Genomic DNA, 144,179 nt, shown 5'->3' with positions numbered 1-144,179 from the left:
TAACCTGTTTCTGTCCAGAAGGGGACATAGTTAATAGCCTGGTGACCTTTGCATTATTTGTGTGGCTGAGGCCACACTGGAATCTCCTCCAAAACCCTTATAATAAGCTTGTCTATCAAAAACCCCATCTTTATGGAAGATGTTGATGTATTTTACAAAGAGTTTGATGTAGCCATGTCTTAAGTTTTATTGTGTACACAGGACTGAGTTATTTATCACCAGGAAAGTTTTCACCAGATCAGATTGTGCTATGCCCATATATGCCTAGAATAAACCACTAAGGGTCAGACTCTCAAAGTTTGAACCAACACAGGCTACTTAGCTGTGTTAAACCAAGCTAACTTCTTGCCTCCCTAGGATTGTTACTCTGCTGGCCATGGCCGTCGCAGAAATCCCTGCAAGGGACCACTGTCTCTCTTGCTGGAGTAGGGCTTCTGCTCCCTGCCCAGGCTCCCTCAGCCACTGTGTCACCAGGAGCTGTGGTCAGTAGGAGTGGCAGCTGGCATATCAGCTGAGCTTAGTGAAACCCTGACTGTGTTACTCACCTTGGGCCACAGCTGCTCCTCTAATGGGAACAACTCCTGAGGCAGCAACTAGCTCCCCTTAGGCAGTCAGGGTGAGGATCTCGGTGGGTCCTAAGCTAGCCACACAGCACCCAGGTCCACTACCCTGACTGAGGCAGTGACACACAGTCACTTCGGTGGTTGTGCTGAGGGAGCATACAGACCCCTTAATGGCTTCATCAAGTATATACTAAGAGATCCCATTTCACAAGAAAACAAAAACAAAACGAAACCAGTTCCAATAAAGATTACCTCAGACTCCATCAATTCCTGCCATAGGATTCACGAATTACATGGGCAGGGCAGCAGGATTTTCCTCTCTTGGAACACCTCTCACTCTCAAGAGTTTTCCTTCCTTCTTAATAAGTCTATGTTCGACTTTCTTTGTTGCATAATATTTGTTTACACTGTGTGAAGATGTGTCATTATGATTGGTTTAATAAAGAGCTGAATGGCCAATAACTAGTCAGGGAGTGAATAGGTAAGACTTCCAGGGAGAGAGAACTCAGGGAAGAAGGAGACGCCAGCTAGACTCTGAAGAAGTCGAACTTAACGGAACAGAGCAGAGGTAACCGAGTCACAAGGCAGAACATAGATTAATAGAAATGGGTTAATTTAAGTTATAAGAGTTAGTTGGGGAAAAGCCTAAGCTAAGACCAAGCTTTCATAAGTGGTAATAAGTCTCCATGTCATTATTTGTGAGCTGGTAGCTCAAAGAAAGCTCCAACTACATTTCCTTATCATCCTTGAGAGGGAGACAACAAGCTCAGAAGCCATTGGTTCGGGTGGCTTTGATGAGTGTTGGTGTCTGGCCCCCTAGCTAAGCTCTTCAAGATCTAAGAAAGCCTCCTTCACTCTCAAAAATCCCAGCATGGCTTCTCTTACAGCCTTCCTGTGGCCTTCACCTCAGTTTTACACTTAGCTGTCTGTCAAGGGTTGGCTCTTTAGGTAGCATCTTCTTTTCTTTAGTTTCTGTTTCCCATTATTTTAAAAATCTAGCTCCAAAAACCAGTACTAGTTAGACTGGGTTTGGTGGTACACTTCTGTAACCCCAGCACTCGGAGTCAGGGAAATCAGGAGTTTAAGGTCATCCTCTGGTATATAAAGGAATTTAAGACCTTCTAGGTAAGTGTGATACTCTGAAAACAAGCAAACATAAAGACTTTTCCCAGGAAGCATAGGCAGGGAGATTGCCTCAAATTCAAGGCCAGCCTGGTCTACATAGTGAGTCCCAGCCAACCTAAGTGACAGAGTAAGACACTGTCTCAAAAAACAAAACAATGGCACTGGTAAGATGGCCCAGCAGGTAAGTGTGCTTCCTGCCAGGACTAGAGACCTGAGCTCCATCCCTGGGCCCATGTGGTAGAAGGAGAGAAGTGACTCTCATGTTGTCCTCTGACTGCCACATGCAGGCTGTGATGACAGGGGTGTGTGTGTGTGTGTGTGTGTGTGTGTGTGTGTGTGTGTGTGTGTGTACACTATAACTAGTTAAGTGGTTGGTTTTTGTTGTTGTTAAGACAGGGTCTCACTATGTAGCTCTAGCTGCTCCAGGCTGGACCCAAACTCATAGAGATCACCTGCCTCTGCCTCCTGAGTGCTGGGATTCATGGCATGGACGACTGTGCTCATATAAGTTTTTTAAAAATGAAGAGAAGAGAAGAGAAGAGGAGAGGAGAGGAGAGGAGAGGAGAGGAGAGGAGAGGAGAGGAGAGGAGAGGAGAGGAGAGGAGAGGAGAGGAGAGGAGAGAGGTACTGATGGTCTTCAGGCCAGTGAGAAATTCGGGCAGATGCCTGCCATCTCTACACCTGCTCTCACTTTGCTGCCCCGGCTCCACGAATGCCTGACCAGCACACATCCACCAGTTCCCTGCAGCTCGGAAGTCTCTGCCACAATGCACCAACTAGCCTCTGCTTCCCCTACACATTTGCCTGGCTACTCTACTTTGCTCACTTCCTCTGGTTCTTTTTTCAGCATAATCCCTCAGCTAACTTGCAGCTCCTCGGGGTCCCTAACATCCCATTCTCTCATGACCTTGACCTTGAGACTGCCCCGACCTCCAACTCTGGGTTTAAACAGCTTGGGGATGCTCACTGGATGCTAGTCTTCCTAAATGAGATTGTAAGGGTGGAGCCCTTGTTCAATAGATTAGAGGAAGACACAGGAGAGCAAGTGTGGGCTTCACCTGTCCCCATCCCTGCTCTCCCCTTCTCTCCACTCCTCTCTCCCTGTCACAGAAGGGGTACTGGAGATACAGCAAGAAGTCAGCTGTCTGAGGCAAACAGAATTTAGACTAACAGCAGCCTGTAGGCATCCTGGTTTCAGACTTTTCTGCTTTCCAAACTATGAGAAAGAAATTTCGGTGTTAAGGCTCTAGCCTGTGACATCTTGTTATTGTGACCTCAACAGACTGCCACGTCCACCCACGAAGCTCATCAGCCTAGGGTCAGCAGATGACCCAGGCAGGGGACAGGAGACTCTGGGAATGAATGTGTGCCACCTTACTCTCTAGCCAGCCCCTGAAAGCCTACCCTAGAGCTTGCCCCAAGCAAGGTACCAGGCAGTTGTGTCCTCCCTGAAGCCCCTGATGACACCTTCCCTACCCCTTCAGAGTGTGCCCCACACACACTCAGCAAAGTCCCCTCCTTCTGGGCATCCACCCACTGAAGGGTGCCAATCAGCTGAGCCTGTTCCTGTCTCACTCTGGATTCCCATCAGACATTCCTAAAACTTCCTGGGGAAACAGAAGAAAGAAGGCAGTCTTCGTGGAAGGGGGCTAAGGGGCAAACCCTAGTACCCATTCCCCACAGCTCCATGCATCCAGCTGTGTTCTGCACCTGCGTCCGTATTTTGAATAAAGGCTGTAAGGTCTGCTGGTGACAGACACTGCTTTCTTGGGACTGGGCAGGTACCCTGAGCATCCGAACTTTAAAGCCCTCTCTTGCTCCCCATCTTTCCCCCGACTCTGCTGGGCAGCCTTGGGTTCAGAACCAGTACTGACTGTGTACTCCAGCAAGTATTGACCTGAGGGTTGCTAGATCGATCCGGGCGTCTTCCTGGGAGGGGTGAGTCATTTCTCCAGGCTGCCAACTGCAAACAGTTGGGTCTGGCCAGCAGCTCCAGAGCACTACTTGTTGCTGAGGAAATACAAAGAGACACTACTGTCTCAGAGTTTCCACCCCCATGGAAGCCAGTGCTGGGAAGTACTTCACAGCCAGCCTGGGCGCCGGGATGAAGGATAAGGGGGTGTCTGTGGCGCCGGGTGACCACTCTGTGCCAGGAACACTCCAGCCCAGGCTGTGTCTGGACTAGTCCAGTCTTCCCAGCAGTCTTGCAAGTTGGGGTGTCACATGTGAGAAAATGAGGTTCACAAATATGAGGTGGCTGGCCGTGAAGAAAGGTGTGTCTAACCTGGACCAGGCATCTCTCTAAGCACTTCACGGTGCAGAAGGAGCCCTAGATCAAGCCCTATACTTGCCTCTTGTGCACTGTGGGAACTGGGAGTCTACTGAGCAGGAGGGTTGAGGGGGAGTCACCCCAGGGACATCGCATTCCACCTGCTCTGGCCCGATTGCCCCACAGAGCATGAATGAGATCCAGGCTGAGCAAGACCTCATACCATCCACCATGACTACCCACTTTTTTGGAACAGAGAAACATTCAGTAAGGCCTGTGAGTGGAGGGTAAGTCCTGGGGCTACAAAGTTGGGGGTGGCCTGGCAGGACAGAAAAGCCAGTGCTCCCAAGCACAGGTTACCCAGCCTAGCTGAGTGGCCCTGACTGGTCCCTTAATATGACTGTGCCTCACTGTCTTCCTCAACAAATGTGGAGTGTCTCTGTTGCATGTGTGAGGAACAAATGAGATGAAACACAGAGGACCCAACACATCACAGCCAACAAATCAGCAAGGTACTGTTCTGACCACCACCACCATAATTGTTGGTTATTGTTGCCTATTCTCTGGTTTGACTTTGGGCCAGACCTAACTACAGATCTCAGACTGGACTGCAGCTCTGGGCATCTTCAGTCTTATCCTAGGGATGGTCAGACCAAGTGACACAGAAAATGAGCTTGGTGGATTTGGGGGACAGTCCCCGCTAAGCCAGTGGTGCTCAACCTGGGTTGCACATTAAAACCACCTGCACAGCTTCTAGAGCTCTGTATACCCCTAAATTAAAATCCCTGGGAGCAGGAGTCAGGCATGGGTGTTTTTGAAAGTTCCCAGAAGACTCCAGAGCGGAGTTGGAAGCTGGATTCCAAGCTACTGACTCATGCGCAGGAGAGGCAATCTTTTGTTGATTGTAGACGGCCCCCGGGAGTCAGAGGAGTTTGGCCTTTGACCTACTGGCAACTTTATCTTGAGAACATTTAAGTCAGCAAAGACCCAGTTTCCTCTTTTGTAAGGGCAGGGGGATGACACCTATTAACAGATGGGTCTTGAAGAATAGATTTAAGTTAAATATGGTGCCTGACGTATAGCAGACATTTATTATATATAATTATTATAGTCCATAGCTGAAAATCACTCGATGATGAGACCTCTTTCCAACAACCGGATAAATTGTTATAACCACACACACACACAGAGATGCACACATACACTGTACATGCTCATGTGCATGCCCATGCATGCACATGTACATACTCACACACATGCCCACACATGCTCGCACACCACATTTGAGTGCTCTCCTGTTCGAAGCTGTGTCAGCTCCTCTCTTTCCTCCCCATTGCCAGCTAGCTTCCTGAGATTGTAATGTTTATGGGACTGCCCCTGGGAGCCATCTCAGATCTCACTTCAGGGCCATCCTTGGGTCCCATTTGATGGCACTGCTGCTCTTGGAAGATTCTTTTGGGCAGGGCTTTCTTATTTAGAGCTTTCAAATTCTGGAGTTAGGAATGGGGGAGGGGTTCCCAATGCATCCACCCAGCAAGAGAAGCACAACCAGGCTCCAAAGTTTTGTTTCCTTGCTTTGGGCTAAAATGATCTTACCCCATGCTGATTGGAGGTTCTGGCAGCTGAATCCTTTCAATTAATAAAATGCAGAAACAAGTCAATTATTACTTATTAAATGCATGCTCTTTCCCACAAATCTCTCAAGTTTGTGATTTCTAGAGAGAGACTCTCCGCAGCACAATGGGATCCTTAGATTGGTTAGCAGGGTCACTGAGGCTGGACCCCTCCCTCATAATCAGCAACTTGGAAACCCAGAAACGGGAACAGCAGGGCTCTGAGAACTTGTCAAAATGATGGAATCTGAGTTTTCCTTTGTTTTTGTTTTTTGAGGCAGGGTTTCTCTGTGTGACCCTGGCTGTCCTGGAACTTGCTCTGTAGACCAAGTTAGCCTTTAACTCACAGAGATCTGCCTGCCTCTGCCTCCCGAGTGCTAGGACTAAAGGCATGTGCTATCACTGCCTGGCTTATGAGTTGCATCTTTGAAATTATGGGGAAGATTAGAAGATGAGTTACAGGGTAATTACAAAATATAGCAGAAGGGTTAGCCTAAACAGGGCTGGGGTTGTAGTTTAGTGGTAGAGCACTTGCCTAGCATGTATGGGGCCTTAGGTTCAATCCTCAATACTGCCAAAGAAGCTAGTTCAAATGAGCCTGGCAATCACCTGGACAGGAAACACACTTCAGGAAACTATGCCAGAAACTTCAAGAACCAGTATAAAGCCCAAGAGTGTTTTCCTCCACAATGGGCACTTTATCACCCTTTGGGGGGCCTGTTATTTTGTAATAAACTCCACCTGTCTTTTACAGCACACTCTGTGTCTTGTTTCAATTCATTTGACAGAGATTGCAAGGACTATGGAACCAAGTGAAGACCAGAGGGAGATCCCAGTAGTAATATGATCAGGGACCCCACACAAGACAGGACCAGGCAGGAAGTGGTGGGGAAACAGGCAAACATAGGCAACAGCTTAGTACCCGGGGCCCCATTTGGCTTTGGCTCTGCATGTTCCCTGCCCTTGTCGTGATGCACTTGGCAGCCTTGTTCTTTCCCTGCACGGACTATGCACGTGTGCGCATCTTCACACACGTACCTGAAACCCTCGGAGACTCGGACTCCCCACCTGCATTGGGGTCCTCATCTTCCAACCCCCGAACAACAGTGTGAGTTTCCCTGGTAACAATCAAATGTCGACAGTTTCTGATCAAGTCTATTCCCCATGCATCAGGTCTGAAAACTAGAAGGGCCAGTGTTGCCTAAACTACCTTTGGGAGCGTGTGCAGAAGACAAAACCGTGCCCTCTAGTAACCTTTCAGGGAGAACCCCTTAGTTACCATCTTATGCCTATGTATAACCTGGGTGTGTATATAATTAAAATCAGATGCATTATGGGAAGGATTATTTGCAGTAGAGAAATGATTATATAATATAACCTATCAATCAAATTAGGGAACCACCCAAACTACAACCCTTAAAAAAAAGCTCCTCCTTCCGCCATAAAAAGAGACCCCAAGCTGCAGGGACCCTTGAGTATTCTCACGCATGTGGCCCGCTGTCAATCTGGGCAGTGTAGACCTCCTTCGTCTGCACTGTCATCACTTTGCTCCAAGTGAAATTATCTTGCATCTTTTGCAAATCTGTGTGAACCCTTACGTTCAATTCTTTGGATAAGAGGTCAAGAACCTGGAAACGCCTAGCCAGACTCCAACCACACTAAACAGCCAACTTATTTTCAGGTATGGGCAAGGTAAAAAACTCAGCCATTCTGGTGGGAGGGGTTGACCTATATTCTTGAGAAGTAGCAGGAAGTCACGTCCACTGTTTGCCTTTACCCTAGGTCAGGACTATTGTCCAAGAGGTGTGTGAGAGTTTAATCAAGGGAAACCATTTTTGTAGGTCTTTGCCTTTATAGACACGAACATCATAATATTTATCTTTTCTGAAGTCCCACCATATGCTAAGACATTATATATTTTCTTACTGAATTCTCTCAACAGCCTCTGTCTCAAAAAAAAAAAAAGGTGGAGAATGATTGAGGAAGACACTCAATGGTAGCATCTGACCTGCATGCAAATGTACACACAATGCATGTGCACACATACATTTATTGGTATGTTGGCATACATCTGTAATGCAAGCATTCAGAAGCTGGAAAAGCAAGATACCTGCAAGTTTAAGGAAACCTGGACTATAGAGTGAGTTCCAGGCCAGTGGGACTACCTAGCAAGACTGTCTCAGAAAGATCAAAGACAATGGATATGGCTCAGTGATACAGTGTTTGCCTAGAGTGCACAAGGCCGAGTTTAATCCCCAGGGCTAAATACGCGCACACACACACACACACACACACACACACACACACACACACACACTTACTGAGATCCCACCATGCCATCAACCCCTTCCTCAAAGGGTCCTCTTCCTTGGGTTGAGACCATGGACTTCTTTCCTCTGCTTCTTTACTTTGCTATTCTGGTCCTATGTACTGGAGAGTAATTTCTTCTGTTACATCCATGCTAATCTAACTCAGACGCTCGTTTGAAAAAATAAAGGAAGTCACCGTCCACACTTAATCTGTGATATTGATGGATCCCTCAGGGACTTGGGCTCTGCTGGGAGATGGGCTCACTGACCATGTAGAAGAATGGTTGATCTTATCTGGAAAGTTGGAATTTTCTATTCCAGATGGCTCTATGATATAGAAATGTTACAGAAAATACTTAAAGACACACAGCCAAGCCCAAACAAACAAGGAAAAGACCAATTTCCCAAAATAGTGGAAGAGCTCTAAACCTAACAGACAGAAAGCTGAGCCCGGGGCTGTGCTATTTGATCTGGACAAAGGACCTCAATCCTCTGAAAGAATCAACCTCTGCTGTTGGATTCAGGATATAAAAAAAGGTTTGTTTTGTTTTGTCTCTGTCAATGGTAGACAGCTCTCCAAAGACCAATATTCTGTCACCACCACCCCCCCATCTTGAAACTCTTGTGCATGTGTCTGTTCACACCTGGACAGTCCTGAGACTACACTCTGGCACAATTTCCTCCTTTGCACAGATTATGAGTTAGTCAAGTCTGCCATGTTGTTAGGTCAAGGTCCCACCAATGGGATGAGATACAGTCTCTGCCATGTTAGAATTAAAGCGAGGTGAACTGTCCACATCCATGTGCTCGCTCACCCCGTTTGGGACAGCACACATCCTTTTTGCAAGAAGGACGTGCCTTGCCAGGTTACTTTTGCTGTGTTCACATGTTTCTTTGTGTGACACTGAAAATTTTCTCTTTCAACTAGGAGAGGAACTGATCTCCCTCAACAGAGTCTGGAATCCTTTTGAATCTTTTTTTTTCCCTGAGACAAGGTTTCTCTGGGTGACATTGTAGACCAGGCTGACCTGGAACTCACAGAGACCCACTTGCCTCTGCCTCCTGAGTGCTGGGATTAAAGGCGTTCGGTATCACCACCTGGCTAATTTTTAATTTTTACATTTGCTTTTTATTTATTGGCACCTGTATGAATTACTTTTCTCATCCTTACGACAAAATGCCTGTCGAAAGTGTCTTAAGTTTAAGGCGTTTGTTTTGGCTCAGAAGGTATACAGTGCATCCTGATGGGAACACATGTTGAGTATGACCCTTGCTTCTCCCGTATTGCTAACCAAAGAAATGGAGGCTGCAACTAGAGGCCCATTCCCAGTGGTCGATGTCAGCCAACTAGGCCTGCTATGCCAATGTTTCCAGAACCTCCCACAACAGTTGGGAACCAAGTACACAAATACAGTAGCCCACCGGGGACACCCTGCTTTCACACCGCAGAGCTCCTCTGCCTGTTCTCACATCCAGGTAGTACCCGTGCAGTCCCTTCAGGGGCCCAGGCTATTTGGTCTGTTTTAGAAAAGCTCTTGACCTTAGAATGAGAAAAGCTGGGTCCTGCTCTGGCTCTTAATGGCAGACAGTACTCAGCATCTCTGAACTCCTGTGAAAACCGCCCTGGACAAGGTTGCCTGGGGGGATAAAGGTATTGGAAACAGCTCAGTCCTTTTCTCAAGGTCCCTTGCTAAATCCAGACCTGTAAATATAGCAGCGAAGGATCTGCCCCCGCTTGCTGGCTCCCTGGCTCCCACTGTTCCCAGAAGCACTTTCATCTCTGCTGATGGTTGTCAGGAGGCTGCGTTATAACTAGACGCTCCCTGGGCCAAGTAGTCTTCCCTGCCCTTCAGACTTGCGGATGACGAATGGGGATGTGCAAAGAGGGGCTCTCCACACCCGCCTCTCCACTGCCCTGCTTGGTCCTGGAGAATGTGGACCGTTGCTGGAAGGGCTCCCTCCTGCTATGATTCATCAGTGTGTGTAGTCAGCTCCGTCTCCATCCCACACTGCACCTGCACTGGACACACTCAGCTGGTGAACTCTTTCTCACATCCACACACATGCTTGTATATTCGTATTTCCCTCCCCACACCCATACTTACCCAAACACAACACTCCTTACAAGGGGACATGTACAGTGCTATAACGTCATTTCAGGTATACCACACATCCTTTTGAAAAACTTGTTTTGGAGGCTAGAGAGACTGCTCAGTGGCTAAAAGCACTTACCACTCTTCCAGGGGACCCAAGTTCAGTTCCTAACACCGGCAATCGCTGGCTCACAAACTCCAGTTCTTCTGGCCTCCTTGGGGCACCTCAGTGCATGTATATTGCACATATGGACATATAGACATAAAATCAAATAAATAAATCTATCTTTCAAGGCACAAAGGACTTCCACAGACATTTTGGGAGTGCCAAGCTATTTGAGCATGGTCTTTCTATGTAATCCTAACCAACCTTGAACTCATGAACTCATGAGCCTCCTGCCTCAGCTTTCTGAATGCTAAGATGACAAGCCACCACTTGGACTTTGTATATGTATGTATGTATGTAGGTATGTAGGTATGTATATAATTTTTCTTTTTCAGACAGGGTCTCATGTAGCCCAGGATAATGCTGAGCTTGTTTTGTTTTGTTTTGTTTTGTTTTTTAAAGCCTGGGTTTCACTGGGTAGCCCTCTGTAGACCAGGCTAGCCTTGAACTCACAGAGATCTTCTCGCCTCCACCTCCCAAGTGCTGGGATTAGAGCTAAGCATCACCATGACTGGTTTGAGTCACTTTAAAGGGAAAAATTGGGTAACTTGTGCAAAAGACTGTATGGTATTCCCCCCAGCCCTGCCCCCCCAAGCTCTCTGGGGAACAAGGTAAAGGACCCGGGAGCAAAGCTGGGGGAGCACTAGAGCCTCCAGGTGCTGCAGATATTGTGACCACAGAAAGAGCAGGGACCTGCGGTGAGGTGGGGGGGGTTAGTGTTATGCTTACTGATATTTGGGCTCTGCCTCAGAAATCTTTGTTTATGCCTGGTTCATACAGACATCCTCTTATGTTTTTCTCTAGAAACTTTAGTATTTTAGTTTTTAGGGGGATAACATTGTCAGTTAATTTTTTGAGCCACTTCCTCATGTAGTTCAGGCTGGCCTGGGACCTTGCTGTTGGGTAACTTTTGCCAACACATCATCTGCTTAGGACATGTTTGCCACATGTAAGTCCTACATCTCCCCCCCAACCCCTGCCCTTCCGCTGCCTCCAGATGATTTTGGCTTTCCTTTCTCTATAAATTTTAGAATCAGCCCCTCATGATAATATATATTTTTAACAGCCCTAGTATGCTGCCCAGGATAATGACCCTCCTGACCCAGCCTTCCGAATGCTGGCATTACAGCCATGTTCCCACAGTCTGTGTCTCGGAGGCGTATCCAATTTAGTCCTGGAAGAAAGGTTTCCTACCTCATCCCTAGAAGAGTTTGCAATCAAGCCTGGAAGAGATGAGTTTATCTGTGTGCAACTGGCTTAGTTGCCTAAGAGAAAGGGTCTATCACTCTGCAAAGGAGACAGCGTAATCCAGTACTCAACAATACAAAATCCATAATATCTCTAATCAAATTTTAAAAAGTTAGCATTATAAAGCAGGAAAAGGTGAACAATGAGGGGGAAATGAGACCATAAAAACACAGCCAGAAATGATAGGATTAGGAGATCACATACGTAAGTGTGATCTTCACAAACACGCCCAACATTCTCCTGAAGTTTGTCTTTCAGACACAAAATACCCAAACTGAAAAATAAGTATTACACTGGATGTGATTCACAGCACGTGGACACAGCAAAGAGAAAAGCAGGCAGTGGAGGCCAAGCTCTTGAGGCTTCAGGAAAGACTCCACTGAGAACTAGGCTAGAGGTCATTTGGAATATGTTCTGAAATCTATATATTGCAAGCTCTCTGGCTGTGTTTTACACAAATATTACACAACACAGATGCGCTATTCTATCTATGGCATTGTATATTGTATGTCACTTTTTGTTTGGTTTTTGGTTTTTCAAGACAGGGTTTCTGTGTGGCCCTAGCTGTCCTGGAACTCAGAGATCCGCCTGCCTCTGCAAGTGCTGGGATTAAAGGCATGCGCCACCACTGCCGAGCTATGATTCTTTCCCCAGCCCACCCCAGGGAATCACAGTTAAGACATGGGACTTTGGAGTCTTGAACAGTGTTGGGAATGTTACAACTTGGAGAGATAGACTAAATGCACTTTGCGTCATGAGATAAACATGAGACTTCAGGAGCCGAGGCACGGGGCACTGCACGTTAGTGACGTGTTTGGGAGTCAAGTTGACGAGTGACGGAGCTGGGATGGTTAGTGTTCATGGCCGTCTTGACTGAGTGTAGAATCATCACGAGTTATAAGGGAGGGCAGGACCAGAAAGGCTTACCCAAGGAGAGACAGTGCACCCTGAATGTGGGGAGCATCGTTCCATGGACTGTGGTTCCAGGCTGAACAAAAAGGAAGAAATGAGTCAAGTGCTAGAATTCAATCTGTCTTTGCTTTCCGCTGAGAACACACTGTGAACACCTGCCTCACACTCTCGCCACCACAGGCATCCCCTGCTTGATGGATGTACCCTAGTCATGACCACAGATAAACCCACCCACCCACCTGCCCACCCTTCCTTCCTTCCTTCCCTCCTTCCTTCCTTCCCTCCTTCCCTCCTTCCTACCTTCCTTCCTTCCCTCCTTCCCCCTTCCCCCTTCCTCCTTCCCTCCTTCCCTCCCTCCTTGCCTCCCTCCCTCCCTCCCTTAAGTTGCTTTTATTTTCAGGCATTTTACTGCAGCAGCAGCAACAACAACAAAATAACTAATACAGAAAAAAACAAAATAGAAACTCGGAGACTTGCAGGACAATATCAAGAGGGCTATTGTGCATGTAACTAGAGCCAGAAATGATGGCGAGTCAGGAAATATTTGAAAAAAAAATCACCAAAAAACCAACAACAAAAAGAAAATCTTAAAAAACAGTCAGACTCTTTTTGAAAATGATAATAGAAAGAAACTTAAGAACTAAAGCAGATTTCTTGTGAATATTATGCAAGCAAGCCAAGAGAGAATGGAATGATGGTTTTTAGAGCACTGAAGGAAAAAAAAGAACTTGGATGTCATGCCCAGTGGAAATACTTTCCAAAAAGGAAGGCAAAAAAAAAAAATCAAGGCTTTGCAGAGAAACACATGTTGAAGGAATGCCTCTGCTGCAGACCTGCCCTGAGGATGTGGAGGAAAGGGACCCGACAGACAAGCCTGGGTTCACCCACAGGAACAAAGGCAAGTGGAGTGTTAAAAATGGAACTTACTCTTTGTCCAGATCTCGAAAATTAAAATTGCTTAACCAGATATGGTGTCTGAGGCCTGTAATTCTGGTGCTCAGGGAATGATGACAAGAGGACTGGGAGTCTGCTGGGCGTCCTGCACACACAAGGAAGCCCGGCCCCTAAGACACAGAGACAGGAGGATTGCTGGGGCTTGCTGGCTTTTGACCTGACTGAGAAAATGTAAGCCCCAGGTTCAAGGAGAGACCCTGGAACACAGAAAGGTGACAATGTGATGAAGAAGTTGCTGGTCGTTTTACTCTTCGGCTCTTTTGGGGGGCTGCCACACAGCTGCCCCCCAAAATCACACTTACTATTAGTTATAAATGCCCAGCCTTTGCTTGGCGTATTTCTAGCCAGCTTTTCTTAAATTACCCATTTACCAAGCCAGGCGTTGGTGATGCACACCTTTAATTTCAGCACTCAGGAGGCAGAGGCAGGCAGCTGTCTGTGTGTTCAAAGCCAGTCTGGTCTACAAAGCTACAAAGCAGAGAAACCCTGTCTTGAAAAAAAATTACCCACCTACCTTTTGCCTCTGGGCTTTTTCCTGTTCTTCAGTAATCTTACTTTCACTCTTATTCAGTGGCTGGCCCTTCTTTTCTTGATCCTTCTAGGTCTCTTTCTCTCATTTTCCCCTTCTATTTATTCTCTCTGCCTGCCAGCCCCACCTATTCTTTCTCCTGCCTTGCTATTGGCTGTTCAGCTCTTTATTAGGCCATCAGGTGTTTTAGACAGGCAAAGTAACACAGTTTCACACAGTTAAACAAATGCAACATAAAAGAATGCAGCACATCTTTACATAGTTAAACAAATGTTCCACATCATAAACAAATGTGACACATCTTCAACTAATATGCCCTGTCCTGGCCTCTACACCTGCAGACAGGCATGTGTGCATACACGTGCACACACTCACACAGGCATGCACACACATACACACAGATAAATAAATTTTGTAGAACAAATGAATAGGCTGAGAGTAAAACAGTGGAGAAGAAATGCCGTATAAACACTAATAAAACAAAGCTGGACTTTAATGATGATTTCCAGGACCGTATACAAATATCAAAATTTAGCATCAAACTGTATATTCAGAACATATTTATTATATAATTTAAAAAAAATTTTTGAGAAAGTGTTTCTCTGTATAGCCAATGTCATGAAACTGACTTTGTAAACTAGGCTGGTCTCTGATTAGAGAGATCTACCTGCCTCTGCCTCCAGAGTGCTGGGATTAAAGGTGTGCACCACCACCACCACCACCACCAGAACCAATTAGATTTTAATAAAGCCATTAAATAAAAAGAAATCTTTAAAAAAGAAAGAACTTTGCTGGGTATAATGGGTCATGCCTATTGTCCCAGATGCTCAGTCGGCTCAGACAGGATCATTCGTGTTTACAAGTTTGGGGTCAACCTGGACAACATATGGAGATCTGTATTAAAAACAGAATTGTGATTGTAGCTTAATGGTAGAGTGCTTGCCTTCCATGTATAAAACCCTAGGCCCAGTCTGCGTTACTGAAAGCAGGGAGAGGGAGAGCTAGAGAGGCTGAGGGTTGGAGTGGATAAGTAAACAAAACACTATAGTGGCAATTGTACTGTCAAAATAAATTTCAAAATAACAAGTATTGCCAGGGATGAAATAGGCATATAAAGGTTCATTAAACTATAATCAAGGCCAGTTTTGGTAGCACACACTTTTAATCCTAGCACTTGGGAGGGGAAGAGGCAGGCAGATCTCTGCGACTTTGAGGGCAGCCTGTTCTACATAGTGAGTTCTGGGACAACCAGGGATACAGAGAAAGACCCTGTGTCAAAAAAAAAAAAAAAAAAAAAAAAAAAAACAAAAAGAAGAACTGAGCAGTGGTGGCACACTTGGGAGGCAGACCCAGAGGCAGGTGGATCTCTGTGAGTACGAGACCAGCCTGGTCTACAGAGTGAGTGCCAGGATGAGGGGGTGGGGCACATGCCTTTAATCCCAGCATTTGGGAGGCAGAAGCAGACAGATCTCTGAGAGTTCTAGGCCAGCTTGGTCTACAGAATGAGCCCCAGGATAGCTAGAGCTATACAAAGAGACCGTGTTTTGGAAAAAAAAAACAGAAAAACACATGGTACATAAAAATAAATACAAGCAAAACATTCATATTCATAAAATAAAGTAAATAAACCTTAAGAGAAAAACTAAGATATAAAAGCTGGGCATGGTGGCACACACATTTAATCCCAGCACTCACAACAGAGGCAGGACATGTGAGTTCAAGGCTGGTCTGTCTACAGAGGAAGTTTTAGGACAGCCAAGGCCGCACAGAGAAACTCAGTCTTGAAAAACAACAACAACAACAACAATAAAAATGAAGACATAAGAGGGTGTCTTTGTTAGGGTTTCTATTATTGTAAAGAGACACCATGACCATGGCAACTGTTATAAAGGAAAACATTTAATTGGGGTGGCGGCTTACAATTTCAGAGGTTTAGTCCATTATCATCACCATGAGAAGCATTCAGACAGACATGGTGCTGGGGAAATAGCTGAGAGTCCTACATCTTGGAGGCAACAGGAAGTTGACTGAGACACTGGGCAGTATCCTGAGCATAGGAAACCTCAAAGCCCACCCTTAGAGTGACATACTTCCTCCAACAAGGCTATAACTACTCTAAAAAAGTCACACCTCCTAATAGTGTCACTCCCTATGAGATTTTGGGCTGGAGAGTTGGTTCAGGGACTAAGAGTGCTTCTTGTTCTTCCAGAGGACCAGAGTTCATTTCCCAGCACCATGTCAGGTATTTCACAGCCACCTGTAACTCCAGCTTCAGGGGATCTAAACACTTTTCTGGCTTCTCTGGGCACCAGGCATTCATGCATACAAATGAAATGCAGTAAAGAAAAAAAAAAAGGTTTTGGAAAAGAATGAAAGGGGATAGTTTAAGTAGTTTAGTACTTGAATAGTATGCAAAAGGCCTTGTGTTCAATCCCCAGTATAGCAGAGGAAAGAAGGGAGGGAAGAAGAGAGGGAGAAGATATACATTATTAGCATCAGAAATAAAACTGAAGATATCAATGCAGACCATACAGACATTGAAAGCACACAAGACAGATAGATACTAAGCACAAATGCCTTGAACTAGACAAACATGAAAGTTTACCCAAGAAACAGCAGAATATATTTTTTTTGCAGCAGAAAATTTAAAGTACTCAGAATCTATTGGAAAACTTGAACTTGTGGTTAAAACTCTTTCTGTAGAAGTTCAAGCTTGTTTTTGTTTGTTTGTTTGTTTTTGGTTTTTTCAAAACAAAATTTCTCTGTGCAGTCCTGGCTGTCCTGGAACTGGTTCTGTAGACCAGGCTGGTTGTGAACTCAAAGATCCACTTGTCTCTGACACACAGCTCAAGTTTGTGTTTTCAGATCTGCAGACATTGCTTGAAGAAATTAAAGAAGAGTTAAATAAGTGGACAGTTCTTTGTGGTGGTTTGAAGAGGAATGGCCCCCATAGACTTGTGTGTTTGAATGCTTGGCCATTGGGAGTGGCACTATTAGGAGATGTGGCCTTGTTGGAGTAGGTGTGGCCTTGTGGAAGTAGGTGTGGCCTTGTTGGAGGAAGTGCATCATTGTGGGGGTGGGCTTTGAGGTATTATATGCTCAAACTATGCCCAGTATGGCACATACCTCACTTCATATGTGCAGTGTGGCCTGGGGAATCCCCAAATACAAACATCCACAAAATAAATAAATGTAAAAATTTTCTAGAAATATAGCTGAACCACTAGATATCTACACACAAAAGAGGTTTGTGTCATACCATATATAAAAGTGAACTCAAAATGGGTCAAATACTTAAATGTAAGAACCAAATCTATAAAATTTCACTTTTTTACATTTTATTTATTCTACTTCATGTGTGGGCATGTTACATGCTACACAGTACACGTGTGGAAGACTGAGGACAGTTTTGTTTTGTTTTGCAAGACAGGGTTTCTCTGTGTAGCCTTGACTGTTCTGGAACTTGCTCTGTAGACCAACCTGTCTTCGAACTCACAGAGATCCTCTTGCCTCTGCCTCCCAAGCACTGGGATTAAAGGCGTGCGCCACCACCGCCAGGCTATTTTGTTTTTTTACAACACCAAAAGCACAAGAACTTAGAAAGAAAACAAATGACAGGGGAAAGTAAAATAAAAGTGGTGACATGGCTCAGTCGGCGGTGTTTTTGTAGCACACCCAGGTTTCCCAGCACTGTGCTAGGGAATGCCTGCAATCCCAGCTCCTGGGAGGTGGGGGGAGAGGATTAGGAGCTCAAGGTCACCTTCAGCTTGACAGAGTTTGAGGCTGGCCTGTCATAAATGCGATCCTACCTCAAAAAAGAAATGTACCTGTCAATTTGGACAAAGTATAAATTATGTATCTATTGAGGATCTAGTATTCACAATACACAAGGGACTCTACAACTTAACAATAAAAGACAAACGACCCCTAGAAAATTGATTGGAGAAGGCTGCTAGAGTTGCCTGCTTAGTGTACATAAAGCCCTGGGTTCAATTGGGCATCACAGAAAACAGGGAATCTGGTGCTGTCTGTAATCTTAATTCCATAATTTGGAAGGTAGAAGCAGCAGCATCAGGAGTTCAAGGTCAACAGCTACATAAAAAGTTCAAGGCTAGCCTGAACTACATGAGATGCTATGTCAAAAAACCACCAGCATCACCACAAAAAATATATACATAAAACAAAACAAAAATAAATTCAGGAAAGGATTTGCATAGATGCTATTCCAAAGAAGATAAAAAAATAAACCTAATAAGCAAATGGGAAGAAGCTTGATGACACTGATGGTTAGAGACATGCAGCTAAACGCCACAGTGGTACACCAGTCCACACCCAGGAGAATACGTACAGGGCATACACATTGGGTCAGAGTTTTGATACAGAGCCTAACCTGTTCTCACACGTGGGAACTGCCTGCCTCAGGCCCTCAACTGCTGGGACCACTGGTGTGTACTGTCATAACCAGCTACATTTTATTGAAAGAAAGGAAAATGGAGGAACTGAAAAAGTGGCTAAGTGGTTACGAGCACTTCCTGCTCTTGCAGAGAACCTGAGTTTGGATCCCAGCACCTATGTTGGGTGGCTCACAACTGCTTGTAACTCCAGTCCCACCCACCCCTCCCCACACATGCGCGCGCGCACGCGCGCGCGCACACACACACACACACACACGCGCACATACAAGCACACACACACACAAATAACACAATAAATCTTTTAAGACAAACAGATTAAACTCGGAGTTACCATATGTTGAATTCTACTTCTTGGTTTACATCCAAAATAACTGAAATCACACAAGAAGTTATATATAAGCACTCATGGCAGCACTATTTATAACAGACAAAAATGGGAAGAGTTCTAGTTTTCACCAGCTGACGAACAGAGAAGCAACACGTAGGACATCCCTGAACTCTTAGTGCTTGGCTGGGACCTCCAGCTCACTCCTGCTTGTTCTGGAAAGCCCCATTCCTCTCTCTCCAAACCTCACCCTCTCAGAAAATCTCTAACAAAGAAAAGGTGCCAAAAAGCCCAGTTCTGCATGCTGTGGCAGCTCCTCCCTGGAAGCTGTCAGTAGCCCAAGACCCCCACCTAAAGTGGTCAGTTTTTGACCATCCTTGGGCACAAAGCCAGCTTGTGGAGGACACACCATCACCCCTTGCCTACAGGGTATATAAGCTACAGAAGAAACCCTGTCTCAAAGAAAAAAAAAGTTAAGTTAATTACTATTATTATTTGGTTTTCTGAGATAGAGTTTCTCTGTGAGCCCTGGCTGTCCTGGAACTCTCTCTATAGTCCAGACTGACCTCCAACTCACAGAGATCCTCCTGTCTCTGCCTCCCACGTGCTGGCACTAAAGGCGTGCCCCACCAATGCCCAGCTGATTAAATTAAGAAAAATACTCTTCCCTCGAGGAAAACCCCAGGTTCAGCTGGCTTCAGTAGTAAATTCCCTCTGAACTTAAGAAATAGGATCGAAGTCCTTCAGAAAATGGAAGAGAAATGGCATGTGTCAGCTCATTTCAGAGACCAGCCTTGTGTGCATACCCAAATCAGACAGTACCTTTGATTACAGGATTACAAGGACAAAATGAATCTGTAATGAACACAGACACAGGATACTTGTCAACATTTTAGCTAATTAAATCCAGTCATAGAGAGAAAGGGAAAGGAGGCACCACCAAATCAGGTTGGCTCTAGGCAGGAAAACCTGATTCAGCATGGAGAGTCAGTCATTGGAACTTACCACAGTAGCACAAATCATAAAAAGTTCTATGATCATCTCATTAGGACTACATAAAAAAGGACCTGAGAAAATTTAAAAGCCACTCAGCAAACTAAATATAGAAGGGGACTTTCTAACCTGGCAAAGGCTCACTACAACATAATACCCATTACTTCTCCCTAAAGACCGAGAAAAGGGAAAAATAATGTCTTTCTCAGTTTTGTCAGTTTTATAATCTGTATCTACATATATATTGTGGGATTTTTCCCAAGACAGGGTTTCTCTGTGTATCCCTGGTTGTCATGGAACTTGCTCTGTAGACCAGGCTAGTCTTGAGCTCAGAGATCCACCTGCTCTGTCTCCTAGGTGTTGGTATTAAAGGTGTGCACCCCCAGGCCCGGCTCAATATATATTGGTGTTTTTCCTTGCATGTATGGATGTGTAAAGGTGTCAGATTCCCTGGAATTGGAATTACAAGCAGTTGTGAGCTGACATGTGGACGCTGGGAATTGAACCCAGGTCCTCTGGAAGAACAGCCAGTGCTCTTAACCTCTGAGCCATCTCTTTAACCCCTCTTGTCCATAGTTTACTGTCACCCTAGACAGTACAAATGGAGCAGAATAGAAACAAAAAGGAACAGACTGGAAAGGGAGGTGAATGAAGAGACAAGCCTATAATACCAAGACTCAGCAGCCTAAAGCAGGAGGGTTGTGAGTTCAAGGCCAGCTGAGACCAGGTAGTGTGGGAAAGAGGGATTGGAGACAGGGTCTCACTATGTAGCCTGCAACTAGCTTTGTAGAGCAGGCTGTCCTTAAACTTGGAGATCTATCTGCCTACCTAATGCTGGCATTAAAGGTATGCATGGGGTGGGTGGGGAATGGGAGGAGAGGAGGAAGGGGAAACTGTGGTCGGTATGATACATACATACATACATACACACATACACACATACATACATACATACATACATAGTGAAGGGCACATGAGCCAGTTAAAGATGGTGCCGAGAGGAATTCAGGAGGGCAACTCCTGGATGTTTACAAAAAAGGGTGATTGGTTACCAAGATTGAAGCAGATGAGGTCACTGCATGAATGACTCCTATTTACTAGGTAAAACAGGGCACTTAGGTGCATGATAGGCTGACCTTAAAAACCATTGCCTGGCAGGGTGGTGCCACACGCCTTTAATCCTAGCACTCGGGAGGCAGAGGCAGGCTCTGCTCTGTGAGTTCGAGACCAGCCTGATCTACAAGAGCTAGTTCCAGGACAGCCTCCAAAGCCACAGAGAAACCCTGCCTTGAACTCTCCCCCTCCCCCCCCAAAAAAACCATATCCTGGCTGTCTTCCCTGCTCTGTGGTTTTTTGCTTTAAAAGATGCTTGCTGTGGGGCAATAAATGAGTTCCTGCTTGACTAGACTCCCTGCTGTGGCACACTTACCCTTCCTCCAACCCATCTCAGCCTTTCATGGTTTGACTAAGTCCCTTCAAGATAGATTAAATAAAATAAAAAAGGAAAAAAACTGCCCAAAGTGTTAAGAGACAATAAAACTAAAAAAATAAAATAAAATAAAAAATTTTAAAAAGTGTACATCGCCAAACCTCAGAAGCATTTTATTTTTATTGGTATATTTTCACAAACACAGTGGGATTCATTAATCATTGCGCTTTGCTCATGTCTGTCTCTTCAGTCTGGGCAGCAAGTACTCTGAGCCACTTTTCTGGCCCCTTGGTTTTTGTTTTAATAGGTTAAGGTTTGAGTGAACATATCACTGAGAAGATCTATGTGAAGAGATTCCACATCTCAGTGGCCACCGGGAAAACAGTGATTTATAACCACAAGAAACACCACTACCTACCCAGTAGAGTGACTAAAACTGAAAACTACCAACAGCACAAGTTTGGGCAAAGATATGAATCTAGTAGGCATGTGAAGTGGTATGGCCACTTTCTAAAGCAAGTTTGCAGTTTTCTATAAACTTAAATGTTTATGTGACTTGACAATTTACTCTTACATATTTATCTCAGAGAAACACATGTCCCCTTGTACATCAGTATTTAGCTTTATTCATAGGAGCCCAAAGTGTAAACAGCTGAGATGCCTATCAACAGATAGAAAGTGGGACATGTCCAGATGATGGACTACTACTCAATGATAAGGAATTAACTAGTGACAGACATAACAATATGTCTGCACCTGAGAAAATGACAATGAGAGAAAGAAGAGAGGTGGAGAGGTGCCCACATGCGTGCTCCCATATGTGTGGAACTCTAGAAAGGACAGATCTAACCCATGTGGTGGCTGAGCTGTAGCCCTGCAGGTTAGGTCAACTGAGAGCACCAGGGAGCCAGCCCTCCAGGTGACGAGGATGCTCAGATTGTGACTGTGCTGGTAGCATGGGTTTGTGAGGCCATAGTCATCACACACGCAAGACTGGTACAATAGGCCCTCAGACACACACCATGAGCAGGACGCCTGTCTAGCATATGCAAGGGCCCAGCACAGGGAAAACACAGTGAAGTGAATCCAAAGGAATGGGTAAATGAGATTAAAGTGTTGAAAAGGGCCCAGAGAACATGCTTAGCAGTGCAAGGCCCTAGGTCCAATCTCCAGTGTACACACACACACACACACACACACACACACACACACACACACACACTGAACCCCCTAAAAGTATATTATAGACAACTTAGAAGTTACAGGAAGCATAGAAGGGGAAAAACAGAAGGAAATACAGTACTCATGTATGAAATACTCAAAATTCTTAAATGAAATCTTAAAAGATAAGATCTTACAGTTCCATCAAGTACACTGGGTATTACAGTTCTCCCACCATTCCGTAGAACTTATAACTGCAAGTGTTCAAGGCAGGCTGGATATGCACGCCTGGTAAAGTGCTAAGTGTTTGCACCAGGGAACCTCTGATCATGCTGTTATTAATTATCTTCAGCGGTGCCTGGAAGCCATTGAGACATTAGTATCTGTCCTTCCAAATTCACCCACTGCACATATGGTGTAAAGGGAAAATAGCATTTACAGATATTAATACATGTCAAACTCTCTCACACAGTGTTTCAATTACACAAAGCCAGAATTATTTCTCTTTCCTGACAGAAATCATAGGGTCCTTCAGGATAAGGCTGGAGAGAAGGACAGGTCAGTGGCTAAGAGCACTGGCTGCTCTCCCGGAGGACCTGGGTTCAATTCCCAGCACCCACATGGTGTCTTACATTCATCTAAAACTCCAGGTCCAGGGGATCTGATACCCTCTTCAGACCTCTACATGGTGCACATACATACATACAGGCAAAGCATATATTTAAATATTTTTTTGTTTTTTGTTTTTTTTATTTTTTATTTATTTTTTTTATTTTCCAGTTTAAATTTAGATAAGAAACAAGGTTGCTTCACAAGTCAGTTCCAGGTCCCTCTCCCTTTCCCTCCCCTCCTCCCGTGCCCTCCCCCAACCCCCCACCCCCATTATCCCCTCATTCCCCCAGGGAGGGTGAGGCCCTCCATGGGGGTGTCCATAGTCTGTCATTTCATTTAGGGCAGGGCCTAGACCCTTCCCCAAGAGTTCAGGGTGAGAGTGCACCTCACATTGTTCTATGGGAGTCCAAAGTCCGTGTGTATACTTGGGATGGGTACTGATCTGCTGCCCAAGGCTCAATAGATTACCTAGGCCTCCTCACTGACACCCAGATTCAGGGGGTCTTGATCAGTCCCATGCTGGATTCCCAGGCTGATGCCTGGGATTCAAGAGTTAACCTTTGTCTGGTCAGCTGTTTCTGGGGGTTAAACCAGGCCAGTCTTAATCCCTTTGATCATTAGTCCTCCCTCTCTGTTACTGGCTTTCTTGAGTTCAGCTCAGTACTTAACCAAGGGAGTCTGCCTCTTCTTCGATCAGCCACTAAATGAAGTTTCTGTTTCCCAGACTCTCTGGCCATAGGATTGTAGGCTGGTACTCCCCAGATCTATGTCTAAAATCCATATATGAGAGAGTACATGCCATGTTTCTCTTTTTGTGACTGGGTTGCCTCACTCAGGATGGTTTCTTCTAGTGTCATTCATTTGCCTTCGAATCTCATGATTCCATTACTTTTTTCTGCTGAATAGTACTCCATTGTGTAAATGTACCACATTTTCTCTATCCACTCTTCGGTTGAGGGACATCTAGGTTGCTTCCAAGTTCTGGCTATTACAAATAAAGCTGCTATGAACATAGTGGAACAGACATCTTTGTTGTATGAATGGGCATCTTTTGGATATATGCCTAAGAGTGGAGTTGCTGGGTCTTGTGGTAGGTTTATTCCCATTTTTCTGAGGAATCTCCATACTGATTTCCAGAGTGGCTGAACCAGTTGGCACTCCCACCAGCAATGGAGGAGTGTCCCCCTTTCACCACATCCTCTCCAGCATAAATTGTCATTGGTGTTTTTGATTTTAGCCACTCTGACAGGAGTGAGATGGTATCTCAGAGTTGTTTTGATTTGCATTTCCCGGATGGCTAAGGATGTTGAGCACTTTCTCAAGTGCCTCTCAGCCATTTTAGACTCCTCTATTGAAAACTCTCTATTTAGTTCTGCAACCCACTTTTTAATTGGGTCCTTTGATGTTTTGGAGACTTGCTTCTTGAGTTCTTCGTAAATTTTGGAGATCAACCCTCTGTCAGATGTGGGATTAGTGAATATTTTTTCCCATTCTGTGGGCTGCCTTTTTGTCTTGCTGACTGTGTCCTTTGCCTTACAGAAGCTTCTCAGTTTCAGTAGGTCCCATTTATTAATTGTTGATCTCACTGTCTGTGCTACTGGTGTTATGTTCAGGAAGCTGTCTCCTGTACCAATTCGTTCAAGGGTACCACCCACTTTCTCTTCTAAGAGGTTCAGTGTGGCTGGATTTATGTTGAGGTCTTTGATCCATTTGGACTTAGGTTTTGTGCATGGCGATAAACACGGATCGATCTGCATTCTTCTACATGCCAGTCTCCAGTTATGCCAGCACCATTTGTTGAAGATGCTTTCTTTATTCCATTGTATATTTTTAGCTTCTTTGTCAAAGATCAGATGTTCGTACGTGTGTGGGTTAATACCCGGGTTTTCAATTCGATTCCATTGGTCTACCTGTCTATTTTTGTGCCAATACCAAGCTGTTTTCAGGACTATAGCTCTATAATAGAGCTTGATGTCAGGGATGGTGATGCCTCCGGACGTTGCCTTGTTGAACAGGGTTGTTTTGGCTATCCTGGGTCTTTTGTTTTTCCATACAAAATTGATTATTGTTCTTTCAAGGTCTGTGAAGAATTGTGCTGGGATTTTAATGGGGATTGCATTGAATCTGTAGATTGCTTTTGGCAGGATTGCCATTTTTACTACATTGATCCTACCTATCCAAGAGCATGGGAGATCTTTCCATTTTCTGAGGGCTTCTTTAATTTCTTTCTTTAAAGATTCAAAGTTCTTACGATACAGGTCTTTCACTTGTTTGGTTAGCGTTACCCCAAGGTTTAAATATTTTTTTAAAGACTGAAGGGTTTAGAATCATATTTATTGGTTCAAACTTGCTATATGACTTTGAACAATAGCAAACAAGCAGGACCTATGAAGACTTAAGAGAATTTTTTTTCCTGAGAGAGAGCCTTATGTAGATTTCACTATACAGTTGAGCCCCTTGCCTCCACTCCTCAACTCCTGGAATTACTGGCATATACTGCCATACCTGGCTTTGGCATGTTCAATTCAAAGTGCTTCATAGGCACACGAGGAGCCCTCAGGAAATACAATGCAATTAAAGTAGCAAAGGGGCTTTCTCAACCTTCCAGGGGTTTCCAGAGGACTCTGGGCTCCTTGCTTTGAAGGAGATGGTGGTGCTATGTATGGGATCTGTAGCCAGTGACCTTTGTAACCTACCTAGATTAGCAGCTCCTGGGCTACAACCGGTACGGGATTTGGGATTTATTATGGTAATGGTAATGATTCCTTATGCTTTTATGGCACTTGTGGGTTTATAAAGCACTTTGGGTAGCTTCTGAAAAAGACTTCATTACAATTCCGTTTTTACAGAAGGAGGAACTGCGAGGGGCGGGAGTGGGGTTAAAGGAGGTTTCACAGCTACCTAGAGCAGCAGACTCTAGCCCTATGACTTTGAGCTTTCCCAGCTGCTTTTGGCTCTCATACTCTTGATATTGAGTTTCTACGATCAGTGTTCAGTAAGTAAGGGAGCAAGGCCTGGCAGGTCAGGTTCAAGGTCAAGACCTGTGTTAAGTCTCATCACAATCAGGATAGTGGGGGCAGGCCCTGTGAAGCTGCTGTTTGTACAGCAGGTCTTTCAGGACCGCATGACCTTAGAGTATAGGAAAGGAAGAATCGAGTCCCTGGAAGGCTTGCACACACTGTCGGTTAGAGACAGGCAGAGGAATTGCTGGCATTGGAACATTGGAGCCGAACACAGTTTCCTGCAGGCTGGGGTGGGGTGCAGGGTAGGGACAGGAAAGGACACACGGAGTGCCTTGAGGTAGCAGGACTGCTCCATGTCTTGGGTTGGAATATGGTTCCACAGGTATGTGATGTAAAAACCACTTGAATTTTCACTGGAGTGTATTGAAGATCAGTGTACTTTATTGCATATAAGTGTACTTTATTGCATATAAGTTGCAACTCCATTTTTGAGCCCAGAGGCCCAAGAAGGAAGGTTGCCACAATTTCAAGGCCAATCTGGTCTACATAGGGAGTTGCAGGCCAGCCAGCAAGCTCTTGCCTCAATAAAATAAAATAAAATAATTAAAAATGCTGTATTACAAAATCAAACCCAAACTTTCTCCAAAGTATCTCCTTGTTCTTTAACCCCAAGTAAAGAATGTGGCTTTGCTGGAAGGTGGTGGCATACACCTTTACTCCCAGCACTCTGAAGGCAGAGACAGAAGGATCTCTGGTCTACAGAGTGAGTTCCAAGACAACTAGCTACACAGAGAAACCCTGTCTGGAAAGACAAAAACAAAAGAAACAAAACGTAGCTCTTGCTGAAGTGAGGACCTGTGTGTGAAAGATCACAGTGCAGGGACATGTTACAGTAAGGGGCCATGGACCCCATGGTGTGAAGGGAACTATGTTGTGAGTCCTGGAAACTTTGAACAACCTGGTTCCCCTCTACAGCTGAACTGTTGTCCAGTACCTTGATGGAGGGTTCAGGCATATAGTTCTCGCCAGCATAGGCAGAGGTAGCATTTTCCTTCTCTCCCCTCCCCACTGAGGGCTGGCAGTTTTCCAAGCTGTTCCAGCTGTGTTCTTAGTCTACACGCCAATAGGAAGCAGATTTTCACCAGATTTTCTGAGAATGAAAGGGTCTCTCTGTGGATCTGTTTCTAACCTAAGTGTTCCATAAAAACCAGCCTGCAAGCATCCACAAATCCGTGTGCATCAAATAAGGAGTGTTTAATAACAGATGACAAAAATTACTCAAAATGCAAGGCTGGTAGGCGTGCAAGCATTTCTCTATGAGTTCCAGGCTAGCCTGGTCTACATAGCAAATTCTGGGCCAGCAGCAAAGGCTACATAGTGAGACCAGTCTCAAACAAGCAAACAAATAAAAGAGGAGGGGTGGCAAGATTGCTCAGTGGGTCCAGGTGCCTGCTGCTAAACCTTGCAGCCTGAGTTTGATACCTAGGATCCACTTGGTAGAAAGAGGGGACTAACTCCCTTAGTTGTTCTCTGATATCCATGTATTTGGTGTGGTGTGTGTACCCTTCCCCATAAAATAAATAATAAATGTAAAAAAATAACCAAAGGGAAGTTCATAACAATTAAAGTCAGATGTTTTCTTTTATCTCTCAGAATTTACAAGAACTAGTCACTAAAAAACGGGGGTTTTAGCAATACACACTCAACTGAACACACTCAGATTTTTCTTCTGTTGATGAGGCTGTGACTATAAAGTACTTTTTAAAACAATCCTGTGTGAGAGATGTTCAAAAATAATAGGAGCAGTAATGAAACAAATTTGCCCATGAACTGGTAACTGTGGGAGGCAGGTGACTGAGACATGGAACTTCATGAACTATCCTGTTTTCGTGTGTGTGTGTGTGTGTGTGTGTGTGTGTGTGTGTGTGTGTGTGTGTGCTCTTTTTTGGTAGAACATGCTTTTTTATTCTGTTCTTCCATGCATTTGAGATGAGTTCTCACTGGGTAGTCCCGGCTAACCTGGAACTCTCAACAATCATGCCTTTCCAGTGCTGAAGTACAGGTGTGCACCGACTCACCTGGCTCTACGAAGCTTCAAATGAGCCCTGCTTAGGTAGAAAGAAGACCTGAGCAAAGAACTAAACAGAATGAATAGGCTCTGAGCTCAGAGATTATTAAAACTTGTCATGAACATAGTTCAGGGTATTCCTCCTCAGAGTCCCTCCCATTCTTGAGTTCTCAGATGTCCTTAATAAATCAGTGTTTGGTTTGCTCAAAATAATAATAATCCCCCAAATTCTATTTATAGTTCTACCTAAGTGTCTTTGGGTGTTTGTTCCAAGGTTTCCTAGCACACCAGATCTGCAGATGTACACACCCCTTAGAAATGGTGCTGTTTTTGCATATAACCTATGCATATCCTCCTGAATACTTTACTCTCCAGATAACTTGCGATAGCTCTAGATTAGTCTCTTTTGGTCATGGTGGCAAAATACCCAATGGGGCAACCCAAGAGAGGAAAGGATTATGTTGGCTCACAGCTTCAGAGGTTACAGCATGGTCAGCTTGCTGTAGTGATCCGGGGCCTGTGTCAACAGAGAGCATCATGCTGGAGGGGTAAGGTGGGACAGAGCAGTTCACCCATGATAGCCAGGAAGCAGGAAGAAATATGCTTGCCCCTTTTGTCCTCCCTCCCCCCGTGAGTGGAGCACCCCACAGGATGGGTCTTCCTTGATCTGCCTTGTTTCTTTGAGACAGGGTTTCTCTGTAGCCCTGGGTGTTCTGGAACTCTCTCTGTAGACCAGGCTGGGCTCAAACTCACAGAGATCCATCTGCCTCTGCCTCCCGAGTGCTGGGGTTAACAGCATGTGCTACCACCGCCTGGCAAGGGTCTTCCTTGCTTACTCATTTTAGGGAATGCCCTCAGAGACACACAGTGAAGCGTACTTCACCCATTCTTAGGTATCTGTCAATTCCCATCAAGATGACAAGGTGAACCTTACCAGCCTAATGCTACATCATGCTATGTAACAGCTGTTGGACTGTGTTGTCCTGGGAATAACAGCAAAGAAAGATGTTATAAAGTTCAGTGTAGATGCATTGGCTTCTTCAGTCTTCAGTTGGCTCAGTTAAAGAATGTGGAACACTCATGTACAGACAGATAACTGTATATAGAAATTAGGGCAAAGTGCTTAGCTGGCATTCACGAACCCTTGGGTTTGATTCCCAGCACCAAATAAAAACAGGCATAAATGGTACACACCTGTAATCTCAGCACTTAGGAGGGGGAGGCAGGAAGATTAAAAACTCAAGGTTATCCTCTGCTACATAGAGAACTAGAGGCCAGCCTGGGCTACATGTGGGTCTATTAAAAAGAGAGAGAGAGAGGAGGAGGAGGAAGAGATGGAAAGAAAGAAAGCAGGAAGAAGCACATTTAACTCTTGGGTAGAAGAGAAAAAAACCAAAACTAAAATACAAGTTACCTAGAAAAAAATGTTGCAACGAATGTTTTCATCATTTATTTATGCATTCACTCATAAACTCATAGGGAGTGGCACTATTAGGAGGCGTGGCTTCGTTGGAGTAGGTGTGTCCTTAGAGGAAGTGTGTCACTGTGGGGACAGACTTTGAGGTTACCTGTGTTCAGGATACTGTCAAGTGTCTCAGTCTACTTCCTGTTGCTTTCTGATCAAGATGTAGCCAACACCACATCTGCCTGCACGCCGCCATGCTCCCTGTCATGATGACTGGACTGACCTCTGAAACTGTAAACTGACACCTCAACTAATATTTTCCTTATAAGAGCTGCTGTGGACATGGTGTCTCTTCATAACAATAGAAACCCTAATTAAGACACTGTCGAAAATTCTGCTCAAGGATATATATCCATTCAAGTAGAGGGAGGTTCTTATGGCAAAAGGGACCCTCAGCCAAGAGTGACTGTCTCATCCTAGTTAGTCAAGAGAGAAGCAGAGGGGATGCTAAGGTCTCCGGTAGGCACAGCAGGGACAGTAGGTACAGTAGGCACAGTAGGCACTCAGTCACTGGCAGCTACTATTCTAATAAAGACTTAGGTTACTTGGGACCCGGAGAGATGGTGCAGTGATTAAGAGCACTGATTGCTCTTCCAGAGGACCTGGATTCCATTCCCAGCACCCACATGGTGGCTCACAACCATATGTAACTCCTGTTCCAGGAAATCTGATGCCCTCTTCCAGCTTCCACAGGTACTACATGCACAAGGCGTACAGATAAACATGCAGGCCAAACACCCATACAGATAAAATAAATTAAGAAAAAGAAAGACTTAACTCATTTATATGGAAATGGAGTTGGAAGCTGAATTTCCCTGTCGACCAAGGCCTGGAGAACTCTCCAGGGCTGGCCTGTGGGAACCAGAGGAAATCTGCTCCTAATAGGGTTCTGTACAAACTCAGCCAGTCCTGTCCAATTAATAAGCCCAGCGGACATGAGGGAACAGATTTCTTCCTGAGCCAGGACACTGCCATCCCTCATCCCTTGGAAATGAGATTATGCGGAGGGCAGGGGCCAGGGAGGAAACTGACCTAACTCAATTATCAGCTCTGGTTTGTCCATTTTAGCCTGAGAATAGGAAAGCAGGAGGTGAAAGCAGAGGGAAAGCCGGAGCCGCTCAGGAAATGACAAATCTGAAAACACGGCCAGGACAAGCCCACCTCAGCCTCCCTGGGGCCCATCCTGGAATTAACAGGCTCATCTCTGTACTGTTCTTATCAAGCCCTGGTTGCAGAGGCCCCGCCCGGCTGTCCCTTGGAGATCAATGTAGACATCCTTTATATCTGGGTAGCTCAGGCTCCTTAGTGATGGGGTGGTGTTAAGGTCTTCATTGACAGTGCTGACTCAAAGGCAGGAGACTGCGCTGCCACTGAGACTGGAGACGGCTGGTCTTGGATTTGTCATAAGCCAGATGTTGAACTTTGGGAGGTCTTCGACACCAGTCTCCCTGTAAAGGAGACTTATGACCCCGTGAGAGACACTAGGAGCTGTGCTCTTGTCATCCATTCATCTCCTTCTGGGTGGCAAATCATGATCTCCGGGAGGCTTCTCACCAGCTCCCTTACCCTCCAAGCCTCGGGAGCTGGAGGCCTTGTCCTGGCTGCAGTGGTCCAGGCAGACTCCATTATGGACTTCGGAAAGCTTGACTGTCTCCTCCCCAGAACAAGGCAGCATGTTGTCCTGAATGACGGTGACATGGACCTCAACACCTCAGAAGAAGCCAAAGCAAGCACATACAGTAGAGGGTAGAGCCTAGAGAACAGGGAGAGAGCCCCCCCCCCCGTCCCCCCAATGTTCAGGCCACTACATTCTGGAACTTTTCAACAGTACTGGAGGGTAGTGACATGCCATCATTACTTCACGCAGTCTGCAAATGAAAAAAAGAAACCAAAAAAGGAAAGAGCATGCCTTGTCTCAGATATGGGGAGAGGAGGTTTATTGTAGGCAAAGACATCTGGGAGAGTCCAGAGAGAACATGTCCCTGAGCCGGGCCACATGAGGACGGGGGAAGGGGAAAGGAAAGAGCCAGACCAAGAGGTCTGGAGGGCAAAGGGCAGACGGAAGAGACGAAAGGACCAGCATAGCCAAATGACTGGAGTCTATAGGGAAGGGCAGCTGCGGGGAGGGCAGTCCAGTTCCTGGGCAGAAAAAGTTCAGGGTAGACAGTGGGGCATGCCAGCCACACCACGTAACAGGTAGGCACTGAGGGATGCAGGAGGAACCTGGCAGCCAGGTCCGCTTTGATATGCTAATGAGCACCTGAGTTAGCCATTTGTTCTGGGCTTGAGAGGCCCAGAACAAGCCAAGAGTTTATTCAGACTTCAAAGGCTCCTAGTGGGAAACTGGCTTCTGTTATCTCTTCCCAGTGACCACAGCTGCACCCTGGGCGGCTCAAGGGACACACCCACCCTGTTTCCCCAGGAAGGGTGGTTGGGGATCTGTTGGAGATTTTTCTCATCTCTACCTATGTCAGTAAGTTGAGAAGGACGGGCATTTTTTTTTTCTAGTCTGGATAGTTCTGGAAACTGTTAGTGAGCCACTCATCTCCTGGCTGGCCACTGTGGTTCAGCTGGGTTTCCATCTCTCCTACCCAGGGCCGCGACTCAGAATCACGTGGTTCATCTTTGTTTCTCAGCACTCAGCGCTCCTGGCACTCAGGATTTCGATTGCTCATTTACCCCCATCTTAGCCCCTCCTTCAACTTCCCCAAACTCAAGATTGTACCCTATTTTTGGCTGCCTGTTTGAGGGGCTGGTTAGGTTTGGGATTCAGCAAACTTCCAGCAGGTTCTATCTGTGGGATAGGAGAGTGTTAGGAGTTTTCACACATTATTTCCTTATTTCCTATCCAAATTGCTCCTGGGATTTCACACCTGCTTCCTGGAAAGAAACTGAGTCACCAAGAATTCTAACATCTGCCAACCCATACTGGTTCTGTCAAGAACAAAACACGTCTTCTTCCGGCTCCTTCTGATGAAGTTCGGTCAGGCGGCTCTGATGTCCCTTTCCTGCTCCATTGTGGTGAAGGCCTAGGCAGGTATGGTCGTGAGGTCCTTAGAGAGGGGAAGGAAGTGTTCAGAGAGCAGATGACAGAGACAGCCAATCAGGACTCGCTGTGGTCACTCCTGAGTTCCTTCCAGGGACTCTCTGGTTTTCCCAAGCCTGAAGGGCCAGAGGCAACTATGTGCCACTGGAGTGCAATGGCCCTTAGGCAGGGTCAAAGTAGGTGAACCTCACTCACCAAGTTCCTGTTGGAAACCAGAAGCATAAAGAGGAAGTAGCCAAGGCCAATTCACTGGAACTTTTTCTCTGTTTCAATTTTCTTCTTAAACATTTTTTACTGAGACAGTCTGTGTGCCCCAAAACTTACCCATCCAAAGTACACAATTCTGTATTTTGTAGTGGTTTTAATCAGCTATACTATTGCTACTGGCCCGGGACATTTTCATGTAACATACAGCATGTGGTCTCTATGACTGATGTCTGTCACTTAGCATATTTTTGAAGTCCACCTGTATGAAGCACCCATCAATAATCTTCTTATTTCTTCCCTCCCCACCCCCTTTTCTGAAATGGTCTCATGTACTGGACCTGAACTCTGAAACTGGCTCTAAATTCCTAACCCTGCTTCTCCCTCTCAAGTACCAGGATGCCAGTGATGTAAGCACCATAACCAGCTCTGAGCTTCTTTCTTTTTTGGTTGCATAATAACCCATTGTGCCAGTTTATCATCAGCTGAGTGGTCCACTGCTAGCAACATCTTCCTGTGATTGTGAGGTCCCCTTTTATGTAACCAACCTGGTCTGCCCTCACTTGGGTTTCAGTTCTAGTGTGTGGTATAAATACCCTTTATTTTATATGGCACGGACAATGTACATTCTCCCTTTATGTGCATGCATTTTTCTTCATCCTTTTTTAATGTTTTTCCAGTGTTTATGTGCTGTTTGCTGGAATTTGTTATATAAACCAGCCTGGCCTTGAGCTCAACAGAGATCTGCCTGCCTCTGCTTCTGGAGTGCTGGGACTAAAAGCACATGCCACCATGCTTGGCCCTGTACAAGTAATTTTCATTTACATACGTAGTACTACTTTGACTATTACTCTGTACTATTCCCTTTACTAGCACTGTGTTTTTCATGAGCAAGTCTGGTCATTCCTGCCAGTAGCTGTGTAGCTTCTGGGAGTGGGCTGTTGCCACATTTCACATTCTATTCCCTATGAGGGTGCATATCTCTTGGCCCTAGCTCTCTGCTACCAGGGACCTGCCATGGACATCCAAGTAGGTGTGTTTCAGGACCAGGTGGGAACATAAGAACACATGTCCAGGAGTTGATTGCGGTCTCAGAGAATGTGTGGTCACCTCCTTTGAGGTTCTGGATTGTGGGCAGTCTTTCCCATCCTGGTGGGCAATAGGGTTAGGACCACAGGATGACAGGACTGTTCCCATGGATTTCCCACCCAGAAATGGCAGCTAGGACACACTCCCTGTGCAGGCAGATCTGAAAACCTCAGGCTCTCCATGATGAGGTACACTCAGCTACAGGAAGGACAGTTGCTAGCTCCATCTTTTATTTTTTATTGTGTGTGCAGAGCTGAGGAGGGTCACGTGTGTCACAGTACATGTATACAGGTCGGAGGACAACTTTGTGGAGCTGGTTCTCTCCCACCATCTTTATGTGGGCTCCAGGGATGGGACTCAGGTCACCAGACTTGCATGGAAGCACCTCACCTTGCTGAGCCATCTCGCTAACCCAGGTCCTTCTTGTCTCCCTAAACCCCCTTAAAAGTTCTGGCCCTACTGAGGTTAGTTTTTATACCTCATGAATTAGAGTTTTCAAGGGAACAACTACTCCAAGAACTTGCTTGTGTTCCAGGGCTCAATAACCCATAATCATGATGTTTGTGTTGTGTAACTGGGGAGAAGTCATAGGAAGGAATGAGTCTGGAGACCCTTGCTGGCACTGGGATGACCAGGGAAAGGGGAAAAATGATTCGATGGGAGTTTTAATCTATGAGGTCTGGTGGCGTCCCAGAGAGAGACACAAATCCTCCTGTGTAGAGGATTATCTTAAGAATGTAGAGGATGCTGGTTACTTGGACAAAGTGAGGCCCATGGGGACTCACACCGTATGGGTTCCTTCAAGATCCCACTCAAGAGCTGCCTTGTGTCCCTGTACCCCATGGTGCCTCTTTAAAGGCAGTGGGGCGTCTGCAGAAGACTTAGGCAAAGGATCCATTTGTATGTAATGTGAATCGCTTTGTCCTCATTTTGGTTTCATGAGTTTGCTTTTCTCATAATAGGCTCTTTTTAAAGTGAAAGCAATAACCCTGCTTGACAGACCACAGCCCTAAGTGAACACTCAGTACCAGCACGTCACCAGCAATGTTACTGGAGGCCTGCTGGCAGCTGGGATGGGAAGCAGTAGCTACTGGTGCCTTGGGCTCCCCCAAGCTGCTGCCATTTCACTCCTTTCAAAGCTTCTGGTTTTCTAGGTGCTTCTGTGGCTTGCTTTACTCACAAGTGCTGAGGAAATGAAGGGAACCCCGGCTTTGCAACACTGGGCTTCATTTGCATGTGTGCTCACATAAATGCCGAACGAAGACTGAGAGATGACGGTTTTAGAGAGTCCCCAGGACGCTGCACCTCTGTATCTTGTTCCCTCTCTGCTGGATCTGAGGGGCAGCATCTGGAGATCAATGCCCAGCACAGGGCAGGGTGTGACGCAGAACGGTGTGGGGCACGAGACCTGGACAAAAGCTCCTTCTCAGCTTCCTCCTCCGTTTCCACTGAGAGGGGGGCTCTGTGATGTTCCCTCGAGGGGCCAGAATTTGAAAAGCAGGAGAGGTCTGAGAACTGTGTAGCATAACCACTCCTGTGCCTTGATTCCTAATGAGGGCAGACAGGAAGCAAACACCTGTAACTCTTCAGGTACCCATGGTGTGTGTGTGTGTGTGTGTGTATGTGTGTGTGTGTGTGTGTGTGTGTGTGTGCGTGCGTGTGCGTGTGTGCGTGTGTGTGTGTGTGTGTGCGTGCGTGCGTGCGTGCGTGCGTGTGTGTGTGTGTGCGTGTGTGTGTGTGTGTGTGTGTGTGTGTGTTGGCTCAGGTTTGCCCTCCACCTCATCTCTCAACAACCCAAGCTAGCTGCTGTTGGGGCTGGGAGAGTGGGGGAAGGGATACTGGAATGGCGATGTGTATGCTTTGGGAGAAAGAGAAGGTTAAAAAAAAAAAAAAGACCTCAGGCACTAATGCCCCTTTCCGGACTAGCTACTCCACTTACTATGGATCGTATGACCCATGGCAGTCAAGCTGGTTGTGTGGTGGGCTTGTGTGGAGCTTGGCATTGCCCTCTAGAGTCTAGATTTTGAGGGTGGGAAGCCTGGAACCTGGGGAAGAGTAGTGACCTGATCTCCTTCCAGTCTGCCAAGGCCTGGTCCCAGCCCTACAAGAGAGTCCATGATCTATGACTGCATTAATGATGACAAGAAACAATTTCAACTAGAACAGATGAGCTGTCCTGCAACTCATCCTGTAAACCAGGCTGGCCTTGAACTCAGAAATGTGCCTGCCTCTGCCTCCCAAGTGCTGGGATTAAAGGTGTGCACCACCATTGCCCTGCAGGGTTTTTTTATTTTTTGGGGGGTTATTGTTTATTTTGAGACAGGGTCTCACTATGCAGCCTTGGTTGGCCTGGGACTACTTCCATAGACCAGGTTGGCCGTCTACTCCTAACCTCGCAGCCTCTATCTCCCAGGTGCTGGATTACAGAGGGGTACCCGCACCTCCGGCTCTATCATGGCTTTGTGAACCCATCCCCCACACTTGAAATTGTGTCACCAGCATCAGTCCAGTCTACCCCTTTCCCTTCGTTTACTCCAAGTAGAATCCACAAACTCCCTCTGGATTGCTTTTGTGTATATCTGGAGGGCAAAGAGGTACAAGTGCAGTGTTTAGCAGGTCCAAACTGTCCCCTCGGGAGGAACTTATCTCCTGGTCTTGCAAGTGTTTGCCTACTGACTTGAAACCAGGGGGAGAAAGTCAGTAGACAGAGTAGCTGCTGACTCGACCTAAGCAGCCTCTGGAGGAAGGAGAGTAGCATTTGAGTAGCTTCCCGCCGTAGCAGCAGGGACTCAGACCTGTGCCGTCTCCATTAGGTCTCTCCATGAGAGGCTCACGCTTGGGGAATGGTGATCCATGAACTGACCTTTGTGGCAGCCAGCTCTTGCTCCCACAGAAAATCGAGTCTGGTAGAGTTGAGACCAGTTGTTCACCTTCTGTGCTGACCTACCTCCCTGAGTGGGCTCAACCCTTTGTACCACAAAACAAACCCACCCCAAACCATAGAGAGACATGAGCTGCAAACTGCATATTCCAGTTAGTTTAAGGAGAAGACCCAACATTCCAGAAGGTAGTAATGGTTGGTCTTGTAACTGCAAGGTTTGCATTTGAAATGATCCCTCATCAGGACCTTTCTTTCTTATTTTTTTTTTTTTAAGACAGGTCAGTCGTTATATTTAGGCCTGGCTGTCCTGGAACTTGATGTATAGGCAAGACCAGAAATCTGCCTCTGTCTCCCAAGTGCTGGGCCTAAAGCCATGCATCACCACACACAGCTATCAAGTCCTTTCTTGAAGTGCATTTTCTTGGTCTTAAGCCCATGTGTGCTTTAGACATAAGCAATCAGGCTCCTACTCTCTAGTTCCTTTTGTCCTTTTCCCCAGTTCCCTAGCATGTTGATGGCTTTTCACAGTCAAAACAGTTGCAAATGCGGTCAGAATCACAAACTCTTGGATGTAGGGGGAGGATGGTCCAAACACAATCCACTCTTTTCTTTTGCCATATGCTCCACCCTAGTCAACCTGCCTCCATGTGACCATTCGCAACCCCTTACTATTGCTGTGTATTGTGAATAAGCCCCAGTCACTTGGTAAGAGTGAGGCCATATGGAACTTCGAGCAGGAAGGACCCAGGAATATACCCAGGAAGCAAGCATAAGCCTTAGTGGTCACCACCAACTAGGAATTTGATTTTCCACCTTTATAATGGAATAGAAGCAGCTGATGAGGGAGGGCCCTTTCCCTTCTTCTGTAGTCAGCCCAAAAATGCTTCTCCAGGTTCTGACTCCTCTATGCCTTGTCTGCCCCATGGTACCCCGTGTTCTGGCCTCTCTTCAGGCAGGTGTGCTTTACTCGAAACCATTTAAGTTTCAAGTAAAGTGTAATTTACTGTAATCCCATTGCCTCTTTCCACCAGCAATGCAAAACCTCTCCCATACTTCTCTTCACCCTCCAAAAACCACCGTCATGCCCCCTTCTTCCCCCCCATTGCTATTCTGGATCCTTTATTTCGGAGGCAGGCAGTGAACTTCACCTTTTCTTCCTCAGTCTAATCAGACTTCTTTGTTGGTTTTTATAGTTTAGCTTCTTGAAATACTGAGATTTTACTCTCTCTCTCTCTCTCTCTCTCTCTCAACCCTGCATGGAAAACTGGTTGTCTTCTCTGACACATGCAGCACTCTTTCATGACTTGTCCCTTTCCAGGTTCTCTTAGGGTTGGCCTTGTACCAGGTCCAAGAACTTGACCTCAAAAGCTCAGAGAACATTGATGTTCCAACTCTTAAGGCCCAGGCCTTCTCCAGTATTACCATATTAAGATTTTAGCTTAATAAAATTTGCCATTCCTTATTCCAACCTTTGCAAGCTTGCCAGGAGCAAGGATCTGAGGTCTCTGTCAGCCATGCCTTAAGTTTCCAGCCCTTAGGGCTTGCTCCCCAGATAGAGGTCTCAGAGGTCATGCCAAAGGCTCCAAAGCATGCTCCATCAGGTCCCCAGGAATGGGGACAATCTCTTTCACTGTGGTTTCTGAGACTGCTGATAAACAGCCATTCTTTCTCTGAAGGATGTTGACTACCCATATTCCTTGGTGGACCGCTATCCAGAAAGCCTTCTAGTGGTGTGCGCATGGATGTCACATTAACAAGCACAACAAAAAGAGATGTGTCCATGACAATGAGTACTTGTGTTCTCTCTATATCGTGCCATTCTCAAATATGTGCATTATACATCACACTCTTTTATATACACATATGTAGATCCTCTGTCGGTCTGTCTGTCTGTCTCTCTCTCTCTCTCTCTCTCTCACACACACACACACACACACACACACACTGAGGAGCTTGAGGCTTTGAGCAGTTGTATATTTGCCAAAGATCTTGGTTCACCAACCAGCTCAGGTGGGCACTATAGAAATGTCTCAAAAATGATAATGTTTGAGTAGAATCTAGAAAGCCATCTGAACCAAGGTTCTGGAACAGGAAGAGCCACATTTGAGAGTTGAGGGACCTGACAGTTACCAGGAGTATGGGGTAGTTGCTCAACTCATGCTTTCACTCAGAACCAATGTAGGATGTACTTCTTGTGTGAGCTCAGTGCTATTTTCCACTCACAGGTCTCTTAGGAAGAAAGGAACTTAGCTGGGATTATTTAAGGTGGGGGTCTTGGAGCATCTAGAAATGTTGGGATACACTGACTCTGAGACACCGAGAGGATAAGGTGGGGGCTAGAGAGATGGCTCAGGCACTTGAGAGTGACTACTACTCTGGCAGAGGACCCAAGCTTGGCTTCTAGCACCTACAAGTAGGTGGCTCACAATCACATGTAAATTCAGCTTCTAAGGGATACAATGCCTTTGGCCTTGGTGGGCATCTGCAATTACATGCACATGCTCACACACCCACATATGTAACTAAAATAATAAAAATAAATCTTAATAAGGGTAAAGTGAATAAAAGGTAGGTTCAAACCTTCAGTAGTCACTAACCAGTCTGGAACAATCAAATAGAAGTATGTTACTGTGTGAAATCCTGCCAATCACTACCACACTCACCATGTTTAACTATGCTGGTGTTCTGGTTATCATATTCTCCCCCTTTTTTTCTTTTTTAATTGATTCTAGAATAATTTCTCTACATTTCTATTGACTTCAAAGATGAATTTGGGTTTGTACCTGAGGGTTTTGGCTGGTGTTTGTTCTGTTTTTCAGCCCTGGATATCAAGCTCAGGGCCTGAGGCATAACAGGCAAGTACTATACCACGGGGCCTCCTCCCCTAGTTAGCATGTTGAATGCTAGTTATATGGATCCAGGAAGCTGCTGGCCCTGCTAACATTCTGTCTCTTCCACTGCAGAGTCTTTCAAAGTCTTCTAAAACCCCAGATGTCTTATTCCCTTTCAACTTTCCAAACAACACAACTTTTCTCCTGTCCAAGTACTCTTGTGGGCACCTAGGTATCTTAGTGTGTGTCTCCCTAGCTAGCTAGCATTGGTGGAGTAGTGACAGGCAGATAAAGTTCTGCTAGAATAGCCCATGAGCTCCGAAAGGAGTCATTTCAAACACTAGATAACCTATCGTTCACAGTAGGATAAGCTCCACAGGACCCCTCAACACACTGAGGGGACTGACTCCTCCTGCATAGGCCTATTTCCCAGTCATCTTTGTCTCAGTTTCCATCCCAAGAAGCATCTTACCTACTAGCAATGAAATATAGCTAGAGTCCAGATGAGTCAGATTCTCATTATATTGTCAGAAGCAGTGGATCTTTGAAGACTCTGAAAGTTACTGTTGATTCAAACTCATGTTATTTCATTCTAGTATGAATGCTCAAGGACAAATAAATACTCTGACTGGAATAACCCACTAGAGAGCCACACAGCTTGCCGAAGACCACATGATGGTGTGTGTGTGTGTGTGTGTGTGTGTGTGTGTGTGTGTGTGTGTGTGTGTGTGTGTGAGACCATCTACAATCCCAGCACTCTAAGCAGCATAGGCTAGCTAGTGAAACCTTGTCCTAAAAACAGGAAATGAGCCGGGCGTTGGTGGCGCACACCTTTAATCCCAGCACTTGGGAGGCAGAGACAGGTGGATCACTGTGAGTTTGAGACCAGCCTGGTCTAGCGAGTGAGTTCCAGGTCAGGCTCCAAAACAATACAGAGAAACCCTGTCTCAAAAAACCAAAAAAAAAAAACAAAAACAAAAACCAAAAAAAAAAAAAAAAAAAACCAAAACCAAAAACCCAACCAACCAAACAAAACAAAAACAAAAAACAAACAAAACAAAACAAAACAAAACAGGAAATGGTGGCTTACATTTGGAAACTTAGCACTCAGGAGGCTGAGGCAGGAGGCCTGTCAGTTTGAGACTAGCCTGGGCTTTACTTCGAGACTAATTTTTTTCTTTCTTTTTTTTCTTTTTTAAGACAGGGTTTCTCTGTGTAACAGTTCTGGCTGTCCTGGGCTCACTGAAACCCACCTGGTTCTGCCTCCCCAGTGCTGGGATTAAAAACGTGCACCACCACCACCTGGCCATTTTTTAAATCCTAATACAATAAAATTAAACACTCAAGCTTACTCCCGTCCCCCATTAAACCAAAGCCATTATCCTGCCATTGGGGACAAGCCCAGGACTTGTGACTGCACTTTAGTGATCCTCCTCATGTACTACGTTGTATGGATTGTAGGGGAGAACAGGCTTCCTTGAGTGTTCTCCTGACAAGCATCTTGATTGGTATTAATGTATTAGTTAAACACAGCCTCCTCCTATGTCCAACAGCTTTATACAATGACAAGTTTTGCTATTTTCCACTCTGTTCTCTTTTTAAAGAGAAACATGTGCAATGTATCTAAGATGTCATGAAGAGCATCATGGTATCTGGAAGCATCAGCAAACATCCACTGGGGGAGGGGGTGGCCGTGCTTCTTCACTACAATGTGAAATTACAACTAATAAAACCATCAGGTTCAGGCTGGGAGGTGGTGGCGTATGCTTTTAATCCCAGCACTCAGGAGGCAAAGGCAGGTGGATCTCTGTGAGTTTGAGACCAGCTTGGCCTACAAGAGCTAGTTCCAGGACAGCCTCCAAAGTCACGGAGAAACCCTGTCTCGGGAAAAAAAAAGTCAGGTCCAGGAGTTCATTATCTGAGTCCCTGTAAGCCTGGAGACGGAGACCAAGTGGACACAGCACCTCCCTTCCTTTTGTTGTCAGATGCGACCTCCGTTGTCCCAATACCTAGAAGTGATATGATCACTGGTAGACATGGGATTTGTCTTTTAGTCTTAAGTGTGGCTCTAAATTAAATTTCCAACCAGGCAGGCATTAAAACAGCAAAGAAATGAAGGAAGAGGGTGTCTAAGCAACCAAGTCTTCCCAGGAAGAGAGGAGGAATCGGGAGAAGTGATTAATAGGTTTATTTGCATATACACAGAGAAGAGTCAGCGTTGCTGGGGGAGAAGAGGCAGGGCTGTGAGGAGGTAAGGCTTCAGCAGAGGAAGGCACCTTGACAGACAACACGAGACTCCTATTAAATCAGCACAGTTGCAAACTTCTTTTGCCTCAAACCAACAACTCAATGAACTCATTTATCAGTTGAGAATCATTTACAAAACCAGGTGAGAAATAAGGGGAAGAGAAACAGGTTCACAGACCTGGACCTGCTGCTTAAAACATTATGTACAGGATGCAGAAAAAAATCCTTAAGAGGCACTTCCAGGAGTTCTCAGCCTGATCAGTGTCCTCTCCTGCTAGGGAAAACACCCATCATGGAAGGATTTGGGAATTAAATATGTCTTCAACATGGGAGACCTGGAATCTACAATGGTCCAGGCAAAGGGATCTTTGATGTGGTTCACATCAGGGTTCCAGTACCAGGACCACACAACACAAGACCTCTGGGAAGGAGTGTAGAGTGGTTAAAAGCAGCATCCTTTTCCTCTTGCTCTGGTGGTTATTTCAGGGACCATCTCTTGGAAGTCTCTCCCCAGCATGGAATGATCCCTCAAAGGATGACCTCTCTCAGCATCTACAGTTATGGACTAAGTGTACTTCGACTTTTGAATGTTTTTGAGTACCCAAATAAGACAGACAGTTTTTACATGAGGGACCACACTTGGCAGTTGGAAACTAATTATCAATAGCTAATTTTGCTTTCTTTTGCCTCCAGGAAGATATGTGGAATGTGAATCTATCTGATTAGATTAAGATAACATGGAATAGAAGAACCAGGTATGCTGACTAAGGGGAAGAGACACACACACTGAGTGTTTGTAACTTTTTTGTACATAAAGGATTAAAAATTCCAATTTAATCATTTTGGAAAAGCAAATGTAAAATGACTTGGGCTTATAAAACCAGAATTTACAATTATCTGTGAATAGTCAAAAGATAAATCATAGAACCATTTTAATTACAAATCTAAAGTAATTCTAAGGTTGGTTACAGAACTGTCCCACTCCCCAGGAGGAGTCGAGCCGCTGACTGTATGCATCCCCACTCTCCTCAGGCGCCTTCCTCTCCCTCCCAAACTGTGCTTTCACACCTCAGCCATGTCACCAGACACTAAGCACATCTCCCTTCCAAAAAGCTCAGCAAGATGATATATCCTCCTGGCTCTTACCAATCACCTTCCTTTTATAAGAACCCTGGCTCCCAGCACTGAACATCATCCATTCTTCAGCTTCCACAGGTGGTCTTCTCTCAGCTCCATCCCAGCAGGACAAGTCCTCCTCTGAAAGGAACGCTCCTCAGTGAAGCCCCAGTTGCCTTGTGCTAAGTCTCTCTAGGCCAGTTCCAGCCAGGCTTCAGCTGTCTAGTTCATCTGCATCCAACGTTCCACTCTTCCTCCTGCTTTAACATCTACACCACAGACATCTGGGCATCCTTAGGTCTTCCCGTCTTACACAAGCCTTTAGTGACAACTCAGGAACTACCATCACCACTATACACTGGAAATTTGGTATTTTCTTCTCTCCGTTGTTACCTACTTCAACAGAACAGAATGTCTTCTGGGAGCCAGGAGACAAATCAAAGACTTGTCTTTCGATATGCCCTGCCTCCTAACAGATGCCCACTACTCTGCAAAGTTCAGGTGGAACCCCACAGTCTCTGACAACTCCAAGCCTGAGTGAAGGTGCCAGGCTTGTCAATTCAGCTGAATGGACTGGCACTGGATACAGTACCTCATTCTGACTGATGGACTCACTGGATACAGTACCTCATTCTGACTGACGGACTCACTGGATACAGTATCTCATTCTGACTGATGGACTCACTGGATACAGTACCTCATTCTGACTGACGGACTCACTGGATACAGTATCTCATTCTGACTTATGGACTCACTGGATACAGTATCTCATTCTGACTTATGGACTCACTGGATACAGTATCTCATTCTGACTGATGAACTCACTGGATACAGTACCTCATTCTGACTGACGGACTCACTGGATACAGTACCTCATTCTGACTGACGGACTCACTGGATACAGTACCTCATTCTGACTTATGGACTCACTGGATACAGTACCTCATTCTGACTGATGGACTCACTGGATACAGTACCTCATTCTGACTGATGGACTCACTGGATACAGTATCTCATTCTGACTTATGGACTCACTGGATACAGTATCTCATTCTGACTTATGGACTCACTGGATACAGTACCTCATTCTGACTGATGGACTCACTGGATACAGTATCTCATTCTGACTGATGGACTCACTGGATACAGTACCTCATTCTGACTGATGGACTCACTGGATACAGTATCTCATTCTGACTTATGGACTCACTGGATACAGTATCTCATTCTGACTTATGGACTCACTGGATACAGTACCTCATTCTGACTGATGGACTCACTGGATACAGTATCTCATTCTGACTGATGGACTCACTGGATACAGTATCTCATTCTGACTGATGGACTCACTGGATACAGTACCTCATTCTGACTGATGGACTCACTGGATACAGTACCTCATTCTGACTGATGGACTCACTGGATACAGTACCTCATTCTGACTGATAGACTCACTGGATACAGTATCTCATTCTGACTGAAGGACTCACTGGATACAGTATCTCATTCTGACTGACGGACTCACTGGATACAGTACCTCATTCTGACTGATGGGACTCACTGGATACAGTACCTCATTCTGACTGATGGACTCACTGGATACAGTACCTCATTCTGACTGATGGACTCACTGGATACAGTCTCATTCTGACTGATGGGACTCACTGGATACAGTACCTCATTCTGCTCTTTACTACAACTCATTAGCATCCTTCTACCAGCCATTTTATTAATTTGGGTAAAACACTCTCCTGAGCGGTCCTTTCTTCTTTCAGTATGCCGAGACTCCGTTACTTGGAGCCAAGGAAGCACCTGCTGGCCTTGAGTGCCTCTTAGGAGCCAGCATGTAAGTGGTTAAAGAGTGTTGCTCACTAGTTACTGAATGGACCTCACAGCACAGAGGGCAGCTCCACCCCTTATGCAAACAGTGACACTATCAGGATCTGAGCTAAGTGTCAACTTCTTCTTAGCAGGAACGATGTTTCACTTAGGGTCACAGTAAGTGCTCGACCATGTGTTAGCTGGAGAAAACATGGAGCACTGAAAAAGGAGCCATGTTTTCCTTTCCAGCACAGCCAATGAGCTGAAGGCAGGCCTTTCCTTTCCGCTAGTATAAATCTACAGCTCACTGCAACACAATCTCATTAAGACCAGACCAGCTATGTCATGTGAACAATCGACAGGTGAGACGGCTTCGCTGATGGACAGTTAAAAGAAAGGCCTCATAAGACAACGAGCCCACATGTGCCAGCAGGTACATACACACAACAAGCCAAACGTCGCAAGACAGGATCAATATCACAGAGCCTGCACAGGAATGCTATGCTCCCATCTCACTGGCGAGGAGCCATTAGGAGTCTCCCCCCTTCTCAGCGGAGCACGAGGCAGTGCTAGCTGGACACTCCAACCCACTGGAGAGTGGTGGGCGGAAGGAGCAGCAGCAGACACGGTTCAGGCTCTGGTTTTATGTGCCTTTAATACTTTTTCCTTTCCTCTGTGTTCATTAAACAAGAAAAAATTATTTTGTAAGGCTACTTTTTGTAGCTTTTTGCCTTCCCTTTGTATTTATCATGTTTTTAATTTCTTCTCTGAGGAGGAGGTCTCTGAATCTGTGTCTTCCAATTCAATTCGGTGCCTTTTGAGGCCACTGTGGCCATGAACAACCTTGCTGCTGTCCATGGCTGAGGGGTCAGTGGGGTCTTCTTTTGTTCCAGTACTGGGGTCCTCATAGGCCATTTCAGACCCACAACAATCTTTGTGCAGAAATGTCCCTGTCAGGGATGGGTTATCATGGACAGTGTCTGGGTGGACCACTGTCTCCAGCTCCCCAGAGTTCTGCCCGTTATTGTGAGGGTGAGGGGGTCGGGGGTGCAAGTGTCCATTGTTGTGGTTGGCACAGAGGGTTTCAAGGCTCCTCTCCTCACTGTCATCAGACTGGGTCCTGGGACAGTTGCCAGACGCACTGTTGAGAGTGGAGCCCGATGCCTTGGGGACAGGAGAGGGCGGCTCCTCAGCCCGGCTGCTCAGGGCCTTGCTCAGGGCCTTCCCATTGAGCTTCTTGGTTTCAAAAGGGTGTTCTAGAGGGCCGCTATTGCTAGTGTCCTGAGAGGTGCCCTCTGGCACCTCTGCCCAGAGATGGCTACTGTGCTCATGGCCTGCGCTGCTGCTGGGATTCCTGGTGGAAGGCTCTTCTTTGCAAGTATCTCTGCTGCAGCCTTCAGGGGACAGCTCCTGGTCTCTCTGGGTTGGGCAGGCTTCCTTACTGGAAGAAGGGGTTGGGTTATCTTTGGGGCTGGTTCCTGCCCTCCCTTCATCTGCCTCCTCTGCCACTAAAGAGGTTTCTCCATCTTTGTTGTTCGAGTAAGAGATATAGGAGTAGCGGAGCCATTTGTAAGCTTTATAAATCTTTCGCTCTACTGATTCCATGTTGGCAGTTGGTGGTGCCCGGCTTGGTTGGATATCCAGATTGGAAGCACTCCGCTCAGGGGAGGAGTTAGGGGAGGAGGAAAGGTCATCCACCTTGATCTGGGGGTAGTCGTAATTGTCCTCTCCAATGTAGGTGTTGGTGGGCTTAACTGGAGCGTTGGGCCGCTCTTCCCGGGGGGTCTTCTGTCGCCTCCGCATGGCATTTCGCTGCCGGGTGTTGGCTCGGCGTTGGTTCAATTCCTCTTCCTCTTCCGAGCTACTAGAGCTGCTGGAACTGCTGGATCCATCCTCGGGGCTGGGTGACCTTGGCCGAGGGAAGAGATCTGTGTCCAGTTCAGCCTCACAGGCATTCTCTTCAGAATCAGACTCATTAGACAGGGCCAGGAGGCGCTTGTCCTGGTAGCGCCGCAGAGCAGACAGGCGCTGCTGGCGAGAGGCTGCATCCTCACAGGTCGGTGTTGCTGGGTTTGACACCACCGCATTTGTGGTGGTGACACGCAGTGGCCCCAGATGGAAGGCATTGTCGGCAGACTCGTCCACTGTGGGAGGTGGGGAGCGAGGCAGTGAGGCTGACGATTCTGAGTCAGTGTAGCCAGAGCGCTCACTGACCCCCGCATGCAACTGAAGGATGGTGCTCTCGCTGAGATCACTGTCTGAGTCAGAGCTCCAGCCCTCAATCTCACGACGCACCAAAGAGTCAAAGAAAGCCATCATCCGGGGATCTTCCTGGACGGACTGGTTAGCGTAGTCGTGGGACAGGCCACTCCCACTGTTCAGTACAAGGCTGATATACTCTTCATGGGTGTAGAGGCAGCGGGAATCATCTTCAATCCGACCGTCCAGGTCTCCTGTACATCCTGGCTGCTTGTATGGGCTCCAGATCTACACAGAAGATGAAACACAAAAGCAACCAGGATTGAATGGGAAGTGTTAAAGACCACTAAAGAAGAGCTTCTCCCAGATGTCTTCATATTAAAGTCACCGAGCAATTTTAAAACTATTTTCTTTCCAGGTACAGTGGCACACTCCTGGATTTGCACTTGGGAGACCGAGACAGGAGGATCACAAGAACTTACCACCTGGGCCACACAGCCAGAACTTATGTAAACACAAAACAAAACAAACAGCCACCAACGCCTATACAAAACAGAACTTCTTCAGTAAATTGGCTCTTATACAATGTGTATCTAAAGTGAGGCTTTTAGAAGCAGGTAAACACCGTTTAGAGCATAGACTTAGACTGTATTCAGAGACATAAGGACATCTATAGGGGGATGACACCCCCATATTGTCTCTTTCCTCTTATGTTTTCTGTCAGTACATTGGAAATTATAACCTTAATCTAACAGGAGGGGTAGAAGATGACTTGAATATTTGTTAGGTAGTACATGTGAAAATATGCCTTGCCAGGCATGGCGGTGCACTTGGGAGGCAGAGGCAGACAGATCTCTGTGAGTTCAAGGCCAGTCTGATCTACACAATTAAGTTCCAGGCCTGTCAGGGCTTCATTGTAAGTTCTTGTCTAAAAAGCAACACACACACACACACACACACACAACTAAAAGATTTCAACTTATCATTCCACTTTTCCTAAACAGCTATCTATATTTTTTTGAGACAGGGTTTCCTCTGTGTAGCCCTGGCTGTCCTGGAACTCACTCTGTAGGCTACACTGGCTTCGAACTCACAGAGATCCGCCTGCCTCTGCCTCCCAAGAGCTGGAATTAAAGGTGTGTACCACCACTGCCTGGTGCTGCAATATACTATTTTTAACCAATGAAAATTACTCATAGGAACTTGGTAAGAATAGACAACTGCCTACACCACCCTTCCCTCTTAGACATGCAGGCATTGGTTACCCAGGAAACTGGGTTTTCTTAACCAGGGAGGCTCTTGTTTGTTTCACAGGCAATTTTCTCAGCTTTGGGAAGAAGCTAGATAGACTGTCCCTGGAGCCCTATGATGCCTTCTGGGTCTCATTTTTAATTCTGAGCCAAGTGCTTCATTTTCCAGTTTGAAAGTACCACACCTTTAATCCCAGCACTGTGGAGGTAGAGGCAGGCGGATCTCTGTGAGTTCTAGGACAGCCAAGGCTACCCAGAGAAACCCTGCCTTGAAAAACCAAAAAAAAAAAAAAAAAAAAAAAACCAAAAAAACCCCCAAAAAACAAAACACATCAACAACCCCCCCAAAAAACCAAAACCAAAAAGTTATTTGCCATCTTCCCTATATGACAACAGCTCTACTTATCCTTCATAAATTATCAAACAGGAAGGGCCTAACTACTTCACAAGCCACTTTTAAAATTAAAATTTTATTTTATGTACATAGGTGCTTTGTCTTCCTTGGAGGCTAGAAAAGGTAGTTGGATCCCCTGAAGCTGGAGTTATAGACAATTAGGGAGCATCATGTGGGTGCTGGAAATTGAACCCAGGTCCTCTGCAAGAATAGTCAGTGTTCTCAACTATTAAGCTGTCTCTCAAGCCCCTTGACAAGCCATTTTTTAAAAAATCCTATCTTTTCAGGAATGAAAATTACAACATTAAAAGTCAGTTTTATTTGGACTCTAGAATGTGTCAAGTTGAGCTGAACTGTGTAGCTCTAGAGCTTAGGGCAATGGAATACGACTAGATCAAAAGGCAGGAGACTTGGAGAGTGGGCTCCTAGGCTTGGCTCCTAGCTAACTGGTAATCCTGGGTGAGGCTTGGCTCCTTCATCTAAACAGTGGATTAGATGGGCCCTAATGTAGTCCTAAGATTCAGAGGGAAACAAACGCCCTCCTAGAAGTCAGTGTACTTGAGAGCAGCAGGAGTCCAAGTCCCACCATTTCCCACAGTCCTAAGCAGACGCCTTCACCCTGGAGAGCCTCTACTTCTCAACCACAGATATGAGTGTGATAAAATGAAATAAGCTACAGCCAAGCACTAATCGCCAGGCTGCTTTCTCTTTAATGTGTTGGCCGAATCCCACAGCCAGAAAGCTTTAAGATCAAAATGCTTTAGCTGGATATCAGAATTACTGACTCCATATTATCCTGGTCCAGAACCATTTCAATCATCTATAAAACTGTCCATTTCTTCTTTTTTTTTTTTTTTGGTTTTTCGAGACAGGGTTTCTCTGTAGCTTTGGAGGCTGTCCTGGAACTCACTTTGTAGACCAGGCTGGCCTCGAACTCACAGAGATCCGCCTGCCTCTGCCTCCCGAGTGCTGGGATTAAAGGCGTGCACCACCAACACCCAGCACAAATTCTTCTTTTAAAAGCAAACCAATGGGGGGGGGACCAAACTTGCTAGATTTATTTGGGAAGCCTGCATCATAAGTGTGTAGTCATTTTCAAGTGCCCGCTCTGTATTTTAGCAATTGTGCTTAAATCTATATTACAATTATCTCTTAATAAATGACAACTCTGAGAAAGGGAGGGAGACCCCGTTACTTATTAAATGTGGTCAGGTGTGCCTCCTTGAGATCTGAGCAGCTTTCTTGATATACAGTTTTCTCAAGCTGCTGCAGAAAGGATAAAACTCAGTTCTTATGGAAAGTAAATGTCTGAGCAGAGTGCCCAGGACATGCTGAAGTAGCAGCTCCAAGTCCTCTTCTCTGTGTAAGTCCTTTGAATTTGACCATTGACTGAACCCATCATCACTGTACCTAGATAAAGGTCCTCAACTGTTAAGTGGGGTTTGTAGACTCTGCAATGTGGCTGCCAGGATCCCCTGGGGCTCTCTAGTGCTCTAGACCGATAGATACTCTAGCTCTCTGCTTACCCTCTGCCCCTCGAGATCATTTTCTCAACAGTCATACACTGTCCTATTTCTGAGCATTTCTTCATCAGCACAATGTCTGGCACGGACCAAGTGGTGAACTAATACTTTTCAATCCAACAACAACAACACACTTGTCCCCTCTACACACATTTATTTATTTGTGTGTAGGTGTGAACCACAGTATCAAGGTCAGAAGACAATTTTAGTGCAGGAGTTGGTTCTTTCACTCTGCCGTATGGGTCCCTGGGGCTGGATTCATATCTTCAGCATTTAAACTTTAAAGGCTGAAAAGGTGGTTTAAACAGTGATATCTATTGAGATTATCCCAAATCAGAAAAATCCTTTTTTTGTCTCCATGTCTTGGGAACCCTTTTATCTTTATTTCTCCCCCATCCTGGGCCAACAATTCCTAGGGAGAATTGTGTGGCCTTTCTTTATCTTTACGCTCCCCATAGTGCTTACCAGGAACAGCATACAGTAGATATATCATAATTTAGAGATTTGAGGGAAAAAGAATCTACCCCCCCCTTTAGCCATAAAACAAACTCCTTCTTTTGCTAAGTGTGGGCATTCAGGCAAACAGAGGACCTGTTCTGGGTGTGAAGAGGCTGGCTTTCAGAAAGAGGGCTCTTTTCCAAGTTGAAAACATGGCAGTAAAGGATGTGGACAGGGAGAAAGGAGAGTAGACACAGAAAATCAGACTTCAGGTAGGTGATGCTCCTGGAGTCAATGACCTGACCTTGCTGAAGCAACAAGCAGCAAAGTGACATTTCGTTAAATAGCAATTGTCAGGCCCCAGAAAATCCTAGGGCAGAGCTGTGGCACACCCTCACTACAAATAGGACACACAGACGGCTGGGAACTAGGGGTCTCTCAGGATGAGGTAGTCAGGCAGGGTAGTAATTCCAACAGAGAGAAGGGCCAGCACTTACTTTCAACCTTATCCTCCCCTCTGCCTCTTCTGCATTTATTTTTCCTTTTCTTTTTTTGAGACAAAGCCTTACTGGATAGCTCAATGCAAATATGCTATCTTCCTGCCTCAGCCTGAGTGTGAACACCAAACCAACCTGTAATCATTCCCAGCCAGACCACAGATGGGAAGACACCTGTGAGAACTGAAGCTGAGAAGCCCCTTGGGTTTCTCTCTCACTGTGGACATTTAAGGTTTAAATGGCTGACTGTGCCTCTCTGTTCCTATGGGAACCTGGGAGTAGTGAGTTCCACAGCTCAGTCTGGATAACCTCATAGAGAAAACATTTTCTCCTCTTTCTTGAGAACTTGGCCAGTTTCCAACCTATGACCTTTAGAGTTAAGGCTTCAGTTGACTAAACAATATCTGGGGAGACTCAGCACAGAAGCATCCGAGCACATGCCAAACAGGAATTTCTCTTCTAAAGGAGATGCCCAGGCAGAGAGCTCGCTGTCGAGAATGACGTCAACAGGCCTAGAAAGGGCATGTTGCAGTGCCAACCTATTAATCATAGGCCAAAGGAAAGGGGGAAGTAATGAGGGACAGGGCTATTTCAATGACCGTCCACGTAAAGGACAACTGAGGTGGTTCAGTCAGTTGTCCACTCGCTTCCCGGCAGCATGGTGAGTGTGGTAGGGTGAGGCTCCAGCCTGACTTTCCTCACAATAGCCACATGACCCCAACAGCAATTTGTAATTACATTCCATCACCTGTAAACATAAGGGATTACAGAGTACTCCATCCCAGATGGTGTATGCATAACCTCTCCCTCCTAAAACTTAGGGGTCATTGCAGAAGAGGGAGTGGGAAGATGGAAAGGGCCGGAGGTGGTGGACGACTACAACAAAACAGCTTCCAGGATGCAGCAGGACAACTGCACATAGGAACTCACAGAGGCAAACTCAAGCCACACAAAACTCTAGCATGGACAGGGAAGAAGGTGGTCATGAAGTCCTGCCCCTAGCTGAAGATCTATTAGCAACTGATGACTCCTGGAGCAAGTTCAGTTTTCTTCAGAGATACCAGACACGAGAGGCCCTAACTCCATACACACTGACAGCATTAAGGAGATTGAGTAGGCTGAAGAACACAAAGCACACAAAGTTGGGAGGGGATAGTGGTGGTGGGGATAGTGGTGGAGGGGATAGTGGTGGAGGGGATAGTGGTGGAGGGGATAGTGGTGGTGGGGATAGTGGTGGTGGGGATAGTGGTGGAGGGGATAGTGGTGGTGGGGATAGTGGTGGTGGGGATAGTGGTGGTGGGGATAGTGGTGGTGGGGATAGTGGTGGTGGGGATAGTGGTGGAGGGGATAGTGGTGGAGGGGATAGTGGTGGAGGGGATAGTGGTGGTGGGGATAGTGGTGGTGGGGATAGTGGTGGTGGGGATAGTGGTGGTGGGGATAGTGGTGGAGGGGATAGTGGTGGAGGGGATAGTGGTGGAGGGGATAGTGGTGGAGGGGATAGTGGTGGAGGGGATAGTGGTGGTGGGGATAGTGGTGGTGGGGATAGTGGTGGTGGGGATAGTGGTGGTGGGGATAGTGGTGGTGGGGATAGTGGTGGTGGGGATAGTGGTGGAGGGGATAGTGGTGGAGGGGATAGTGGTGGTGGGGATAGTGGTGGTGGGGATAGTGGTGGAGGGGATAGTGGTGGTGGGGATAGTGGTGGTGGGGATAGTGGTGGTGGGGATAGTGGTGGTGGGGATAGTGGTGGTGGGGATAGTGGTGGTGGGGATAGTGGTGGTGGGCAGAGGGAGTGAATTCTAGGGGAGGGATTAAGGAGTGGATTTGCTCAAAGTACATTATATGTATGTATGAAATCATCAAACAATTAAAATAAGGAGGAAAAATACTAAGTTATCACAAATACAGTTTTACTATCCTCTGAAAAATTTCTCAGGTTTCATTTGTCATTAAAAAAACTGAGGAATTTTAAGCATTGTGGGAAGCATAACCTCTGCTTACTTAGAAGTTAAGTTACCACAGATCCTAAAGACGTTCTCATTTTCAGGTTAGGAGCAGGCAGAGTTCAGTGGTAGAGCACTTGGTATAATCCCTAGTACTGGTGTCGATGGAGGGTGGTGGAAGTGGTGGTGGTGGTGGTGTGTGTTAATTTCCTTTTTCCCTGGACCTTTATTTCCTGGGATATGGAAAAGGGTTGCTAGCGCCTAGAATGTGAGTGGCGGCAGTAGGTTACCCTTCTGTGGAAACAGGTTAGGCTGGTTCTCGTTGTAATAGCCACACAAATACTCCTTAGCTAAGGTGAGTTTGTTCAGATGGCATGGTTAGGGTTCATATTTAATTTGCTTTAATCAAAACCACATGCAGATTTTTGTTTTATTTTTAAAACTATATCCTGAGACAACTCAGCTGTAAGTCTTAACAACTACTCAGTTAAACCCGTGCCAAACCAGGACAGCAATTTAGACACAGGGCATGCTAGGTAACAGAAGTGACAGAGATTGTCCTGATCACATGGGCTTGCAGAGCAGAACTCACCAGCCAGGATCAGAAGCCACTAGAATACAACACACAGAGTAGTGTGCAGAATACACTTCCTGCTTTGAAGCCTGCTGACCAGTAGATCTGGAGATAAAGCTCAAAGCCAAAGGGAAGTCAGGGAATGTTGGGTCAGTAGGCTGAAAGTTTGGTTTAAGGCCATCTAGATTGAAAACTGTATATAGATCTTCCATAAAAATAAGCTGGTTTGATTAGCAGTTACTGATAAGCACATGAAGGGATATTTATGGAATATTTATAATATAGAAATGTTTTATATGGTTACATACTGATCTGCTTGGGGTCTTTAATTATAGCAAATAAAAGCTACCCCCCACTTTTTCCTTTTCTTAAAACAGGGTCTCTCGTTCAGGCTAGCCTTGACCTCCCTATGTGGTCAAACATAACTCTTGAACTCCTGATCCTCCTGCCTCTATATTTCAAATATTTATACTTGATTACAGGTGTGCTACCATATCCAAACAAATGTGCATTTCTGACAAAAATGAACACAGAAAATATAGCTTTATTAAGTTTATTTATTTTTGGTTTTTTGAGACAGGGTCTCTGTATTGTTTTTTGGAGCCTGTCCTGGAACTCGCTCTGTAGACCAGGCTAGTCTCGAACTCAGAGATCCGCCTGCCTCTGCCTCCCGAGTGCTGGGATTAAAAGCATGTGCCACCAACGCCCGGCCAAGTATATTGATTTAATACTAAACATGGTACAAGGGTTCTGAAAGGAAGTCATAAAAAATCACTTAAAAAAATAAACAAACGATAGAGGTATAATGGAGCACACCTTTAATCCCAACAATTGGGAGACAGAGGCAGGCAGATCTCTGGTGTACAAAGTGAGTTCCTGGACAGCCAGGACTGCACACACAGAAACCCTGTCTCTAAAAACAAACAAACAAACAAAAACAGCAACAACAAAGACAGGCTCTTACTGTGTAAATCTGCCTGGCCTGAATTCACTGTGTAGACTATGTTAGCTTAAACTCAGAGATCTGATGACCTCTGCCTCCTGAGAGTTGGTATTAAATACATGTAAACATGTCCCAACTACTTTGGGGGAGGAGGGGTTTGGGACAGGGTTTCTTTATGTAGCCCTGGCTGTCCTGGAACTAACTCTGTAGACCAGGCTGTCTCAAATTTACAGAGATCCACTGCCACTGCCTCCTGAGTGCTGGGATTAAATGACTACCGCTTGGCCCCTATCTACTTTTAAAATATTAACCTCCAATATTTTATAATATGTCAACATCGCTGATACCTCCCCACTTCAAGACAGAGTCTGGCTTTGTAGCAAAGCTGTTTTGGGGCTTGTGATTCTCCTAACCTCAGCTCTATGTGTCAGGCTTACAGGAATGTACCACCATCCTTGGCACTCACTGAGAATTTTGATAAATGCTCAATATATTTAGATATAAATCCCTATACACATAGTTCTAGTTTCTTCCAGTCATGAACCACCAACATTTCCCTAAAGAGTACAGAAGGAGAAGGTGCCTTACCTTAATAATCTTTTCTACACCAGAAGAGCAGATCATGTACGTATGGGGGTTAAACCGGACCTGGTTAACAATGGACCGATGCCCTTTCAGCACCATGAAGGCTCCATTGACCACCCTGCCAATGCCACCTGGGAAGATAGAAGGAAACAAAATCAGATGATAAAACAGGTTCCAGTAATGACACATAAACAACTCTGAATAGGAGCTGAGAATTTTTTACCAGCGAGTCGAGAGCAGAATGCCTCACCTCACAAATAAAATTGCCATGGGAAGAGGGATGGAACACCTCTCAGCATGTGTGCTCTTCAAGAGCCTGTATTTAGCCTGTAAGCAATGCCCACAGCCACCCACAGCAATTCCACTGTCAGTGACCCCAAAGACACTTAAAACTTCAAGGTTTTGGTCTCCAAGTTCTAATCCATATGCCATCTTAGACAAAGCAATAGAGCAAAATGAAACTGAATGCTTGGGACAAGTCAGACAGCTAAGCCAGGAGCATGCAAAACCAGGAACATGTGGCAATGTAAATACACAAGACATCTTTAATTTGTTAAACTCTTAGTTTATGTTAAGACAACATTAGAGGGAGGAAAACAGGATAACAATGCAAAGAATCCTTTTATGCCCTTTGACAGCAGGGAGAACTGAAGACAAAGGAGACCCGGATCACGTTCATAATCACATTCATAACAAGCAACTATTAAGTAGGGCTGGGTGGTGGGAGATTAACTTTTTTCTTTGCTCTTATTGTACTAAAAATGCTGTAAAAGAAGCATCCAGCTGGGTGAGAGGCAGAGGCAGGTGGATCTCTGTGAGTTCAAAAGGGCAGCCTGGTCTACAGAGTGAGGGCCAGGAGGGCTCCAAAGCTACCCAGAGAAACTGCCTCCCAAAAAGTGTTGGAAGTAGGACCAGTGAGATGGCTCAGTGGATAAAAGCACATGTTGCCAGACTCATAATCTGAGTTTAATCCTAGGGCCTTACAACAATTGTAGAAGTTTTCCTTGTATGTATTATGGCATGTTTGCTTCTCCCCAAAGTAAATAAATACATATAATTGAAAATAATTTCTAAATAATTTAAACTACAAAGTGGGCCTTGAAAACAACATGTACAGTTCCAGTCAACAGTCCACTGATAGAAAATTATATCTTTTGTTTGTTTTTGGTTTTTTGAGAAAAGGCTTTCTCTGTGTATCCCTGGCTTTCCTGAAATTTACTTTGTAGACCTAGCTGGCCTCAAACTCAGAGATCCGCCTGCCTCTGCCTCCCAAGTGCTGGGATTAAAGGCGTGCGCCACCAATACCCGGCTCGCAAACGACTATTAAATACTGTTTCTGTCCTATGTACCCCATTCCACTCCCAGTAATACTTGGATCAACTCTCATTCCAGACATTTCCCAATATCTCAGTGAAGGAACAATGACTACAACAATATGCCTCCCCCAGTTAATCTCTTTCTAGGAACTTTTGTGCATTTGGCCTCCTGGATAAAGTAGGTTGATACACTGGGACACAGTGTGTCTGACCTGTGGCCCATGGGTTGCAAGTATCCCAGGACAAGAGGACAGCCCGACACATTGTGTCACTGTGTCAAGTATCTGAGTGTGGGAGGGAGGAGGGAAAGATGGCTTGGGCCTAGGAAAAGGAAAGGGATCCATGGGAACCTCAGGACATACAACAGCTGTCTAGACACAGGGCTCACAGCTTTCCTCAGGAGCACCGTTTAGTTTTACTGTTGTTGCTGTGATAAAACATCCCAACAAAAAGCAACTTAGGGAAGAAAGGTTTTATTCTGGCTAACAATTCCACATTATAGTCCACTACTAGGGGCAAGTACTGGAGCAGGACCTGAGACAGTTGGCCATATCATATTATAGTCAAGGGCAGAGAGAAGGATGCTGGCATGATTTGTATTCAGCTGGTTTCTACTCATATAGCCCAGGGCTTCACAGCAAATAAGGCTACCCAAACAATCTTTCAGCTGGTTGTGCTGAGTACTCAGGAGGCAGAGGAAGTGGATCTCAATGAGTTCAAGGCCAGCTTGATTTACATAGTGAGTTCTAGGACACCAAGGCTACAAAGTGAGAGCCTGTCTCAAAAAAAAAAAAGTCCAAAATAAATAAAAAACCAAAAACAAAAACAATCTTCCAGAGACATGCTCACAGGCCAGCCTCAACTAAGACAATCCTTCCTGCAACCCTCTTCCTAGGAAATTCTAGGTTGACAATGAAAACTAACTAGCATGAGTAGCTCTATGTCTATTTCTGTTGTGGGAAAGGTTGATTTGTCAAGGAACATCCTGGCCATGGTTCTGTGAATTCTACTTTTTAAACACCCTATTCTTGTCCCCACCCCCAAATTCGGGTGGTCACTAGTAAAGAACTAGATTAAAGCTAATGCCATGTTTTGTTTAATCCTACTGTGTTTTTTTCCTCCTTCCTATCCAAACTGGTATCCAGCAAATTTGAAAAGGTATCCAGGTCAACATGTCCGAGGTTCTGATGGCAAAACAGGTACAGGAAGCATTTCTGCCATTTGTTAGGGAAACTAAGGCGGTGTTTCCCAGAGCCACAGCAGTGGATAGGCTCTCTATGCACTTACAGTACCTTTCCTCAGCACAGAAGCATAAATAAGCCTCAACATGTCTTTGGACTGCACTGTGCTAAAATGTTCAATTCCAAAACTTGCTGCTTGAATTGCTAACTTGAGTTTCATTGGGTTTAGGTCAGAATGCCCCACAAATTTTCAAATGTCCCCAAATATGGTCTGTCACTTTGTACTACCTACTGATGTGAAACAGCATGCTCAGCATTGATGATTACAGAATTAAAGTATCCACCAGCTCTGGACAACGCTGAAGATACTCTATGTCAGCAGTATCAAAAACCAAGCAAGGTGGAATTAATTCCTTACGTGAAAATAAACAATCAAGTTGGGGATGTGGTTCAGTGGTGGAGCAGTGCCCAGCGAGCCCAAGGTGCTAAGTCAGTCTCCAGTAGTGCAGTAAGTATATGAACAGGCATGTCTGCTGTACTGGAATGTAAATTTGCTAATGCAAATGCTAAAATTACATGGATACCAAATAATTGTTTTGAAACAATTTTTATCATTTATTATCAGTAACTGATTTGTATACTTATTTGATATGCCTACATACCCAGGGAAGGTAAAAAAAAAAAAAAAAAAAAGGTTTGCAAGTGGGAAAAGCTAACTCTGGTTCTTAGGTTCCAAATGACCTAATTTAGATGCAATTGTACAGTTCATGTAAATGATTTGGTGAGTCATAACCTAATCACTAATAGTGAATATCAACAAATAAATTGCTAGTAAACAGTTTAAACAAATAAACATACTCAGGAAAAAGGACAGGTGAACTCTGTGATGGCAGAACTCTGACTCTGCTGTATCCCAGTCTCTATAATATTACCTAGCAGCATGTTTTCAATAAGTATGTGATGAGCAAATTGAAACACAAATATATTAGACTGTAGAATACAAGAGAAAAACAAACCAAACTAACTCTACTTGTAGGCTCTATTACTAGCCTTGGCTGGAACTCACTCTGTAGACCTGGCTGGCCTCAAACTCACAGAGATCCGCCTGCCTCTGACTCCCAAGTGCTGGGATTAAAGGCGTGTGCTGCTGCCACTGCTGCCGCCGCCGCCGCCGCAGCCGCCACCACCACCACCACCACCACCACCACCACCACCCGGTTGGATGTTGCTATTAGCATTTTACTACAATAAGAGCAAAGAAAAAAAGTTAAACTTCTACCTATCCTTCATGATGCTTTAAAATGTCAGTTCCACAAAACTTTTACCAAGCTCCTGAAGTCTATTCACACTCCTCTTAATAATCTTTTTATGAAAAACAAAACAAAATAATCTTTTTATGAACCTTAGAATCGTCACATCTTGTATAGCAAGCTTTCTTGTTGGACTATCTTTGGACTGCCAGTCCAAAAATAATGATTGTAGACTTATTAATTATGAAAGCTTGGCCTTTGCTTAGAATTTTTCTAGCTAGCTTTTATAACTTAAGTCAATCTGTCTCTATTAGTCTACATTCTGCCACCTGGCACCATAGTTACCTTTGTTCTGTACCATGTTCAACTTCTTCAGGGTCTAAGGCAAAATTTGCATCCCTAGATTTCTTCTTTCCTCCTGGAAATCCTGCCTATCCTCTCCCGCCTAGCTATTGGCCATTCAGCTTTTTATTAAACCAATCAGAAGGTACTTTGGCAAAGATACATTTTCACAGTGTATAAACATCACACAACAGTCTTGAGACACCTAACCAGAATCACTTTTAAGTTGAGTATATGCATATGCAGTTAATTCCCTTTTGCCCACCCCTCTTATCACAGAAATTCTTAAATCAAAAAAGTATTTATTGGCTGGGAGTGTGGCTCAGTGGTAGTGCATTTGCTTAGTGTATTCAAGACCCTGGGTTAACCAACCCCTCAATCCCCGCACGGTAAAGGAAAATAAAAGTATTTATCTTTTTGTGATCTATCCAAACAATTCTTTAATAATAAGATACTCAGTAAATGAACAAATTCAAGTTAAGTGCCTTGTCATACTCTCTGGAAAAAAGCTTGAAGGAGTAAGCTAGAGCTATAAATGGCAAAGATAAGGTTTGATAAATAGCTGTTGAGAACATTAGCCTACTTCATTTTTGACTCTGCTGGTGGAGTTAAAGGGCTCACAAATATGAAGGGCAAAAGAAGAGATGCCTTAAGAAATCCTACATTTCCAAAAGGCCTTAGCACCAGTTACAGGGTTTAAGTCTCAAACCACAGAGAAACAATCTGGCCAGACAGAGGAGCAGACTGTCTCTCGGGGAACACATAACCACTTAGAAGATGAGAGGCGCCAGATGGGACAACAGCGCTGTCAGTAGGGCTCCAGGACTCCACAGGCAGTATGTTTAATTGTACAAGAGACAATTATACTGAGCTCTTCCTTCATATGTGTTTCACATGTGCCTGCCACCAACTATGTGTGACCAACTGAAAACAGTTGTTTTTCCATTTACAACGAAGGCACAAACCAGATGTCTAAGCCTAACTGAGAACAAATTAGGTCTAGGAAAAGCAAAAGAGGGCCAGTGACATGGTGCAGCAGGTAGAGGTAACTCCCAGGCCTGGCGAGCAGTTTGACCCTGGGATCCACAGTGGAAGGAGGGACCCAATTCCTGCAGGTTGCCCTCTGACCTTTCTGTATATGCGCACATACACACACACACACACAAAGTTAACTATAGAAAAAAGGAAGCGATATCACTACACATACATGTGGGCTGACAAATACACTTTACAGCTGTTTCCAGCCTACTGACTGTGGGGGTAGCTGAAGTGACTTGATAGTGAAAATGCATGGTTTTCCCTTTCATTCAGGAAAAGTTTGTTGAGAAGTCTTCACAGAAGGACCCCTGGGTCAGTCATTCACGAGGACACAGAGGACAATGTCTCCAGCCTGCCTTTTCAATAGGAGTGCTCAGAAAGGGGGGAAACCTTAAGTGAGGAAGAACAATCCCTGAACAGCTATTAAGCAATCTTATAGTAACACCAAGAAGGCAGACATTATCGCTTTGGTTGATGCCATCATTTTTATTTTACATAGAAAGAAACAGTTTGGAAAGGATGGAGTATTTTCCTAGAGTCCCCAACTATAGGATGAATGGATACGGAAATTAAAAACAGGACTATCATTCCATCTGCATTATACCTTTCTCCATAAATAATAGGGCCAGGGCTAGAGATATAGCTTAGTGGTAGGCCCCAGAGCATGCAAGAGGCTCTAGATTCAAACAACAATCACACACACACACACACACACACACACACACACACACACACACACACACACACACACACGGCAGAGAAAAGAAATACAAGTAGTATGGTATTAAAGGGAAAGCTGCTCTATCTGTGAAATCCTTAAAGCCTACACAAGCTAGAAGAGAAACCCATTTCTCCCACTACTTTGCCAAATCTTACTTCCATACCTAACTCTAGAAAGAAAATACTTTGTATCTACACTGATCATAATACTCCTAGCAACAGTAGTGCTGCAGAGGCAGGAAGATCTCTAAATTCAAGGCCAGCATGATCTACAGAGTGAGTTCTAGGTTAGCCAGGGTTACATAGCAGGACCCTGTCTTAAAAAAACATTTACCACACACAACAGATTCCTTTTCTTCCCTTTTGAGAGGTGTGAATATTCACACAAGGGTTTTCTTTGCCACATAAAACCCCCCAGTTCTATCAACTGAAAAAGGTGACCTAGGGAGAAGTTTTAACAGGGGTATAGGTCTTACAAATAAGAAATGCTCTCCTCAGCCCAATCTCAAGTCTTACATGAATCACTGGCCAAATCATTAAGTTGGAATGATTTGCATTTAAAATTTAATTTCTTTAGAATTTGTATAATATTAAAAAAGAAACCACACCCCAAATACACAAAAAGAAAAGAGGGGGTGGGGAGCAGCCCAACTAATAGACAGTCTTTCTAAACAGGAAAGTGAGGAAGGAAAAAAATGCCCTTGACTTTGGTTCACACTCCAGACTCTCAGCATTGGGCATTCACGGTGAAGCACACAGCAGGCATTCAGTTAATGTTGACTGCTTGTCATTTAGAGTCATGCATTAATCGTGCCATTAAGGTACATAATAATCAGTCAGCTTCCCTTATTGAGCTACCTTAGTGTTTTACATTCAAGAAGTATGACTAGAGAGGGAAACCATGCTTGTCTTCAGTCCAGAATCAAACAGATAATGAAAGAAGGTAGTAGTAGGATGGATTAGGTCATTTCTCATTGATGCAGTCAAACAAAAACTCAAGGGTCACAATGTAGGCCTCACACAGACAAGTGGCCTGGCTGAAACTTGCTGTCTTTTTTTTTTTTTTAAACTATGAATTTACTGCTAGCATTTAAAAATTAGAGGGCCAGAAGGATGGCTCAGCAAGTAAAGGGATTTGCTCCTAAGTCTTCCAACCTGAGTCCAATCCTGAGGAACCACATGGTGGAAGAAAATAAACTTCCAAAAGTTGTTCTCTGATCTCCATATACCCCCTAGGCACAAGGGTATGTGTGCTTGAATGCAGATGTGTACGTTTGCTTGTGCACACACACAATAAATATAATTTTAAAAAAAGTAATCATACACATAACTTAAATTTTAATTTAAATTAAATTTTTAAATTGCATATTTTTAAAAAACATAATCATAAAAAGATGCCAAGCATTTCTTTTTTTTTTCTTCTTCTTCTTCAAGACAAGAGTTTCGATGGGCGTTGGTGGTACATTCAACAGCCTTTAATCCCAGCACTCAGGAGGCAGAGGCAGGTGGATCTCTGTGAGTTCGAGGCCAGCCTGATCTACAGAGCTAGTTCCAAGACAGCCAGGGCTATACAGTGAAACCCTATCTACACAAAAAACCCAAAATAATGAAAACCCAACCTCCCCCGCAAAGTCCAACAACAACAACAACAACAAAATTAAGCAAGCAAGTGAACAAATATTAAGTTCAAGCTCTTATCAGTCAAAGCAGAGAAGGCTTTAAGTTTTAAGTAATTATTTGATTTAAAAGTTATGCACATGTATGGCTTTAATAAAAATAATTTAATTATAACAAAAGCACAAGTAGGGAAAAAGAAGAAGGATGCCCCGAAAGAAAAGGAAGTCCACACATAAGACGAGAGAATGTGGGTGGGTTCTGTTGGATAGTGGCAGCAAGGCTGGATTCACAAAAGGCTTCCTAAAAATAGCTGCAAAAGGGACTTTCATTCCATTCAGGACAAGATGCTGATTAAAGGAACTGGCTTTCTGTGACTGATGATGTAATGCTGGGGAGACATACAGGGAAAGCAAAGCCCACAACTACCAGCTACTAAAACCAACAAGAGGGAAACCATATGGCCCTACCCTTGCAAACAGAGAAACCCTGACACCGAGGCCAGCACTAGCCAGTGTGGAAATGATGGGCTTCTGGCCAACTAACGTGTAATGGTAGTAGATGTGAGGTTTGTGGCCTCCAGCAGATTATATGAAACCTGTGTACTTTCTGGTTTACTGTTATTTAATTTTGGTTGATCTGGAATTCATAGAGATCCACCTGCCTCTGTTTCCCTGTACTGGAATCAAAGGCATGTGCCAGGCCCTGGGTATGCTTCCTGAATCACCATGTAGCACACTTTAAATTAATGTGGCTGAAAGGGATAAACTAAACTCAAAGGCTTCACTTCTAATAATTTAGAAATAAAGGGACCAGACCCTCACTTAGCCCCTGCTTTAGCAGCCATGACAGGCTACAGAAAAGACATGTATAGGCCTCAGACACAAGGAGACTCCAGATCCTCTGACCTCCCAGAGTCTAGGGCCAAAACTGAACACAAAGAAACTCCAACCACTACCCCCCCTCCCAACCCCAGCCTTGGAGATGTCTGGTTTCTGGGAAGTTTGCCTACAAAAGAAACTCCAGGGGGGACCAAAACCTCCCCTGTAGTCTCCAGAATATAGTTCTGAAAACTACTGGTATTTGTGTACAACAGGCTACCTGCAAGTAACAAGACAATGCCATAGAAACCACAGAATGCTCCCTCTCAGCACTGACCAATGAAAATAATTGGTACACAGGCATTTCATGCCAAAATACGACTTTTAGAAATTCTCCTGATTGTTCCCAAATGTCAACCAATATCAGAAACCAACTCATACCTACTGATGTAACTTTTGTCTTTTAAACCTAGCAGTAGACAGGGAACTTCACTCCCTCTGGAGGCTGCTGCGTCAGCTTCCTAAATGGGGTCCCTGTTACGGTTGGATGAACAATCATTAAACCTTGCTTTTGCAGTTTAGTGGGTCTTCCTGGTGGTCTCTGGAGACTTTGCAACTTGGGCACAACAGTGGCAAAGGCTTTTTTTTTCTTTTGGACCATTCTGACTATATCTTCGGAATTCACTAACTGGATTAACTAACACACAGACACAGGAGAGACTCAGAGAGAAATCAGTGCAGCAAGAAACAACCTAACTTCCTTGAGGAACTACAAAATAAACCATCTTTGAAGAACACCTTGAAAGGGAATTGAGAGCTACCTTGCAAGAAGAGGAAGGCACATCAAGGGTGCATGTACAGAAAAAGCAGGGACATAGGAGGAAGGCCATCTTCAAGCCAAAGACAGAAACACAATTTACTGGTGATACCTTGACCTTCCAATTTTCAGAAATGAGGGAATAAATTAATGTTATGTTTATTTGAGATATGATCCTTTTATATAGCCCTAGCTGTCTTGGAACTTGCTATGTAGACCAGGTTGGTCTTGAACTCTGCCTCCTAAATGCTAGGATTAAAGGTGTGCACCATTATGCCTGGCTTTAGAATTTATATCTTTTAATCTATCAGGTTTGTGCTATTCTGGTATTAAACCCCTGGTAGACTAACAAGCTTATATCCTGAGGCAAGTACACAAAGAATTTGAGGGATACTCCAAATAAAAAAATAAAACAAACACAAAAAACAAACAACAAACAAACAAACCCCCATTCTGTTACTAATTCCCATTTTTCTTTATACAAGTGTGAAAATATGGCAGAGAATAGTTCCTGAAAGGGGGGGGTAACCTACTTTCTACTTTAAAAGTTACACTGGTTTAATAATTAACACTGCAAGTCCAGGTAAAAGATACAATTAAACCCAAAGGTTATTTCTCAGCTAATCAATCTGTGATCTGTGGGGGTGGGAAACTCCAGAATAAACCCCAGGGCCAGAGAGCTCTTTCTGCTCCGGCACACTGCTGCACATCTGGCTGTGCTTCCGAGTGAAACTGCTTCTCTACACTTCCAAAATCCAGAAGGAAAGTGCTTTATAACTTTAGTAGTTAGACCATGACTATTGGATAAACCCCAACCCTACCCCCATTTTAAGAGTTTGGTATTGATGTTATTCATTCCCCAACTGACAGAGCCAAAAACCAACTCTCTGAGCACCAGACATATTTTGTGCCATTCACTTGGCAGAGTCCTTTGTTATTTTTCTGATGACCATTCTGATGATGCCATCCATGATCACCAACAGCAGATGGTTGAGTTGATGAGCATACTCAAAATAAAAATAAGACATTTTTCTGGCAGCAGGTAACATTAAATAGGTGAGAATGCCATTACTGAAAACTGAGGTTTGAGGGGCTGGAGAGGTCATTCAACAGTTAGAACACTTGTTGCTCTTGTAGAGGACCAAAGTTCGATTCCCAGCACCTACATGGTGACTCACAGCCACGTGCAACTCCAGGTCCAGGGACTCTGATGCCCTCTTCTGACCTCTATGTGCACCAAGTCTGTATGTGGTGCACAGACCAGACCAACATGGAGGCAAAACACATACAGCTAAAATTAATTTTAAAAAATGACATTTGAGGGGCTGGAGAGATGGCTGAGGGGTTAAAAGCACTGACTGCTCTTTCCAGAGGACCTGGGTTCAATTCCCAGTACCAAATTGTAGCTCACAACTGTCTGTAACTCCAGTTAAAGACACACATGGCAAAACACCAATGCACATAAAATTAAAAATAAATATAAAAAAGATTTGTTTAAAAATTTTTTAAATGTTAAAAACTGGGCTGGAGAGATGGCTCAGCAGTTAAGAGCACTGGCTGTTCTTCAGAGGTCTTGAGTTCTATTCCCAGCAACCACATGGTGGCTCACAACCATCTGTAATGAGATCTGGTGCCCTCTTCTGGCCTGCAGGCATCCATGCAGGCAGAACTACAACAATGATTAGGAATGGTTAGTGGGCCTCCAAAAAACACCCCAATGGGAACAAGGAGGTATAGACAACGACACAGGTGGGCAGGGCCCATTTAAAAGGGAACATATTGACTAGGCACAGGTGGTGCTCTTAGTGGCAGCAGCTGGGGGTGTATCCTGTCAGAACTCCAAAGACAGGCCAATAAAATGCCTAAATACTAACAAAAACACTGTACACATAATAAATACATCTTTAAAAAATGTTAAAAACTCAAGATGACTTAGATCCAAATTTATGGAAAACTATAGGCTTTTGTCAGCACATATCTAGAACAAGTATAGGAATGGCTGCTTAATGCCTAGGGTTATCAAACCTCAAGAAACAACCCTGTCCATTATCTGAGAAGCCCTCCTTTAATTAACATCACCAAGGATCCAAGCATGTATAAAGCAACAAGCAGGACATGTGATGGATGACGGAAAGCGTTTAACAGCAATAAAATAGTAATAACAATAAAAAAATGAAAAACTCCCAGGCTGGAGAAATGGTTCAAAAGGCAAGAGCACTACATATTCTTGTAGAGGAATAGAGTTCATTTCTCAGCCCCCATGTTCCCAGCTCCAAAGATACTGACACTCATGTGGACATACTTACAGACAGGTACATACACAATTTAAAATAATAAAAATGTTTAAGTGTTCTGGGAAAATCCTTGGAAACAGGATATAAAGGAAAGATTTTTAGGAGTAGGGTGTGGTGGCACACACTTAGAATCTCAGCAATCTGGAGATTGAGGCAGGAGGATTCAGAATTCCAGGCTAGTCTGGAGTACATAGTGAACCCCCATATCCAGGAACTACCTCCAATCTCATTCATAAAGAATAAATGAAAGCTGGGTGTGGTGGCACATGCCTTTTATCCCAGCACTCAGAAGACTGAAGTAAGTGGATCTCTGTGACTTGAGGCCAGCCTGGTCTGCAGAGTTAGATCCTGGACAGTGAGGGCTGTTACACAGAGAAACCCTGACCAAAACTGACGGGAAAAAAAAGAGTGAATTAAAGTAGGAAAGGTCCTGGGATTTTTGAGACATGGGGTAGTGGGTAAAGACTCTGGTGGCCAAGCCAGACAACCCGATTCAATCCCTGGCCCCACACAGTGGAAGAAAAAACCGACTCTGGCAAATTAATTGCCCTCTAACCTCCACTTGTGTGCCACAGCTAATGTGAATTTGCACATGTGTGTGTACATATACCCAATAAGTAAATGTAAAATAAATGTTTAAAAAAGAAAGGAGGTTCTTAGGAAAAAATATCTAAGTATCACTTATGCCTGTTATGACCATATATAAATGACCTGGCTTCTTCTAATCTTTATTTTTATAATTCCCTTGGACATTTTTTGACAAACTGCTTATAGTAAAAGAAAGAAGTATTAAGGGTTGGAGAGAAGGCTAAGCAGTCGAGAGTCACTTGTTGCTTTTGCAGAGAACCTAGGTTGGGTTCCCAGCAGCCGCATGGTGGCTCACAATCAGCTGTAACCTCAGTTTCAAGAGACCTCAGGTCTCTTGTATATACATACATTCATAAGCATGCAAAACATTCATACACATAAAATAAAAATCTAAAAAAAAGTTTGTTTTTTTAAGTTAGTATATTCGTCTCTTGTAATAGTATTCTCTCATGGAGCTGCATGCCACTGTGGGACAAGACAGCCAGCTAGAGTTGCATACCCACAGTGGGACATACTAACCTGCTTCTGGATCTGCAGGAATCTTCCACATGTACAGGTTGAAGTCATCAGAGCCTGAAAGGATATACTGTTGGAACAAAAGAGACATTGCACATATTTTATAGTTGGAGAGATTATATATAATACATATATAATTACATATATAATACAACATATAGCCTTGTGATATACCTATATCATTCTGTAAAGAGAAATTCTATTTAAAAGAGAGCCAGTGAGATGTCTCAGTGGGCAAAAGCAACTGCTGTGCAAGTTCGATGACCTGAGTTTGGTCTCCAGATCCCACAGTGGAGGGCAATAACAGATCATGTGCATCACGTCACTGTTTCTCTTTCCCCTCTCCCCCCCACAATTAAAAAAAAACAGTATAAACTGTCATATATCTAAAGTGCCACAAAGCAAATGGCCTTGCACAAATATTCACAGACCACAAGGTAGGAAATAAAAACTAAGATCTTCATAGAGATCATTAACATGAGGTCAAGCATCCTAAATTTCTCTGCACCCCCCTGACATCCTGGAGGAGCAAGCTGCCACCAACCCAAACATGACTCAGTGCCAAGGACATGGCATTGTTTTTATGTAGCAGCTTCAAATTGCCTGGTCTGAAAGTGGTCATTATTGCTAGATCTAATTAGATTCATAAACACATTGTGTGCATCTTTGGCCTTCATGACGTTCTCTGAAACTAGCCTAGTGCTTACATTGATCCTGTCTCACAACTCTTCTGGGAATTGCCGAGTCTGTATTCTTTTAACGGAACCTAGCAACTTGTATACCTACATGTTTTACATTGTCTACTTGATTCAAGCCCCTTAGGAATTGAGGTGTCACTTTGCATGCCTTTGTAAGCAACAGAGTAGCTGGCATATCAGCCCTTCTGGGTTAGCATGAAGTGAGTGAATAAATCGTTTCTGTTAATCTTGTGAAATTCCTGGGCTCCTGAATTCCAACTTTCGAACTGCAAGGAAACTTTTCAATTGGAGTGTAATATGTTCCCTTTGAGTTTCTGGGTCTTGAGCAAATTTACATAGTGATTTGCCAACCACTTAGGTGGTAGATAAGGGACATTAGGGTCTCATGCGGGTTCCACCATTTGTTCTTGGAGAACAACCCACTTGGTTCTTTCATTTAGTAGGTGAAGATCCTAAATCAGTGCTTTCTCCTCAATGCCCTGACTTTGAGGAGAGCATAGCTTCACTGTAACTGTCCTACCTTTGCTTCTCACTCATGCTCTTCAAAGTTTTTGAAGGCTAGGGGATGGGTTTTTTAAACTATAATGAGAGTCGAGACGATCAGTGTGAGCATTAGGCTAGCTTCAGAGTCACGGGGGCCAAAGAAATAGCGATGACTCTCCTTATAGCCTGTGGGATCAACTGGTGCAGCCCCCTATCTATCCCTGGACCGCCTTCTGTTTGACTGCCAACTGCCAGGTTCCACATCTATTTGTCAAAGGCTTTCTCCAAAGTCTGTCTGCAGATCACTCCAAGAAATGAGAGCTGCACAGGAGCAGCTTGGAGCAGCCTAGTTTCCTGTGCTAACAAAAGAACCTGATGTGGATGTCTGTGCTTTACATTCCCCCCTCAGGCAAGACGGCTCCTTTAGTCTTCCTCTCCCCTCTCACTTCTCCGCCCTGCTGTTGCTTCCTGAATTTCCAAAGAATTAGTTACACCTGAAAACTGAACCCACTATAAGACAGAGGCAGAGTCAGAACACAAAAGAATCAGCTACAAATGCATGCATATATGCATGTATGTATGTATATATGCATGGAATAAAACTCACTAGTCAATATCTCGCTGTTCCATGTCCTGCTTAAAAGAGGCTGTAAACCTGACATAGAATTCTTGCTTTCTTCCCTTCCCAAACTAAATCACAACAACAACAACAACAACAACAAAATGTATATTAAAAAGTACAGCAAGGCTATGCTTATCAGAGGTCTTACTTTACTGAAGGATCAGTACTTTGCTGGGCAGAGCCCAGTGAATACTAAGCCCAGACAGAATGCTGACTCAGAAGACAGCCTTAGAAGGAAGAAAATGCTCCCACAGAGTTAAGCCTGTTGGCTGTAATATGCTAGCTCCTCGAACACACAGAAAATGCTTAGAGTGCTTTAAATGCTTTTGGGGATAAGTTCTGATAGCTCATCTCCTAAAACCTCTCTTCCCTCTACCAGGACAGAACCGCTTGGGATAATTTCCAGAGAGGGGGTCTCGACCCACTGACATCTAGTCAGACTGTGTAAGTGCTCACCAACACTGGAATTACAAGATGCCCTGAGGACTTCATTTATGGCATTTAGTGGTTGTCTGTGGGACTCCTGCCAACATTAACAGTTGACTGCCTGGGATACTGTTAACTGGGAGAGTCTGAAATAAAAATGAGTTCATTCTTTTATTCTTTAAACAAATATTTATATTGAGTGTCTACTATGTACTGAGCACTGTTCCAGGGAAGGAAATACAGAACTGGCAAAAAGAGACCCTGTCCCTGCCCTTATGGAACAAAACTAGGAACAAGAAAACACATACATGTGGCATACGCCTTTAATCCCAGAACTCAGGGGTAAAGGCAGGTGGATCTCTGTGAGTTCAAGGCCAGCCTGGTCTACTGAGTCCCAGGGCAGCCAGGACTACATAGAGAAACCCCATCTCAAAAAACAAAACAAGAACCAAAGAAAGAAAAGAGATACATGATGCTCCAGGGTGGGTAAATGTTAAAAGAACAGCAAATCATCTCAGGGTAGAGAATTAGGGAGTGGTGGGGCAGCTTGTTTCTGTGTGTGTGTGTGCCTGTGTGTGTGTGTGTGTGTGTGTGTGTGTGTGTGTGTCTGTGTGTCTGTGTGTGTGTGGGGGGGGGTGTTCACAGAGTCTTCTCTGATAAAATAGCATTCTGAGCAAAGTTCTGAAGGAAATGAGGAAGCAAATTATGTGGCTATTTAGGAGAAGACTATTCCAAAAATGGGCAGAGAATTCTGAGCTATTTCAAATATAAATTAGTAAACTGTGTGTAATGTCTCAAACCTGTAATCCAAGTGTTCCAAAGGCTTTGAAGCAAAGAGCTGAGTGAGGAAGATCCTAGCCTAAACTACACAAGAGTTCCAGGTCAGCCTGGGCTACACAGAAAGATCCTGTCACAAAACAAAAAGCACAACAAATTAATTAGCCCGTGAACCTGGGCCCCACATACTCTGAGTGGTACTCAACCATTCAACTCTTTCCCCAGTCTTTAAAAAACCATTGTCTTGAGACTGGGTCTTACTAGCTTGCCCCAGCTGGCCTTGAACTTGTGATCAGAAGCCTTTGTCATCAGGCCCTGATTTTTTTTCAAAGCTGTGGGCCTGGTGTAGAAAGGCATTTAATATCACCACAGGAAGAATCTCCTTTCCTAAGGTTGCCTCCTAGGACTGGAGGACTGGACTGGTTGAAGTTTCAGACTGAGTGAGGACTGCCAAATGGTTAGTGCTCAAGGCACTAAGTCCTGGTGGGCTCTCTCAAAAGCAGTCTGCTATGGAGCACAAGGGAAACTAAACAAAAACAGAAGAGCTCTCATGCCAGTCACTACCAAGAGAAATCTACAGTACATGATCTCATTAACATTCATAGATGATAATAATGATCTGGACTAAATCAAAACAGAGGTGTAATTTCTCTCTCTTTCTCTTGGTATCTCTTGTTCCATATTGCTGGGATTAAAGACTGGGCCATCATGATCTAGTTTTCCACATGGGTTATGAGAGTATTGGGGCTGGAGTGTGGGGTGCTGGAATTGGATCCTCATACTTACATACAAGCACTTTACCAACCTAGCTATCTCCCCAGCTCTAATACTCTCTTTATCTTGACACCTAATTTCAACTGGGTTTTTAAAAACTGTTTTGTTTTGGTTAATTTTTAAGAGAGAGAGAGAGTCTTGTATAGGCCAGGCTGGCCTCCAACTTAAAAATAGCCTTGCACTCTCGATCTTCTGACTTTACACGGCCTCTCCCTTTTCCTTGACCACCTTGACTCCTCCTCTTACCTCCTCCTCTCTTCACGTGCTGTTCCTCTTCCTCCCTCCCTCCCTCCCTCCCTCCCTCCCTCCCTCCCTCCCTCCCTCCCTCCCTCCCTCCTTTCCCACCTCTGTTGGAGACGGTGTCTCACTATTAGCCTTGACTGACTTAGAACTGTCATATCACCTGCCTCAGTCCTGTTGTAAAACTTCACAGTAATTTGTGGGATTTTCCCTCGGTGACGTTATTTATTTAAGTGTATATGTGCTGTGTATTGAATGGCCACCTGTGTCATAGAAGGCATGTGGAGCTCAGAGGACAACTTTTGGGAGTTGGTTCTGTCCTTCCAACTTGGGCTGAAGTGAGACCCTGCCTCAGGAAATGTCAAAAGGTGGGGAGGATGGGGGCAAATAAAGCCACCCAATGTCACCTAAGACATCAAGTAGTTTAGTTGGCAAGGAAAATGAGGCTGGGCAGTCAACTGGGTTAGACCTTATTCTGTGGGCACTTGAGGGTTTTCCTGTTTAGCCTAGGCTGTTCTGAAACTCGCTCTGTAAACCAAGCCATCCTCAAACTCAGAGATCTACCTGCCTCTGCCTCCTGAGTGCTGGGATTAAAGGCATGCAGTAAATATTTTTTAACGTAAATGTATGGCCAGAGAGAGATGGCTCAGGAGCAACAAATCTGTCACCTAAGTGTGGTGACCTATGCTGATCCCTGGACTCACATAAAGGTAGAAGGACAAAACCAACTCCATACACTTGCCCTTTTACCTCTGTGCACACAATGTGCCCTCATATATTGTGTACACACAATAAATTAAGAAGTCATTCCAAAACACGTGAGTGAAAATTTGTATAAGCAATGACCTGAAGAGTGAGAGGTCTGATGGACTATAAAACAAAACAAAACCTAACAGGTAGGTTGGAGCATGACTCTAAGATCACTGGAAAGACAAGTTAAGTATAGTGGCTCACATCTGTAACCCCAGAATTTAGAAGGAGGGCTATGAAGAATAGGAGTTCAAGGTCTGCCTTGTCTACACAGTGAATTCAAGGCCACTATTAAGATGAACCATGTAGGCTGGGGGTAGGAGTGGTGGGAAGTGGGGATGGGATAGGGGATGGTACGGGTTTGGGGGGGGTGGCGCTTTAATCCCAGCAATTGGGAGGCAGAGGCAGGCGGATCTCTGTGAGTTCCAGACCAGCCTGGTCTACAAGAGCTAGTTCCAGGACAGCCTCCAAAGCCACAGAGAAACCCCGTCTAGAAAAAACAAACAAAAAATTTAAAAATGTATTTTATGTACAAATGTTTTACCTGTATGTATGTAAGTGTACCATGTGCATGTATCAGATTTCCTGGAACTGGAGTTGCAGATGGTTGTGAGCCATCATGTGGATGCTGAAACTCAAACCTGGGTCCTCTGCAAGAGCAACAAGTCCTCTTAACCACTGAGTCATTTGTGATGGTTTGAACAAGAACAGTCCCCATAGGCTCATATACTTGAATCCTTGATCCCCAGTTGGTAGAACTGTTTGGAAAGGGTTAAGAGGTATGGCTTTTTGGAGAAATGTGTGTCACTATGGATGTGCTTGTTCTCTTCTCCCCCCTCCCTCCCCTTTATCACTATTTGTGAATCAAGATGTGAGCACTCATCTGTTCCTTCATTAACACCATTGTGAGCCCTAATCCCATGAAACTGTAAGACAAATTAGTTTCTTTTATAAGTCATCTTGTTCATGGTGTTTTAGCAAAGTGATAGAAAAGTAACTAACATACAATCTTCCCCTTCTTCATCTCTTAAATAACAACTTTTCTCTAGAAATTTCTCTTTCCAAGACACACTTTAATGAAGATAAATAAAGATCTAGATTAAGCTTATTACAGAAAAATTGATTTCAAAGTACTATCTAGAGTACAGGCAAATTCCTAGCAGTTACATTGTAGTGATATATTATTTATGATTTATTAAAGCTTGCCTGAGGACTCAGAAAACAAAGTCAGTCACAAGCCATAGAAGCCAGGCACACACCTTTAATTCCAGTAGCTAGAAGCTAGGAGGTGGTAGTACACACCTTTAATCCTAGGACTCAGGATCAAGAGGTAGATGGATCTTTCTGAGTTCAAGGTCACCCAGGCATACATATAAAAGAGTCTAAAAGAGTAACAGATCACATGCCTTTAATCCCAGCACTAGAGGGGTATATAAGACAGGAGCAAGAGGAGTAGGAGGCATTCATTCTCCAGCCACACTGAGGAGAGGCAACAGTCTGAGGTTGGTGAGAGCTCATGGAGACAGGATCAGCCCTTTTAGCCTGAGGTGGAGGTAAGAAGCTAGTGGTCCACTACTTTGCTTTTCTGAACTTCAGCTTGAAGCTTGAACTCCGATATCAGTCTCTGGGTCATTTATTTTATATGATTTTTATAAATATGGTTATCAACAAAAAATAATCTGAGTTAAAAGGAAAAAAATTAAAAGAGACATGCCAATCACTAGACATAGTATAATTAATACTCAGAAGAGATCTCAACAGGCCCTTTGGTAAGAGAAAAAAAAAACCTCTTGTTCTCTTGACAGTTATGTAGAGGGCTGGATGGATGGAAAGATAAGCACACACAAAAATGTGATGCGTGTGTGTGTGTGTGTGTGTGTGTGTGTGTGGTTTTCATGTCTGCACAGCTCTCAATGTTCCCTGATGTCTACCAAAGGAAATACATCCATCAGTTACTACTCATTGTGCGTTGATCAACTTAGTTCTCTCCAAAGGCTCCTTCCACAGTAATTGATTGATTATTCTCCAGTAAATGGCATGTCTGTCTAATTAACTACTGACTAGGCTAGGAAAACCAGATGGCTCTTTGGCCAGGATCAGTAATAGAAGAGAAATAGCTATTTTTATTTAATTAAACACAGCTCTTTAGTTTCCCTGACCTTTGTTAGAAGGGAAAAAAATAAAACTGCACAACTTTGTGATAGATTCTTTATAGAGATCATTTCTAAAGGAAGGTTTGCTAGCTGTATTACACATCTGATTATACCATTTATTTATACTAGTACCTGCCACAATTAGAACAAATTTTCTCTGGAAAAGGGCAAGCAACAGATTTAACCGATGATAGACAAATTGCATTGGCTCTTAATGAAGGCATACATATATGCACACCCAGAGGATGAGAGCATATGCATATACTCACCCAAAGGAGGGGCATATATGCATACTCAAACACAGAGGAGGAGCATATATACATATTCCTACCCATAAGAATATTATCTTTGCATGTGGAGTCAGATATTCTCACTGTTTTGGATCACTTGCCATTTCAGCTCTATTAAACTCCTAGACTTCTTTAGTTTATTAATAACCAAACTTTATGAGGTCTGAGTAGGGAAAATAGATTAATAAAAGAAATGTTCCATAACAGCAGCTGATAATATTCAAATAATTAGTAGGGAAGAAAATTTTTACAAAATGCTCTGTCCAAATCAGCAGCAGCTGCTATAAGCAAGCCTTATTTGAAGATAAGAATTTGTGGAAATTCTTTTTGGAAACCAAGGTTTGGGCTGAAGCGGCATTAGCCAAATGGCATCAGTACCTAGTCTTCCCTCCACTGGCCGTAGTTTTGATAGACAGGGACTGGACTGTCTCACTCGAGTCCAACTATATGCATTACTCAAGTACAGGCTCTAAGTATTCTCAAGAAGATGATTTTCCCTTTCCTCCAAACCTTGAGGAAGCAGGAGAAGGAGGCAAAGCTACTGACTGAGTCAAATGTTGAGGGAGGTTGGCAGGCAGAGCAGAACTATGACCCATCCTGCTTCATTAATGTCTGCGGAGGTTTCCAAGTGGGGCCACACTCCTAGCTAGGGTTGTGTTTAAAGGAGAACTGTCATGCTGTGTTACCAGATCGCAACAATTCCACTTGTTCCTAACCTAAGAACAAATCCAGATTACCTTGTGTTAGTTTTCAGCTGAATACTTATTATTAGTGGGCTTTCCCCGATTGCTAAGTTCAAGATTGATAATAGCTGAGCATTCAGGTCCCAGGGGTCCTGTAAATCCTTACTATTATCTCCAATATTATGTGGTTATATACAGGTGCTTTTTTTTTTTTTTTGAGACAGGGTTTCTGTATAGCCTTGGCTATCCTGGAACTTTGTAGACCAGGCTGGCCTCGAACTCAAGAGATCTTCCTTCTTTTATCAAGTGCTGGGATTAAAGGTATGTGCCACCATTGTCTGGCTATATGCACTTTCTGATAGTGTTCACAGCTCTCAGATTTTCAAAATGGCCCAAGGTTTAAAAGAATTCAAAACAGCCGATTTAATAAACAAGTTCTCTTCAATCTATCTCCCCCTCCCTTTGTTACTGGGGATCAAATCTTAAGACCTTACACACAGAAGAAAAGTATGCCACCACTGAGCTACAACCCTTCCTTTAAGCCAAAAGTTCATGGTCAGCCCGGGCCACATAGTTTTGTGGAATATTTAACTATGTACAGAAGTGTTACATTTGTTTAACGATGTAAAGAAAGATGTGTTGCTTTGCCTGCCGAAAGGCACCTGATTGGTCTAATAAAGAAGCTGAATGGCCAATAGCTAGGCAGTGAAGGGATAGGCAGGGCTGCGGCAGAGAGAATAAGTAGAAGGAGGAATCTAGACTCGGGAGAAAGGGAGAGAGAAGGAGGGAGAAAGAAAGGGAGACACCCGGGGCCAGCCACCAACCAGACAGACATGGAGTAGATCATACAGAATGAAAACAGGTAAAAAACCCTGAGGCAAAATGTAGGTGAAGAGAAACAGGTTAGATTAAGTTATAAGAGCTATTGGGACAAGCACAAGATAAGGTCAAGCATTCATAACTAATAAAAGTTTCTGTGTCTTGATTTGGGAGCTGGTTGGTGGCCAAAAGAAAGCCTGCTACAACATAGTGAGACTGTGTCTCAAAAAGAAAAAAAACCCTCAAATTTATTATTAGGGTTTTGTTTCTGCTGATACTGAGCAAATGTTACTGTCACCCAATCTGGCAGTGAATAATATTAAATTTGGATATTTCAAATACAGAAGATATAAGCCATGCATTAGTAGCCAGCCTAAATTAAGGAAAGAAAACTATACAGAGAGCTTTGACAAAAAATCAAACCACGCAAGATCGTGTGAACTGATCCACCATAACATCTGGAGCATAATAAATGTTCAGCAAACATCTGCTTCATTACTTTTAAAAGGCACAAAGCTAGGAAATATTGTTTTCATTCACCTATTAATAAGACAGACCATGAAAGCAAATAGGAGATAAAATACCCTGTGGAGTAAGGCACAGAGATCTCATGGCGGCCCATATCAAAATACAGATAATACACAGATTTGCTCTATTACAACAATGAGGTATCAACTTGTTACAGTAATTAAAAAAAAAGATTTTACTAGATTTTACTAGAAAATCTACCTTGTTTAAAGAAAAAACCATGTACTTGGCGACAAAGAGGCTGTCATGATAGTGATGGACTGAAATTGAGTGGAAGCCACCCCAGTTTAACAGAATACAGGCTTTCCAGTTTCCTATAGTTTAACAGAATACAGGCTTTCCAGTTTCCTATAGTTTAACACAATACAGGCTTTCCAGTTTCCTATAGTTTAACACAATACAGGCTTTCCAGTTTCCTATAGTTTCCACTTACTGTATACTCCAAATTCACTCAGTTTTGTAGTCTATCTTGCTTCTAAGAGCCTGAGTTCTAGTCCTTGCTTGGCTGTAAGCACACACGTGACAATTTGGGCACCTTCCCTTTTTGAACCTCAGCTTTCTCAAAAAGGGAGAGTTGGTTCAAAATGACCTCTGAATGCTCTGTGATTAGAACTTATAAGACATGAAGTGGGATCAGCAGTATTTCTACTTTATTCCTTGGTCTTATTTCTCAAAATATTAATTTTATTCTGAGGCAAATGGACTACCTACTGAATGTAGGATGATATATACATATATATATATATATGTATAAATCAGTTCAGGCCCTCTGGCACAATATCTGAATCCATTCACGGGCCTGACTAATTTCCTTGTAATTAAAAGCTAGAAGGCTGGCTCACATAGATGGGATCATCTATGTTCATTCATTCCTATTATGGAAATTCTCAGATTCCTCTCTAGGATGATTATCTTGTCTATGACTAAATGAAGAGTGTACAACACAGAGCCCCAGGGTACAGGAGTTTTCAGAGTATAGACCTAGGAATGACGTTAATATAAAGATGGATGTAGTAGCAAATGCCTGTAATCCTACCCACTTAGAAGGCTGAGACATTATGATTGCAAGTTTGAGGCCAGACTGGGCAAATATATTGAGACCCTATCCCAAGCAACTTAAAAGCAGCAAGAAAATCCTGTCTGGACTGGTAAAAAAAACTCCCAGTTGTAGTGATCCCAGTGAACTGGCTGCTGCTGAGTAAGCCTTGACTGGAGGAAGTCAGAGCCTATGAATCACTTTTCAGAGACAAGTTCCAAGTCTGTCTGGCACTTAAAACTGTACACTTAAACTATGAGCTTAGTTGACTAGTTTCACCATAAATCCTTTACTTAATTCACCCTAATCAAGGCCTCTAAAAGTTGAATGGGAGAAATGATTATCAATCCTGATTTACAGCTGTAGAAGCTTTCTGTCCAGAAAGCTAAACACCACACATTGATCAAAGTATTCAAGGGTGACTTCAGCAAGTGTTTATTGTGCTCTTACTATATCCTAGGTCTTGGAGACAAGACAATGATGGGTTAGCTATGTTCTTAGTCCCTAAGGAGTGAACAAAAATGTCAAACATAAATCTATTTCCTAACACACTGGGTTAGATGTCTCTGATAATCTATAAGGGGGATACAAGTAGACTGAAGACTAATTCAAGGCCAGAGTCAATAACTTTCACATACTCTTCATCCAAGAAAAACCATTTACTGTAACCAAAAAGCAACGTAATTTATCAAAGAAACTATAATGTCTATAAACTCCCACTAGGATAAAAGCCATAAAAATAACTTAGTCAAATTCGAACAGAGAAAATCAAAAGGCACTCAATTTTTTTTATCATTATATATTAATCTACAAGGCAAAACCCATTTTACATGATTCTGCTTCTAGCAATACCTAAGTACCTCTGGGCATGCTGGATACTTACAATCTGTTACATCAGTTTCTCAATTAGGGAATATATTCCTCTTTAAAGGAAAGGACATTTGGCAATGTTTGGCCTTTTTTTTTTTTTTTTTTTTTGGTCTTTCAGGAGGACAAATGAGGATAACATTATTGGCATCTAATGAGGAGAGGCCAGGGATGCTGTTTCCCATCTCACAATGCACAGAACAACCCATTATAGCAAGAGACTCATCAGGCCAAAATACTCACAGTGCTAAGATTGAGACCAGGGTCCTATATGTTGGCAGAGGATAGGTTTTGGATGCTAACTAATATAGTCTGAAAAAAATATAACATCTACTTTCTTTACCTATTCCATCTTTCCTTCAGCCTATTTTCTTGGCAGTAAGAGAAGAAATTATTACATTTATTGTATATTCATATTAGTCATGAGAAAATAATCCCATGTATAACAGGTTAAAAGATGATAGAAAAAAATCAACAAAAACAGTGAACAAAGGAAAAAGGGATGAGGAGGCCTGGTTGACATTTCTACAGTGACACAAAATCAAATCAATCATTTTACATAACAAAGTTGAATCCTATTCATCTCTAGAACATGATTTTCTTTCCACTCAAGAAAAAAAAATTGTGTCTGAGGGTGTGGCTCAGTTGACAGAGTACTTCCCTAGCATGCACAAAGCCCTGGGTTCAACCCCCAGAACAGACAGCATCAGCATTAACTGTGCTTGGTGACTTACAGCTGTAACCTCACATGTGACTCAGGAAAAGAGGATCAACAAGCTTAAGGTGCTTCAGCTACATGGTGAGTTCCAGGCCAGTCTGAGCTACCAAAAAAAAAAAAAAGTGGAGATATGGCTCAATGGTTGACAGCATTTGTTGCTCTTGCAGAGGACTTGGGTTTGGTTCCCAGCACCCACATGGCAGTTCATAACCACCTGTTAACTCTAGTTCCAGAGAACCCAACACCCTCTTCTAGTCTCCATAGGCTCAAAAATGCACATGTTACCCATATACTCATGAAGACACATATACACAATTGTTTTTGAAGTCTATAATACGGCACAGGCAAACAAAAACAAAATCATTTAGGTTCTGTGGCCTTCCTGAGGTGACATCCCTTAACTAATTGAGGCCATCTAGTGTTGTTCAATATGGGTCTCAATTAAGTAGACCCTATAATTCCAAACTGAGAATAAATCCTATTCTCTACCTATAAAAGGTGACTATCTTAGCCGGGTGGTAGTGGTGCACACCTTTTATCCCAGCACTCAGGAGACAGAGGCAGGCAGATCTCTGTGAGTTCAAGGTCAGCCTGATCTACAGAGTGAGTTCCAGGACAGCCAAGGGTGTACAGAGAAACCCTGTCTTAAAAAAAAAAAAAAAAAAGAAAACCAGGTCTTTTGAAATTCTCAAAGAATTCTGTTTTTTTGTTTTGAAATTCTCAATGAATTTTTTTGTTTGTTTGTTTGTTTGTTTTCAAGACAGGGTTTCTCTTTTAAACTGCCACCTTTTTTAGCTTATTTATGAGCACAATTTTGCATCTATGTGTGGGTGCTCTCAGAGGTGAGAAGACAGAGAGTTCCATGGAGTTGAAGTTATAGGTGGTTGTAAGCTGCCTGAACCCCAACTTGGGTCCTCTGGGAGAACAGCAAATACTCTTAACCCCTAGGCCTTCTCTCCAGACCCGAAACTGTCCCCATTAAATCAACAATAGTATTTCTAATCCCAGTAATTAAAAACAACAACAGCCGGGCGGTGGTGGCGCACGCCTTTAATCCCAGCACTCAGGAGGTAGAGGCAGGTGGATCTCTGTGAGTTCGAGGCCGGGCTGGACCGATAGCCTCCAAAACAATACAGAGAAACCCTGTCTCGTAAAAACCAAAAAAAAACAAAACAAAACAAAACAAAAAAACAACAACAACAAACAAACTAGAAACACACATCTAGGGCTGGACAGTCCTACGTAATATGTTTTTCTCAAACAAGGATGCTGAGGCCATGCTATCCAAGATACATGTCTCTGGAAGGTGTGTGGATTTTCATTCATCTCTGTGTTACTGAAATGTCTTCCACTGGCAGTATAATTTGCCACAAGCTTCTCTTTAAAATGGCACATTCTTAGAATCTCAAAATCACTCACAAATGTGGCAGAGGTGGTTGCTTAGAACCATGTAGCTAGCCTTGGTTTTACAGGATGTGCCTTGAATGACTGTACCCCTGGCATCCTGGATGAAGACAGTCACTAAGAGGCAAAAATATAAGAATAAGGGGCTGGAGACATGGCTCAACAGTTGGGAGCACTGATTGGTCTTCAGCTCACAACTGTCTGTAACTCCAGTTCCAGGGGATCTGACACCATCACAGACATACATACATATGTATGGCGAAGGCACTGACCTGGTCACGATCCCCTGCAAAGCAGCAGCTCTTCATAGTGCATGAGTTGAAGTAACCCTGATTATCAAACTGGAACACTGGCAGGCGGGAGTGGATGTCATAGAGGACAGGGGGCAGGCGCCGCCGCAGGGCCAGGAGTTGGGTCCCATTGCTGTTGAATCGCACACTCATGGCACTTTGGAGAGATAAGTTGCCACCATAGCGCAGGAGAGAACTGGAAGGCAAAAAGCACAAGGATCAAATAAATCTGAGGCAGATAGGATAAAAGCCTGTAAGACACACTGAATTAGCTTCTTTACATGTGTCCAGGCAGTCCTGTAATAAATGGCATTTAAGTGCAAGAGCATCTCCTATTAGAATATAATAAGTATGCTAAGAATGGATCCTTGAAGCTGGGCAGTAGTGGCACATGCCTTAATTTCAGCACTCAGAGGCAGAGGCAAACAGATTTCCGAGTTCAAGAGCCTGGTCTACAGAAGGAGTTCCAGGACAGTCAGGGCTTCACAGAGAAACCCTGTCTCAACAACAAAACAAGACCAAAAAAACCAAATCAAATCAAATCAAAACAAAAATGATTCCTTGAAAGAAAAATGAAAAAGAAAGGAAAGGAAAGGCTCCTTGGTTACATTAAAATAAGTTATTTAAAATGTCACCATCCCTTTTAACCTCCAAAGATAAATTGTGAATAATTTTACAAGAAAAGATTACTAAGGGCAAGATGGCTTAGTGGGTACTAAGGGCACTTGCTGCCAAGTCTTGGGACCCACATGGTGGGAAAAGAACAGACACCTGAAAGCTATCCTTTGACTTCTACACATACACAAATATGTAAAAAATTAATACCAAAGGTATCAACACATCTTGAAAAAAAGGAGACATTAAAACTATTAATTATTTGTTTAACCATGCCCAAAATAGATACCTGAAAGACCGTGGTGAAGGGAGTAGTGTCTATCCCATTGTCCAATAATGGATTTTCTTTTTTGGAGGGGGAGTCTGGGGGTTCAAGACAGGGTTTCCCTGTTTAGCCCTGGCTATTCTGGAACTCACTCTGAAGAACAGGCTGTCCTCAAACTCAGAGATCTGCCTGCCTCTCCCTCCAGAGTGCTGGGGATTAACTAATAATATATTTTTAAGCAATCTATTTCTCTTTTGTATTAGAAACACAAGAATCATCAGTGTTTTTTCCTGGCAGTTTTCAATGCTTACACAAGCATTAGAAGTATTTATTTTTATTTTCAATTTGTTAAAAGATGAACCAGTAAGATGCCTGATACTCAAACTCAGCTCCCAGGACACATGTGACAGAGGAAAAACTTACTTCTGCAGAATGCACGATGGCACACGGGTCACGTATACTCACATACACATAGCTAAAAAAAAATTTTAAGTTTTTTTTGGCGGGGGTGGGGTGGGGATGGAGGTGGGAGCTGAAGAGCACTACCTTCTCTTCCAGAGGACCAGGTTCAATTCTCAGCACCAACATGGCAGATCACAAATGTCTGTAACTCCAGTTCTAGGGGATCTGACACCCTCACACAGACATTCATGCAGGCAAAACACCAATGCACACAAAATTAAAAAAAAAAACCAACATGTTTCTAAATAACTTCTTTTGATGACAAGATCCTGACTTGCCTGACTGATCCCCAGGTCTCCACCTCCTGAGTGCCAGTGTTACAGGTGAGTGCCACCACAGGAGCTTTGTATGTGGTGAAGACTGAACCTAGGGCTTCATGCATGGTAGGCAAACAATACCAAATGAACTACATACGCAGCCCAGATTTAGATTTTAAATTTACGTTAATTTATGTATTGCATGTATTTTACCTGCAAATGCGAATGTGACTATGTGTGTACCTGGTACCATGGAGTCCTAAAAGGGCACTAGTCTCACTGACCTGCAGTTACAGATGGCTGTGAGCTACCAAGGGTGCTGGGAGTCTAAGTTGGGTCCTCCGCAAAAGCAGTAAGTACTCTACGGCCTCCTGAGTCATCCAAAGGAAGGGGGAGGGGCAGGAGAGTGATAATGAAGATAAAGAGGACAATGGAGATAACCTATGGGAAGAGCTGCCCTGAAGACATCATGACTGCTGCCAACCCACCATGGTCATAAGAACAACCTGCCAACTCCGGCCACAGTCATGCCTACCTCACCCTCCCAGAGCATAGTCTCTCCAAGGGGAGGAATGCTGTGGTGTTCCAGCTGCATGTAGAAAAGAGGCTGGGATAAAACAGCCTGCAATCCTCCTGGGCAGAATGGATGGAAGGGAGGAAAGACATAAAACCATCCCAGAACTCCAAGTACTACAGAGACACCCAGAATCCCTTAGGTCCCCAAGTAATAAACCCTGCAAAGAAATAACGATCTTATAATGCCCTGAGTACAAGCCACACTCATACACACAGAGAAAGAAAGACTGGGCTGGCTGCTGGAGCCCAGGCATTTCCTTTATGGGGTGCCCTAGCCACCACAGGCATGAGCTGTTATCTAAACATGAATTAAAAAACAATGAGAGTCTTTCAGGCTACAGTCAGCATGGAGCTTGCAAACAGACCGGTATCTGTGGAACTGAGGGTGGGTGGGGGGTGAAACAAGACTCAACAGAAACAAGCTGGCCAGCCGCACCCGCACAGCAGACGGTTTGCATCAGCTCTGGTCCCTGACAGAAGCCAGGGCCTCTGCCAAACCCTTTCCATCAGTTAACAGCAATTTTCTCTGACCATTCTAGTCAGGCCTGAAGAGGAGCCTGCCCAACACTGGTCCATGGGTCTATCCTATTCCCACCCAAGCTCCTTGACCTGCGATGTGTAATTTGGTGTCTGTGGTTCTGGCGACTTCTGGGTAGGAACATTCACCTCACACAAAGAGGACGTCTAACTGTCAGCTGTAGTTAGGGGTGCTTCGTAGAGAACAAAATGCAACTCCTTCCAGAAGGATGGAATGATAACCTTGATTCCAGCTAGTTCTCAGCAGGAATGGAGAATGCAGCTGGCCACTCCCAGTGAGAAAAGAATGGTCTATTTTGCCAGGAGAAAAGGCTTAAAAGGAGTTTACCATCACAGTCAGGAGACAGTACTGTTCAAGGTTCTATAGTTCAGGGTTGGAGTGCTGGCTCAAGGTTAAGAGCATGCACTGCTCTTCCAGAGGACCTGGGTTTGGTTCCCACCACACAGGTTGGGGCTTACAACCACCTGTAACTTCTGCTCCTGGGACCTAATGCCCTCTGCTGGTTTCCAGTGTACAAACACACAGAAAGGGGAGAGAGAGAGAGAGAGAGAGAGAGAGAGAGAGAGAGAGAGAGAGAGAGAGAGAGAGAGAGACAGACAGAGACAGAGACAGAGACAGAGACAGAGACAGAGAGACAGAGAGACAGACAGAGAGAGAGACAGAGAGAGATCACATAATGGCATGCACCTATAATTCCAACACTATAATCCCAACATTCAGGAGATACAAGTTGAAGGTTGACATGGGGTACACACCAAGACCCCATTAGAGGCTAGAGGGAGGATATCTACAACTTTATTTTTTATTGCAAAAAAATTTTTTTGAAACAGAATTTCTCTACATAGTTCTGACTGTTTTGGAACTCACTGTGTAGACCAGGCTGGCCTGGAACTCATAGAGGTCTGCCTGCCTGTGCCTCTCAGTGTTGGGATTAAAGATGATCTATATGGAGGTTTCCATATGACCCAGCTATCCCACTCTTGGGCACATACCCAAAGGATTCTCCTCACTCCTCTATTCACAATAACTGGGAAATGGAATCAGTCTTGATGTTCATCAACTGATAATGGATAATAAAAATGTGGGACCTATACACTATGGAATTTTATTCAGTTGTAAAAGAAACAAATTATGAAATTTGGAGGAAAATGTATGGAATGGAAAATATTATTCTGAGTGTGGTAACCCAGGCCCCCATATGTTCTCTATTATATACATCCTAGCTTTGAACTTTTAGACAAATGTTTAACTTGGAATTTCTGTAGAGGCCAGTAAGCTAAAAGGGCTCATGATTAGGGGCAGGAGGGACTTAAGGCAGCAGAGTGGGGTTGGGTAGCCATGCTAGCAGTAGCAGAACATAAGTGATATGAGTAATGGGGGGGCGGGATTCCAGGGGTACAGAGGGTAGAGAGGAGGAGGTGGGGAGGGAGAAAGTTAACTACAGCCAGGGGCATTTAAAGGAGCTGCGTGGAGAGCTAGAGAGGTGGTTCAGCAGTTGGGTATTTGCCACCAAGTCTGACAACTCCAGATCCATTCCCAGACCACATGGTAGAAGGCAAAAACCAACACTCAAAATTTGTCCTCTGATACCACATCTGCACTGTGGCGTTGTACACTCACACACATATACACAAACAAATGTAATAATTTCTGAGTTTTTTGTTTGGTTTTCAAGACAGGCTTTTCTGTGTAACAGCTCTAGATGTCTTAGAACTTGCTTTGTAGACCAGGCTGGCCTCAAACTTGCCACTTCCCTCTACCTCCTGAGTGCTGGGATTAAAGGCATGTGCTACCACCACTCGTGATAAAAAAATCTTAAATTTAAAAAGCTAATTTTTAAAAAAATTAAAGGAGAAAAACTTTGAACTCAGGTCCCTTGCATAGGTAGATAATGCTTGCTTCTAGATTATTAAATCAAAAATCCATTCCCTCCATCAATACTTCTTTCTTCCCTATGAGTCATCGATCAGAGACACTCCAAAAGAATATACACTATCATCATTGCTCTTGGTTGCCCACCAGAACTAGATGTAAGGTCCTACTGCTGAAGAACTTCACTTTGGTTGTAGGACAGAGAAAACAAGCTGGGATGGAAGGGGATGCCCCTCTCTACTGGCTAGCTGTCACAGTGCTGAAAGATGCTACGCAGGTGACTGGGGCAGAGAAACCATCCGAGTATCTTACCCAGCAGGGGACCGTCCATGTTATGCTACAATACCATCTTCCTGGGCAAGGTGTGCCCGCTGTGCAATAGTGGCCTATTATGGGAGTCACCAACCACACTCCTATTGAATTTGAGGCCTGCACTCACAGGAGAGAACCCACCCCTGGTACTGTATATAAACTTGGTCAAAGGATCATGACTGGGAAGGCCATGGGCTCCGGGGAGGAACACATCATTGTTGCTTACTAAGTGGATATGTTGCCAAATGATCTTTTAAATATTTATGATTATTATATTTTCTCTCTCTTCTGTGTGTATGCATGTATGTGGGTACTCCTTCTACTACATGGGTCCTGGGCATTGAACTCAGACCATCAGGCATTGTGGCAAGTGACTTTACCCACTAAACCATCTCAATGGTCCTAAATATTTATGTCTATATCCACAGGTGAGTACTGCTCTCAGCCTTGGTCAGAAAAGATCTTATACTTTTCTTTTTTTTTTTGAGACAGGGTTTCTCTGTGAAACAGTCCTGGCTGTCCTAGAACTCTCTGTAGACCAGGCTGACCTCAAGCCACCTGCCTCTGCCTTCCAAGTGCTGGGATTAAAGGTGTGTGCCCAGCCAGAGAAGCTTTTATAACGGGCAGCAGTTAATGCAGAGACTCAAGACTACTGAGTGCCCAGTCCTAAATAGGGCATACCTACTACCCACTACAAGGCTCAGGGAACTGCTGAAGAGGTGATTAAAAAAAAAACCAAAACAATTTAAGAGCCAGGGGGTAGGAAACTGTTTTGGAGTGCTCTTTGGAGCTTGGCTACTCTGTCCTGAACTCACAGCAGCTGTGTAAGACGACCTGCACAAGACTGATCCCATCAACATTCCATCATGAGCTGTACCCTGGCTGAGGAGCTACTGGTGGTTACTGGCTCCTGGGGAGAAGAAGCCATTGTCTTCAGTAGTGCAGCCACTGGTGAGTTGCTCCACCCTCATACATAATTCCACACCCACGCTCACATAAGCAACTTTAGTTAAACTCATTACTTTAATCCCAGCGCTTGGGCAAACATGGAGGATCTCCATGAGTTCAAGACCAGCTGGTTACAAGGAGAACTCTAGGACATCCAGGGGTACATAGTGAGACCCTGCCTAAAAAAATAAGAAAAAGAAAGCAGGAGGGGGCTTGCTGAGGTGAAGGGATTTGGTGGCAGTGGAGGGAAAATCAGAGAGAACAATGGGGGGCTGAATATTATCAAGATGCACTATATACCCATATGAAATTGTCAAAGAATAAACAATTTTTTTTAATGTAGACTTCTCAGAAACATGATTCCATTTTGGAATGGGGGTGAGCAAGATGGAGATAGATTACCAGAGTCCCAAGGAAATGCAAACCAAACAATATGGAAAATTTTACAGACTCTTGTCTATTACCAAAAAAAAAAAAAATCCCTTTTGAGACCACAGTAGCACTCCATCAACAATATCTGCCAATGCCGGTTTCTACCCCACCCTCAGCATATTCCCTGAAAAAAGAAAATCTTCAATCTTTATGAGGACTGAGTGATGCTTTTGTTTTCATTTTTGTATTTTGAGACAGGGTTTTCTCTGTGTAGCCCTGGCTGGCTGTCCCGGAACTCACTTTGTAGAGCAGGCTGACCTCAAACTCATGTAAATACACCTGTCTCTGCCTGCTGGAGTGCTGTAACTAAAAGCATGTGCCACCACACCCAGCAAAAACTGAGTAATTTTATATAAGAATGCCTCTATCCTGACTTGCTCTCAGAACTTCCCCCACCCCCCATTTTTTTTTAAGACAAGGTCTCTTTATGTAGCCCTGGCTGTCCTGAAACTCACAGAAATCTGCCTGCCTCACCTCCAAGTGCTAGGATTAAAGGTGTGCATCACCACTGCCCAGCTCAAAACACCAATGACAAAGCTGCCACTGTCTTTACTGTTCAAGAAAAGGCTGCTGCTGCACACCCAAATACAGGTGACATCTTAAAGCACTGATCAACACATTAAAATGAGTCAAGTAAAAACATCCCTAAAGGAAGAATAAAAGGTTATCTCCAAAATACTTTCAACCAGTGACTTGCTGTAACATGCATCAAGAGCATAGTAGGAGGTGATGTAGGGGTCAGCATGCAAAAGACCTTAGACTATGGGCAGAGCACCTCAGGATGTGAGGAGGACCAGACCCTGTAGCCCATACTACTGTGGACTTCTGCCCTTGGTTTGCTAGTTGTTGTTTAAGGTACAGGAAGAAAATACTCAGCAGGACCTCTTTATTTTTCTAGCAGGATAAAAGTACTTGACCAAGACCTTGGAAGAGAAAAGAAAGCAGGCCAAGGAAGCAAATAGGAACATCATGTCTAGCTCAACACGAGTGTCTTAGTCAGTGCTCTACTGTTGTGAAGAGACACTATGGCCATGGCAACCCTTATAAAGGAAAGCATTTTTTTGGGACTGGCTTACAGTTTCAGAAGTTTAGTCCATTGTTGTCATGGCAGGGAGCAAGGTGGGGAGTATGAGGGCATGCAGGCAGCCAGGATGCTGGAGAAGTAGCTGAGAGTTCTATATATGGATCCAAAGCCTTCCTCCAAGGCCACACCCTCCTAATCTTCACACAGTGCTGCTCTCTGGTGACCAAGCATTCAAATCTATGAGCCTGTGGGGGTGGGAGCACTCTCATTCAAACCACAATGGGGAACTGAAAAAGCCTCCAAGTGTAGACCCTACAAAGTCTATGACCATAAATCTATGACTAAGTAACTCATCTGATGCTGCCTCATGATGCCAACAAGATTGCCAATACACACTGGCACCGATTTCCCCAGAACACCAATGTTTGGGTCAAAGCATTGATGTTCTAACTCAGGCATCAGAGCTGGTTCATGCTGCAAGCAGAGAGGAAAAAGTAAAGTTGGTCACAGGGAGGAAAATCTCTCCGTGAGCTTCTGTTTCAGGATCACCTTTATGGAACCTAGGGCATTTCGTAACCTCTGTAATTCAACATACAGAATACAAAGATTACTAGAGCACACTAGAAATAGGTATAATATCCATCTAACTGTGTTTAGTAGCCCAATAAATCCTTAACCATGTCATTTATATGAGCTGGGAGCAAAGAGCCTCTCACTCCTCTTCTCCCCCCCCCTTCCTTTGCCTCGACTGTCCACAGAAATGACTGGTGATACACTCTTATTCCTCTCCCTCTCTCCTCTCCCTCCCTCTCGTTCCCATACTGACCTCATGTTACTAAACTCAAACATCAAGCTCCTGTCCACAAGATGCTTTTGTTTTTCCAAAACAGAATGAAACCTTCCTGAACTAGCCTGAGAAAAAGCATCACATCATAATCTGCGATCTGTGACTGAACGTGGTTCATCAAGAGCTTGGGTTCATATTTTGAATATCTAGAAACTGAAATTTTACTGAAGGAGCTAACTAAATTTCTGACAGATATCTTTGCATACGCAAAGGGAATATCTAGCCCATATAGCAGGCTATATGGGTGTGTGTGTCTGTGTGTGTATATATGATGTATTTTTTTTAAATCTGAGACAGGATTTTTCTATGTAAGCCTGGCTATTCTGGAACTTGCCATGTAGACCATTCAACATGGACCTCTCTCCACAACCAGAGACACCTTCCACTGTTGGAGAAAAGCCAAGTTGCTAAAATTGCTTACAGAGTATTTATCTAGAACCAGCAGCTCATAGGTCTTTAGACTAGCAGTTCTCAAAATGCGGGTCATGACCCCTTAGGCAAACCTCTTATCTCCAAATATATTTACATCATGATTCCTAATAGTATCAAACTTACGTTATGAAGTAGTAACGAAAATAATGTTTGGGGGTCACCAGGACATGAAGAACTGTATTAACGAGTCACAGCGTTAGCAAGGTTGAGAACCACTGGTCTGTACCAACAATTCAACCCCTGGGTACAAATTTCACTAAAGAGTGCTTTAAGTAGCAACCAGGTGATCTTGATGTTTGACAACCATGAGGTCTGAAGGCTACGCGAGACAAGAGTTCATCAGTGAGCAAAACTGGTTTCACAGCGCCACCTCGTGACTTAAAGCTAGAAAGCAACTTCACTAGAACACCTGGTATTCTCCCGCCTAACTGCCACCGCCCGCCCCACCCCACCCCACCCCACCCCCCGTCCGTCCGTCCGTCCGTCGGTCCGTCTGTCCCCAAAGCCCGACACGAATGTTTGCACCTGAGGATTTAATCCTTAGAGACAGGACTCTGGTTCACATTATTATACTTTGAAAATACAGACGGCTAGGCTGGAGATGCTGAGACAAGAAGATTAGAAGATTAGACTAGTCTTAATCCCATCCCAGCCCTAAAAAAGAAGACTGAAAACAAACTATTTAGGGATGAGCATAGCACTATGTGTAAAGATTCAGGCATTGTGCTGGCCTGCTCCTGTCACCAGGCAGAATGCACTCAGGCAGCACCCTGGTCAGCCCAGGTACAAAGGACCCCTTTAAAAGAAAGACCTCCCACTTACAGTCTTTCGGCTCTTTCCTGCTCTTTCCCGCTCTTTTCCCACTCTCTCTCTCTCTCTTTCCTGCTGTTCCCCTGGGGCAGACAGGACTTTTCCTGTCTCCCTCTTCTCTTCTGCCCTCTCTCTGTCTCTGTGTCTCTTTACCTCTGCCCCCCCCCTTTCCCTTTCTAATAAAACTTCTCACGAAGCTGTTTGCCTGGCATGTCTGTCCCTCCGCCTGCCATGGAATCCGCCAAGGTTCCCACGCACTTTATCACAGCACCACAGACACGAGGCACATATACCATGCAGATGCAGACAAAATAAACATGCCTATAAAACAAAATCTTAAAAAATTTTAAAAGGACAGATTATCTTGTGCTTGTTTCTATGTGGGAGAGGAGTACCCGGAGAGAAGAAAGACTACACAGAGAAAGGCAGACTGCTTAGGCAGCTTTTGTTTTTTTATCTAGTAAAATAGTTTATTCATTCAAAAATATTTATATTTTTATAGTAACCTACACAATATAGGTTCTGGGGATATTTATAAGAAAAAGATAAACCAAGCAAGGTATAAGAGCACAGCAAAAAAGAAAAAAAGTGATGTTTAAAGATCTGCACTAAACACAACAGGTTAAGAGCGACTGCAGACAGTGAAAAGATGGTAATGGCTGAGATGGAGAAAGGGTCTTGAAACTCAAGGGGTTCCAGGAATAATCAGAGATGGGTAAAGACAGGAAACTTATGCAGGACTCTAGGATTTCACCAAGAAAGATGGTAAGAGTGAGGACCACATTAACAAAGCAAAGAAGAAGGGAATGTAGAGCTGGGGGAGACAGCAGGCTTTCAGCAAGCATTGAGTGGTGGGACACTCAGCAAGTATTGTATGGTAAAGTGAGTGGGAGAGACGGACAGGTAAGCCAGGTACGGCGACTCACCCTTGTAACCCCAGCACTTGGAAGGCTGACGCAGCAGAGGACTGCCAGAAAAATTAAGGCTATTTTGGGCTTGACAGTGAGACCTTGTCTCAAGATAGAAAGAAAATAAGAAAAGGGAAGAGAAAAGGGGAGAGGAATGGAAAAGGACGGAGGCGCTTACTAGCTGCCCTCTGTCGAGACAACAAGGCCTGGTTTTCTGCTGCAGCTTCCTACCATGCCATTTAAACTTCTGGGGCCTGCTGATCCTGTTCTTTGTCCCTTCAGGTCAGTTCTCTACGGAGTTAATAAGTTGTTACTAGCTGGACTCACAGGGAATAAGGTCAATATACATAGAAGCAAGAGTAGCCGTGGACAATTTTTTTCTCTTTCCTTCACTTGGCTTCCTTTTTGTAATATAATACAGTACATTTAATCAGCAGATACTGAACAAAGATAAGGCAAACAATATTTAGAGTGACAGTTTAAGAGGTTGTATGGAGGTGAACGATCAGACTTAGCCAGCTGCCCTAAGTCAGACAGAGACCTCCATATTCATGTAGGATCGCTGCCTTTTGCAGACAAAAGACATCTCTCCTTTGTCTACATGGTTGGTTTTGCAGCTTCCATTTTGGATTCTTTGTTGTCAAACTTATTTTCCAATGTAAAATAAGCTAGGGATGTACCTCATTGGTAGAATGTCTATCGTGAGTGAGGCCTCAGGGTTACACACAACAATGAACACAATACAGTACTATGCACTAACTCTGTGTATATAAATATATTATTTCATAAGTGTATGTATACCAACAGACCACACCCAGATCAAGAGATGACTTTAAGCTCAGTCAGTATCCTGCCCTGGGGTAACCACTATGCTGACACCTATAACCTGCCTGTCTGTAAATGCCACACAAATGGATCATAGAGGACAGACTCCCTTGTAGCTAAGCTGTCTTCTTTCACTCAAAACTACAACCAGGAGGCTTATCCACATCAGTGTATTTCAAAAGTCTGCTCTTTTCATGTTTGTCCAGTGTTTTGTTATATGGCTGCCATGCACTCTGCTTATCCACTTTCCTTCAGTGGACACTTAGCTGTTCCAACTTTTGGCTACTACAAATAAAGCAGCTGAGAATACTCTTGTATTTCTCTTCAGTGCAAACAGATAATCGTATCCCTTAGGTAGGGCTAAGAGTAGGGCTGCTGGGTCCTATATTTAACCTTGGCGGCCATTTACAGTTTTCCCTGACAGCTGTACCTATTCAGATGTGCACAAATTACCATGGCTTCATTAGATTCATAGCCTTGTTGCACCTTTTCAGTTGCCTTGTGGGTAATGAAGCTGCAAAGCTTTAACTTTTTTAACAGTATCACTAACTCAGGCTGGCCTTGAACCTGCCATTCAGGTGGAGATGACCTTTAACTCCTGATCCTCTTGGTTTCACCTCTGGCTATGAGCCAGAAACCTTAAACTTTCAAATGCTTATTGTCTGTTTGGTTATCTTATTTGATAAACAATTTCTGCTGATTTTAAAGAACTTAAAGGCTAGAGAGATGACTCAGTAGTTAAGAGCACTGGCTGACCTTCCAGAGGACTTGACTTAGATTCCTAGCATCCACATGTCTGTAACTCCAGGGAATTCCATACCTTCTTCTGACCTCTTTGGGCACCAGACACATGTACATGGGCACACACATGCGTGTACACACACACACACACACACACACACACACACACACACACACACACAGAGAGAGAGACAGAGAAACTTACAGACATACCTGTAGGCAAAATACCCCTAGACATTCAAAATTAATAAAAATTACTCAAAAATGGAATTCTATTTTTTATAGATTCATACTTCTTTATATACTATGGATATGAATTCTTATTCAACATATATTACACATATAGTACCTGTCCTTATCTTTTCACAGATGTAAGGTTTTCTTTGATTAACAAAAATTCTTTTAATTTAATGAAGCCCAGTCTGGCTTCTCAAGACAGGGTTTCTCTGTGTAGCTCTGGATGTCCTGGAAATCACTCTGTGACCAGATGGGCCTAGAACTCAGAGATCCACCTGCCTCTGCTTCTCAAATGCTAGGATCAAAAACGTGTGTCACCACCTCCCAGCCTTGGTAACATTTTCTTTTATGAATAGTGCTTTTGGAGGACTTTTGAAAAAAGCGAAGTATGAGTGTGTACATGTACATGTGGGTTCAAGTGGGGGGCGGGGGGGAGGCGCAGAGTGTCTAACTGGCTATTTAAGAAGTCTGTCACCTTTGTTGGACTTGGGAAGCAGAGGCAGAAACAGGCAGGTCTTTTGTCAGCACTGTGAATTCCAGGTCAGCCAGAGAGACACAGAATGGCACTGTTTAAATGCCTTGACTACTTTGATAAGGGAAGAGGTCAAGATCAGGAGAGCGTCATTCTTCCAAGTTGAAGCAAATACCAAAGGTTTTGATGTTGGATGCCAGGTTTTAACATTTTATTTGAGGAAGCTTCAAATGCAGTATGGCAGACATTTCTTGGCTGGTCCATAAGGCAAGGAGTCATATTTTGATCTCTATTGAAGTAGGATTGGCACAGGTCTTAAAGAGAAGATACTTCAACCTAGAGATCCCAAGAGCCAGGCCAGGTCCCGAGAGTAATTTCCTCTGAGAGTCATGTCCTGTTTTGCTTCTGTTGCTGTGATAAATAAAACACTGACAAAAGCAGCCTGGGGAGGAAAGGGTTGCTTGGTTCACTCAGGCTACAGCCCACCAGCAAGGTAAACTAGTGAGGAAGTCAGCAGGAACTAAAGGGAGACCACAGAGGACTGCTGCTTACTGCATGATTCCAGCGTCCCTTTCTACACCCCTTCCCAGGACCTGCACAGGGTGGGCCCGCCACAGTGGGATGGGACTCCCACATCAATCAACAATCAAAACTAGGTCTCATACACATGCTCACATGCCAGCCTGAGACTCCTTCTTCCCAGGTAAGTCTATGCTTGTGTCAGGTTGACAAAAACAAACCACACAAGTAGGAATTTGTATTTTCTCACTGCCCATTTTTTCATGTATCGTTTATACAATACCTAAAATATCATCCATTAAGGTAAATTTTTATAGGAATTCCTGGTTTTCTCTATTTTCCTTGTCAAAGCTAGAGATTGCTACCTGGCATAAAACCAAGAGTTCCTGACAGAACCTAAGAAGGTCAAAAGGGGAAGAGATGGTGGGTGAGCAGTCAGCTAAAACAGGCAGTGAAGGAGTGAGGTAGGCAGGCCACGAGGGGGGGACACTTTGCTCGCTTTATGGTCTCTAGACGACGGTGAGGACCACAGCTCTGAAAGGACTCGAGGCTGCTGCAACAGTCCGAGCGGGACATAAGGGGGATGTTAGCACTGACAAAGGAGGGAGACTGTGGAAATACATCAGAAATACCTACATGAAACCAATGACAACTTGTCCGACTATGTAAAATATATGTAGGTGTGAAGTTCTCTCTTTTTAGTCAATTATGCAAGTTTCCCCTCCCTATGGCCCAGTCATCACCACCCAAACTCCTACAGCTGAACTTTCTAATTTAGGGCCAGGCAGGTAATCTGAGGGTTCAAGATTAATATTAAGCCTCAAGAAGTAGTGGGACTGGGCTGGAGAGATGGCGCAGTGGTTAAGAGCACTGCTTGCTCTTCTAGAGGACCTGGGTTCTGTTCTCAGCACCTACAAGGCAGCTCATAATCATATGTAACCCAACTCCAGGGATCTGATGCCCCTTCTGCAGGGACTGCACACACAGTACACAGACACACATGCTGGCAAAATACCCATACACATAAAAGGAAATAAATAAATCTTAAAAAAAAAGTGGTGGGACCTTGAATACACCAAGAAATTTAATCTTTAACTCAGTTTAGGCTATTAGTACAGAAAAAAGGTTCAATGATATGTAAGATCTTTTGCCTTCTTAAAGTGGTACACATATATATGTAGACAAAACATTCATACATACAAAATAAAATAATCAAAACTTTTTTTTAAAGGATAATACTAAAAACAAACAAAACTAAACCTAATCACATGTGATAGCACAGGCCTGTAATGACACAAAGGCAGGAGGACCAGAGTTCAAGGTCATTCTCAGTTACATAGCAAATTTGAGGCCTGCCTGGACTGTAAGACCCTGGCTCAAAAAAAAAAAAAAAAAAAAAAAAAACAGAAAACAAGCCAGGTGGTAGTGGTAGTGGCGGCGGCAGCACACACTCTTAATCCCAGCACTGGGGAGGCAGAGGCAGGTAGATCTCTGTGAGTTAGAGACCAGCCTGGTCTACAGAGCGAGTTCCAGGACAGCCAGGGCTGTACAAAGAAACCCTGTCTCAAACAAACAAACAAAGCAGACTCCCAGAAAATAAAAAGAACCTATCTCATAAGAAGATGGTAATTACTCAGCTGAAGGTGGTGGTTCATGCCTTTAATCCCAGTACTCCCACTACTCCAAAAGCAGTGGCAGATGGATATGGGTGAGTTTGAGGTCAGCCGGTCTACAAAGCAGTGTCAGGACAGCCAGAGCTACACAAAAATCCTGTCTTGGGGGGGGGGGAAGGGTAACAACTCCTATAACTGTCATTAACCCTGGTAATGAAAGGTAACATAGCTCAGCTCAGGGTTACACGGCTCCTAAGGTGGTAACCCCCCAACCATAAAATTATCTTGGCTGTTACTTCCTAACTGTAATTTTGCTACTGTTATGAATTGTAATGTAAATATCTGTGTTTCCCTATGTATGGTATGGTCTTTTGGGGATCTCAGAACCTAGATCCACACTCAGTCAAAGGTTCCAGCCTTGCTTCACTGCACTCAAGCTCTGCAGCCTCTTCCCTTAGCTTCTCTTAGGTCAGACCAGATGCTAACTCAAGTCCTTTCCACTGCTAACATTTTATTCTGCCAACCAGCCCTCCCATCGGTTTATTTCAGGGCATCAGTGAAACAGAGTGACTGTGCTCATACACCTACAGGCTTCAAGCTAAAGTAGAGCAGTCTGGGTTAGGAGAAGGCAAAAGAAAATGCTCAACAACTTAGCATCCATAAACTGGGCTAAAAAGCACATGTACTCAGGAGAGCGTCCTCGTGTCTCTTAAGGAGCCCAATAGACCTTCAGAGTAGACCCTGAATTCACCCCCATGCTACTGGATATTGTATAAATTTTGTACAGAATCACAGCAGACTAAACCTAGACCCTGAAAGGCAAGCCATTCATCCTTTCTGGGGTGAGGTTTCCATGAAGCCTGATAAAAACTTTTTCTTTATTTAAAACAACAAAAAACCCAAAACAAACAAACAAAACCACCAGGGTCTCATTATGTAACCCTAGCTGGTCTGGAGTGCCTTTTGTAGACCAGGCTGGCCTCCAACTCATAGAGCTCCACCTGCCCCTGCCTTCCAAGTGCTGGGATTAAAGGTGTGTGCCACAACACCAAGTAAAATCTTTTGTCCTAGAGAAAGAAACAAAAAACAAAAACAAAACCTCCTTCCTGTGCCTTCAGACTAGTACATAAAACTTTATTTGCAACTATAAGGGATTTCCAAGGCTCCTAACATTTCTTTCTGTAAGTATCTCTGAAATGATCTATCCTGTTCAAGGCTTGTCCTCCCAAGGGCCTCCAAACTATCCTAAGATCTGGGCTGGGGTTTCTAGGGAGTTGTACTCAGGAAACAAATTATCTACTGCAACTCAGCATAATTAATCCTACACGGAAAAGACTGAGAGTCCTCTCTCCCTCTCCTTTATACCAACTTGTACTGAGGGAATTCGAACAGAGAAGAGCTGTAATTGAATCCTTTAATTCCAGAGAACATGAAATTAAGAAGGCCTCTAAGAGTATTCCATGACCCTTTCTACCTGGCACCAACAAAGCCTTGTAGAACATTAGAAGGGTTGAAATAACAAGGCAAAGATCTTGCTCCCATGGGACTGTGCCTCCACTGAGCCAAAAACAGAACCAGGCTAGACTGCCATTGACCTTATTAGGTGCTTTTTTTTAACATGTGCTTAAAAAAACTATAGGTTACCAGAGAAAACACAAAATTAAATATCACTTCCCCACTAGAGGACTGGCATCAGGTTGTTGGTACAGGCCTAGAGAAACCACAGCCACTAATATAATTGGTAGATTTGTAAGTCACTGTAGCCTTTGGTGGTGAAGGTACAATTTGACTTTTTCTTTTTTAATCAGAAACACCTTCCTTAGGCATGGGGACACACATTTGTAATCAATTAGAGGCAGAGACAAGATGATCAAAGTTCAAAGCACGAGGAGGCAGATGGTCACAAACTGCAATGCAAGTTTGAAGCAGATCCAAGGCAGACAGACAGAGTGAACTCTTGACAGCTGTCCTTGGCCCTCCATGCACATGACACGGTGTAGTACACTGCCCACAATAGCAGCAATAGTAGGAGGAGGAGTCTAGAAAAAATACTAATAGCATCTTTTGTTCAGTTTGGCGGCCAGCTCCTGATGTAAGGAAAGGGAGGGGAAGAAAGGAGGGAGGGAGGAAGAGAACAGAAACGATGATACACATGGGCCTTCAGGGTAGAGGCAAGGAGAATCAGGAGCTCTAGTCAGTCTGGGGCAGTCTCAAAAACAAAACCAAAGAAGGGAGGGAGGGAAAGAGCCAGAGGGAGACTAAAAATGCCACACCCTACCTCCAGGTGGTTCAGTGGGTAAAGGCATGCCACCAAGCCTGAGTTTGTTTCCCTGCACCCACAAGGTGAAGAAAACCACTTCTGCACACTGTCCTCTGACCTCCACATGCTTACTATGGTGCCCACCCCTCACCTTCACACACATACACATAAAAACAATACTCAAATAAATAACTTTTAAAGTAAAACACACCCTTTGTGCACCAATTCCTCACAGGCATCTTGCAAAAGTAAGTCAAAATAGATACATGACCAGGTTCAACACAGCATTGTTTATCAGGAACAAGTTTTAGCTTTTAGATATACACTATTAATGGAATATGTAGCTTTTGAAGAATGTCCCAGATCTCTAAGTGATGATGTGAAAAGATCTCAAATACATACACTTAACTGAAAGAAGAAATTAAGCTGGATATGGCGGCGCACACCTTTAACCCCAGGGCTTGGGAGGCAGAGGCAGGTGGATCTCTGTGAGTTCCAGGCCAGCTTGATCTGTGTAGTGACATCTGAAGCTATCGATAGATAGACAGACAGACAGACAGGAAAAGAGGTTGAGGGCCAGCAAGATAACTAAGATTTAAGGCACTTACTGACAGAAAAGCCTGATGACCTGAGTTTCATCCCTAAGATGCATATGGTAGAGGAAGAGTGTTCTTTCTCCCACAAGTTGTCCTTTAACCTCCACACATGTATTGTGGAACATGAATGTATTGATAGCATGGTTATTATTACATGTTTCCTTCATTCATGGGATGTATACTTAGTGGTATCTGTATTAAATTATATTCTAAAAAGACAGGCATATTAAGAAACTATTCACTGTATCTACCTTTATAGAGAGTGACTACAGACTAAGAAGAAATGAACTGATGTACACTACACTCAAATGGATTTTTCCCTCTCTCTCTCTATGCTTTCTACATAAAAGCTCTCATCCAATAGATGTTACTGTACAAACCCAGCAATCGCCGTCAGTTAGGGGCGTGGCCCTTCCACAGGCTCTGTTCTTCACCCCCACCTGTTCCTCTGCACACCACCCTTCCACACAGACCTGGAATTGCTCCCAGATATATCCTTTCACCTCGACCCTGCTACTTAGCAACATGAAATGTTGTATGTATTAGAAAATTCAAAAGAAACCACACATTTAGTGAGGAACCTTGCAAGGGGAAAGAGATAAGGGCCCATCCAGTACACAGCAGGAAATTGACTAGGGGATCTACGAGAGGATCAGAATTAGGACAATAGCTAACACTCCTCTCAAGACACTGTTGTGACGTCATAAATTACTCGGGCTTTACTGGGGATGACCCCAGTGCTCCACCCCAATTGCCAGCTATTCAATGCAATTCTAAGTAGAGCAGAGAGCAGGCTGAGAGAAGGCTAGCACAGGCAGTCCACACTCTGCCTTTCGTAGCATGGATGAGCTCGAACCATTGCTCTGAAATGGCATGCAATGACAGAGAACTCTGTGCCGAACCTAAGAGACTGTCTTCTGTGCAGACAGTGCTCTCCACTTAGGCACATAGGGCAAAGGCACATGAGGGGGCCTGCCACTCTGTGCACTAGAAAAGCAGGAGGGGTGAGGGCTTGTGCAATGGAGAGTGAAAAAGCAATCTCCTCAGCCATGTGGAGCCCTGGGAACCCACTCAACACGAAGGACACTCTTCTGCTGCAGCAGTTCCAAATCCCTGAACTGCCCTGTGAATGGAATCAACGAGGACTGACGATCAAGGAAGACAAGCCTCCGTACTTAACTGCCTGTTTCATTAAAGAGAACCTTGTTTACTTTCATGTATTCTGCAACATTGCTTCACAGAGTGAGAGATTATCTACACACAGGATTTCCAGAGACGTTGACTGCCCTTTTTATAAAACAAGTTCTACATACAAGTGCCACAAAGGCTCTGCCTCCATCACAGGACTTAATGAACACAGAAGAACTTCCTTTATGTGCCATCCCTACCATTTTTAATAATTCCTGACATTCCCCAATTAGTGCTTCAGATAACCAAATTAGGACTGTGCCGGTGTACTTACTTAATAATAACAGAAGAAGAAACAAGTTAGCTCCCTAAGACTCCACGGAACAAGTCGGTAACTTTTTGTTGTTATAATCTCTAGTCCTTTTGAGGGAATGAAAAAGGCAAACCAATTTTCTTATCAAAAACTATATTACATGAATAGATAACATAGAATTTCCATATAATTTTGGGAGTTCACAGTTCTACTTAAGCCTACCAAGGGACACCCTGTGGCCTGAACTTAAGAAACCCTAGCTCAGCGGCAATGAACATGGAACCCCTCCACTTACCCCCCAAAAGAGCTCCTGAAGTAGTGAGGCACTGAAAGGAGACCTTCATCTCTTCATACAATTGTCTGGAAACTACTGCCTAGAGTCCAGATTACTACATCTGACTCCACAGGAAGAAGGGACCTGCCATCTGACTGCTGGCTTTAAACAAGCAGGACATAGTAAGAGATGCCTAGTTGGACAGTGGTGGTGCACACGTTTAATCCCAGTACTCAGGAGGCAGAGACAGGCAGATACTGTGAGCTTGAGGCCAGCCTGGTCTACAGAGCGAGTTCCAGGACAGTCAGGGCTACACAGAGAAAGTCTGTCTTGAAAAACAAACAAAACAAAACAAAAAAATAGAGATGCCCAGTTGAACTGAGCTGTTACACAAGCTCTTGAAACACTCGCTGGATGACTCTACCCTCTGAGAAATGAAGAAGGCAAAGTCTAAAGTCCTTATACATTTGGGGCTTACCTCTGAGGTTTTCTAATGTCCCATAGTCCCACTCCTTCCTTTGAATTGGCTGTGGCCAATAACCTGGGCTCCACAGGATTAAACATGACACTGTGAAAGGCTGATGGATAATTTGCCAGGCAGAAGGGCTCTGTGAAAACAGAAATGAGACAAAGTTCTATCAGGAGCAGGCAGCTGAGCAGGAGTATGGATGCAGACAGAAACATACTCCTATCCACCCACCCAAAGGTGGTGCCACTTCCACGTAGTGCATGCCCCACCAGCACCCACCCTACCTTCAGGCCTCCCTGAGCCCTCCAATACCAGTCAAATGCATAGAGCCAAACTTTAAACTATAACACTCAGATCCTAGTATCTCAAGAGGAAAAGTGAGCTGTTTACAGATGTAAAAATGATTCCACTGAAACAATTTCACAACTCCTGGTAAAGTTATTATACCTTTAATATTTCTTTTTTGCAGTATTCTTTTTTCCAGAATTATTTTTTATTTAAATTAGAAACAATCTTATTTTACATGTCAATCCCAGTTCCCTCTCCTTCTCATCCCCCTGTGGCCCCCACTGACCCCTCATTCCATCCCCTTTCTGCTCCCCAGGGAGGGTGAGGCCTTCCATGGGGGATCTTCAAAGTCTGTCACATCATTTGGGGCAGGGCCTAGACCCTCCCCCATGTGTCTAGGCTGAGGGAGTGTCCCTCTGTGGGGAATGGGCTCCCAATGTCCATTCGTACACTAGGGATAAATACCAATCCACTACCAGAGGCCCCATAGACTTCCCAGGCCTCCTAACTGACACCCATGTTCAATGGCCTGCTTTAGTCCTATGCTGGTTTCCCAGCTGCCAGACCTTTAATACTTCTAATATTGAACGTTTTATAAACAAATAGATTTAATGAAGACAAAGTGAAACAGTGAAAAATTAAGACTCGGCAAAGCAACAGTGCAGCTTCACTTCTGGTTTATGATACTACCTAAATGGCTAGGACAGAACTGTGTTTGACTTCCAGTACAAAACAAACAAACAAAAAACATGAGTCAGGTGGTAGTGGTGCACGCCTTTAATCCCAGTGCTTGGGAGGCAGAGGCAGGTGAATCTCTTTGAGTGGTCTACAAAGCAAATTCTAGGACAGGTAGAACCTAACACCCCCCCCCGTTACACACCCTGTCTTGGAGAAAGAGAAAAAAAAAAGCCTGGTGCCCCTTTTCTGTAATTGAGGGAGAAAGGTTATAAATTCAAAACCAGTCTGAGTTACATAGCAAGACCCAGATTACGTTTTTTTTTGCTTTAACACTTGAGCTGCCAGTTCCTAATCAACTCGACCTGGATCTTGTACACCCTTTGCATAAATTATCAGCTCCTGGTGAGGAAAGAATCCCTTTGCTACTGGAATAACATACTCCTCTGGGATCTGCTCCAATCAATCAAAGACAAAACCCACCTCTTCGTCTATGACTTCCAAATACAGTCGTGCTTAGGGCCCTGGGCAGGGGATGCACTCAGTCACCTCAGCTACGGAGCAATGCAGAAAAGGGAATAGTGTACATTCAAGCACCCAGAAATGCAGCAACAGATACTGTCTGTTGTGAGCAGCTTTGCTGACCCCAAGGGCAGGCTTCTTTGCTATCCTGAACCTGTAAAGGCCTGATATATGAGCAAATACAGACTTGCCAGCCACAGATGGCAAGACAGTAACTACAAGTCCACAGGTTACCAGTTTGATCATTACAGAATCAAACGAAGGACAGAGGTGGGCACAGTGGTACAATTAGAAGAAACAGTAAGGCAGAAATCCCTTGGCAGGAAATAAGCTAAGAAGATTCATTTCCTGAAGAACCGCAGCGACAATAAAACAAGCAGACTGTCAAGCACTTGTGGAAGAAGAGTTCACTGACTATTCCCCAAGTAAAGAATGTACTTGTCAGCACTTACCCACAAGGAGGTAAGGTGAGGGTCTGTGTGGTTCTTAAACAAGAAGTACACAGTGTCCCTCTTCTCTGTAAACAACCCACAACGTGTGGACCGGACCACACAAGGAGCTTTAGGTAGCTACCCTCCACTTCTGACGACTTGCAGTGTCACATACCTGTGCTGCATGTCGGAATCCTAGATGTCTTCTTCCTGGATGTTACTTGCACGCAGGTTATAAAGCAAATACATAATGAACTTGCTATCAGGCTGTTCAGCACGACGCAACAACTTCATACACAGTGACTTACCTCCATGGGGAGACTCCCGGATGTCCCAAATGAGAACTCGGCCATCATCTGAAGAGCTGGCAAAAATGTTGTCATTCACTGGGCTCACCGACAAACCATACACTGCATCTTCATGAGCAAACACATCCAGGGTCTCACTACTGAGAAACAGAAGAGAGAAGCACATTGGCACAAACATACACACAGACATGGCAGAGTCCCAGCCCAATGGTAATTAGCTAGGATTCAGTCTTTCATTCCCAGGACAGAGTTAACCTAGGTAAACCTAGGTTACTGATACTGAATTAGCTAAAAGGTAATGTTCAATGTTCAAATAAAAAAAGTATATGCATAATTCAGAGGTATTACCTTTATAAATTTCATAATTTTTATGCTAAGCATATCTAATGTTTTTAAAATTCATCTACTTGTATGGAGAGTCAAGAGTGGTACGAGATTTCCAAAAACAAAGGGAAGGGTTAACAGCAGCCAGGCCTGGTAAGAGCAGAGGTAGAGGGGGCCTCTCAGCAGACTAGCATGGTGAATAACAGTACAGCTCTGAGCTCGACAGAACCCCATGCACAAGTCCTAGCATCACCTGACGTTACCTAACAACTCATGTCATGGATATCACAATACTGCCCCTCACCAAATGAGTGTGATGGTTAAATGCATAAAGTGCCCTTAGAATAGTGTCTGGAACATGACAGTAAAAATTCAATAAATATTAGTTATTATTAACTATTAATTTTATTATGAACAAATAATATTAAATAAAGAGAAAAATCTTTCCCTCTTATCTCTATAATTGCATGCCAATTTTGCAAATCTTTTTTAAATAAAAAATTATCTCAACTATTATGAGTCATTTTATTTTTTTCAGATAACTAATATTGGTTCCATATTATTTTCCGCAAACACTAAAATCCATGTCTAAGGCAATATTTGCCTCTGTTAATCTAAAAAATGGTTAGTCAGTGTCACACAACAATAATTTATTTACCTTTCAACATCATGGAGGATAACTTGCTCATCATTTCCTACAAAGGAAAAAGACAGACATTTCATAATTCCTGCAAGGTGGTCCCTTCCACATGACAATATGGGGGTTTAAAGTTTTCAGGAAAAAAAAATCATAAATTGGCATTAGTGGGTGGAAGCTCTTGTCTTGACAGCTTATTTCCAAAGTTTGGTCCCCAGAACCCATGGTATAAGGAGAAAAACTGAAAGTCATCCTACACATGTAGCCACGGCATGTGTATTGTGGCTGACATGAGCTCGAGTGCACGCGCCCACACGTGCGCACACACACACACACACACAATATCAACACTGAAAATATAGCATAATGCAAGGTAGGCGTGTTAAGTTAGAAAAAATATGAAGATAATGTAAGAAGCCAGGCATAGTACTACCTGCTTATAACCCAACACTCAGAGGAGGTGGAGGCAGAAGGATGAGGAGGCTTAGAGTCAGCCTAGGATACATGAGAACTTGTCTCAAAAGCCACACTTTTTTCACTAAAAAGAAACTATTAAGGACAGAGCCGTCTTTACAGAGTTTTTGCTTTGTTTAGAAGAGCAAGTATAAACCTGGTTACAGTTCTTAGAATGCATTATTCAGCAAAATAAACTGTTAGCCCTTAAGGAAAATATGAGTGAATAATCAAACAGTTCACTCATCCACACTAACCCACCCTACACCTCCAGGGTAAAGCAACCATTAACTGCTTAGAGTTGGAATACAATCTCTTAACAATCCCAGGCTTCGGCTGTCTTTGTGAACATAGGAATAATAACCACCGACTTTACTGAGCTATTTACAAGAATATGAACCTATAAAAGCACTCAGAACTAGGCTGAGTACTTGATAGGCCCCCAATAAATGTTTGTTGTTTCTACCTAATCCATCATAGCATGAAAGTCTGATGAGTGTGATCCTAAATGATGATAAAGATTTCTTCCACAACTTCCTTTATATTCTTATTCTAAGAATCTAAAACACTACATTCATGATATGCCTTCAAATGTTTTTTAATGCCCAAAACAAAGCAGGCATGTGTAAGATGAGACATATCCCACTCTCAAATACATAGCCAAAAGCCATCTAAATAGAAGGCAAACAATAGCAGTAAGGACATGGTCTCAGTCATCTCAACTCTCAAAGTCCTGGCTATAACTTCTTCAGTGAGTTCACACTAATGACATAAGTGAACTCACACTAATACCTAATACAGTGGGGCACTGGAGACATGAGAATACGATTCTATTCAGTCCTTTAAGAATTGGTGATAAGGGGCTAGAGAGATGGCTCATAGGTTAAGAGCATTGGCTGCTCTTCCAGAAGACCTGAGTTCAATTCCCAGCAACCACATGGTGGCTCACAACATCTGTAATGAGATCTGGCACCTAGACAGATGCTGTATACATTTAAAAAAAATAAAAAAATTGGTGGTGCACGCCTTTAGTCCCAGCACGCTGGAGGCAGAGGCAGGTGGATCCCTGTGAGCTCGAAGCCAGCCTGATCTAAAGAGCGAGTGTGAGGATAGGTTCCAAAGCTACACAGAGAAACCCTGTCTCAAAAAACAAACAAACAAAAAAAAAAGAAATTGAGTCTGGCTGAGTGGTGGTGGCACACACCTTTAATCCCATTGCTCGAGAGGCAGGCTGATCGCTGGGAGTTCCAGGCCAGCCTGGTCTACAGAGCCAGTTCCAGGAGCTGTTACACAGACAAACCCTGTCTTAAAATAAATAAATAAATAAATAAATAAATAAATAAATAAATAAATAAATAAGGAAAAAAGAATTGAGAGTCCAACTACACAAACTAGTAGTAGCAGGAGAGTGAACTGTGGGGACATGGGACTGTTAGCTTTAGGGACAATTATAGCCTGCACGCTCAGAGAGTAGGTACACGGGAGAATCAGATGTCAAAGACACGCAAGCAACATTAAATTCTGCTAATGGGATAAGGATAAGCTGGATGTGTGGCTTGGAACTGAGGAAACAGAGGCAGGAAGATTTCCTCAAGTTCAAGGCTAGGCTGGGTTACATAGTTAGCAGTAGGCCAGGCTAGGCCAATTTGGGCTGTAGTGAGACCCTGCCTCAGGAAATGTCAAAAGGTGGGGAGGACAGGGGCAAATAAAGCCACCCAATGTCACCTAAGACATCAAGTAGTTTAGTTGGCAAGGAAAATGAGGCTGGGCAGTCAACTGGGTTAGACCTTATTCTGTGGGCACTTGAGGGTTTTCCTGTTTAGCCTAGGCTGTCCTGAAACTCACTCTGTAAACCAAGCCATCCTCAAACTCAGAGATCTACCTGCCTCTGCCTCCTGAGTGCTGGGATTAAAGGCATGCAGTAAATATTTTTTAATGTAAATGTATGGCCAGAGAGAGATGGCTCAGGAGCAACAAATCTGTCACTTAAGCGTGGTGACCTATGCTGATCCCTGGACTCACATAAAGGTAGAAGGACAAAACCAACTCCATACACTTGACCTTTTACCTCTGTGTACACAATGTGTACACACAATAAATTAAGAAGTCATTCCAAAACACGTAAGTGAGTGAAAATTTGTATAAGCAATGACCTGAAGAGTGAGAGGTCTGATGGACTATAAAACAAAACAAAACCTAACAGGCAGGTTGGAGCATGACTCTTAGATCACTGGAAAGACAAGTTAAGTATAGTGGCTCACATCTGTAACCCCAGAATTTGGAAGGAGGGCTATGAAGAATAGGAGTTCAAGGTCTGCCTTGTCTACAGTGAATTCAAGGCCACTATTAAGATGAACCATGTAGGCTGGCGGGGATAGGGATAGGGGGTTGTCGAAGGGTAGGGGAGTGGGGGAGGTGGTGGCGCACACCTTTAATCCCAGCACTGGGGAGGCAGAGGCAGGCGGATCTCTGTGAGTTCAAGACTAGCTTGGTCTACAGAGAGAGTTCCAGGACAGGCTCCAAAGTCACAGAGAAACCCTGTATGAACCATGTAAGCAGGCAGGGTGGCACATGCCTTGATTCCCAGCACTCTGGAGGCTAAGGCAGAGAATCTCATGCTTACAGCCAGCTTGGGGTACATAAGGAGACCTTATTACAAAACAAAATCAATCAACCCAAAAGATGAATGACATTTTTGACAAGTTGAAAGTATATGTTAGCAGTTTCTTTTACTGTGACTTTCAAAGCTGCTGTTCCTTCCACCCTCATTTTGGCCCTGCAGAGGATGACCTAGGCTTTGCACATCCTAGGCAAGTGTTCTAAAAGTGAAGTGCATTTAAAATACTTTTGAAACACGTGAGACATCCAGTGAGAAGATCTGCAGTTAACAAAGGAGGTCAGGGCTATAAAGTTTGTAGTCAGAATGGCTAATGAAGTAGCCATTGCCAAGTGGCATGTTAGCCACTCCAACTGTACCCTAACATACTACTTTTCAAACACGAGTCATCTATAGGTCAGGACATTAAACTGAGTCACAACCAGTATCTTTAAAAATGAAATAGTGGGGGATAAAACGATATAGCAGTGTTTAAGAGTGTTTGTTATATAATCAAATTCCAGCAACCTGCATATCAAGCTAGGCATCCCCCAAATGCTCACAGCTTCTCCTCTGAAGGATGCAATGTTCTCTTTGACCTCTACGCATGTACAAGTGCATACACATGCACATACACTCATGCAGAAACCCACACAAAGTATGTATTTTTAAAAATGGATGGATGGATACACACACACAAACAAACACACACACACACACACACAAACACACACACACACACACACACACACACACACACACACAGAAAAATCAAGCCTGATGGGGCAGAGTTTGATTCCCAGGGCCTATATAATGGAAGGAGAGAACCAACTTTAGCAAAGTATCCTCTGACCTCTACATGCTTGCCATGGCATGCTCCTTAAATAAGAAAATGCAATTAGAAAACAGTTTTGTGTGTGTGTGTGTGTGTGTGTGTGTGTGTGTGTGTTTTAAATCAAGCCTAATGTTACTGGCCTACAATCCCATGACTTGAAATAAGAATTTAAGGTCAATCTGGGCTATTTGAGATCTTTTGTCATTACCAACCAAGCAGCTGCAACAGATATGGAAAACAAGGAAGCAGGAAATACCTATATTCCCAGCACTGGAAAGAGTACAAGGTCATCTTCAGACTCAGCTACATGAGACCTTGTCTCAAAAAACAAAATCATGGTCAAATCTTTCATTTTATATGAAAATGTATAGTAGGAAAGATGGGTCAGGAAGTAAAAGAAGGCCAGGTAGTGGTGATGCTCACCTTTAATCCCAGCACTTGGGAGGCAGAGGCAGACAGAGTTCTGTGAGTTTGAGGCCAGCCTGGTCTCTAGAGTGAGTCCCAGGACAGCCAGGACTATATAGAAAAACCCTGTTTTGAAAATCAAGGAGGTAAAAGAGCTTGTCACCCAAGCCTGTTGACTCAAGTTCAATTCCTGGAAGTTATGTAACGATGGAAGGAATACACATACCTACATGTATAATAATCATTACAAATAAACACAGGCCGGGCGTTGGTGGCGCACGCCTTTAATCCCAGCACTCGGGAGGCAGAGGCAGACGGATCTCTGTGAGTTCCAGGCCAGCCTGGTCTACAAGAGCGAGTTCCAGGACAGCCTCCAAAACCAGAGAGAAATCCTGTCTCGAAAAACCAAAAAAAAAAAAAAAAAAAAAAAAAAACCCAAATAAACACACAGTAGTCACAAAAATAAAATCTCAGAAGAAATAAAACAGGATAGAAAAGCAAAATCAGTGCACCATATATGGTAAGGTTATTGCTTCCTGTGTGTACGTTGCAACAAATTACAACATAAAGATTTTCTGCCACAGGAAGGACCAAGGAAGGGAAGAAAGGATGGAGGGTAGGGAGGAGGAGGATGGAACCCTAACTCACATGTCTAAACAAACTATGGGAAGGCAGTAATTCTACAGCTCACTAAGATATAAAAAGAAAAAATAGGTTCTCTTACCACTCTTAACTAACTTCCCAAGGTACAGTCTCTCCTCTTACCTCCAGAGAAGACTTTGGTGTTCCCACTGTTGAAAGCCAGGCAGAAAATGTTGGAGTGGTGTTCTCCCTTCAGTTGTATGGGCTTGACCCTGGAATGGATAGCTTGTTCCATATGCCATAGCAGAACCCGGCGGTCATCTCCTCCTTTCGCAGGGAAAAAGAATCTAGGGTTAAAACCATCGATACTGCAAGGCTAATAACACTTGGTTTTGCCACCTCAACTCCCATCCTTTTTGAATCTATACCTCCCCAACTATGGAAGATTGGGAGAAGGCACACAAATCCAGGATTTTTACCTGTGAGGTACATGAACTCAAAACACCACATTCTCCCAGGAACTGTTTGGGTTTTACTTTTGTTGTCCGGCTGACTGTTTTATTTTAGTGGTAATAGAGATGGAACCCAAAGCCTTGTGCACACTAGGCATGTGCTCCACCACTTTATCCCTTTCCAAGTTTTGACAAACAGATAATACAGAAATTAAAATAGATAAGCACTGACATTGATAACATACTCCTCACCCAATACCATATTGTTCCCCCTGTCTTTCTAGAGGCCTAGTGTTTAAATGTTTGTTTATGACCTAGAATCTTTCTAGTAGAGTCTTCGGAAGGGAGCCAGGAACCTGAACTGGTTTCTACTGCTTGCAACCAAAGACCTCTTAGTATTTCTAGCATAATAGTTTGTAAAGCAAGCTTTGATGTGGTGTTAGTGATTATGGGACAGTATACAGACAACTAAGGGCTTGCTTGACACTAATAGGAGGTTGATGTAACCAGGTTCTTATAGGAGCTGACTCTTTAACCTCTGTGTAATTTTCAGTGGTCTCAACTGCAAAAGAAATAGCATACGGTATGAACTAGCTACTAGAGAATGAGAATACACCCGTTCTATACATTTATGGATGGCTGGAGGAGGAACAAACTATTAACAAAGACTACTCTAGGAAACAGAAGAGAAGTAGAGACTGCATTTCCCACTTGGTGCATACACACATGTACATTAACACACACACCACCACCATCACCACACCATACCACACACAGCTGCCCCCTACTGGAACCTGAACTCAAAACCTTGTGCATGCTCTCAAGGCACAAGTATTCACCACTAAACTATTTATTACACCCATTCCTATTTAAGAAAACATATGTATGTAGGTGTGTGTATCTGCATGTGGTTGTGTGCAGAGTACAGCTTCCTGCAGAGGCTGTGCAGAGGTGTTGAATCCCCTGGAACTGGAGTGACAGATAGTTGTGAGCTGCCTGGTGCAGAGAACTGATTTGGGACTTCTGGAAGAGCACCCAACCTCGTAACTGTTGTGTCATCTCTCCCATACTCCTATTTGACTCTTATAACAAGACAATAACACACTCTTCCCCATCCCCCCCCCCAAAGTAAGTTACAAGAGCAGCAAATCACAGGAGCTCTGAGCCTCTGGCTCTCCACCTACACAAGATTAAAAACTACAATGAATGGAATAGCTGAGCTAGTGATGAAGCCGTGCACCCACACAAGGTCATGCCACAGGACATTAAGAGTCAGTGCAGAGATATCCAAAGGTTTTTGCTAAGGATAAAAAAATGGGTGTAAAAGAATATCCTCCTTTTGTGTAAAACAATTTTTTAAAGCTACACAGCAACAGGAATTTTGGCAGTTTTGTTCTCTGTTGAATTTTGCCTGTACCTAAACGAGTGAATCAAAAAGCAAGCGCTGGGGCTAGAGAGAGGCCCAGCAGTTAAGAGCAGATACTACTGTTACAGAGGAGCAGGTTTCAGTGCTCTGCACTCCCATCAGGTAACTCCGGCTCCAGGAGGACCCACCACCCTCTTGTGGACTTCCATGGCGCTGTACATGCACACAGACACACAAAACTGAAAATCTTTAAAGTAAGTCCTGAGCATGATTATAGATGCACATTTTTGCTTATACCCCATAGCCATGCCTAGATGACTTTACAGGAAGTTGCTACAGTGCTCACGATAGCTCTTTTCAATATGGTAAAAATGGAAAAGAACTACATTGTTAAGAGAAAAGAGTCACAGAGCAGGAAAAAAATTAGACACTATCTGGTAAGTTATTCAAATTATATAAAGGACTCCTAGAACTAGATGAGAAATAATCTGAATATTTGAAAGGGGGTCACGATATACACATTCACGGCTCTTCTCCTGACTGTGGGTACCATGTGACAGCTGCCACCTCAGTTTCCCCTCCATGATGAACTCTACCCTTGGACTTTGAACCTAAATAAACTCTTTCTCCCTTTAAAGAAAAAAATCAATCTGACTTTAAAATGACAACTACATCATCAAAAAAAGAAAAAGAAAAAGAAAAAAGAAAAAGAAAGCCAGGAGGTGGTGGTGCACGCCTTTAATCCCAGCACTCGGGAGGCAGAGGCAGGCGGATCTCTGTGAGTTCAAGGCCAGGCTGGACCGACAGCCTCCAAAACAATACAGAGAAACCCTGTCTCATAAAAACCAAAAAAAAAAGATAAGCAATACTTCATCAAGGAAATGAAATATATATGTTGCTCAAATCTGGGTAACACCAAATGAGCAAAGACTGAGCATCTACTGATGGGAGGCTAGTGAGACAGACAACCACTTGGGAAGATACTGTGATGGTTTCTTACAGAACTTAAGACATTTTATTATGCAACCCAGGAATTGTGTTCTTTTGCACTTACCCCAAGCTGGAAGACCAAGTAGCAGGGAGAGGAGGTGCAGAGAGTGTGTAGGCAGAGAGGGCAGGAATTGGTAGGCTTCTGAGGAGTGCATGGAAACCTAATGCAGGAGAAACTGCCTGGAATCTGTGAAGGTGATCCTAATGAGGACTCCTAGCAATGTTGGTTGCAGAATCTCACACCTCTTGCTGCCAGGGGAGGCTTCCAGGTTACATTTAATTGAGTTGCTGGCCAAGGGGTCCCACAAAAATCCCCCCAAAACCTAGGCTGTTGCTAAGACAAAGGGTTGCTCTCTATAAACCTATAGAGGGGGACCATTGCTAAGGGCAACTTTCATGTAACTCACTGAACAGGAAGAAGTCAAGCTGGTGCCTACATGGAGCTTTTACCCGTTTGCTGTGGGAAGGGTACTCTGCAAGGAAATGGTGGTACAGAACTTGTGGGAGTAGCCACTCAACATCTGATTTGATCTAAGGCCCACTCTGAGAGAAGGAACTCACACCCGACACTGCTAGGATGACCAAACACCAGAGACCTAGGATTAAACAACAACAACAACAACAAAAAGTATCAATAAAATGACTCCTAATGATATTCTGCTATACTCAGAGATCTGTGCCTTATCCACTCATCAGATTATCTTCTTCTGGCAACAGATGGGAACTGATGCCACAACCAGACATTATGTGGAGAGTCTCTGAATGAGAGAATCTCCATCAGATCCCTCCCCTCAGAACTCAGGGAATTCCTGAGATTGTAAGGGCCAGAGGAAACGAAGGACACCAGGAAAACCAGGTCCCCTGAATCAGCTCAGTAAGGAGCACATGTGCTCACGGAGAACGAAGCAGCAAGCGCAGGGCTTACATGGGTCTGCACTTAGTCTTCTGCATGTATATTACAGCTTACTATTTTGCGGGCCTCCTGACTGTGAAAATGAGTGGGTCTCTGACTCTTGCGCCTGCCACCGGACTCTTCCTTCTATTGAGTTGATGTGTCCAACCTTACATATGATAGTTTTTGCTTCATTATATTTTACCATGTTTAGTTGTTATTGCTTAGAAGTCTGTTGTTTTCTAATGAAAGTAGTGGAGGGGAGGGGAGGTAGGAAGGAACTGTGAGGAGTAGAGAGAGGGAAAACCTATAATCAGGATATGAGAAAAGAATCTATTTTCAATAAAAAGCAAACAAACATGATTAAAAGTAAATCTAACAAGTTATCAACATTTTGTCAAATCTAATTTGCATTTATAGTTTCTTATATTTAAATAAAGAATTATTATGTCTTATAGAAATAATGGTGCTGTGGTTATATTTTTCCAAAAGTCTCTATCAGCAAGGAATATACCAAGAAGTGATAAAGCATATGCCTAGATTTTTTAAGAATCATTTTTAAAGAGAGAAATTAAGAAAATATAGAAAATTATAGGTGGGAACCCTACATTATTCTACTTTTGTACACGATCAAAAGCTTCTGCCAGCCATGGTATCACAGGCCTTTAATCCCAGCAATCTGGGAGGCAGAAGCAGGAGGATCTCTGTGAGTTTGAGGCCAGCTTTGTCTACAAAGGGAGTTCCAGGACAGACAGGGCTGTTACACAGAGAAATCCTGTCTCAAAAAAACCTAAATAAATGAATCCAAAACATGGAGTGGGAAAGATGGCTCAGAGGCTAAGGCTGCTGTTAAAGAGGACTTGAGTTCTATTCCCAGCACTCACACTGGACGACTCACAAATTCCTGTAACTCTAACTCCAGGGATCTGACAACCTGGGATCCTGCATACATGTACACAGAGAGAGAGAGAGAGGAGAGAGAGAGAGAGAGAGAGAGAGAGAGAGAGAGAGAGAGAGAGAGAGAGAGAGAGAGAGAGAGAGAGAGAGAGAGAGAGAGAGAGAGAGAGAGAGAGAGAGAGAGAGAGAGAGAGAGAGAGAGAGAGAGAGAGAGAGAGAGAGAGAGAGAGAGAGAGAGAGAGAGAGAGAGAGAGAGAGAGAGAGAGAGAGAGAGAGAGAGAGAGAGAGAGAGAGAGAGAGAGAGAGAGAGAGAGAGAGAGAGAGAGAGAGAGAGAGAGAGAGAGAGAGAGAGAGAGAGACTTAAAATCTTAAACTTCTGTAACAAATAACCTGGGACTTTTTAAACATAACAGAAAAAGGGAAAGGAGGCTTCGTGCAATGGGCTAGAATACTTATGGCAAAGACACAGCAATGGAGGACACCTCTTACTAAACTGCTTACTTAATAAAACATTGGCCAGGAATTGACTTAGAGCATGTGGAGTAGTAGGACACAACTTTAAACTTCAGTCCCAGCACTCAGGAGGCAGGGGTGAAAAGTGAGAGCTCTGGAAGTTCGAGGCCAGTCTGGTCTACATATTTAATGCCAGACTAGGCAAGGCTACAAAGAGAGCCCTTTTCTCAAAACAAGGAAACAAAACCAAAACTAAACAAAACAACAACAACAAAAAGGCATTCAGGAGAAGTAAGATGGTTAAGCAAGTGAAGACTCTGGGCTCCAAACCCGAGTTCAATCCTGGCAACCCACAAGGACTACTGAAAAATGTCCTCTGACCTCCACACCATGCTATGTCATGCAGGCACACACAATACATGCTTACAATATTTAAAAAGAAAAAAAATCACTCAGCTGAAGGAAAAAAAAGTGTGTCACCTTTGCACTTAAGAGTCTGGGCTTGTGTCACCATCCAAACAGCATTATCATTGGTCGTTGTGGGCATTTGCAGGATGATTTAATTTTACCAAGTATTTAGTCATTGGAAATACATGGTTACTTGTTGAGTGCTTTGGTATTAGCAACAATGACCTTAGTACTAAACATGATGATGCAAACAAACTCCATGGGAGACTGGAATCACTGAGGTAAATCACAGTGGCAGGGCTGGCCCTAAGAGTGAGATGGGAAGTCCCGCCCCCCTCACAAGTGTGAGATGGATGGGAAGTCACACACACACACACACTCCACCTCAACCCCTTCTTACCTCTCCACTTCCTTGGGCAGAGATCACACTTTCACCCACATGTGGCACAAGCTAAGGTCTGAAATGAAGCTCTGCTGCTGCTTCTAGGTCAGTGGAGGAGTCAGAGCCTGAGCTAGCACTGTCCTGTCCCTGAGTCCCTCACATCTTGTTGCTTTGCTTCCAGACAGACTCTCCTGTAGCCAGGGCTGGCCTTCAATTCCTAGTGCCCCTGCTAGAATTACAGGTGAATATCACCACACCTAATCAATTTTATTTCTGCTCTCTTTAGTTCCAACCCCTTGTCGGTATGGTGTTGCAGCTTGAACCCAGAGCACCCCACGTACTAGGCAAGTGCTCTACCACTAAAAGCTACATCCTTATCCTTCACTAAGTCAACTTCAGATTTTATCTATTTTTTAAAACTATTTGTGTGTGTGCTGTGTGTTCACTTATGTGGGAATGTGCTCATACATGTATGTGTGTATTGGAATCAGGGGTCATCAGATATCTTTCTCTATAGCGCTTTACCTTCTCTCTCTCTCCTCTCTCTCCCTCACCCCCCTCTCTTTTAGACATGGTCTCTCACTGAACCAGTAGCTTTCTGTTTTGGCTAGACTGGCCGGCCAGCAAGTTCCCAGGATCTGTCTCTGTCCCTCTGAAATCTCTCTGCCTACAGCACTGGAGTTACCACAAATGCTGCTAGTACTAGATTTCACAGATTCTGGGGATCTGAACTCTGGTCCTTATGCTTGCATAATCTCTCCAGTCTCTTCATCTAGTCAATTTTAAAAGATTTATTTATTGGGGGATGGAGAGATGGCTTAGTGGTTAAGAGCACAGGCTGCTCTTCCAAAGGACCCAGGTTCAATTCCCAGCACTCACATAGCAGCTCACAACTGTATGCAACTCCAGTTCCAGGGGATCTGACACCTTCACATCAATGCACATAAAATAAATTTTAAAAAGAGATTTATTTATTTTATGTGTGAGAGTGCTCTATCTGCATATACGTCTTTATGCCAGAAGAGGACACCAGATCTCACTATAGATGGTTGTGAGCTACAATGTGATTGCGGGGAATTGAACTCAGGACCTCTAGAAGAGCAGTCAGTGCTCTTAACTACTGAGTCATCTCTCCAGCCCCATCTAGTCAATTTTAAAAGATAGAAAGAATTTCTGAAAAAATAAAAGTCTGACCTGTAAACAGTTGAAGTGAAAAATAAGATTACTTAAGGTATCCCATGAGCCTGGCATGAGGCTACTTATAGATTCAGCCTCAGTACAGAGTCCAGGCCTAGTATGGAGAGCCAAGGAAACCAGGAGGGAATGTGAGCAGAGTGGACAGAGTCCTGAGTGAATGTGAACTGTGTTACATGGGCACAGACATGTCAACAATCCCAATGTGTCAACCCATAGGAGCAGCAAAGCCTTTCCCCAGTGAGGCTCAGAAGAATAGCAAAACCTTCTTCTGATCCAGGGCTAATGTTGATGCTAATGTTGACAAGCATGTATGCAGTACAGATATATATGCAGGCAAAACACTCACACACATAAAAATAAGCAAAACCCTTAGCAATTATAGCTTCCTCCTGGATGACTGCAACTCCCTGGCAGAGACCCTTCTACCCAGACTAGCTAACCTCTTCCAGCTGTGCTGCGCTTAGACATGCTGCACAGCCCACTGGATCCCAATTGTCCTGCATGTGTGTCTGCCCTCTCTTCATTTCCTCATCACCCCAACTGGTCAAGTCCCCAGCAACTCAGGGTCACAAGAGGCCCCCTTCTCTCGAGTGCCCCAGGTTGCATAAAGGTACCTCACAGGCGGCCAGGCCTTTAGTGCCATGCAGAGGACAAGCAGACTCAAGTGTGTGTTTACTTGTGGCTTGCTTGTTCTGGGTGGCACTAGTGATGTATTCCCAACATTCAGGAGACTGAGGTGGCAGGATTATCATGAGTTTGAGGTCAGCCTGGGATATGAATACTAAGTTCCAAGCCAACCTGGGGTGCACAGTGAGACCATGTTTCAAAAAGTCAAAATAGGGGCTAGAGTAATGGTTCAGCAGTTACACGTGCTTGCTTCTCCTCCAGAGAACCTAGGTTTGGTTTCTAGCAACCACTTCAGGTAGCTTACAATGTCATGTAACTCTAGGGGATCCAACATTCTCTTCTGGCCTCTGTGGGTATCGAAAGGAGGCACACATATACACATGCTTGTGTGTGCACATGGGCACATACACACACACAAAATTTTAGGTCAAACCAGGCATGGTGGCACATGCTTTTAATCTCAGCACTTGAGAGGCAGAGGGAGGTGGATCTCTTTGAGTTTGAGGCCAACCTGGTCTACATAGTGAGCTCTTGAACAGCCAGGACTATGTAGAGAGAGAGAGACTCTGTCTTAATAATAGCATCATCCATGAATTTATCCTTGCCTTTTGAATGTTGTACATAATATCAGACTATGAATCACATATTCATTAAAAAAGGAACCAATAGGCAAATAGGTGATGGAGAGGTAGGAAAGAAGGAAAAATGGAGTGGTGTGTGCACTAGAGGGAGGTGATGGAGAGTGATGGTAATGACGGCGAGAGACGGCTGAGATACGAATGCTCTCATTGCCCAGTAGGGGTCGGTGGGATGGCTTACAACAGGCTGGAGCTTATGCAACACAGACTCAGCTGCTGAAACCTGCTGTCCACCAGACCAGCCTCAGGATCCCCCTGGCTCTGGGCAAAGATGTAGTCCTGAGATGAGGAAAGGTTCACTTTCTGGACTGGACTTCCTCGAAGGACCACCGTGGTATGAAATACCACAAGAGGCCATGTAGTCCATGCTACTGCCCCAGGCCACTTTGAAGCCTGAGCTCTATATGGACATATGCAGTCTGTGCATTACCAGATGCCTTTGTGATGGCCTCAGGCTTTGCTGCCTTGGGGAGCCATGCTGATGAGTGGCATGTGTAACCACCTAAGAGCATATTGAGGCTTGTGGTCTGTGTAGTCACTGAGGGTCATGAGTGAGTCAGTGGGCCTGATACAGCCAAGGGCCTTGTTGGTGTATGTGGCCCAAGTTACTACCATAGCCCATGCAGGTGCCCATGGTAGGGGCTGATGCCTGAAGCCATGTTATTGTCTGTAAGCAAAAAAGAACAGGTCCCGCCCCTCATGGAGACTTGATCCTGCCCCTCAGTAGGGGAGCAGTGAATGCAGAGAGCCAGTCCCACCCAGTTCCAGCTGCTGCATGGCTCTCCTTAGCTCAAGGCTTATGACACAGATGCAGATGCACACACACTTATCCTCCCTTGGGGGGCCGGCCACTAGGAATGTGAGCATGCCCCAATGAATATACGGACAACACAAAATGAATGTCTTTTGGGGGAGGGAGGAGATCATGAAGGCGGTAGACATGGGAAGACTGGAAAAGTGAGTACAAACAGAGTGCATGAGGTGAGATTCCCAAATAATTAATAAAAAATTAATTGGATGTGGTGGCACACACCTGCAATCCTAGTACTTTGGAAGCAGAGGCAGGAGGGTCACGAATTCAAGGTCAACCTAGCCTACAGGTAACTGTTGAAAAAAAATGATCTGAATCCAGGTAATCAGGCTCCAGACACTGTTCCTTACTCTCCCTGAATCCAGCTAATTGAATAGGGACCAGGCAATGAAGAGTTACTGAAACCGGCCTGATTAAATAGCCAGGTTGAGAACTTTTTTAAAAGACAGCTGTATGTAATTCAGCTTGGCCCCAAAAATTCAATGTAGCAAAATAACCATGAATTCCTGATCCTCTTAGCTCCATTACAGGCAACAGACAAGCCATCATCAGTTTTGTGTGGTGCTAGGTACCAGGGCCTCCTAAACGTTAAGGCAAGCACTCTACCAGCTGAGCTACACCACCAGCCCAAGTGTCTGGAGGCTGAGTGATGGCTGCATTCTGTCCACAGGTAATCGAGGTCGGGTGGTTTGCCAAGACACAAAGCTGGTGTTCCCTTTTTAAGTAGGGGATATGGGTAAGGAGAGTCAAACGTCAATCCCTAGAGCCTACATTAGAAGTAAAAAAGCATCAGTCAAGGGCTTTCTCTCTTTCTAACACCATCTTGGGTCCATTTCTCCACACAAAATGCCTAGTGAATCCACAGAAACCACCTCTGCTACAGTTGCCACAGCCTCAGATTGAGACAGGGTATCTGGCAGTGATTGGTCACAGGGCTTGGGGACTACGATTCGAAGACTACAAACACAGGCGGTGGCGGCGACAGCTGAAGTCAATGAAGAACCTGTCAGTAACAGAATGGAAGGCTATGTCCCAACTTGGTCTTCCGAAGATTCCAAAGATTACAAGACACATCACACAGAAATCTAAGCACATCCTCTTGTCATCACAAAACCAGATGTTTACAGATACCTACATAGGTTTTCAGGAAGCCAATACTAAAGATTTATCTCAGCACACACTCACAGCAACTGCTGAGAAACAAGATGAAGGTATTTCAAACATTCAAGAAAATAAAGACTCCAACTGTACAAGAGGAAAAGGGGTTTCTGTTAACAAGTGTGGAAGTTAAAAACGAAGAATTGGTCATGTCACAAGTAGATATGTTGAATGCAAAGGCTGTGGGAGCCCTAAAGCAACAATGGAGATCCTGTAAATGCTGTTATGGAATTAACAATGTAACTATCTTAAAATAAGGACCCCTTTGTTCCTCATTTCAAAAGTGGAACTCAAGACAGGAGTGTCATGCATGCCTTTAATCCCAGCACTATGGAGGGATAGACAGGTGGATCTCTGAGTTCAAGGCTAGTCTGGTCTACAATACTGTGTTCTAGGACAGTCAAGGGTTACACAGTGAGACTGTCAAGAGAAAAAAAGTGGAAGTAAAGTTTGGAATCTGCACTATTTATATCATCGATAAAGTCATGGCTTCTTGGGGGAAGTTGGGGATAGGGAGGTACAGTAGCACACACTTGTAATTGGATTCCAATGCCCAGCAGGTGGAGATAAGAGGGGCCCTGGAGTTTGCTGGCCTGCCAGCATAGTGAAATTGGTGAACTTAGGTTCAGTAGGAGATTCACTCAAACAGTAAGGTGGAGAGTGATTAAGGGATGCATCCAACATGGACTTCTGGTCTCCACGGGCATTCATGCAACTGCAACTCCATATATGCATGTGTGAGATCATATGCGCACACACAAATAGGATAAATGAAGTAACTTTTGAAAAAAAAGAAAGCTAATTAACAGCCTGAGTAGCACCCCTTTAATATGATGAAAATTAAAAACAAAACAAAAAACTTCTGAAATTTAGAAAACAAATTACCAGCCAGCTTCACTGTCTCAAGAGAGCCTCTAATCTCAGGCAGAGACACTCCCAAATGCAAACACCTTAAGCATGGAATAATCTCAGAAGGCACAGAAAAACTATTTTGAAAAAATTAAATGGTTACAAAGTAATCAGCTGCACTGTCATCAGACCAAAGACTACACAACAGCCAAAGCTTAAGATAAAGGTGCTTGACATCACTATTAACCAAGGGCAATTATAAGAGAACTTAAGCAATCATTAAGTGACACCATTTTCACATATTGGTTGACTAGGTGAATACAAAATAATGCCAGCAACAGACATGATGAACTCTAAGAATAAGCTGGACATAGTTGATTCAAGCATCTTCAGAAGATTATTTGGTGATATATATCAAATGTATTTTGTTTATTTTTCTGGCTCTTTGAGACAGAATCTCACGTAGCCCAGACTAACCTCAAACTCAGTATGTACTTGAAGCTAGTTTTGGACTCCTAAGTCCCCTGCCTCCATCTGTAAGAGTATGCCACAATACCAAACTACAAAATATTTTTTAAAATATTAAAAATATTCATACTCATTTGTTTGAAATTATATTCCTAAAAATTTGTTCCAAAGGAAAATTTAATTTCCAAGATGATCTAGCTACAAAGAGTATGAAAAGAGCAAAAATTAGAGCTGGAGATATGGTTCAGAGATAAGAGCACTGACTGCTCTTCCAGAGCCCTGAGTTCAATTCTCAGTACCCACATGCTGGCTCACAACTGTCTGTAGCTTCAATTCTAGGGGATCTGATACCCTCACACAGACACACATAAATATAAAACACCAATGCACATAAAATAAAAATAAATTTTAAAGAAACAAAAATTAAGTAGAACAAGGAAGAATTGATTTTAAAAATTTTTTTGTTTTTTGAGACAGGGTTTCTCTGTGGCTTTGGAGGTTGTCCTAGAATTAGCTCTTGTAGACTAGGCTGGTCTCGAACTCACAGAGATCCGCCTGCCTCTGCCTCCCAAGTGCTGGGATTAAAGGCGTGCACCGCCACCACCGCCTGGCTGATTAAAATTTTTAACACTATAATGCTGTCATCTGCTTTAGGACAGCTGGTCTCAAAGTATGCTAGGATGACTTCAGAAAATCTGCAAAGCTTAAATAACTCTTCTTTTTTTTTTTTTTTTTTTTGAGTGTACTGAGGTTCAACCCAGGGCCTGAGAATATTACACACTCTACCCATTAAGTTACACCACCAGGCCTTTTTTGACAGGGTCTCACTAAGATGACTAGCATAGAACTCTTAGAAATTTTCCTGCCACAGCAAGTAGTGATGCAAAGCCTTTAGTTCCAGCATTTGGGAGGCAGAGGCAGGTGAATCTCTGTGAATTCGAGGCCAACCTAGGCTACAGAGTGAGTTCCAGGACAGCTAGAGCTACACGGAAAAACCCAGTCTTGAAAAAAGTAATTCATGCCTTACCCTCTCGGACAACTGGATTATTATTGTTTTCAACAACCCTGGCAAATTTTTATTTGCTTTTTAAAAAAATTGTGTGCGAACAGTCATTCAAGAGTGTAGAAGGGTGTTTTAGTTACTGTTCTATTGCTGAGAAGAGACACCATGACCAAGGCAAAAGGGGCTTGCTTACAGTTTTAGAGGGTGAGACCTTGACCGTCATGGTGGGGAGGTGGAATAAGGCAGTCAGGCATGGTTAGTTCTGGAGCAGTAGCTCAGAGCTCACATCTAGAGAGAGACAGAGAAAGGAGGAGGGAGGAGGGAGGAGGGAGGATGAGAGAGAAAGAGAAAGAGAGAGAGAGAGAGAGAGAGAGAGAGAGAGAGAGAGAGACTGGGCCTGGCATGGGCTTTTGGAACACCAAAGTCCACCCCTAGTTGACATGCCTCCTTCCAAGAAGGCCACACCTCCTAATCCCTCCTAAACAGTCCACCAACTGAGAACCAAACACTCAAGGATATGAGCTTATAGGGGGTCATTCTCATTCAGACCGCACATTCCACTTCTTGGCCCCCATAGGCCTATAGCTATACCATAAAATAAAATGCATTCAGACTAATTCCAAAAGTCTCCATAGTCTTTCACAGACTCAAGCCTATTTAAAAGTCCTAAGTCTCTTCTGAGACTCAAGGCAAACTCTTAACTATAACCCCTGGGAAAATGAAAAGCAAATTGCATACTTCCAACAAACGGTGCACAGATTATACATTACCATTCCAAAAGGGAGGAGGGGGGCACAAATAGGAAGTACTGAACCAAAGCAAGACTGAAACCCATTGGGTCAAACTCCAAATCCTGTTACTCTGTCTGATGTCACAGGGCTTATTAGATGGTTCTTCAGATCCCCCACTCCTTGCAGCTTGGTTGACCGCAACATCCATCTCTCTTTCTTGGGCTGGTTCCACACCCTGTCTGTGGCTCTCCCTGGCAGGAAACTCATGGTTCTGGCATTTTCAATGTCTTGGGGTCTTCCAAGGAAATCCAGGCTTCACCTTCACATTGAGTTTCACTCAATGGTCTCTCTGGACCTCCATACAGGAACCACCCCTGTCACACAGCTGGCCTCAGCAGCTTTCCTGAACTGTGGAGGAAGATTCTACAACTCTCTAACTCCTGTACCCTTGGCTTTAAAACCAGAACTTTGGTTGAAGCTTTAAGTTCTTCTGCTTGCTTGGTGGAATCTTGCCCCCTCCGTGAGTTATATTTGCATATATTCTTGTTGATGCTTTGCTTTGTTGAATAACTTTGCTTTGCTTTAGGAGAAGATTCTTCAGGCACTTCACAACTCCCTTTAGTCCTTTCTTTAAACTTCTCATTTCCTTGGACATAGGATTTGGCTCCAACAATTACATTTCCTGCTGTTTTTCTTCTCCTAAACTGTATATTTAGAATTTTTTTGCCCCACTTGCTTTTTCATTGCAGATCTGCATAAGAGTGATTACTAATAACCACATGGCATAGCTCATACTAGGTTATCTTGAAATCTCCTCTACCAATAGCAGTAGTCCAGAACTCTTCAATTAACATCTGGCAGATTTTTAGGACAAGGCCAAAAAGCAGCCATATTCTTTGGCAAACACCACAAGAACAGCTGCTGATATCACTCCACTCTGAAATCTTGAGCTGGGCCTTCACAGTCCATACTGCTCTCAGCACTACTGTCTTCCATGTTCATACTAGGATGACTCATTAATCCCCATTTACAGGATTCAGCCACTTTCCCAAGCTAAAGTCTACATTCCACCAACAAGCAGAGTGATCAGATCTGTCACAGCAACAGGTACCTCTCTTTGGTAACAACCTCTGTCTTAGATACTGTTCTATTGCTGTGAAGAGACACCATGACCAAATCATTTATTTTGGAGCTGACTTATAGTTTCAAAGGATGAGTTTATGAGCATCATGGTGAGGAGCATGGAGGGAGACAGGCAGGTATGGAGCTAGAGCAGTAGCTGAGAGCAGGTGTAGACTTGACACCTCAAAGCCCACTCCCATTGGCACACCTCTTTCAACAAGGCCACACACCTAAACCATCTATCAACTAGGAACCAAACATTCAAATAGATGAGCCTATGGGAGACATTCTAATTCAAACTACCACAAGGTCAGAGAACAGCTTTTGAGGTTTGGGTTTTCTCTATCCTCTGTGGGTAACAGGAATCAAACTACTGATAACAAGCTTGCATAGTGAGCCCTAGCCAATGAGCGATCTCACCAGCCATTTTTAAAAATTGTGTTGACACTGTACTGATATATTCCAAAAGTAATGACGAGTAAACCACTGATAATCTCAGTGCTGACTAGAGAAATAATACAAGTTGTACTGTGTTATTTATGTTTATGCTTATTTACTTAATTCATATGCATGAGTCTTTTTGCCTGTAGGTATGTATGTGCACCATGTGTGACCTGGTAGCCTTCAGAGGTCAGAAGATAGATCCCTTGGAACTAGAATTATAGATGGCAGTAAAGCAGTAGGTGGGCGCTAGGAACAAAACCCTGGTCTTCTGCAAGAACAGAAAGTGCTCTTGACCAGAGTCATCTCTCCAGCCCCTCATTAGTGTATTCATAACTACTAATCACTTGCAGTAAAACGAAACAAAAATGTCATCTTTATTTAACATGTCCTTGATGAGACAGTAAAAATAATTAACCACAAATACTCCCTAACACTCTTTATAATAAAACTCCAAGTACTCAATAAAACACAATCATGCAGAACAATGATTTCCTCAACAAACTGGATGTCTTTTCCATTTTTACCAGTTTTCTCTAAAATAGACAAACTATGGTTATCAAGACTCAGGGACTTGGCAATATTTTCTCAAAAATGAACAAGATAAATCTGTGGTCTCAAGGAAAATAATTAGCAGTATATATAGCCTATGATAAAATTCAACTTTTCAAGTGAGAAGAATTTCCAAAACCTTGTATTTGCCACAGTGAACTCAATACTTGTTCATGTGTGAAGATATTTCTGATGAAATTTGTGACAACACTAACAAAGTGATTTACCTTTATTTTAAGGGGTCAGTAAAATGGCTCAGTGGGTAAAGGCACTTACTGTTAAGCCTGAGCGTGGGAAGGGAGAATCAAGTCCTACAAGTTGTCCTCTGACATCCCTGCACATCATGACTCTTTTTTTGGGTGGGGAGGGGGTTTGAGACAGGGTTTCTCTGTGTAGCCTTGACTGTCCTGGAACTCACTCTGTAGACCAGGCTGGCCTTGAACTCAGAGATCCACCTGCCTCTGCCTCCTGAGTACTGTGATTAAAGGTGTGTGCCACCACCACCACCTGGCTCATCATGATTCTTAAGTGCCCACATTCACACTTGCACACAAAATAGTAAAATAAAATAAAAGGCATATAGCGTTAGTCCCAGAACTCAAGGCAAAGACATTTGGATATCTGTGAGTTCAAGACCAGCCTAGGATACAAAGTGATACTCTGTCTCAAAATAAAGTAAACAAAAATAACAAATGGATGAGAGGATTATCTTGTAACTGTCATATTCTGATAACTATTGTGAATGTCCTATTGAATTATACAAGCCAAGCATAGAATTGCTGACATTCAAAAAACAAAAGCAATTAAAGAAGAGTTAGACACTGAAAAGTGTTTTTCAGTGCTCAAACAGTAAGGCTCCATGGAGGAGTAACTTAGTAGCTGTTGTAAATGTAAATATTCCCAGACCATTGTTCTTTCCAGTCTCAACCCTTCTGATATAGGAAACTGTAAGTTCTGATGATACCAGATACTCCATGCATACCTTCTGAGCAGTTTATGATTTTGTTTTTGTAACTACCTATGCCTTTACAAAACTCTTTGCAAAGGGAAAATTAACACCATAAAGCTTTTTATCTTTTTGAACAATTCTAAGATTCAATCAATACAGACTCCACCAGTCACTATCCACCCACCAGCACTGAGACAACCCAAAGCTGCCAAACATCCAAATTTCAGTTGCTCTTGCCAGAGCCTGTTATAACCGTAAACAGAAAGCAAGCTATGGAGATGACTCACTCGGTGGGTAAAATGTACCTGCTGCACAAGCCTGAAGACTTGGTTCAATCCCTGGAAACCACACAGAGGTGGAAGAAGAGAACCAACTTTATAAAAATTGCCCTCTGACCCTGGCACATGTACTGGGACCCACACTCAAATATCACTTCTACACATGAATGCATGCATGCATGAGTGCAGTAGCGTGTGTGTGTGTGTGTGTGTGTAAAATGACTTTTAAAATATATTTACTAAGCCATCAAACTCAGTCAACTTATCTATCACTAAGAAAAACAATCCTCACGCCGGGCAGTGGTGATGCATGCCTTTAATCCCAGTACTCAGGAGGCAGAGGCATGTGTGTGAGTTCGAGACCAGCCTGGTCTACAAGAGCTAGTTCCAGGACAGCCTCCAAAGCCACAGAGAAACCCTGTCTCAAAAAAACAAAAAGAAAAACAATCCTCAGGGGTACCAATTAAGTAGTGTGCTGTGGAATCCTTTTGTACACTGTGAAGATGTTTTGCTCTCATTGGCTTAATAAAGAGCCAACTGCCCAATAGCTACGCAGAAAGAGAACACTAGGAAGAAATGGGTGGAGTCACCAGCCAGATGCAGAGGAAGCAGGAGATGAACATGCCCTGCTGAAAAATGATACTGCCATATGGTAGAGGGTGGATAAGAAATATTGGTTAAGTTGTAAGAGGTAGTAACAAGCTTTCCCTATCAGTCAAGCATTTGTAATAATAAGTCTCTGCGTGGTTATTTGCAGGAACAGGCAATCCCAAAGAAAAGCCCCGCCTTCAGTTGTGAGGCAAAGTTGTACAACTAGAATTTTGATAAAGAATGGGAATTCAGAATAAAGGAAGCTGTGTAACAAGGTTTTGACAGGTATCTAGATTTACAAAAGAAAAATTCCTCTTTCTGAGTCATGTGTGGCAGCCTATGCCTGTAATCACAGCACTTAGGAACTTAGAGGAGGATCATAAGTTCAAAGTCATTCTCAGTTATATAGTAACTGCATGAAACTAGCCTTAAGAATGAAAAACAGATTCCTCTTCTTCAGTAATACTCTAAAAAGGAAGCAAAGACCTTCCAAAGTAATAAGTATAACTCAGTTTAATACTGGAGACTGAGCAAGAGAGAATGCCTATCTCTACCCTGGAAATCTCCCCTTATGGGACATCACCAATTTAATAAAAACAACTATGTTTAAGACAGTGAAACTACAGATAGGCCACACATCTTTGTTTCTGTTCATTTGTGAGGTCAAATGAAACAGCTTATGTAGCAGCAGTATGACTTTGGGACAAGAGCCAGGACTAAGTCCCTTGTGTCAGCTTGTTTGGTCTTCATCACAACTCATGAGATACTGCTGACCTTATGACATGGATGAGGAGACATGGAGGATAACTTAGTCAAAGGCAACTAAGTTAGCAAGAGTGGAGAATCTCAGACTCTTTTCATAGCTATGGACTCCTATCATCAATGTTGGAGGTCTATATAAACGTAATAGATTAGATAGCTATCTCCCTTTATAAAACATGACCAAACAACTAAATTTCTCTCCTTATTCACAACTCTTCACTTTGGAACAGCATAGCTTCTGGAAGTACTTTTCTTTCTTTCTTTCTTTTTTCAAGAGAGTTTCTCTGTGTGACAGTTCTGGCTGTCCTGGAACTTACTTTTGTAGACCAGGCTGGCCACAAACGTACACGGATCCACCTGCCTCTGCTTCCTGGGGAGGTGCTGGAATTAAAGGCGTGTGCCACCACTGCCCAGTGGGAAGTACTTTTCTTAACGTTTAGTCATCAGCACTAGAATGAGATAATTTTAGTGTAATATAGAATTAGTATATATGGGCTACTAAACTCCTAGCTCTACAGAGTCCAATGCCTTCAACCTCAATGAAAGGGAAGTAATATTACAGCAAACTTTCATTCCCAAAGAGAAGAAATCCCTGTTTTTTAAACTGCTAAGATTCTGTTTACACAAACCTTTACATTTATAAGATATAAGAGGGGCTGGAGAGATGGCTCAGCATTTAAGGGCACTGACTAATCTTCCAGAGGACTTGAGTTCATTTCCCAGCACCTACGAAGTGGCTCACAACCATCTATAACTTGAGTCCAGGAGACGTGACACTCTCTTCTAGCCTCTAGGCACCAGGCATAAGTGGTGTAGACACATACATGCAGCAACGAATACACATTATAAAAAAAATGTAAGAAGGCGATTTTATAGTCCATATCATATACACGCAGAGCTATTTTATGATTGGTCTTCCAAACAAATCTCAAAAAGATGTTCAACTTGGAGGGTACTCACAATCATCCAAAAGAGTTACGGGTGACTGTGAGTAGCTATGTGGGTGCTAGGAACTAAGCCCGGTCTTCTCCAGGAGCAGCCAGTGCTTTTAACCACGTTTAAAAGTTCAATTTATGCTTTATAATTAGTTATATATATTAAAGCTATATATTGCATTATTCAAGGAATGAAGTATTTCTTGCAAGCAATCCTAATATTAATAAGGTTAGAGTACTACATATGTATAGGGGATATTCTGGACTTACCCTTTTATCTATGTAGGGGCACTTTGGTGTAGGGTATCATGTCTGATACAAGTGGTTTACCACTGAACCACATTCCTAGATCCAGTATGTACAGTCTTCACTACCTCTTCAGTTTTTTTCCTTTTTCATATTGTGTGTCCTTTTATAGGTTTGCTTTAGACTTTGGAAACATGAACCTAGGCTGGCCTCAATTTCACTATGTAGCCAAGGATGGCTTTGAATTTCTGATGCTCCTGCCTCTACTTCTCAAGTACTAAGACCACAGGCATGAATCACCCTGACAGCTTAACCCAGTGCCAGGTTTATGTGGTGCTGGTGATGGAGCCCAGGACTTTGTGCCGTCTGTTAACTGAACTACATTCATAGCCTCAGCACTTTCATGCACGGCAATTTCGCTGACCATTCACTACCATCTATCGTGTAGTTAGAGCAATCTATTACCCTTATTTTATGAAGAATGAAGCAATTTACCTAAATTCACACAATCTGTGACTGCTAAGTCTTCCAACTTCAAATCACATGTCATCCTAACCTGGGTGTTTTCCATTATTACATTGCCTCTTCATTTCACAAAGTCATAAAACTAACCACACTTGTAATTTCAGCATTTTGGAGCCAAGGCAAAAGGATCCAGAGTTTTAGGCCATCCTGAGAGTGAGAGATCTCAAAAATATTTAAGGGCTGCTGGGCATGGTGGTACATACTTTTAATCCCAGTACTCAGGAGGCAGAGTTGAGTAGATCCTGAGGACACCCTGGTCTAAATAATGAGTTCAAGGCTATCTAAGGCTACATGGTAAGACCCTGTCTCAAAACAAAACAAAATCCACTAAAAGCTAAGGTATTGTATATATAGCACTTGCCTGGAATACCCAGAACTTGAGTCTAATCCTCAGTTGGTAACAACAGTCACAAAACCATACCATCTTGCCCAACTTTCACAGGTCTATTACCAACAGTAGACAAATTGGTAACTATGAGCAATACCAATAAGCACCAAAAGAGTTTAAAAAACCAACAATTTTTATTATGAGATGTTTGCTTTCTGTTAAATACCTAACATTTTACTTTGCTTACTCTAAGTCTCACAACAATCCTTCTGATCAGCCCTGGTATTCCTATTGTACAGACCTGGAAAACAGCACAGAAAGGCTAGTAACCTAACTAAGGTCACAGGTTTGTTTAAGTAGCCTAGCAATAATTTTAATTACATGTCATGCCATGATACCACACTGCTTCCATGGTAGGCATCATAGTGACACTTTTTTGTTTTTTGGTCAATGTTAAAGAATAACAAAAGTAACTTTTTGGATGAAAAAAAAACCCTAATTTTCCTTAAAACCAGCCATGGTCACAGAACATACCTGTAATCCTAGCACTGAGGAGGAGGAAAGAGAAGATTAGAACTTTAAAGAGTATGTAAGTATACCACAGATTGGGAGAACTAGACAGAGAGCCTTGAAAACTAGGCCAATCACTCTCTAGATATACATACAACTAAGCATTTTTTTAAAAATACAGGCTCTTGACTAAATTATACCCACACCAGCCACTTCCAGTCTTCTGCTTTAACCCCCCAAGTGGATGAAATTTCAAGTGTGTGCCACTATTGTAAATTTTCATAACTTAAAAGTGTCAAATAAGACTGACTGAAGAGATGTCTTATCAGTTCAGAATACTGGCTGCTCTTCCAGGGCACCTGGGTTTAACTCCCAGTGCCATGTGGCTTGCAACCATCAGTAATTCCAATCCAAGGCGTTCCAAGGGCACCAGACAGACATATGCAGACAAACCAACTATATACATACAAATACATATTTAAAAAATGAAAAAATACAGTGTCAAATAATTCAAAGCATCAACCATTCTCTCCCTTGCCGTCATAGCAGAACACATTTTTTGGTCCTGATTTCCTCTCCATTGAGTATCTGCAAGTCTCACTGTACCCTGGAAGACAGCTGTTAGGACAGCATGTATCCTTAAGCAATAACACTTTATACAGCCACAGGAATCACACACATATTTTTGTCCTAGGTCTTAATTCTATCAAAGCCTGTGTATTAGTTACAAAAAGTGTGGGCCTGTCACAACTATTGGCAAATGAAAACAATTAACTAGAGACAGTCTGACAGAGGTATCCCCACTCTCTAAGGGCCTTCACCAATCCAAACAAGACACAAAAACAACAACATGCACAAAAGAACTCTGATTACCATCCTAGAGTCTGATATGCCATTATACTATTGTGAATATTATTGTGACTTACTGGAAATAGATGCACTAGTCTCACACTAGTATGTGATTAGCCCCTCTGATGATAACTGTTAATAAGGGACAGTGATGGGTAGGGAAAAAATTACAAAGGGGGGGTTTCTCATGCCTGTAATCTCAGCACCTGTGAGGTGGAACCAGGAGAATCAAGGGGTTCACTGAGTCATCTCAGCTTCGTACTGAGTCAGTACATACTCCATACTAGATTGGGCTATGACAGCAAAAAAAAAAAAAAAAAAAAAGCATAAAAATATAACACTTCAAATAGTTTGAAATGTGAGAAGATTACTGAAGGACTTCCCAAAGGAAAACATATTTTTTAATTAGCTTTAACAAGTTACAGTGTATTATCAATCCCCAAGGGTGCTTCCTTGTCAAAAGCAAGCAGGAAGAATTCTGAATTAACTCAAGTTATATACAAATAATAGAAGAACTGCTTTAACAAAAACTTGTGTTCTGGGAATAAATATCGAGTCAAACTGAAAGGGTCAATAGAACTGACTGCTGGAAGGACTAAGAGCAAGGGCAGGAGTAGATTAAAACACACACACACACACACACACACACACACACACACACACACACACACACACACACGGGCATTGGTGGCGCACTCCTTTAATCCCAGCACTTGGGAGGCAGAGGCAGGCGGATCTCTGTGAGTTCGAAGCCAGCCTGGTCTACAAGAGATATGTCCAGGACAGCCTCCAAAGCCACAGAGAAACCCTGTCTCGAAAAACCAAAACACACAAACACACACACACACACACACACACACACACACACACACACCCCATGAAGAACAGGGACAGGAGGAGTAATAGGGGAGGGCAGGCTGGCTAGAACCCAGGAAGTATTAACTGATGGAGAGGGATGAACTCAAGACCAGAAAAGAAAACAAATACCTAAAACCAGAGCCTGCCCCTATGTAGAAAAATCCTCCTTTTCTACAGTAGAAACTGAAGGAAAGAGCCTGGCATCATGGCTCACACCTACGATCCCAGCACTCTAGAGGCTGAGGCACCTGGGGCCAGTCAGAACTTCAATGTGAGTTCCATAATAGCCTGGGAGAAGTGAGAAACCCTGTTTCCTAAAAATAAAAGAAATAAATAAAACAATATAAGCTCACCACTTGATAGATCAAGGTAGCAGGGATAGGAGTTCAATGTCATCCTTGGTGGCATACAGAGTTCAGACCCTCCTGAACTACAGACTCACTCTCAAACAAAAATTAAAAAGAAATGAACAGGCCAAGACTAGAGATAATGGGGTTCAACTACAGTACAGAGGACACAGAAAACAGCACGGGCTACACAGCAAGCCCGTCTCCAAAACAAAAACAAAAGCTGCTCAAGGTAAGGATCACAAAATAATGCTGGGAGTACATGTAGCTCAGGGGCCCTTCTGGTCTTTGAAAAAAATGTAACTATTACTTCTCTGCCTTTTGGCTAAGATTAAGTGCAAAATGCACTGGACCGTGGTGGAGCATGCCTTTAATCCCAGCACTCAGGAGGCAGAGGCAAGCAAATCTCTTGAGTTTGAGACCAGCCTGGTTTACAGATTGAGTTCCAGGGCAGCCAGGGTTACACAGAGAACCCATCTCAAAAAAGAAAACAAAGTGTGAAATGCATATGACTATTATATTTCAAGCTTATATCTAAAGTGTGTTAAGCTGGGGCTGTGTGCGATCGGTTATGATTAATTAGCTCATTGTAAGAGTATCCTCAGAGTCCCTCATTCTGTAGGTAAACTGTCTGGGAGCCTCTCTGTCGTAATAAGTTAGTCTCAGTGAGAGAGTTGTATTACTAACACAGAAATAGCCTTTAAAGAAGGGGTCTTTCTCCATTTCTGTATCTGAAATGTATTAGATAAAATTCTACGATGTGGCGTGTGGGAGGAAGCTTTTTAATGTAGGGTCTGCCTTGAAGTAGTATATTAGGTTTCTTGGGGGTGGTGTGGGAGTGTCATCTAGGGTCCAAACTCTGTGCAAGTAGAAAACGATCCAGTGTGAAAAGGTGGGGTCAGTTCTGGAGAAGTCCCCGGCTTATCATGAAATAATCACAGACCTCTTATCTCTGCTCCCCACAAACTGGACCATACTCAGGGTGTCACTTCCGCCTCTTACTTGCAAAGACAGATGCTTTGCCTTAATCGCTTAAGTTTCTGGAGAGCTGGCCCACGGACGCAAATTAGAAAGCCATTCGGGGATCCACCTGGGTGAAGTTAAGCGCCACGTCTAGTGCTGGGCTCCCCCTTCAACCCTCCCAATGTAGGAAAACGAGCGGAGGAAGGAGGCGAGCGGGAACGCCCGATCTGGTCTAGGCCCTTCGCCGCGCAGTCGGGTTTCTGGGTGCCGCCCCTTCCCTGGCGAGAGCCCAGCCCCACCCGCCCTCGCTCCGGGCCGCGACCCCAGGGAGGAGCGGGCGGCGGCCGGCGACCCCGACCGCCGCGTACGCAGGCGCCGCCACCGCTCGGGCCGGGCCTCCCGGGAGCAATAGGCTATCGATTCAGATGCCTGTCGCTAGGAGCCCCGGGAGAGCAAGGCCTACACCGCCCGGCCGGAGCCCCGGCCTCGATTGCACTACTTCCCCCCCCCCCGGGGGGGAACCCTGAAGGCAAGTAGGCCTAGCTAAAACGGGGAAAGGGGGCGGGGAGGGGGAGGAGAAGGCGAGCAGCCCTGCAACAGGAGCCGCGGGTGAAGGGGGTTCTGGGGCCCGCCTCCCGCCAGTAAGTCCCTCAGGGGTCGTCCCGAACCCCTGCCTCCGAAGCAGCACATCCAAGTTCAGGCTGGCATCCCTCGGTCTCCAGGGCCCTAGACACTCTCGGAACCGTAATAAAAACAAGACGCGGAAGAGGCTACCACTGCGTGGAGGGAGATGGGACTGGGCCCTAAGAGAGCCCGGGGGAGGGGACGCCTCCGTCACCACCCGCCCCGACCCCGCTGGCCCCCGGGTTGTCCCTCCCTGTCACCGCCGGCCTCCGGCTCCGAGGCCTATTTTCTCCAAGACGCCGAGGACCGGGACTCGAGCTTCCCTTGGCCTCTGGCGCGTCCCGGCCTCTCCCCGCTGCGAGCCCTCCCCCCCAGCGCCCCCCGCACCTTTTAAACTACGCAGAGGAAGAGTTTGCCACCCAACTTAGGCAAGCCGTAACCTCGCCCCCTCCCCGACCCACACTTGCGGGGCAGGCATCTGGAGGGACCACTTTGCACTTGGGATAAAGCGCCTTAAGGACCTGTCAACCATTTTAGGTCTTTTTTATATATATATAGAAGACATCCTCTCCTTCCCCTCCCTCCCTCCTTCCCTCCCCCTCCCTCCCTCCGTCTCCCTGCAATGGTATTAATTTCACACCAAATCTTCCCACCGCTGGAGAGGGGTTGAGAAGGGCGGGGGTAGGGGCTCGGGGCAGCAGGAGGGTGGCGGGGAAGGGCCAGGGGCGGCTGAAAGGGGACCGGGAAGCGCGGGGAGGGGAAGGGAAGGGGGTTGATTTACCTGAGACCAGCCACTGGCCTCCATTGTTGGAGAATTCAATGGCATTGACACAGCCGAAGTGGCCGAGAAGGTCCTTCTTGTAGAGGTTTCTGCAGCCCCGCAGGCGTCTCCTCTGAAAGTCCTGAGTGAGCAGGGGGTCCCCATGCAAGCCCCGCTGGGACAAGAAGCCCACCACTGACCTCATGCTGCCCCCCAGGCCAGCTCTCCTCTTCATGCTGGAACCGCCGCCGCCGCCGCCGCTCGCGCCGCCGCCCCTCCCTCGGCCGCACGCCCGGCCGCCGCTCCCCTCCCGGCCCTCCCCGCGCGCGGCGAGCCCGAGGCTTCTTTAGCCAGCCATGGCAGACGGAGCGAGGTGTGCAGACGGTCGGCGGCGTTCGCGGCTTCCTCACGGCCGCGTCCCTCCCTCCCCTTCCACCCTAGGCTCCGCCTCTTCGCCTCCTCCAGCAGCTGATCCCCAGCTGCGGTCGCGCTTCCGCGGTGCGGGGCCCTTCCGCCGGCCGCCGGGCCGGAGAACGCGGGCGCCAGCTGCCCCTCCCCCGCGGACGGCGGCCGGGTGACGGCGGGCGGTGGCTTGCAGCGGCTGCTGCCCGCGCCGAAACGCGGTTGGTGCTGGACGGCGGCCCCGGCGCGCCGCACTCTGTGAAGTTGGACGCGCGTAACAATCAGAGCGGCAGCCGGGCTGCGGGCTCCCCCTCCTCTCTTAGAGGGGCCGTGGCTCGCCCTGCGCCGCTGGCTGCCTCCTGGGGCGCTCAGTCCCTGTCCTAATGAGGGAACACGGGATTGGACTGGACGTCCGGAAGCAGGTTGTCTGTTTTTGTCAACGAACCTGCCCCCCTCCAAATATTTATCGCTGCTCTTCTATTCCCCGATTCAGTTCTCTAATTCACCCGCCCACCCCCAGTCCATCGGTTAAAAAAAAAAAAAAGGCTGAATTGTTCAGTATGATAGGGCACTTGGTATACGGAGGTGAAAAGAGAAGGGGGTTAAAAGGGACTGAGCCTGTCGCTCTGTGGTGGAGCACGGGCTTTTAGCATGCTTCAAATCCTGGGTTCAACCTCTAGCACTAACAACCCCCCCAAAAAAAAGTGAAAAGAAAATTGCCAAAATTAAATTGAGAAAGTTCTCTGTCCATTGGTTCCAGATGTATTTGCAAGTCACAAGAAACATTATACGAACATAGCTGTGTCTTATTTCACTGGTAGTGGTGAGGCAAAGGTCTGGAGCGTGGAGCTCTGAGGATGCACAGCTGTTAGCCAGTATCACAATACAGGCCAGAAGTAGCTGCCTTCCAGTAGTGCCCGGAGTCCCCAAATTGATCTCAGTGAAGAAACTGGGTAAGTGCACTGGAATTTTACCAGGTACAGTTGAAAGTCCCCTTTTCAATGTAGTGCTTTCCCAAGAAACTACCCTTTGTCATTAGAGGTAATTAACTCCTGAAATAAGGAGGTGTCGGTTTTGCCCTTTTGATTTAACAGGAATTACATTCTCAGGACCACAGATGGCACAAGAGTGGTTGAATACAACCATTGATGGAAAACGGATTAAAGAAATTCTGAAGATGAAGATGGGATGAACATGGGAAAGGTTCACCTAGCAAGCAAAATTATGTCTTTTTGCAAATAGTTCATTTGAAAGTCCATATTGTAACATTCTGAACTTACTTGAAAATCACCAAATCCAAAAATGAGAGCTCTAATGGAATATGCTCCTTTAAATAGGAAAATATGTAATACTTTATTTTTAGAAGTTTCCTTGGCCAGGCAGTGGTAATGCTTGCCTTTAATCCCAGCACTCAGGAGGCAGAGGCAGGTGAATCTCTATGAGTTCAAGGTCAGTCTGGTCTACAGAGCAAGTTCCAGGAAAGCCAAGGCTACACAGAAAAACCCTGTCTAGAAAAACAAAAACAAAAGTTTTATCCTATGAACACAATAGTGCAGAGATGTAATCCAAGTACTTGGGAAGTGGAGGTAGGAGAATCAGGAGTTCAGTGTCAACCTGGGCTACAAGAGACCCTGTCCTCAAAACAACAATCATAAAGTTTTATCCATTCATTGCAAGGATATTTCTCATCTCAGTTCCTCTGCTTGACATACTCAACTTAAAAATGGACTTCTGCCTTTAAATTAATAGGCCATCTTTCCTTTCTGCCTTATTTGCTTAGGGTAGAGGAGAGAGGACTAGTAATGATGTGTCTGGAATGGCTTTTACTCTGTCAATATGTAAGGCACACCTTTTTCTCCCCCCTCTTAATCACACACTCTAATCCACTACTTTAAACATGACTCTTTCCCCCCCAATCCCTGAAAAAACCTCAGCCTAAAAATAGTTCAGGATCTGGTCACAAGCTAGCCCAATTCTAGGGGCTTTGTTGGAAAGTTCCCTAAAAGTTCAGTGACCAACTAGAGCAAAGACATAGTACCACCTAGTCTCTATAGCCTACTGGTATTCTGGACAGAGTTATTATCTTTTTTTCAAATCTAGGGACTGAATCTAGGGCTTTGTGCATGCTAGGCAAGTGCTCTACCACAGACCTGTACCCTCAGCTTCTCTGGGTTATTCCCATTTCTGTAAATAGGGTTGCCAGAGAAAATAAAAGGCATTCATTCAGTTCAGTATGAATTTCAGATGAATGGTGAGTTGTGTTTTAGTATTAAGCTGTCCATGAACTCTTGGGGTACTGTGGGATAATCCTGTATACTGTGAATATGTGTTACTATCATTGGTTAATTTAAAAAAAACAAAAACAAAATTTGATTGGCCTATAGCAAAGCAGAATAAGGCTAAGCAGGAAAGGCAAACTGAAAATGTTAGGGGGAAGGAGAACAGAGTCAGAGAGATATGCCAGCCAGCCACCAGAGAACAAGATGCAAGAGGACAGATAAAACCGTGAGTCACGTGGTAATACATGGAGTTAATAATAAGCCTGAGCTATTGGCCAAGCATTTACAATTAATATAAGTCTCTGTATGGTAATTTGAGAACTAGCTGACAGGAGAGAAATGTACATTTACATCGGGGATACACTTCTTAAGTAATTAATCTCGTTGTTCATCTGAAAATGAAACTCACTGGGGTATCCTATAATTTTTATTTGCCAGGTTAACTCTACCTATAATAACTAACTTCAGGAGGTGAAACACCACATTATTTATTTGCCTATATTAAGAATGTGACGGCCTGAAGTGATGGCTCAGCAATTTAGAGCACTGACTACTCCTGCAGAGGAATTCTCAGCACCCAGATAGCTGCAACTCCAGTTCCAAGGAACTTGAAGCCCTCTTCTGACCTCCACGGGCAATGCATGCATGTGGTGTACAGACAATGCATGCAGGCAAAGCACTTATTCATATAACATAGAAATAAATCTTTTTTTTTCAGGACAGGACTTCTCTGTGTAGCCCTGGCTGTCCTGGAACTCACTCTGTAGACCAGAGATCTGCTTGACTCTACCTCCCAAGTACTGGGATTAAAGGTGTACAACACTATGCTCAGCTAAAAATAAATCTTAAAAGAAAGAATATAAACCGGGCGTTGGTGGTGCACACCTTTAATCCCAGCACTCGGGAGGCAGAGGCAGGCGGGTCTCTGTGAGTTCGAGGCCGGGCTGGGCCAACAGCCTCCAAAACAATACAGAGAAACCCTGTCTCATAAAAACAAAAAACAACAAAAAAATATAAAATACTGGGCAGTGAGATGTTTCAACAGGTAAAGGTACTTGCTACATGATGGTTGAAAGCTTGACCACCTGAGTTCAGTGCTCAAACCCACATAAAATTGGAAGGAGAAACTGATTCCATTACATTGTCCTCTGACCTCCACTGGTATGCATGTGCACCCCACCACCATCCACACAGAGATTATATAAACACAATAATCTTTAAAAATAGTTCGAGAATGCATTTTTAGTTGCCAGGGCATAATGGTGCACGCCTTTAATCCCAGCGATTGGGAGGCGTTGACAGACCTCTTGAGTTTGAGACCAGCCTGGTCTACAGAGAGAGTTCCAAGACATCAGGACTATACAGAGGAACCCTGATTGGGGGAAAAGCAAGTAGCCTAATGTATATCCTGTAGGACCCACTTCTCAATGTTCCCATAACCTCAGAGCCTTTGACGCAGGTACTGAGGTACTGAGTAAGTCACCCTACACTGCTCTGTTGCTGGGGAGTTAACCTGAGACCCTGAACATGCAAAGCTACATATCAACACAAATAGAATCATTAAAAAATTACTATTATACAGGCTCACATAAGGCTATTTTTATGCAGGTATATGTAAGCTTTTAGAAAGTCATGGTATATATGTTGATTTGAATTTTGGGTGTTCTTGAGACAGGGTCTTGGGGCTGGAGAGATGGCTCAGAGGTTAAGAGCACTAGCTACTCTTCCAGAGGTCTTGAGTTCAATTCCCAGCAACCACATGGTGACTCACAACCATCTGTAAGGAGATCTGGTGACCTCTTCTGGCACATACACAGGCAGAACACTATATACATAATAAATAATTTTAAAGTACATATTTAAAAAAAAGACAAAACAAAACATAGCTGAGACAGGGTCTCACCGTGAAGCCCAGGTTGACCTTGAAGTGTCACAGATTACAGTCAACCCACTTATCAAAAGAAAAATGACTTCAACTATAATTCCAGTACAACATAAGTAGAAACAAGGAAGACTGTGGCAAATTCAGGGCCAGTGTACTCTGCGTAGTCAGCCTTAGGCCAGCCAGGACCACATAGAAACCCTAGCATTTTTTAAACAAATAAACAAAACAGAAAATGTACCATAATGGAAATACTTCTCAATACCATCTCTCAAAATACCCTTTGGAGCAGCTCTTGAAAGGCAGTTGCTTTCTCACTTGTCAAAATGCCAATCCTACATTGGAACAGAATTTAAAAATATTGTTTTTTAGTATCTGCAAAGTAGTGTACAACTGACAACTGCCTTATTTATCATTGACAAAGTCAGCAGACTGTTAATGCTTGACTTTTTGTAAAAGCACAAGTTATTTATAGATCCTGACAACTATTTTAATACCCTGACAAGAAACACCCATCATAGCCCTGGATGAAACCAATCCCTTCATGATCAATCAGTATATGTCATTGTAGGTGACTGTAGTTCAGGAGTTCTCAACCTTCCTCATGCTGCGACTCTTTAATGCAGCTCCTCATGTTGTGACCCCAAACCATAAAATTATTTCATTGTGTTGCTACTTCATAATTGTGATTTTGCTGCTGTCATGAATGGTAATGTAAATATCTGATATGTCAAAAATGGGTTGTTACCCACAGGTTGAGAACCACTGCATTTGTAACGATATTGCTGTGAGGGGCTGAAGAGGTGGCTCAGAGGTTAAGAGCACACACTGTTGTTGCAGAGGATCCAAGTTCAGTTTGCAGCACCTATATTGAATGGTTCTCAACCCCCTGTAAGTCCAGCTCCAAAGCATCCAGCACCCTCTTCTGGATTCTGAGGGCACTGACATCATGTACACATACCCACACACAGACACACATAGTTAAAAAATAAAATCTTCCAAGAAAGAAAGAAAAATCCTACTATGTAAGATTTATGTTTCTACAAAAATTAACATCACTTCTTGTACCACAAAAAATAATATTCGGGGAGCACCAGCTTCCATCTGTGCTATAAAACTGTCCCTGGGCAGTGGTGGTGCACACCTTTAATACCAGTCCTCAGAAGGCAGGCTCCAAAACTACACAGAGAAACCCTGCCTCGAAAAACAAAGCATACACACACACAAAAACAAAACAAAACAAAAAACAAAACCTCTTATGTCTCAAGACACGATAATGGCTCAAAACCACCCAGCAAAATAGGGATAAGAACACCTATCTATGTAGTAAATAGCAAAGCTGAATTATTTTGTTTTTTTTTCTTAGATTTAAAAACTACTGTAATCTGAACATTCCAGAGGCAGACAGAAGAGGATCAGAAGTTCAAGACCTATGTGAGACACTGTCTAAAAAAAATTCAACGTCTCTCTCACACACACACACACACACACATACACACACACACACACACACACACAAGGATGGGAAAGAGAAATGTCCTCCACATTCAGATGGCTTGCACACCCTGTGGATGTGCCCCGGCCACTCTGCTGGGAGGCTAGTGTATTAGAGGATGAGGTGGCTGGGGCCCTTTCTGTGTTACAGAGGAGTGTGAGACATCACATTCAGGGGATTGAAGTCAGAGACATCAAACTAGAACTCCCCAAGTGGCTCCACCTCTCATCATCTGTGTGGTCTTGTGAAAATTAGGTAACCACTGGGCTAACACATTTTAAAGAGGAATACTTTTGTAAAGTGGAGATAAAACATTAAAAAACAAGTTTTCAGCCGGGCGCTGGTGGTGCATGCCTTTAATCCCAGCCCTCGGGAGGCAGAGGCAGGCAGACCTCTGTGAGTTTGAGGCCAGCCTGGTCTACAGAGGGAGTTCCAGGATAGCCAGGGCTATACAGAGAAATCTGTCTTGGAAAAAAAAAAATGTGACATTTCTAAAACTTCATAGATCAAGCACACTTCCAAGCCTTGTCCTCAGCCTTGACCTCTCTGCCATTTTTCAAGCAGTTGAGACCTGCCTGAATTTCAGGCCTTTCTGCTGCAAAATTCTTCTCTAAAGACCACCTCATCAAAGCCGCTCCCCATTTGATCTTATTCTTGGCCTGCTCCATTAGTTAACCTGCCCCTACGTTCTCCACTGTGTTAGTCCATTGCCTTTCTCCAAAAGTTAATAACTATATTCAAATAATTCCCAAAGTTAAAAAAAATGTTTAGTACCCTATGAGTTTCAGGCCAGCCAGCACTACACAGTGAGACTTTGTGTGTGGGGGGGCAGGTTGGGGGAAATGGGGTCTGGTGGTTGGAAAGATGACTCCCCAGTCAGCAGTTAAAAGCACTGATTATTCTTTGAGAGGCCCAGAGTTCCATTCCCAGCATCCACATGTTAGCTCACAACTATCTGTATCTCCAGTCCCAGGACATCTGACAGCGCCCTCTTCTGGCCTCTAATGGCACCAGGCATGCAACTGGTGCACAGACACATGTGCAAAGAAAGTGCTCACACACATGAAAAACAACATTTTTTTTTTTTTTTTGGTTTTTCGAGACAGGGTTTCTCTGTGGCTTTGGAGGCTGTCCTGGAACTCCCTTGGTAGTCCAGGCTGGCCTCGAACTCACAGAGATCCGCCTGCCTCTGCCTCCTGAGTGCTGGGATTAAAGGCGTGCGCCACCAACGCCCGGCGAAAAACAACATTTTAAAAGCCTAAATATGCCGGGCGGTGGTGGCGCACTCCTTTAATCCCAGCACTCGGGAGGCAGAGGCAGGCGGATCTCTGTGAGTTCAAGGCCGGGCTGGACCGATAGCCTCCGAAACAATACAGAGAAACCCTGTCTCGTAAAAACCAAAAAAAAAAAAAAAAAAAAAAAAAAAAAGCCTAAATATTTAAGGGAGAAGAAGGGGAAAGGAAACTATTTTAGTTATTTAGGGAAGAGAATTCTTTTTAAAAACTATCTTTACATTTATTTATTTTGTGTGTGTGTATAAGAGAGAGAGAGAGAGAGAGAGAGAGAGAGAGAGAGAGGAGAGGAGAGGGAGGGAGAGAGAGAGAGAAAGAGAGACAGACAGACAGACAGACAGATAGATAGATAGACAGACAGACCTTGTGGAAGTAAACAGCTTATGGGAGTCAGTTCTCTCCTTCCACGATGTGAGTCCTAGGGCTCTAACTCAGGTCATCAGGTGTGGTGGCAAGTGCTTTTACCAGCTCAGCTGTCTTGTCAGCCCTGGGATGATCATTGTAAGCAGAGGAAACTTCCACTTACTAGTAAATTAGAGTATCCACATACAGGTAATGCCAGTTACTTCTCAAGAGTATCCACATACAGGTAATGCCAGTTACTTCTCGAGTTCAAGGTCATAGTTGAGTATTTTTGATGAAAAAAGAAACAAAAAGGAATCAAGACAGTTTTTTTTTCTGGATATACATAAGAAGTTAGAAGAGGGGTCAACAAGTTGGCTCACCAAGTGGAGGCCCTCTAGCTCAGAATGACCATAAGTTCAGTTCCTGGGACTGAAATGGTGAAAGGGGAGAACCGGCACCTGTAATTTACCCTGGAGGCCTCACCAACCGCCATGTGCTAGAACCATTCACTAGGCTGAGCAGTGCCAGAGGCCGACATGACCACCATGTGATCAAAAAATAATACAAATGTTTAGTAAAGACAGATCCAGATGAAAGAAATCTCTAAATGAGTTACAGTGTGTTTAAAAAATACACAGGCTTGGGAGAGAAAAGAAAAAGGATACATATAGTCATAGATTAAAAATAGTTTAAAAATAATAAAGTTTGAAAAGGAATAAAGTAATAAAAATAATAAGCCATGTAAAGATGTGAAATACACAAAGTCTGGATCCTGTATGTTATTATGGTGGTTTTTAAATTTTTGACTGCTGATGAACTAATGATAGCTGTTAAGAGACATTGAATTATGGAAGCTACCAGATGAAAACAACCTATGTATTTTTCTAAAAAAAAAATCTTGATTTCAAAATGGAAGTCAAAGGTTTGTTGCTTTGGGGAAGAAGTTATGCTTTCATTTCCACAGGAAATGAGAGGCCATGGATTCACTCCAGGTTGATATGGATTAGGTTTGATCAGGGAAAATCCTGACTACAGACAAAGAAATAATCCTAGAAAACAAAACAAAGCCTACAAGTCACGTATATTTTACCTGCTCAAACATAAAACAAAAAAGCCAGCTTTGGCTGACTTGTGTGTGGATGGAAGTTTCTGTCCCACCCAATCCTGTAGCTGTTTAGTCCCAAACAAACACAAAGAAGCTTATGATAACTGTTTGGCCAATGGCTTAGGATTCTTACTGGCTAGCTCTCTCTTAATTATTAACCCATTCTATTTATCTATGTATCTTAACATGGTCTTGGCTTACTGAAGAATGCATCCTACCTTCCTGATAGCTACGTGGCATCTCCCTGTGACTCACTTTCTGTGGTCCTCCTCCCAGCATTATTCCCGCCTATATTTCCTACCTGACTACATCCTTCCTGCCCATTGGCCAAAACAACTTTATTCATCAAACAATAAGAGAAACATATATTCACAGCATACAGAAGGACATCCCACATCATTTGTGCACAATACACAGTCTATACTTGTACTAATGCAAAAATGTATGTCACCTTTAGAAGTTTATATATTTTCAGAACAAAGAGACCAGACACCAATGAAAATATATAGGTGATCAAGAATCTCAAAATGCCTCTGTTAGGGTTTCCTCAGAGTTCTGCATCCAAAATAGCTTCAAAACTGCTGGCTGAAATGGTCCAGCCTTACAAAATACTCCAGTCAATACTTAACCATTATCCTTCATTTTCTCAGCATCCCTCAAAGATGCCAGTGGCCCTGGACAACAGGAAGCAGTCTAGAAAAAACAACATCCACATTCCCAAAAGGTTGGTTATGGATGTTTGTCATCATTTAAAAAGAGTTGGTTACTAGCCGGGCATTGGTGGCGCACGCCTTTAATCCCAGCACTCGGGAGGCAGAGGCAGGCAGATCTCTGTGAGTTCGAGACCAGCCTGGACTACCAAGCGAGTTCCAGGACAGCCTCCAAAGCCACAGAGAAACCCTGTCTCGAAAAACCAAAAAAAAAAAAAAAAAAGTTGGTTACAAGTTGTTACTAGTCATAATTAGGAAAAAAACTAAACAAGAGTTAAATTCAAAGATCACTTTCTAAGGGGAAAAAGGGGGATATGATATAGAAATGATGAGATAAAAGGGTAGATTATTGAATCTATTTTAATCCAAAAAGCAGCTATTAATGTCAAAATAATTACATTGGTATGAATTTTGGTTTATTTAGATAAATGGTCTTCAAACACTTGAAAGACCTACAGAATATGGCATTTAATATGTTTCATAACCTAAGGCTTTTCATGACAGTGAGACCTGTTTGCTCCTGACAGTGCTAATTTACTTCAAAAGATGATGGGTATCAAAGAACCTCCATATGGAGTTTGCTTTCTTTATGGCAAAAGTTAGCCATTTGGGCAAAAAGCTACCCTTGCCTCAGTTACTGACAGTATACTGTCCAAACTGGACCAGCAAGATGCAAAAGAAAGAAACTGCCAAACTTTGCCAAGACAAGGCAGAGAAGTCCTTCAAAATTCCTGATTTACAGAAGAGTTTATGAGATATCCTAGGCCTATAGGCCAAAAATGGATACCCCAATATTGCAGAGGAACCTTGGGTGACTGTCCAGGCAGCCAGTTGTCTCTGTCATTTCTATAGTTTTGGAAGTTTGTTCACTTCCTATTTACTCAAGTAATATTATATCATTCTCAGGTCTCTGATGAAGTTAAAGACTAGATAGTTATAGTTTCCCTTAACCACATTCAGAAGAGAAACTCACAAAGAAAGGTGTAAAGTATATAAGATTGACAGACATAAAAGGTTAGTTTTGGGTTGGTAATAGAAGTTAGAATAGAAATAAATTAGAT

At 43.9% G+C, this 144,179-nt stretch overlaps 1 protein-coding gene, 1 long non-coding RNA gene and 1 other non-coding gene across 5 annotated transcripts; 1 reads left to right on the top strand and 2 right to left on the bottom strand.

The window, feature by feature from the left end:
* Nucleotides 1-41,435: 41,435 nt before the first annotated feature.
* Nucleotides 41,436-133,895, bottom strand: Dcaf5 (DDB1 and CUL4 associated factor 5). 3 transcript variants are annotated; one of them, XM_040742827.1, is made up of 9 exons: nucleotides 133,630-133,895; nucleotides 108,830-108,973; nucleotides 103,797-103,833; nucleotides 102,815-102,954; nucleotides 100,600-100,729; nucleotides 80,828-81,041; nucleotides 67,291-67,357; nucleotides 54,794-54,921; nucleotides 41,436-46,934 (listed from the first exon to the last, which is right to left on the bottom strand). In XM_040742827.1, exons 1-9 carry the CDS (start codon nucleotides 133,841-133,843, stop codon nucleotides 45,195-45,197), a joined length of 2,814 nt encoding a protein of 937 aa, XP_040598761.1. In that variant the 5' UTR covers nucleotides 133,844-133,895; the 3' UTR covers nucleotides 41,436-45,194. The 3 variants fall into 3 exon arrangements, with proteins under 3 accessions (XP_040598761.1, XP_040598763.1, XP_040598762.1); XM_040742829.1 differs by having other exon boundaries at nucleotides 133,809-133,884; XM_040742828.1 differs by lacking the exon at nucleotides 133,630-133,895 and adding an exon at nucleotides 111,519-111,537.
* On the bottom strand, nucleotides 91,630-91,768 carry LOC121139618. Its single transcript, XR_005876528.1, has one exon.
* Nucleotides 133,896-133,990: 95 nt separating the features above from the next.
* On the top strand, nucleotides 133,991-136,253 carry LOC121139313. The gene is made up of 3 exons (XR_005876237.1): nucleotides 133,991-134,432; nucleotides 134,771-134,963; nucleotides 135,105-136,253. It is a non-coding gene; the product is annotated as an uncharacterized LOC121139313 (long non-coding RNA).
* Nucleotides 136,254-144,179: the final 7,926 nt, after the last annotated feature.

Source organism: Mesocricetus auratus, unplaced genomic scaffold (genome assembly GCF_017639785.1).
Source record: "Mesocricetus auratus isolate SY011 unplaced genomic scaffold, BCM_Maur_2.0 Super-Scaffold_15014, whole genome shotgun sequence".
Classification (NCBI taxonomy): domain Eukaryota; kingdom Metazoa; phylum Chordata; class Mammalia; order Rodentia; family Cricetidae; genus Mesocricetus; species Mesocricetus auratus.
This window is presented reverse-complemented; position numbering and strand designations above follow the sequence as displayed.

Excerpts from the sequence above, each read along its gene's own strand:
- Dcaf5 (XM_040742827.1), bottom strand. The coding sequence starts at position 133,843 with ATGAAGAGGAGAGCTGGCCTGGGGGGCAGCATGAGGTCAGTGGTGGGC. Across the intron at positions 108,974-133,629 it reads AGGCCAGTGGCTGGTCTCAG|GAGGAGATGACCGCCGGGTT; the intron begins GTAAATCAACCC and ends TCCCTGCGAAAG. Across the intron at positions 102,955-103,796 it reads ATCCTCCATGATGTTGAAAG|TAGTGAGACCCTGGATGTGT; the intron begins GTAAATAAATTA and ends TCTGTTTCTCAG.